Raw genomic sequence first — 124,034 nt, 5'->3', positions numbered from 1 at the left:
TTGGGTGGGAATTCTCAATTAAAAAAAAAAACAAAAACCAACCCAAATGCCTACAAACTCCGTGATCCTCCGGCGCCTTCGTCGTCGTCATCTGCAGACTATTCCCACCCCGGTCCCCAAACCTACATTTGCCGCTGGCGCGGGGGTGGGGGGGTGGGGGTGAGGGTAAAACGGGCTGCAGATGATTGACAGCTTAGCAGACACCTGTCAGTTTGTAAATGTGCTGTGCTTAATGGGACTGAAACAATGAATCCCCCGCAATATCTTAATTTGAAGTCTTCACTGCGTGATTAATATAGACGGCACGGTCAAGTAGATACAACTTTTTTAGGGGACATCTCAAGGGCCCCTCCATCAATAAACAATCATCAAACATTTTGGGGGAGCCCCTGAAGACTAGAAAGTGAGGTGGACACAACTTTTTCCAGAGATTCTCTAGCTCAAAAAAAAAAGTAATCATATTTAAAGTAAAAGGGACACACTTTTTAAAAAATCTCTGTGAAAATCATGTTTTTTGAAAGAGATAGAGACAAATATAGCCTTCCTCCCCCCCACCAGTAAATTACATACCTTGAAAAGTTACAATATTTACATAAAAGTCAGTTCAGAAAGGGATTTGTAAATAATCTGATAGTATAATTGGAGAGGACTTCAGAGAGGAAGATTGAAATGCTTCTAGCAGTTATGAAACAAACTCTTCTACATGATAGTAAATTATGACAAAAAAGTGGGAATTTAGTAAAATACTCATATAATGTTTTGAGTATTCAAAACACCTAATACATGTTGTTTGAGTTATAGTAAGCACAACGAGTCTTGGTATGAAAACTATAAATTTAATGGTTATTTTGCTCAGAACATTTAGTTTAACAAATTATCTCATTTTTTTCTACATACATTTCATTCAGACCTTTAGTAAAATGCCTGCTATTAGGCAAGTCACTGTGCTAGGCATTGAGGTAAAAATGAAGAAAATGAGACAGTCCTTGCCCAATTGGAGCTTACAATCTAGTAAGGAATTTGAGACAAATACAAATAAATACATAGTATACACAACAAGATCTAGATACATCAGAAAGAGCAAGGTCTTGAACATCTTGATTCCAGAATTCTACCTCTGCTACTTAAATGTCTTTATGACTTTGGACAAATAACTTTATCTCTTGGGAGTCTCCATTTCCAGTTTTATAATCTTACCATATTCTTAATTAAAGTGCTAGGGGAAATTCCAAGGACTAAGAGAGCACTCTTCTTTGGGGATATGTGTAGAGGGGTTAGAGATGAGGATTGTGATTTTAGCCCTTTGTGATTCAATGCAAAAGATTGCCGATGAAGTCAACTGCCTGACTGAATGCTGCTGCTTTGACAACATCTATTTAATAAACTGTTAGGATTCTGAAGTGGAATACAAGCAGTAAGGGATTTTTGAAAGATTATATAATACATGTATGTATATATACATAGGTATACATATATTTGTATTATATAAAATATGTACATGTATGTGTGTATACATGTGCTTATGGGTAATATTTCTTGTAGAATAGAAAAATGTGATTAGAAAGGGAGCAGAAAGACCATCTCATCCAATCAATACCTGAAAAAGTTTATGTATCACACATATATATGATACATAATATAATATGTATCATATTGTATATGTACATATAATATGTATCATATTATATATCATCCAGCCCTTTCTTAAAAGCTTGCATTATAGGGGTGGGGCAGAGACCAGCTACCTCCCTAGGTATCCCATTCCACTTTTGGACAGCTTTTATTGTTAAGAAGTTTTGTTTTTGTTTTTGTTTTCTTAGGTTCAACATAAATTTGCTTCTTTGCAGTATCCACACATTGCTCCTAGTTTTGCCCTTTAAGGTCATATAGAACATGACATGAGAGTTCTTTGAGAGAGATAAAACTTTCATATGACAGTTGTTCAAGTCCTTGAAGACAGATGTCATGTAACAACCTCCATTTTTTTTCATTCCTTTTAAGGCCTGACTTGAAACCTTTCTGGTTGCTCTCCTTTGGATGTTCTCCAGTTTATCAGTGTTCTTCCTGAATTGCACCCAGAAGTGAATATAATCCTCTAGAGGTAGTCTCCTTAGGGCAGGTTACAATGGGACTTAGTTGTTGAGTTATTTTTGTCATGTCTGACTCTTTGTGACCTCTTTTGGGGATTTCTTGGCAAAGATACTAGAGTGGTTTTGCCATTTCCTTCTCCAGCTTATTTTCCAGATGAGGAAACTGAGACAAACAGGGTTAAGTGACTTGCCCAAGGTTCCATAGCCAGATTTGAACTCAGAAAGATGAATCTTCCTAATTCTGAGCCCAGTGATTTATCTACTCCATGTAGATCTGCTCCACCTAGTTGTCACAATGGGACTATCGATCCCTTATTCTTAGAAGTTGTGTCTCAGTGTAGCCCAAGACTACATTAGATTGTGTGGCTACTATACCACACTGTGACTCATTTTGATCTTTCAAGTCAATCAACTAATCAAGCATTTATTAAGCATCTGCTAGGTGTTAGGCACTGTGCAGGGCATTAAGGATGCAAATAAAAAGAAAGAAGTAATCCCTAACCAAAAGGAGCTTTCATTCTAATGAAGCAAACAAGTATAACTATAAGTACACCTATCTGACCACTCTTTAATCTCCTTTGCTGGTTCCTCTTCCAGGTTCAAGGTAACTAACCCACTAACAGCTGGATACTGAACTCTCTTCTCTTCTCTGTCCATACTACTCCACTTAGTGATCTCAGCAGCTCCCACAGATTTAATTATCACGTCTGTGCTCAAGATTCTCAAATTTACCTATCCATCCCTAACTTCTTTGCAGACCTCAAATCTCCAACTGCCTTTCAGACATCTTGAATACAATGCAGTAGACATCTTAAGCTCAACATGTCCAATACTGCACTCATTATCTTTTCCTTTAAATCATTCCCCCTTCCAAATTTCCCCTGGACTGGAGCCTGTGGGGATTTTAGGCTTGGAACTGGGACTATGCTCTATAGGGACTGAGCTAAACTATGGATCCAATCTTCTCTCCTCCCCAGAGATTGAGGTGTAAAAGGGGAGGGGATTATGCCTCTTACATGTTGGGGGGATTAAGTTTGTATTTTTGTGTTTATACATTTTGAAGTAAATGTTTCTGTGTAAAAGCTAATATGACAGTGGCTGAATGAAACTGGAGCATAAGGGATCTCCCCTTACACTTGGGGGAACACCATGAGTGGTGACTGGTGTCATTTGCAGAGAACCTAGACACCAAATCCACTTAAGGGCACCAGAGAACTTTAGAGTGAAATGTTACAAATGTGGCCTTTAGCCAGTGGGGGCCAAGGTAGGGTATTACAGAATAAATATAAAGATAATAAATACAAATCATGTAGGGAAGAAGAATATTAGCAGCTGGGAGAGATCAGAAAAGGCTTCATGTTCAGATAGTGCTTGAGGGAAGGTATTTGCATCTCAAAGGAAAAGAGGGTTTCTGTGAGGCAGAAGTGAGGAGGAAATTCATTCTAGGCATGGGGGACATCTACAAGTCTCCAGATCTTTATTTTTTTAAAATAATTTTTATTGATGCCTTTTGTTTTTCATATCTACATAGTTATTCCCAGTATCCTTTCCCCTCCCCCTTTTGGAGAGCCATACCATGTAATAAATAGTATATTTTAATAACAAAAAAGAAAAATAAAATAGAAGAGGAAAAATCAGCACATCTGATCAATATGTTGAAAAAGTCCCAAAACATGTGGAATGTGTAATAACAGGGGACATTCTCCAGATGGTTTGGGAGTGTCTTGGAATAGCTTTTCTTTTATGTCATGTTTGATCTTTATAATTTTATTACATACACTTTTAGTTTTTTGGTGTGTGGGGTTGCTCTTTCTGCTGACATTGTTGTAGTTACTATGTATGTTGTGTTCTGCTTCTGGTATATCATGCTGTGCTTAATTCATTGTGTCAGTTCATGTAGATCTTTCCATGCTTTTCTGTATTTATCACATTCATCATTTCTTTTAGCATAGTAATATTCCATTACATCCATGTACCAAACTTTGTTTAGCCATTCCCCAATTGATGGGCATCTACTTTGTTTCCAACTCTTTTTGCTACCAAAAAAAGTATTGCTATAAATATTTTAATGTTGTCAGGATCTCTATGCCAAGACTATCTCTTTCTTTTTACTATTAGGAGGCTACCTGTTTTCCAGAGTTAAGTGCCCTGAACTTGGCATAACAACAATTCTTTGTGCTTACCCCCTGGATGAACTCAGCCATAGCAAAATCCCAGAATTGTTTTACACCAGCACCAGGTAGTCTCTGAGCTTGGACAAGCACCTGTAGTACCCATGTTCTGGTGATAAAGTCCTACTCTGAATCAGACTTGTCTTGTTGTTGCTGTTATCTCTCCATTGTCAGAGCTACAGCTTACTGTGTAGCCATTGGTTTAAGTATTGAGATTTTTCCACACAAAAACGGTCTCCTGCTGGGAGGGAGGGGGCGGCACATGCATCTAGTTTTGCTCCTCCAATGGAATAAAGAAAGCTTTTTGCTAATAACCACTGTTAGCTCTTTGGTTTTATTTTGTTTTTGTTTTATTTTTAGAGTTAACTGTGGTTTTAATAACCTGTGTGAGGTCTCTTGGCTTATTTTTTTTAGAGTTAACAGCAGTTGCAGAGCTGCTGTGACGTTGGTCATTTGGACAGGGTTGACAGTGTATATGGGGACTTTCTTATGCATAATTCTAATTTGTTTTCCAAAATGGTTGTAACAATTCACAGTTCTACCAACAATGCATTAGTGGTAATCTCACAAGCCTTCCAACATTGACTATTGCCAATTTTTGTCATCTTTGCCAGTTTGCAGATTGTGAAGTCTCTAGGTCTTTTTTAGACAAGCAACTATAGAATCAGACTTTCCCCATCTTGTATATGGGTTGAAAAATTCAACTTCAAAAGTGTAAGACTTTACATTTTTCCACATTAAAGCTCATCTTATTAGATTCCCTCTAAAGTGTTGGCCTGTCAAAATCTTTTTACCTGCTGGGTCTGTCATTCATTGGGTTAATTTATTTCCATCTTTGTGTCATCTATAAATTTGATAGATGTCACCTCTGCCCTAACCAAAACATGTTAAACAATAGTCAATAGATATTTATTAGCGGACTGCTATGTGCCAGGCACTGTGCTAAGTGCTGGAGACACAAAGAAAGGCAAAAGACAGTCCTTGCTCTCAAGGAACTCACAGTCTAATGGGGGAGACTCTATGAAGCAAACCAGATATATGCAGGATACATTCAAGTTCATCTTAGAGGGAAGGCACTAGCATTAGATCAGGAAAAACTTCTTGTAGTCGGTGGAATTGTAGAAGGGACTTGAAGGTTGGGTGCATAGAAGACTGAAAGGGTAGTGGAAGTGGGTGGGGAAGCAGGTTATGATAGTCCTCAAATGCCAAAAGGGCCAAGTACAGACCCCTGGGGGATTCCATTGGAGAACTCCTTTCAAGGTGACAGCAGAGCATTGATAATAAACTCTGAGTCTGATTGTTCTACCAGTTCCTAATTAATCTAATTGTACTATGATCTTTCCCTCAGCTCTTTTTTCCCCCATCAGCTCTTGATCTTTTCCATAGTGCATGAGAGACTCTCTCAAACACTTTGCTAAAATTTGTTGCCAGAATTACCCTGATCTACCTATTTTTGTTCTTTCTTTTCCAGATATTCACCAGCCATCTCTTCAATTAATAAGCATTTATTCAGTACCTATGTGCCATGCACTTACAAAAAATAAGAGAGTTATTGCCCTCAGGAAGCTTACATTCTGCTAGGGGAATGCAACATGTTCTTTAATAAATAAATGTAGGATATACAAAATAGTTATGTGGGGAGAGCTTTAATAGGGGAATCAGGAAAGGGGGAATTGAATGAAGTGGCATTTGACCTGGGGCCCAAGAAGTGACAGAAGGGAGAGAATTCTAGGCATGGGAGATTTCATGTGCAAAGGAAGAGGTGAAAGACGGAAACAGCAAAAAGGCCAGTGTGGCTGGGAAATTAAGTACATGAAGAGAAGTAATGTGTGCCTTCTAAAGAGATAGGCTGGAGCCAGATTGTGAAGGATTTTAGATGCCAAAAAGAAAAATTTGTATTTTATGCTGGAAGAAATGCAGAGACATTGAAGCTTTTTGTTTAGGGGAGTGCCGTGGTTAGATCTGTGCTTTAGGATTATCAATTTGGCAGCCATGTGGAGGATGTGTGTGCTATGAAAAGTAGAGTGGAGGGTCCGGTACACAGCATGGAGGCATGTAAAAGTTCTGCAGCCAGGTGGTGCCCTGAGCCCCAAACTTAAATGGAGGCCCTGGGAGGGGCTGATTTCCACCTTCCACACTCCTACAATTAGAGGGAAGGAGGACCCCGGGTACAGAGGGTACCAAGATGTGAGTTTCAGAGTTGATTCCATCTTTCAGGAAGAAATTTCTAGAAATGATAAAATCCAAAAGAGTTGTCAGGTGGGAAATGAATGGGAATGCTTTGAGAATGCTTTCTAGGTTTCTTCTGGCATTTCACTTATGTCCATTTATGAATCAGAGGAAGTGGATTGTAGTTACCTGCTTTAACATTTTATATATATATATATATATGCACACACACACACACATATATTTATGTGTGTATATATATTTGAATGTCTTGGATTTGTGTCCCTGGATAGCAGTGGACCTCTAACATTATCAGGTTGACAAAAAATCTCGCCCCCTTTACCTGGGAGTCACCAGCCACTATTAGTCTTTCTCCGGATGTTGTTTCCTGATACTACCTGTGCATCTTCTTTATTATTCCTTAGATGATAAAGAGCTTCATCTTCTTCATAGCATCTGGCTTCCTTTTCTTTTTCAGGAAGACTCTTAAATTTGCTTTTTAAAAACTCCAAGTGAACAGTAATTCTTCCCCTTCAATGCAACATTCTTCCACAGGTCATGTTATCCTTTTGCCTCTTCAGATTGTTTCTACTTCCTTCCTCCCAACTCTTTCTCCTTCCCTCCCCCCAAATTAAGCCCCTTTTCCTTTTTTTTTCTTTCAGGAAAATTTCATTGTTTTTGATAACCAGAAATGTGGAGAGATATTCCTTAAGACTTTTACCTTCTCTTCTAGTGTATACTAACCTGAACCACAGGCAATCTTTTAGCTGTGGTAGATATACAAAATTTACACACTCAGTGAAAGTCACCTCTTATTTGTCCTGCTCTCCATTCTTAAGAGTGGTCAGATTTTCCATGCCTGTCATCCAAACTGCTTGTCCATATTTACAACTCACCTCTTTAGCTCCTTAACACTTTACACCCTAAATAGCCTAACACCCACACCTTAGTACCCTTTCCTTCTTTCTTTGACCTTATATTTTGTCTCAATTTGTTTGCTTACTTTTTCATACATACCTTGCCTTCAACTACCTTCTTCAGTTCTCATATATCTTTCCCTGTCAGATTGTGTCATTCTTCAACTTTTTCTCAAGTTCTCCCAAATGTCTCCTCTTCAAATCAATGCCTGTCCTTCACAAGTCCAAACTTCTCCAAATCACCTTCAGTTTTTTTATTTAACTCAAGTCCTTCTTTTGATCCTTTGGCCATACATCCTTCTCATTTAGAAGCCAGGAGTAGAACTCATTAGAGATGCCACAGAATACATGAAGAGACTTATGGCTCTGAGAAGCACATTGTATTAAACTGGAAGGTTCAAAAGCAGTTGAAAATAGCTTTTGCTAATTTAACATAGTCACCTATTTAATTTTTTTTTTTCCAGTGGGCAGATGACAATATAAATATCCTAGCTTAAGGATTGCTCACAAGGTGGTTCTTGCTGATCAGTGTACGGAAGAAATCTCCTTTTCTCCTAAGCCTTTGTAAGAATGCATTTGAAGGAAATATCAGCTCCTTCTTGGGAGTTAGTTTTCAAAAGAGGGCTTATTATGGATGAGAAGTCTATATAATCTTATGGCTCCTGAGGGATCTGTCAATTACCAATACTTAATTCAAAAGAGCATATCTGCTGTAATATGAGACTACCTGAGGAAAGTGTCCCTCAGTGGGTGAGAATATGTAGGTATGATTGAAGATATACAAGACTACAATCATTGTAGTGGAAAACAGGATAGAACTTTATGAAACATGGGCAAAAGTGTGTGCTAATACATTTTGGAGAAAAGCTATGATTTGTAATCTAGTGCAACATGCTAAATAAATGTCCAAATATAGTGGAAAGTGTTCTTGCCTGGGAAATGAGGGGGGAAAAAACCCAACCAAGTGACCACAAATCACTAACTTGGTAGGACCCAGTGTCTCCCAGTTACCCATTCTCCCCTCCATGAATGGGTAACTCAAAATCTTTGACTTAAAGGTTTTTTGCTATTTAATTTGCATACAATGCATTTTAAAAATGAAGTGGGGTATATTTGTGTACAAATATATGTATTAATATGCATGCATGATATATAATATATAACACATATACATTGCATTCCTCTAAACAACACTGGCATAGGTTGGGACCAAAACCCCTACATATAAATAATAAAAAACCAACATATATATACATATATATACCTATATATGTATAAATTTTTGGTTTCAACCTGTGGTGGAAAGGAGTGAATATTGGATTTAGAGTCAGAGGACCTGGGCTGACATCCCAGCTCTGCTACTTACTACTTCTGTGATCATGGGCAAGTCACTTTAACTTCTTTTGCCCTCAGTTTACTAATTTGTAAAATAAGAGGTTTAAACTATATAATCTCTAAAGTCTTTTACCACTAAAGGGGGTAGGGAATAAGCATTTATATAGCACCTATTATGTGCTAGGCACTGTGCTGTTTTTTTTTTTGTCTCATTTGATCCTTATAATAATCTTTCCAAATGGGAGCTATCATTCCCATCTTAACAGCTGAGGAAACTGAAGCAAACTGAGATTCAATGAATTGCCCAGGGGTAACATAGCTAGTATCTTAATCTGGATTTGAACTCTGGCCTTTCTAACTAAAGACCCAGTGCTTGTTCCATCTTGCCACCAGCTGTCATATAGCTATGCTCCTGATTTCAGTGGTGTGGGGAATTCCCAGTCTTAACATTCCTTCTCACTTGTCCAAGGTCTCAAAGTCAAGAATGTCAGAGGAAGGACTTTTACTTGGGTCTTCCTAATGCTAATCCTTTATTTCAGGAATGATGCTTCTCACAGTGATCTATTCGGACCACTTAAATACAGCTCATGTAATCTCTATCTTTGCTGTCTTTATGAGAACTAGTATATAGGCTATTTTATTTTTAACTCATAATACTTGTTAGTCATGTCCTTGTAGTCTTACTAAAGAATTATGCTTTCAAAAAAGTTCTCAAGCTTAGATCAGTAACAGAAAAATCCTATTGAATAGATTTCACAAGGAACTAGCACCTTTACTTACGGCATTTTCTTGAATTTTTAATTCAAAAACACATAATGAGAGCATCATCTATGGACAAAGCACTGGGAACTATGTAAGTACAAGTTGAAGCACACCAACCACCAGGAAATATACTCTTCCTATATCTGCCAGTAGCTAGTTGTGTATTAGGGTAAACTACTTAACCTCTGCCTGTTTGCTCATCTGTAAAAATAAGAGAATTGGACTAATCTAAGGTCCCTTACAGTATTAAAAATCTCATTCTACGGAGAAAAGCAGATAAATTCGATAATCCCTTTTTTGGGCTAAAAGAGGGAATGAAAAGGACACATAAGAAAATCCAGGTCCCTCTAGCACTAACCCTGAGCTAAGCACTTGACTGGGGTATCTTTGCATCAAATGAATTTAATTGGGAGTGCTTAAATAATATATTCAAGATGATCATAATTTCCTTCTCATCAGTCTTTTAAAAGCCACCAGCATTTTAGCTACTTCTTTAGGTCAGCCCTTAATACTCCTCACCTAGATTAATGTGACAACTTCCTAAATGGTTTCTCTGCCAGTCTTTTCCCTCCAATGCATTCTCTACATAGCTATCAAAGTGATATTCCAAAAGCTCAGATCTGAACATTTTACTCCCTTACTCAGGAAGCTGCAGTGGCTCCCTGTTGCCTCTAGAATAACATACAAACTCCTGTTTGGCTTTCAGAACCCTTTACAACAGAGTTCCAATCTACCTTTTCAGGCTTATTAAAACCCCTCTTCTGCATCCCATCCTCCAGCCAACCTAGTCCTTATTCATGACTTACCATCTTCCATCCACATCTCAGAATCCCTATCTGCTTTCATATCTCAGTTGAAGTGCCATCTCCTACAATAGGCCTTTGCTGATCATCATTCCAAATTTCCTTTGTATATACTCATATATGTAGATGTTTGACAGAACATAAACTCCTTGAGGGTAGAACCTTTTGTCTCTGTATTCCTAGCACCTAGTAAATATTCAACATGCTTGTTGATTAATTTCATGTCCATACAGAAAAAATGAAAATCCATTTTGTTTCCCCAATGGGTGGACAAGTACAGATCCTTCTGATTCAGTGACATGACATGCTGGAGAGCAGTGTTTTTTTTCTGATTCTAAGTGCTCTACAACCTTACATTCAGAGATACTTTAGATTCCTTAGCATATTTTTGATGTTATTCTCTAACGTGTGTCCTCATGTATCATATACACTTTGTATATAGTTGGCACTTAACATTTTTTCAAAATACACATACATGTTTTTTAACTCCATAAGTTAACTAAAGGGATTTTATTGGGGGGAAACATGCAATGGAAACACACATTTGAAGTTCTTCTGGCTTTGAATGTTTCAAATTTTTTCATCACCATACTCTTGCAATTATTTTGTCATAATGTCTTCTTTCTCATTTATTGTCTAGTATCCATCCATAATTTTCAGATAACAATGAATCTTCTTTATTCAACCTCAACATATTTAACACTCAGTTATGCTCATGAAAAGTGACTAATAGGTATCCCACTTTAAGAAGGGAATAAGAACATCACACTTTTTCTATTAAAATACACATTATGGGAAAGAAAATTACCTCTTTTTCATTTAAAGTACAATCATGGGGTTCTCCTTCAGATATATGCTTTTTCCACATGTGGGATAATAGTTATTTCCTACTCAATACACAGGTACACTTAAGGCAAAGTAAATTTGAACGACTACTTTTCCATTTGAGATCTCTAATTCAAATGTAAAAAAAGTTTTATGTTTATTCAAAATCAAAATAAGGATACCTACTTTGTTGTAAAGACTTTCTCTACAAAACATTAACCAATACTTCTCATCAGTAAAATCTCAGAAGCTATTTTGCACAGCTAAGAATTTAATGTTAATTTCCAAAACAATGCTTTTCTCACTTTGATTTTATATACTTCTACCACATCCACCTCAGAGGACTTCTAGTTAATTTAGCAAAGCTATTGTGAAATATGCCTTTGATCTTGCCTTAGAAGCAGCCATAATTACAAATTATCCTATTTTTCCAAGGTGGTTATTTCAGGTAACAAAATTGTAGACTAGTCTCCTCTTTAATAGTAGTAATTGTTTGCTAAAGATTAGAAATTTTAGTGAGACTGAAAACTTTATTACCTCAGGGCCATTACCAATTGGGTTTGTGATTAGCATAAACTTCATGTATAAAACAAGTCATTCTTGATAATAAATTTCTCTGGTTGATGGTTATCAAATACTTGTATATAGTTTGGACAAAAATCCTGGAGGCTTTCCACTGACTTAAAAAAAAAACCAAACAACCTAGATGTTCTAAGTGAACTATCCCTAAACAGCATGACATAAAATCTGCCCAACAAAATTTAAAATGTCTCACTGAATGATTATCTTATGAGATTTACTCAATAAGCTTTGGCATATTCTTGGCGGGTTATATATTCAAACCTTAGGAACCCAATTTCACAGATAGGAGGTAAGAGATAGAACCTTAATTTGAGATGACATGCTGTTATCCAACTGGCATACGGTAATTAAAAAGTATGTGAAAAAGGTGGCATGTATATATGTGTATATATGTATTTGAAAGTTTATTCATTGTATAAATTTTCATTTCTTTTAAAGATTACAAAACCTGACGACTTGTGCCAGGAATACAAGCAATATCTTTCCAGAATTGTTCATGTATACAATTGAAATAGCTTAGATTACACATTAACAATATGATTGGAAAATTTCCTAGACCAGACTTGGGAATAATTTAATCATTTAAATTGTTCAGTAATATTTGATCTTTTATGAGCATTTCATTATTATGGCAGTAGTGCCAAGCATCTGATGCTACTTCAACTGCCTAATAAAAGGATACATTATTAATTTATGATATAGTACCCTGGGCTTCCTGGCATGCCATACTAGAGAAACTAGTATAAAGTATAATCATATAATAGTAGAAAAATATTTATCTGATTTTTTTTTTAAAAACTGTTAAAGTACATACCCACCCTAACCCCTTCAACCCCAGCAAAAACTGCAAAATAATTACATCCCTCATGTATACATCTCCCTTTTTGATTAGGATAAGAGCTAAGATAAAGCTAATAAATTTACATCATTTTTGAGTTAAAACTCATCACCCAATAATTTTTAAACTTACCAAGGAATGGCATACCATGAAGCTTATTGTTTTCTTCCAAATAAAGAAGCAAAGCTTTAGAGGTACTGTAAACTACATTTACTAAGATAAAACAAAACAAGCTATCTATTCTTATGTCCTTGCTTTGTATTTAAAATTCTGTTTTAAATACATCAGCTGAAAATGCTCAGTATGTGTTTTGTTCAATACTATAACGATTACAATAGAAGTAAAAATTTTCACCCCACTGGATTGCAGAACTAATCTACTTAGTATTATAGCCAGCCTCTCTATCCTCTCTCATACACTTACATACAGTAACTGGCAACTTAGCTCTGAAGTTTTGTTTGAGGTTCCTCTGTGAATTATATCCATTTTTTTCTTGTCCAGTAATTTGGTAGTAATCACCAGGACAAAAACCTAAACTGTTGATGATAAACTTCAAGGTTATGTGGCAGTCATGAGAAAAGTGCCTTAAGAGGTAGAAGATAGGCTCTCATCCCAACCTTTAGTATTTCTTTCAAACAAACAGTTAAAAGACTAGTCAAAACAAAGTGATGAACATGAGATCAAGATCCCAGGTTTAAGAAAACAAAGTTGCTTGGTTATTGATTTCTTTGAGATGCACTGTGTCACACAGGAACCAAATGAAAAACTGCTTTTTCAAAGCACATTACATACATAAAATTCCATAGATAGAAATAGCACTAATTTGTTTCTGACTGCTTTGCTCGTCGAGTATAGTTATACAGATCCATCAACTGGAAAAAGAGTGGTTATGTTGGATCTGCAGAGTACCACAGGTATTAATAACCTCATTTTATTCCTTCATTTAGAGATCTCCAAATTCTCATTTAAAATTAGCAAAATATAAGCACCCTGGAGATAGAGGGCTACCCTTATTAACTGCAGTCACAGTACTGATTTAAGTCATCTGTTAACACATCTAATATAGTCCCTGAATTTAAAATTACAAGGATCAAAGTCTAAACTTAACCTGTTAGTCATAAAGAAGCTCCATCTATCACAGTAACAGACCGGGCAGGACTGAGACTTTCTGGGACAAGCACAAAACCAATCCTAGAAATAGTCATAATGCAATTATACACATATAAATAGTAAATACCTGGATGTGATGCTTAGTATCTCTAATAAACCAGAAAAAGTTAAAAGTGATTTGTAAAAAAATCTTAATTTTAATACAATCTCTTAAAAAAGAAAACAACAAAATGAATGGTGAATGTGCTCCAAATAATCTTTAGAATGATGGGGGTAATGTTAAATTACTAGCACTTTAGAAAACTAATCAATGCTTTCTAATAACTAATACTTTAATTTTTAAAAGCCTCCCATCCATTACTGGCAATGCAAGAGGACAAAAGAGGAAGCTTTTTCAAAACAGAATATTACCTTGTAGATTCTAAATAATAGCCTAATTGGTGAGGGAGATAAGATTAAATGTCCGTGTTAATACAATAACTAGAGAAATGTGGAAAAACTGGATTCATAGAAAAATGGGCCCTGAATTATTTTCATAACCTGCTTTTTAACCAACTGTGATAGCTTTGTGATTATATGAATTGCTATTTACAGAGTTAAGACAATTTATCTAAATCTAGCAGATAAGATCACACTTCTTTGATAATACTAAAATCAGAGTATCCAATAATAGAGTATATACTTTGTATTATAGTGATTTGTGTACAGTCTCCCTTATTAGCTCTAAGCTCCCTGAGGGCAGGCACTTTTTTATTAATCTGTGCCTCAGAAGATAATAGGTATTCAATAAATATTTGTTGAATGAATGCTAATCCTAAGAAAAATGTAACTCTTAATTTATTTGTCAAGTGGATTGGGAAGTCGTAAGATTCTAGGGTTGGATGAACTTTCTAGCAGGTCATCTAGCCCATCTCCCTCATTTTACAGATAAGGTAAATGAGGCCCAGAGAGGTGACATATTCTCACAAGTAATAAAAGGCAGAGCTTCTGACTTCAAATTCAAGATTCTTTTCATTATACCACAGTTTGCCATCTAGTAAACAGCTATGTGACCTTGAACAGGTTATTTCAAATCATAGAACCTTAAAGCTTAGAGAGCCTAACCCTCTTTTTAATGTGAGGGAAACTGAGGCTTTAACTTTTCTGGACTTGTTTCCTCATTTGTAAAATGAAAGGGTGGGACTGGATGATTTCTAATGTCCTTTTTCCTGCTCTAAATGGATAATTTTATGACTGACAATTGCCTTTTAAATTTTAGTCAGTAAAATAACTTTAGTACAAACAAAACAATCTGCCTGAATTATATCTTTTCCTGCCCCAAATCATGACCATAATTTAAAACAAACAATGTTAATGGATGTCAATGTGAGTCATGCTTAGTTCAATCAAGGTCAATGAAAAATATTTCTTCTTTCCAGGCAATGAAGAAAATATGAATACTTTCCTAGATATCAGCATTACCTATGCTAAAGTAACTTCAAAGTTTCTTTCTGGTGCCCCACCTATGTTATATTATTAGATCTTATTTCATTTGATTTCTGATAACCATCCTGGATAACTTGGGGTGCAAATATTTAATTCAGCAATCATCTTTCTTATTTAGTTTTAATCTCTCTTGTCATTTAACTTACTTCCAATCTACGAGATGTTACGGAAATAGTGTTATTTCTCTTTTATTCAAAATCATTAAAAACTACACAATTTATACAGAACTCAGCCTTGTTTCTGTTCTTGGTATTCGTAACCTCAAATCTATAGGACATAAATTAATAAGCTAGCTCATAAATTTAAGGCATGACAAACAGCTGCCATAAGATGTTTAGATAAACCAAACCAAAGCCTTCTGGTTTCATACTCTTATATAGAAATAATTAAAGCTTTTGGCAGGAAAAAGTTTCTGATTTATATGGCTTAGTGTATAAGATTTAACTAAGCACATTCAGAATGAGGTACATTAGCTTATTCCTTGCACAAGTATCTTTCATGATACTTAGGATTGATTAGTAAATAGCAGAAAGGGAACTAAGTTAATTAACCCCGACCATGGTCTGTAACAGTGACATTTGCAAAACAAGCATATATAATGACATCTGGGATTCTGGCAGAGATATGCTTCAGAAACTTCATGCGGGCAATCATGTTTGCATAAATTTCAATGGTGAAACAAAATAGTGATACCTGCCACGTTATATCTCTTTGATGAATGCTGACAGTCAGGTGAGTGTGGTGACTAACTAGTCAGAAGGAAGTATCCTGGTTCTAGATATTCAGGAGTATATAAAATCATTCATAAAGATGAACTAATTCCTATTTTATCTTTTCCAACTCAACACTGGATGGTCAAGAATACTTTTTGCTACAGGATAAGGTTTAACTTCAATTTCAAATTCAGAGCAGTGATTTATGCATCAATTTCAAAACAGCTCCTAATACCACAGCTACAATGGACACTTGAGTTTTTGATGATCTTTTCTTATCTAACTGTCTTACTCACAGTTATAACTCCCAAATAAAATTTAAAACAAAAATTAAACTACAACCAATATTAATCAATACCACTTAAGATTAAAAAGTTCAAGGAGGAAAATTTCTTAGCCAAGAAGAAAAAAACAAACAAAATCAACAGAGTTACAAAGTGGATAGGCTTACTTTCTGGCATATTCTTGATACCATGCCACACATGCATAACAATGCACCATTTCGACTTGCCCTATCACAACAGCTCCCTAGATTTGCATGACAGTGCACCTCACTTTAAGAACAAAATCAGTGACATAGACATGAGGAAGGGTTTATACAAGATCATAGTATTACATTCAATAGCTGTTGAGCAATCAGGCAATCTTCAAGCTGTCCAACAATACTGATTAATCCAGGTGAACTGCTTAACCAGATTTAATTGTCAAATTGATTCATAATAAGGTCCAAGTTAAACAAGGCATGTATACATTAAAGAAAGCAGTACAGAAATGTACTGTATATGAATTGTTTACAAAAACATACAAAATGCTGGATGGCACAAAGGATACAGTGCTAATATAAACGGATTGTTTAAGTTAAGTGCTTAACAGAAACTGTCCATCCTTATAAGTAACAAAGAATATTTTGGGGGACAAGGAATATTCCCTATAAAAATAATGCTATATGGTAAAGAGTACTTTATTATTCAGTGTGTGTATGTATATATATGTATATATATATATTTATATATACATACACACATATAAACCTATATGTGTATATATATTTGTTTAATGACAGAGGTGATGTTCATGACTCTTCTGGTTGATTCAGTGAACATATCTTCATTGTTTCCATTTTTCATTCCATCCAAAGCTCCAGAAAAGTCTAACTTGTCAACAATCATTTAAAGCGAGAACAGATGAAAGCAGGAGCAGCAGGAGCAGCAGCATTATGGGTACCAGCTGGGACAGTGTGTGCTTGCAGGTATCTCTCAGGTATGTGCTACCTGTTGCCATGATTTGTGCTATCATCTTATACCATGGTACCAAATAAATGGTTGAGGTCACTTCAGAGGGCTGTTGAGGTAATTTTTTTAATACCTCTCCGCTGAGCAAGTGTAGAGCGGCCTACTGGTTCCAAAACTGGTGACTGGTTGCGGTTTAGAGCAGAATATGTAGCTGCCATAGCACCCTAAAGGTATAAAAAAAATATATATATATATATATTTATATGTATATTAAGTTGAATTATATTAGCTGTATGACTAAAATAAACCACCAGGCTAAAATATCTCCTTTGGCTAAAACACACAAAGACAATGGAGGATCAAGTTTAGGGTGGGAAATGGAGCACATATTTTGTTTGGTGGGATGACACTGGTAGTTATTTTGTTGCAGTCACATTGAACAATCCTGACTTATTAAGAATTAAGGGCATGAACTCTACAATGTCATAATCTTAGAAGCAGCAGTATATTTTGTGGCTATCTTTTTTAGAGGAGAACCTGTATCATACCACTAGTACGTGAAAGGAACTGGGATGTCTTCAGAGACAGACTTGCCCTGAACAGTACACACTGATCATACGAACAGGCAGATGGAGGAACTAGGGTCCCAGTAGTTGCCAACAGTAAAGTTAATGAATGATTCTGCTCAGAAAAGGTTTTGTTTCTATAGAGCTAGGAACAATCTTTATTATTCTAAACAATTTCACAGTTTTTAGTAAATGAACCTTAAGTGGCTTTTAAAAAAAACAACTAATTTTATCTAAGGAAAGCTTAAATATGACTATATTAAATTCAAATTTCATTAATTTAAAAAACTAATTTTGGCTAGACATAGGACTATTTCATTTCACACAATTCAGATTTGGGCATAAGAAGCATTAGGAAATCCAAAAATATCCACTACTTTTTTCAAAATTAAAGTATACCTACATAAGATTTGTAGTGAATTCAGAAGTAATTTTCCCTTTTTTGGTGAATTTTAAAAAATTCTGAACTTAACAAACACCTATATAAAAAATAAACACTTCCAAATTCATAAGACAGAAAGAGGCTTGTATATGAAACATTGAATCTATTATATTCAGCATACTTTTCCTTTAAAATAAATAATAATTGTGACTTTCAAAGCTGTCCCGCTTGCCTTTGATCCTTTCTGACCTTTTTTCTGTTTCTGAGTTTAATTTTTAGACTAAATGTTCCTATTGATTTCTTTTCTTCCTTATCTACTCGTAATTTGTTGAGATAGCTCCCACCAGAAGCCTTCAACAGAGGGCAAATGCTCAACAACAATGGAAGAGTGGAGGGAGGGAACAGCAAGAATCTCTAGAAATCTTTATTTAGTCATCAGTCTCCTGGATCGTCTTAAAAATAGTAAGTTACATTAGCAAATTTACCTTTACTAGGTGTGGAGCATCTTGTCTGTTTAGCTTGTATTGGGGCAACTGGTCCCAGTGAACTATCCAGGGATGTCTAAGTACAAGGGCAGCAGTTAATCTTTGATGTGGATCTACATGAAGCATTTTTGAAACAAGATCCTGTAATCATAATAAAAGAAATTTAATGTTGTCTTTTGACAGTATGAAATGAGGAGGGTCCAGGACACAGCCTTGGGCAACACGTACAAAATTAGGGGATGTAATAGGAACAATTACCTAGGAAAGGAGACTGACAAGGAACAGTCTGACAAGTAAAAGGAAAATCAAGAGTAAAAAGTCTTATAAAGTCGGAGGAGAGAGTACCAAAGGGGTCTGTATTGTCTAATTTAGTACAGAGATAAAAACAGATTGGGATCAATAAAAAAAAATGATTAAATGTTATCATTTAAAAGATCATCAGTAACTCTGGAAAGAAAAGTTTCAGTAGAATGATGAGGTCAGAAGTTAGACTGAAGAGGGCTGAGAACTGAGTGAGAGGGGAGGAACAGGTAATCTTTGTAGACAGCTTTTTCTAAAAGTTTGAGAAAAGGAAGAGAGAGAAGCAGGTTAGGGTTCACTGAGCATTTTGCAAGGATAGGGAGATTTAGACCACAAGGATGAAAAAGAGCCAGTAGACAGGAAGAGATTATTGGATATATTTGGGTTTCAGTGAAGATTCCTTTCATGAATGAGTCAGATTAGATTGTTGTGGAGGTACCTCCAACTCTCAAATCCTGTCATACATTGATTGAACAGTAGCAACAGAAAGGGAATGATCTTTTGGGAGAAGATGGGACCAAAGGAATATGTGTAGGTGCTGGCCTTGGTTGATGGGAGACTGGAGCAAAGGAAGAAATACTAGATATCAAATGGTTCTAATACACAAATAGGAGGAGAAAATGGAATTCATGGTGAATGGCCTCTATTTTCCCAGTTAAGTATGGGGGCAGTTCTCTACTGATGATTGGGGAAGAGGTGAGGTAGGAAGGTTGAAGATTGGGGAAGAGGTGAAGTAGGAAGGTTGAAGAGAAAAGACAAAGTGTAAAATAGTCACTGTCAGGAGCAGGACAGAGTACCAATAAGAGAGGAATAAAATGAACAGTGATCCCTAGTTAATATTAGATAGATAAATTCCTAATGAAACTAGTCCGAAAGGCATGCCACTATATAACTAGCTTCATTTACTAAAATGAATAACAGGATAAGTAGGCAGATGGTGGCACTAATACAAGGATCACAACATAGTTGCAAGCAAGAAATATTTATGAAATTAAGCAAAGACATAGATACATTTTATAGCTGCCATTCTTTAGTGTGCAATTATAACACATCCAAGACTCAATCAACAAGTTCTGATTAAAAACCCATGCTATGCCAGATTCTGGAGCTCCAAGTACAAAGAATGCAATAATCTGTATGTGCAAGGAGGAAAACAAACAAACAAGTTATAAAAAGTTATAAAAAAAACAAGTTATAAAATAGCTGGTGCAAAGGCACAGAAATGGGAGACTGACAGACTGTGAGTGAGAGATAAGATGCCAGGGCAGGATGGATTGCAAAGTGAAGAAGGGGCAGTAATGTCCAATGAAATTAGAAGGAGAGGTCCAAAGCTAAAGGGAGGAGTTTATATTTTATTCTAGAGGCAACAGGAAGTCACTGGAGTTGAGCAGGGGTGTCCCTTGGTTGTTATCTGTGCTAAAGGAAAATTACTTTGGCAGCAGTGTGTAGGACAGACTGGGGTGGTAAGAATCTTGAGGCAGGAATATCAGTTAGGAAGATGTTACAATAATACAGGTGAGAGATGATGAAGCCTGAATTAAGGGGACTGTGGTGTGAGAGAAGGGGTTGGAAGCCTGAGGGGAAGGATTGCTTTGACCACTCTTCAGTTTTGGTAGGCTTGGGGTAAATCTAAGAAGCCAACAGAACTCAGGCCTTGGCTAAGTTGCTTGAAAAGAACAACATAAAATTATGACAACTCAGTAGGAATACGTTATTTTTATATTCCTTCTCTGTTAAATTGGCTGCAATGGTAATAACCTCTCATAGATGATAATATAGGGTGTTTAGGAGATTTAGTGAGGACAAATTAATCCATGTTACAGTTTTTAATGGAAGAACGGAACTCAACTGTCCTAAGTACAAGGGCTATGGGCCAGAAGACCATATCTATCAAAAAGATGAATTCTTCCTGAAAAGGGGAATTCTAAGTTGGGCATCAATGGTTAAAATGACTGTTTTCAGTAGTACTGAAGTCAGGGAATTATCAAAGATCCTATTATTTTTAAGGAAGAACAATCAAGAAGTTAGGTTGATATATCATGAACCATGATCAAATCATGTGAATAGGATAGAGGATCAAATAGGTTGGTATAAACTCCTAAGTCTGGCATCTAAGGCCCTCCACAATATGAATATGGAACTCAGGAGAGATATCATGGGAATAAAATGCTTTTTAGTCACCTGTGTAGAGGCATATAAAACTGCCAAGGGAGAACATATAAAGAAATGAGAGAAGTGAGTCAAGGGCAGAACCTTGAACAATCTTCTTAATGGGTGAAGAAGAAGACATGGAAACATTAAAGGAGAAGAAACAGGAATGTATAGCTCCTTCAGAAGCCAAGTAAAGAAAGAAAATTCAGAATTAGAGGGTTGTTAACAGCATTAAATACTTTAATGAGATTAAGATTGAAAACATCACTGCATTTGGAAACACTAGCAACCTCTGATGTAGAAATTTTAATAGAGTTGTATGATAGGGGAAGCTGGACTCTAAGAGATTCAGGAGAGAGAAGGTAGCAAGGAGTGGGTGTATGGAACTTTCTCAAGGACCTTAACATTGTAATCAAAAGCCAGGAGTATTTTCTGTATTGGCTGAGCTTACAGTTGGAATTACATCCTTGCTTGGGATATCAAAGATGAGAATCTTTCTCCAAGAGCCTGAATAATTTAACCCAACATGTTCCTATTAGTCTAGTATTATTTAGGGTTTCTAATGAAAAGTCACTTTGGAAGGATAATGAAAAAAGGTCAAATACCTCTAGGGGAAAAAAAGTAACAACGGGACAATTTTTTACCTAAGTATCAAGAATACTATGTATTAACCCAAATTCTTGGCATTCTTTTTATATGTTTACATGAACCTGTAACATAAATATAAAATTATATAATATAAATATAAAATTACCTTTGCCGTGTCTGAAACGGAATTCCAATAGCCACCACTGAGAGAGAACTTTCCACTGCCTATTCGTGCCAGTATCTCTTCTGGGGTATCATCAGGACCATTTGCAAACGGAGTGTAGCTAATTTGCAATAAAATTGAAATGTAACTACATTTTAAAACTGTGGCTTGCTTGTAAATGTTACTTTATCAAGGTTGGATATTGCTCAAATGAGAATTACTGGAGGCACTGTGTGCTTTGTCTTTGTATCTGAAGTACTAGAGAGAAAAGACCTCAGCCTGATTTCTCTCCCTTCCTCCCACCCTCCCTTTCGCTTCATGTATGCATGCATGTATGTATGTATCTATCTATCCATCAGCACCAAAGTGGAGCAGTAGATAGAATGCCAGGTCTAAAGTCAGGAAGACTCATCTTCTTGAGTTCAAATCTGGCCTCAGATACTTAATTATGTGACCTTGAGCAAGTCACTTATTGCTGTTTGCCTGAGTTTCCTCATCTGAAAAATGAGCTGCAGACAGAAATGGTAAACCATTCTAGGATCTTTGCCAAAAAAACGCCAAATGGGGCAAATCATCCAATCTTTGTGACTCAATTTTCTCACATGTAAAATGAGAGATTTAGACTCATGTTCTCTAAAGTTCCTGCAGCTCTAAACACTGACCTAAAACTTAAGCTTCATAATAAGAAGTGAAGGTGTAAGTTGGAAAGAGTTAATTATCTTTTAAGCAAAACCAACTTTCCTTTTTTTTATATCAAAAAAACTTTATGGGGTCATTTCTATGAAGTTGTTATTCTTGCATGTTTTAAGATCTCCACAAATCTAATTGCTCAATAAACAAAACATGTTTAAAAATTTATGCCCAATTGGCTAGATGATTGTGCTGCTGGGATACGAAGTCTGTTACCATTAATTGGTATATAAAAGTGAGGGTAGGATATTGGTGACTAAAAAGCTATGGTTGTTTGGTGATTATTCACTGGATTTAGATTTCTTCACAGTGTTTTAAAACCAGTTTGCTGTGTAACTAGCATTTAGCAAACAAGAGAAAATCCTATGTAATGACAGAATCAACACAGTATTAGACCTTTAGAGACAATTTCTTTAAAATTCTTCAACTTCTCATTTTACAGATGAGAACCTGGTGGTTCTCAAGCAAAGTGACTAGCCCAATATCATATAGTTAACAAAGTGGCACACCTGGAACCTTGACTCCATGTCACCTGGCTCCAAATTAAATATTATTTATACTATAAAACACTACCTAATAAAATGAGGAACAGAAATTACCATTTTAAAAAATCTATTCCAATTTTTTTCTCAGTTCTGTCACAAATAAATGACATTATCAATTCAAGGACTTTTTCACATGTGTAATAAACTAAAAATCCTTTTTTGGACATAAAAACATTGTAGACTAAAGTATCCTGAAATAGAATATTTTTTTTATACAAAACTCGAAAAGTTTATCCAAGGAAGATTTAACATGCAGTATGTATTTTTAATTAAAGTATGGGAAATTAGCATAAGCCAGGTAGACATTCCACAGAAAATCATAGATGATAATCTAATTGCAGATGTGACATCAATAAAGATTTAGATCTGACAGATTTCATAAAAAAATTAACTAAAAATATTCCACAGGAAGATTAAGTCCAAGGTTAAAAAAAAAAAAGGCCGACATTAAACTTAAAATGCATAGCAGGGATAAAGGGCAAAGAAATATTTATGACAGACACAGGAACTCACCCAGTAAGCATTGTATAAAGAAGAACACCAAGGCTCCATATGTCACATGCAGCATCATACCCTTGTCTTTTTAAAACCTGTAAAAACAAAGCTAACATTAATAATTCACAGAACCCTGATTTAGATAAATAAATTTTTGTTTGTTAAAATTAGATTTGTCATGGACTATTTACCTTCCTTGAAACAAAGCTACATAGAAAAAACACCTGATATGACTAATTAATCTGTTTGCCATGTATTTGTGCTGTCCTTCATCACCAATGTTACAGAGTTTGATTCAAATTAATTTTGATTGTAATAGTCAACACATAAGTTCTACTGTGTACAGTAGAGATCAATATAGCAAGTACTATGGAAGCTGAGGAGTGTGTATATGCATACAGATAGATATATATGAATGACAATGTTCTTTCTCCAAGGGGCTTCCTTCCTTCCCAGAGGTACAGATTATTAGACTGCAGCTGGTTATAAATGGAATACATTCTGGAAGCTGTGAATTTAGGTTTGGGTTTTGAAGAAAAGGAGAGTAATGTATTAGTATAGAGAAAGGCATACACTTAGAAAACACACAAAGCACAGAGGTGGAAGAAAGCAAGTAATATGAACGGTATGACAAGCACACCTGCTTAGCTGAAGCAGAAAATATATGCTGAGGAGTAATTAGAAATTCAATCCCCAAGTAAGGGTCCTGAAGGCCAGGCAGAGAATTTTGGATCTGATATACTAAGGAAACATTTTAAGTTTAAGTAGTAAGTTTAAGCAGCTGGGTGAGGCAGTGGGTAGAGCACTGGACTTGGAGTCAGGGAAGACCTGAGTTTAAATCCAGCCTCAGACACTTACTGGCTGTGCAACCCTGAGAAAGTCATTTAACCTCTGCATGCCTGTTTCCTCATCTGTAAAATGGGGATAATAACAGCACCTTACCTCCCAGCGTTCTTCTGAAGAAAGAAAATAAAATAATATTGTATTTGTAACGCACTTTGCAAACCTTAAAGTGCTCTAGAAGTCCTAGCTATCATCTTCCTCTTTCTTCTGCTCCTTCTTCTATTAACCACCATGGTGGCTCAGTGGATAAGAATTCTGGACTTGGACAACTGGAATTTGAGTGCTGCCTCAGATATTTACTTACTAGTTTTATGACCTTGGGCAAGGCATTTAGCTATCAGCCTCAGTTTCCTCATCTATAAAATGGGGCATGTACCTCAGTGTTACTGTGAGGACCAAATGAAATAACATATGTAAAGCTATAAAAATGCCAGGTATTATTATTATTATTAGCTATTTTTCTTTGTATTCCCAGAGTCTGAGCTCAATGCCTGGAAGCTGGTAGTGCCTGTTCATTGATTTCATCATTTACCATACTCTAGCAGCCCTGTGCAGGGCAGATTTAAACGGGGAGACACTAGAGACAGAGAGAACAGTGGAGAACGTGTGGCTGAGAATAGAAGTAAATAGCCTCTGTTGAGGAGATGATGATTTTGATTAGGATGCTGGTGAGAATGCTAAAGGTAAAGAATTCAGAGATACTGACAAGGAAGAACTGTAATAATTTGACAGTGAAATGGATGTGGGAACTGGAAAGAAATAATGCCAAAATTCTGGGTTGAAGGAAAATAAGATAATGACACTGACAGTGATAGAGAAATAGGCAAAGACAGTTTTTCTAGAGCATGCCATTTAAGTAGAGATATTATATAGAAAGTCAGAAATGTATTGTTAGAGAGAGATCAAAAACTTGTAGCTAGCGATGAAGTACACTTGATAATGGAACCATGATTCATTGTATTTCCAAAAACAAACAAAAAAAAGGGGGTGTCATTCTGCTTAAATTATTCATTAAAATATTCTAGTTATATTACTAAAAAAGGACTCTTTGCAACACAATGAAAATGTTTTGTTAAACTTAATCACACAAGGCATTAATAAATATTATAATCACCTCTGGAGCAACAAAATTTGCAGTATAACATGGAGTCATCAGAAGACCATTTTCTGCCCTTAGCTGTTTTGCAAAGCCAAAATCACAAATTCGAATAGATTCCGGGTTACCAGATTCGTCTACGTACAGAATGTTGCTAGGTTTCAGGTCTCTGTGAACCACCTAATTGAAATACAAATCAAAATGAAAATTTAAAGTTTTCATTATTATTCCACAAACAACCAAAAAAGTAGGCTTAAGGGAGTGATTTAAAAAAAAAAAAGATAATAAATTGAACAGAGTAGCTAAGCAAGACTATAAGCCACTGAACTATAAGCCTAGTGTCTGATAAACCCAAGGATATCTACTACTGGGGTAAGAACTCTCTATTTAATAAAACTTGCTGGGAAAAGTGGAAAGCAGGTTGGCTGAAATTAGGTTTAGACCAGAAACTTGAATTATATGCCACAATAAGCTTCCAAATAGATTTATGACCTAAATATAAAAAAGTCACATAATTTTAAAAAATGTAGAAATGAAGGAGGTAACTATGAGATGGGTAAGGTTTCTTAACTAAAGAGACCGAGATGCTCATTTTAAAAGATAAAATGGACAATTTTGATTACATAAAATTGGAAAGCTTTTGAATAAACAAAATAATTGTACCTAAAATTAGAAGAGAAATAGTTAACTAGGGAGAGAAAGTTCTTTGTATCAAATATCTTTGATAAATGTCTTATAACCAAAAAATATAGAAAATTGATACAAATATAAGAACACAAAGTGGTCAATGGATATGAATAGTTTTCAAATGAAGAAATGCAAGCTATCAAAACCATATGAAAACATACTCCAAATCACTAATAAGAGAAATGGCAAATTGAAACAACTCTTGAGATTTTAACTCACATTCAACAGATTAGAAAAGATGACAAATGACAAAAATTATTAGTAAATTTTGGAGGGGATGTGGAAAGAACTTGTTGGTATACCTGTGTACTGGTCAATTTATTCTAGAAAATATAGAATTATGCTAGAAAAGTCAGTCATCTATAACGTACCTTTTGACCCAAAGAAATCACTAGTATCTGCCCAAAGAAGGTCAAAGACAAAAGGAAAAATTCTACATACACACAAATACTTAAAGCAGCAAAGAACAGGAAGAAAACTAATTGCCTGTTAACTGGGAATGGTAGAACAAATTATGGTGTAACAAGGTAAGATAATGTTATATCCCAAAAGAAAAGATGAACATGAAGAATTCTGAGAAACTTGAGGAAACTTTTACAAACTGATGCTGAAAGGGGTAAGCAACACCAAGAGAAAAATTTACATGACCACAATAATGAAAAGGAAAACAATGAAACAATTCTTTCCTTCTGTGATTCATTTCTCCAACTTATCTTCTCTCTCTCTATATATATCTTGTACATATTTATTTTCATTATGTCTCCTTCATTAGACTGAACCCCTTGAAAGCAGGGACTGTTTTTTTCCCCCATTCTCATTGCATCCTCAACACTTAGGACAGTGCTTGGCACATAATAATAAACACAATAAAGGCTTGTTGATTGACTTCAGAACTCTTATCGATGATTAATATTTTCTGCTCTTTCGTATAGATTGGTAAAGAATAGTGTGGAATGAGGCACACATTTTCAGACAAGAGAGTCAAAGTGTTATTTGTTTTGCTTGGATGTACTTATTTTCAAAGTTTTAAAGGAGGGTTTTACTGGGGAGATTTATTTGGAAGTGATGTTAAAAAACCCAGAACCATAAGTAGTGAATAATAAGATGTTCTGAACTTTCATTTGTTTAATACTGATCAAATATTTCTTTCCTGATATATGCTAAATATTTTCTGTTTTTCTCCTAGTATAAAATGATCTAGAAAAATTGAAAACTTAAAAAGACCAGCATTTCTTCTCTAATTTTGTTCAAATGGATATATATTTATTTCTTGTATGAAAATAACTTTTAAATGCTGTATAAGCAAAGGAATTTCACACTAAATTTTAAGAGATGAACTTGCTCCAAAATAAAATGGTTGCTATTTTTAAAAATTTACTAAGGATGGAGTTGATTTTTTTTTCCCTTCTGCATTAGATTGAGAACATGGAAAACATTTAGGATAATCTTGAAAGAATTTTCTACTGCTGGGAAGCAGATTGTTATTTTTGCTCTTACTCTAGTATTGAAACAGCAGAAATGTTTTTGCCATCTACTACATTTGCTATCTATTACAGAATACCTGGTGCTTTCATTCAGAGAGTATTCTATTCCTAAAGATGAATTCTTAGTGTCCCTTGAAATCTAAATGATATTAGAATAAGGAAAAACTCAAATGAGAACAACACTTTTCTGTGATAATGCAACTATAAATTGAATTTAAAATAGGATTCTGTTCCTTATTATCATTAAGTAATTGAGGTTTTTGAGCAGCATAAACATCTCTCCCCCTCCCCCCATATATTGCTGCTCCCTTTTTATGAACAATCTCTTTGTTCTAATCAGCATTATTCTCAAGTGCTTTCAATCAAAGCGGAAGCCTGACATCTAGCCAATTCAACCAAGTGCTCCCCTCCAGCCTCACTACTCTGAAGATTCACTTCTATCAAACTATTTCACTCAAAGTTGATGCAGCATCTTCCTGTGAAGCTCTAAATCTATGTTCTTAATGTGTTCCAAAATTACTACTATCTCCAGAAGATTTAGATGCCTGGTACATCTTACAAATGTGGCAGGAGGCACAAACCCACTTAACAGTGGCTGGGGACAAAGGAACACAAATGCTAGACGCAAGAGGAATGTTGCTTTCAAATAGTATTTAGCAGTGAGCATTATAAGTCTATTTTTTTTCAATATACATTTGTGTGTACTGAAGGTCATACATAGGTCAAGATTGGGCTCCTTTGGTCCAATCCCAAATAGCTGTGAATTTCAATGGGTGCCTATAGGTTACTTTAAGGGATAGCTTCACCCTTACAATGGACTCAGTTAAGGGGTATCCCAGGGTCTGGGGGCACAAGAACTATGGCATCAGGTTTAATTTAACAAAAACATCATGGTTATACATAAGGAGGTTTTGTCTCCTCTCTTCTGGGGCACTGCAATGTAGGCGAGGGTTTCAAAACAGCAATGATGATGCCATAGGAGTTTGCTCTTTGCTCTCAGATCAATGATAAACACACGAAGAAGAGCAGAACAGCGAGGTGAACAGGAGTTAGAGCTCTTCACAATCACACAACAGTTGTCATCTTAATGCCAAACATGAATATTAAAACAGAAAAGTCAATAAAGAATATAGGTATTAGAGACATACATAAAATATTTAAAACACTTACCCCTTGTGCATGAAGATATTCCACAGTTTTGGTTATTGTGAACAGGACAGCACTAGCTTCTCTTTCAGAGAAAAATTTTTGTCTAAGAATTTTATCCAACAGTTCACCTCCTTTCATAAGTTCTGTTACTACATAGACATATTTTCCATCATCATAGACCTACAAAATACAAGTATCACAATGTGAATGATCCTTTGAAGCTTTGTGTCCAAAAATAAACCTTTAAAGCATCATACTCAAAATAAATTAGAGCTTCTTTTAGAATCAATGGAAAATTTCATCATCACAGCCCACAGAGAAAAAGAAATCTACAAATACAGGGCATGGATCACTCTACTTGTGCTACTATCTGATCTCTTCTAACTCATCCCAGACCTTGGTCTAGCAGTCAATCCCCTCCCCTCTCTCATGAGCCTTCTATGTCTCCCTCTCCAACAGCTCATACCCATTTTCATACAGAAGTAGGAGTTAAAAATAGCATCTGAAAAAAAATGAAAGAAAATCTACTTTTAATGATCAAAGCATATCTGCAAAAATATTCTCCATTTTCTTAGGTTATTTCTATATACACACACGTATTTTAGATGGATATAAGGGAAATGATTATTAAATAACAAATTATTGTGGAGATTTCTGACTTTTCCCAAAAATTTATCCCACTTTTTATCTAGGTTGAGTTGTTGCCCCACTCAACTAGAAAATCTTACACAGAATTTAATCTAAGGTGAATTCTGGCCCATTGTGTTCTACTCAGGTAGGGTGGGGGGGGGGAAGGGAGGGAGGGAAAGGTAGATCTTTTGTCTAGATGGCCCAAGGCTGAGGGTGATTTGGAAGTAAATGACATAATCAAAGTCACACCCCTAGCCCCTCAATGGAATAGGTCCACCTGTCATTATGATATTCATTCTTCTCATTTATTGTTAACCAATCAGAGTCAATTGCCACCCTCTGGATCACCCATTTTTCCAAGGGCATATAAGCATTGAGTGGATTCCATGAGAGGTCTCTGACATTCATGAGCACCTCTGATCCCTTTTATTAATTACTGCTAGCATGATTGATAAAATGATAAATTAAACAAAAACTATGTCTAACTTTTTATATGTTACAGATAAAACAGGGATGCCTTTTATTATTTAATTCTGGTGTATAGTATATAACACACTCTGAATGTTCAATAAATGATAAAGGCCTAAATCTTTGTGAAATCTGCCAAATTTTCCCTGCCCTCTGACCTCCTCCCCTTTCCTGATGAGGTACATTACTATTTCTATTGCCTCAATCATAAGCAGAAGCATATTTGGAAAACTAGACAAAGGTACAGAAGTTAAGGCTCAAACTTCTTAGAATTTAGGGCTGAGGCAGTTAATTGTTTACTCTTCACTCTCTCTCCCTCCCAAGATTAAGTCCCATTAATGCTACCTTCACAATAACTCCTGAATCCATCCTCTTTTAACTCATCCTGACACCAAATCTCATTCAGCTCCTCAGCATTTCTTGCCTGGACTATTTTAACAGCTTTCTACCCGGCAAGCCAGAGCCCAGGATTTCCCTTCTTCAGTTCATCCCTCACCCACCTGCCAAAATTAACTTCCAAATTGCATAGTTCTATGTCATAGGCCTGTTGAAAAAACATTCAATTGCTCCCTTATTGCCTCTATGATAAAATACTGACTTTTTATCCTGGATCATTTAAAACCCTCTGTGATCTGACTCCATCTTACATTTCTAGCCTTTCTTTTCTTTTTCTTTCTTGTTCTTCTGAACTTAATATACACTAAAAAACCTAAACATATCCATATAGAAAGAACTGTAAAACAGGACTGATTACATATGAAGCTGCAAAAAGTGTATATGTATATACATACACATATCTATGTAAGTATATATAACACCAATATAACATGATAGGTTAAAGCTCCTGCTTATCTGTGTCTCCCTTTGAACTTCTTCCAGTTCTATTCATATTTAAAAGTCCCATGCATGATGGTTTATTTGGCACCGTCACCCCCCCTCTCTCTCTCATCAATTTTCCTTCCCCCTCCAACTAAAACCAAAAAACCAAACCAAACAATTAAAAAATCTTCCATTGTAAACAAATCAGAATATTCAAGAAGAAAAAAAAACCTGTCTTACTCTACATCTCTATTATATTAGCTGGGTAAAGAGGTAAGATATGTAGTCTTATTTCATGTTATTCACCATCATATAGTCTACATTTTAAGTAGACTGGACTATTAATTATTCCCTGATTTTGTCCTGCCACCATCTGCCTGAATGCATTTACTCAGGCTGTCTAGAATGCTGTCCCTCCTCTCTACTTGGTGACATTCTTCTCTTAAGAAACACATTCTGAATTGGGGGAACCAGGAAACAAAGCAGCCCAAGTGCTGTTAGCTCCTCTTGTGAAGCCTCCCCCGAGTACTTAGTTTAAAGTGTCCTCTCCTTTGCTGTTAGCACACTACCCCTGGTATGATGACATTTAATCAGTCTATGATCAATGTTTACACAAGGCTTTGAACATACATGCCTAATAAATGGGTGCTGAATTGGTCTCTCCCTTTTTTGAAAGGAAAGGTTTGAACAACTTTCATTATATGTCACTTGAGACTCCTCCTGTCTGAGGGACAGAAGCAGGTCCATCCCAGACCAGTTCTGATCTACCAGACCCCTCCTATGTTGGGCTCATTCTCCTTGGTGCTCTTTTCTGTCCACTGTTGATGGCAAGCAGCAGAAACCAACTCTACTTGACTTTTTGGAAACTCCTGTAATTGCAGATATGGAACCACATACAGAATACAAAATTCCTCATCCTGATCAGAGCTACTCCAGTCTGAATGGATGGAGTCAGGGGAAAAAGTGGCAATAATAAACTTCTGACACAAAAAAGTGAGTAAAAACATCTAAATTCTTGACTTATAATCTGTTTTGTGGACAAGTAGTCTCTGAAATTACTTAAAACTCTTAGAACATAAGAATTGGAAGGGGCCCTCAGCAGCCATCTAGTGCAGCTCAAATGTGAACAACAATCCTCTGTACAACAACCTTAACAAGTGGCCATTTGGCCTTTGATTTGAGATTCCTCTTCACATATTCTGGCCATTCTGCCCTACCTGCTCTTCCCTGTCAGTAGCATTCCGCCTCCTGCTTCTGGGTTGAAGGTGTCCCACGTGCTTGAAGTTCTCCTGCATCACTGTTGCTTTGTTTAGAACCCCATAAATTTCTTCAAAGCACAACTCAGACACCGCTTTCTACAGGATACCTTGCCTAACTTCTCGGGTGTTGGTTTTCTCCTCTCTCAACTAAAATCAGTTTGAATACATTTATCTGTGCATATGCTGTTTTCCTTCAACAGAAGGTAAACATCTTGAAAGCACACTTCCATTTTTCTATTTGTATCACCAGTTTCTGGCAAATAAGAAGTGATCAGTATGTGTTTGCTGAACTGAATCTTGAGCCTTTAACAAACTTGGCTGCCTTCCTCTGGACACTGTCCAGCTTGTCAATGTCCATGTCCCTCCTAAAATGTGGCATCCACAACTGAAAATGTACTGGATGTGGTCTGACCAGGAGAGAGGACAGCAGGATTATTACCTTCTTCACTCTGCACATGATGCCCTTTTTAACAAAGTCTTAAGATGGTATCATCTTTTCTGGCTGTTAAAGCATGATGCTAAATAATGCTGAGCCACTAATGCTGAATTTACTAAAAAACCCAGATCTTTTTAATAGGAATTATTATCTAGCCATTTCCCCTCATCTTGAATTTGTAAAGATGATTTTTAACCTAAATACAAGACTTTATGTTTAACCCTATTAAATTTTGGTTTATTAGATTTAGAACAAGTTGTCAAGATCTTCTGACTTAGTCGCCCAAAACATTAACAATACTGCCAAATTTGCTGTCATGTGAAAATTTGATAAGCATGTCATTTATGACTTTAAGTCACTGATAAAAACAAAGACAATCACAGATCTCAAAGGCATGGCACTACAGACATTTGTCTTAAGTTGAAATCAAATCACTGACTACTCTTAGTTTGGCTATTCAATTAGTACTTAAATCCACCTAAGAATAGTATCATTAAGCCTATAATATATATTTTGGTCCAGACTCATGATTTCATCGATGTGGGGAGCTCCCAGTGTGGAAACTCCTCTCACTAATGCAGATTAGCAACTGATTTATTGCTAGTCTTAGTCAGTTCCCAGATGACGTGAGAGGGTAATTGCCCACTGTCACATAGCTAACTAACTAGCATGTTCCTAAAAGCAAGACTTGCACCCAGGTCTTCCTGACTCCAAAGTTGTCCCTCTAGCAAGTAGGCGTTGTTACTAATAAAATACTAGAATTTTGTAAGAAATTTAAGTCGTTTACTGGCTTATACCATAGTTTACAGACAATCTACTCTCATTTTTAAAATCTGAGACGTATTTCACAGAACCTTTTGAGAACCAGGCACTCTCTGGTTTTCCTTGTTTTTTCCAAGATAATGGAAACAAATCCACTGGTTCTTTTAGTACACTGGACCTTGTGACTTGGACTCATCAAGTTTTACCAATTTATCGTAATTTTCAATTCCCAATTAGCCAAACAATCCCAAATTATTTTTATTCTGTCTTTTTCAGTTCAAAAAGCATTATTCTTGGCAGAGAAAACATAAGAGTTGAATAGATTTGCATTCTTTCCATCATTAGTTATTATGATCTCATCTGTCCTGTAGAGTGAAACTCTCTCTTCTTTGACCCACCCTTTTATTTCTATTTATTTATTTGGCAGTTGGGGTTATGTGACTTTCCCAGGGTCACACAGCTAGTTAAGTGTCAAGTGTTTGGTCTGAGGTCAGCTTTGAACTCAAGTCCTCCTGACTTCAGGGCCGATGCTCTATCCACTGCGCTGCTTAGCTGCCCCTAGTCCCACCTTTTAAAAATGATATAGCTAATAAATCCCTTTGGGTTGTCCTAAGTTAATTTAACTCAACAACCATTTAATTCAGCACCTACTATGCACCAGACTAGGTGCTTGGGATACAAAAGAAAGTGGTCCTGCCCTCAAAGAGTTTATGTCCTATTGTAATAAAACATGTTTACAAGTAAGTATGAAAAATAAATGCAAAATAATTTCAGGGGTCAGGAGCAAAGGCTTCTAAGAGGTAGAGGTGAGCATTCTAGGCATAAGATTGTTGTTTGTCCTTTGTTCTCAAAGAGAACCATGACTTCAGGAATGTGATGCCATGACATGCAGGTGAACTGGATTTAGATGCAGGAGGGCTGTGTAAAGTCACCAGCCTCACTCTCCTCCAGAGCCATCTGGATCCAGTGGCAAGATATAGATCAAGACAACTGGAGATGGCCCTGGATGCAGCGGGAGACCTGGGCCTTTTTCAGCTATGGTCTTTCCCAGGTTTCAGTTTGACTGAGGTGATGCCCATTCAGTGATTAAGGCCAGATAAGAAATGAGGCAAAAAATGGGAGAGGAGATAGAGGAAGGAGGGAGGGAAAGGAGGAAGGAAGGACAAGAGGAAAGGAGCTGTGTTGCCCAACTGGAACTGGACAGTTGGGTCCTCAGTGGGGCAGATACTACTACTCACAGATTGTTGTTTGTCTTTGGTTCTCTAAGAAGACCATGACATCAGGAAGGTGATGTCATGATTTGCAACTGAATTGTATGAGAACAGCTTATGCAAAGGTATAGAGACAGGAGATACAATGTAACATATGGAGAACAGAAAGCAGGACAGCTTGAAAGGGAGTAACTTAAGCTGCTGCTATACCACTATACCAAAAAATCTGGGAAAAAATTTGCAAATGTTATTAAGAGAAATCAAACAATTTATCTTAAAAGGATCAACTCACATCTTTAAGAGTAATAATATTTGGATGTTGTCCATAACGGAGGAGGATTTCAATTTCTTCTGTTGGGTCTCTCTTACTTTTATCAATAATCTAAAAAGGAAACAGTATTTATATGAATAGCCAAGAGATTCCAAAATGATTAACACTTTAGGATTTATCCTGTATGAATACTGTAAACGTGAGCCTTTGACAACACATTTTACTAGTGCAAGACTAAAATTATTAAGGATTTTTCTCTATTTTCTAGCATTTGCTAGCTCTGTGACCATACTGATTGGAATATTTTGCTTTTTTCTTTGTATCTAGACTTTGTCAAAGATAGATTTTTTAAAGTCTCCAAATAGAAAAAAAACGTCAGAAGTAGCTTAACTGCTATCTAGTCTAACTTTATTATCATTACTGGGTTTGGAATTGGAACATGCAATAATTTTAGAATGACAGAAGAGTTTCATAAGCCATTTTCTTAAAATTTGAGCTATCATAGCTAATTTCCAAGTACTTATTTTCTGTGATACAGCTGGTAGATTATCCAAGTTGCTTCCCTTTTTGCTTTCTGTCCACTATTTTGAAATTTATATGATAGTGTTCATGGAAAGAAAAAAATTAAATCAATTCTTCAGTTTTTCTTTTTCCCAGTAGTTCTTTTAATATATTTGGCCAGGTGAGTGATGAAAACTACTGGTTATGGTAGAACTATTAGGTGATCTATGAATTTCACTTATACATGGTATTCCTATCCCCTATTAATAAGTAATCTGTACAGTTGGCTATATCGAGCCAGCTCCACATGAGCAATGGCAACTCTGTTCACTGGAATCTTTACTACCTTAAAGTGATGATTTTTACTTAGCTAAAACTAAGGTTAACCAAAGCTAGCCCTATTAAAATTCAAAGGGAATAGTTCAACTCTTAAAAATCTGTGTTTCAGATGCTTGACTATTTTCCTTAATGCTTTACTACGTTTCATAAATATATTTATAAACAGTATTTGGAAAAAAAGAATTTTCTGATAATTTAATATGATTTTCAAATTAAACTTTTCTATTTGCTTTGTTCAAATGCTTTCCTTTTTTACCTTTTGTGGTCCTTATATTTTAAGTGTAAAATAGTTCATTAATTAAGAATTCAGAATAAAGGCAGAACATGTGTAAACTTTAGTCACATAAAACAAACAAAACTACCATGTAATTTCCCACATAAACACGTTGTTACTTAATATATGTTTAGCTGCAGTGGAATTCTGTATTTTAAAACTATGGAAGTTAAATATATGACCAGGTGATCACTTGATAGTTATGCTGATTAGACAGATGGCCGAGGGCTCTGTGAAAACCAGAAATTATCTAAGGTACACCTCTGCCAGAACTTCTACAGATATGAGTACAGATAGAGCCTGAGGTGGGACTACTACCATCCCCAACTTACTATCTATTTAAAGTCACATGCCACCTCCAGACAGCCCAAGGAGGAATTAAAATTTTCTTGACGTCTATCTACAAAAAAAAGGTTTTGACCATTTCAGTTATTTCTGAGTCAGCCACTTTGGCTGGGTACATCCTAGTTCTCCCAGCTTCAGCCTTATTCCTCTTATTTACATAAAACACAAATTTCAGTCAGAGTAATAAGGTAGATGGGAAATTAAAATGCATTATTACCAAAGCTTACCAATCCAACATAAATATGCTATAAAGTTAAATAAATGTAAAAGATTACTAGTATCTCCTCCAGAAATAAATAACTGGATCACAGATATGGAGCTGGAAGAGACTTTGGAGGCCATCTAGCTTATAGACAGGGGATGAGGACAATAATTGATATAGGTAATGTCTAACTGAGAAAGTTCTCCCTGCCAAGGCAGGTTGGTATGTACTTTGAACCTTAAGCGTCTCAGAGAACTGCCTAGGGCACTAAGAGGTTAAGCAACTTAGTGGAGTTATACAGCATATATGGGTCAGAGGCAGGACCTGAATCCCTATGTCTTCCTGGCTTTAAAGTCAGCTCTCCCACATTATGCATGCTGCCTCAAATGTGGTGAAAATGAAGACTATCTCTAGTCATTCAAGAGTTAGGCTTCCATCACCAAAATCTCTAAAATACAAGTTCAGTCAAAGGCCTTAAATCTTTAATAACCATTTCCAATTAAATTGCTCCAGCTGGAGAGTCAAAGCCTGCTGACCTTGAGGGAAAAAGGCAGTAAGTTTGACAATGGCTTCATATTTACTGACTTCAAGCTAAAGGTTCAAATTTCAGAGGTATATAAAGCTCCCTTTCTATGTTTTAGAAATACTAAGTAAGTTTCAGTGGTCATGGGGTTAAAATTCTCAATGACAATAGGTTAACACATTTTAAGTCACTAGATATGCAATTTGATCTTAACCTGCTACAACAAATGTGAGACAGCCTCTTCCAAGGAGGGTTATGGTTTTTAATCACTACTGAACTACATGGGTGAATTGTAAAAATGACATTTTAAATAAACTACAAATACATACCTTAACTGCATATTCCATATTTGTGACTTTATGTATACATCTCTTGCAAATAGAGTAAGAACCAACTCCAATATCTTCTTTTACTTCATATCCATCAGTAAACTGAATACTGTTCCTGTGCAACTGCTACCAAAATAACATTATCAATTGATGAATGCTTCAACATATATTATGATTCATTTTACAAGTAGGAAACGTATTACACCTAGATGCCCCAATGCCTCAAGTCAATGTATTTTCAACAAACAATCCCTCTGTAAATGTACACTATAAATGCATCCAGTAAAATATATAGCTCCAGTACTAATGAAGCTACTAGGCCAAAGCTCAGCTGAGGATGGGTCTGGTGACAAGAGGGATACATTTTAAAAAGGGGAATTAAAAGTGAAAAAAATGATATAATTTAATGAACAAGAAACAAAAAGCCCATCTTCCCCAAATGAGGGTTAATTTACAGATTGCTACCATCAATAAGCAAAATGTTTTACCTTTTTTTTTTTTTTAAAAGCAATTCCAAATTAGGCTAACATATAAGAGCAAGCTAGAAGTTAAGAGTCTGGGATTTGTATGATCTCTCCCAATTATGAACTGCATGAATAAAAGGTTATAGGAAGTTCTTGCTCCATAGCTACGTGGGATGTGCATTATCTTCTAAGCATTAAAATCCTTCATAACCTGGGCCCAATTTATCTTTAGACTCATATCTCTTCTCATGCACTTTACACTATAGTCAAACTAGCCTTCCCTTGGTTCCTCACACACATAACTTTATCTTCCACCTCTTTGTCTCCACGCTTTTGTAATTGCTCTTCACACGTCATGAAGGTACTTCTTCTCCAGACTTCTGTCTCACAGAGTTCCTCACTTCAAGACCCAGCTCAAGTACTACTGTATACATGAAGTCTTTTCTGATTTGCCCCAACTGTTAGTGCTCTCTCTCTTTTTTGCCTAACTACATTGCAACGATTTTGTATTCATTACAAATATCTATCTACACTTATATATGTATGCGTTGTATATCCTCTGATAGAATGTAGGCTCCTTATGAACAGAAACTGTCTCTCTCTCACTTTTTGTGTCGCCAGGGCCAAGGACACTGCATGTCACATAATAGGTGCTTTAAAAAATGCCAACTCACAAACAAGTTTGAAAATTGTACCCTTTGTGTAATATCATTTACTGGGGGCTTTGAGACTTCAACATAAAGCTGCTATAGTATAAGCAAACTGACTTATTACAGAATATCTTTAAATATTGGAAATCAAAATTTTCTATGATGAAAATTATGCAAATTTATAAAAAACAATATTAAAAATGAATCTGGCTGCATACTCATAGGTATTGCACTAAATAACTATCTATCCTTTTTATCCACAGCCTAATCTCTGGGGGGAAGGATCTACCTACAGATCAAATATAGGTAAAAAAAAAATTTCAAAAATAAAAAAAAACACAGATAAAGGTATGATTGCTGGGATGGTTTATGGACTTTATTAACAGTTTTTGAACACTATAAAACTTTAATTGGTTCCAAAAATCAAGTTAAAAAAACTGTAAAAAGTAAGCAGTAGGTGCTCTTTAAATAAGCACTGAGTTGGATTTAAGTTGTAAAAGCAAGTATCAATTTACACAAAGCACATTTGTATTTAAAAATTTTTTAATGACAACTTCATTTAGCATGACAACCTAAATGAATTACTAAAATTCTCATTTTTAAAAGCCTTTCAGCTATATCTGAGGCTTTTGGCTTTAAACAATTCATAAATACTCATTTGTTTAGAATTTCAACTTCCACAATGAAATTAACCAAAATACTTGAGAATGTCAATTTAAAAGCAACAATTCTACCTATGTGCACAATTAAGGATATTTCTATTGAAAACTGAATAAATCTTTCTGTTTGTGCAAGTAAATAATATAGTAGAAACCATTAAACATTAAGAAAGGGACTTTTTATACATATCCTTCTGTGTTTATTTACTCATCTACATAATATGTAAGTACTATTAAGTTTTATTTATGCTGAATGCTAAGGATACACCAATTAACACTTAGAACCAGAGATTTAGACCTAGAAGAGGCTTTACTGGTTTTCCAGTCTAGCTCCATTATTTTACATATGAGAAAATTAGGGTCAGAGAGGTTAAGTGACTTGTCCCAGGTTACACAGGAGCAGCAGGTGGCAGAATTAAGATTTGAAACCAAGTTCTCTCATTCTGAAACTAGTGCTCTTTCTTCTGACTATGCTATTTCCTAATGAAAGCACTAAACAATTATTAAAAACTAATAATTATTATAATTAGATAATATTTTAAGAAAACTTTAACATACTTTATACTAAGTAATCAACAGTAGACAACTTTTAAATATGATTAGTTGTGAAGCTAAGATAAAATCTGAAAAAAGGAATACAGATGAGTCTTCTAGATTAAGGGAGTTTTGGGCATATATATCAGCCCATATCTCGAGGCACTTACCCAACTCTCACCAGTATAGCTTAAAAAACAAAATAAAACAAAACAAAAACAAAGCCTGTGTTTCACGTAAAATTACAAATTCATGCTGAACTGGCATGCCAATTCCTAGATGCCATGCCCTTTTTTACATGAAAATAAGCTTTTAAATTTAAAAATTTCCCCCATATATAAATCACATGCTGATTGATAATAACCCTTTTGTCTTAAAAAACTTGCCTTGAAAGAAGCACTCTGGATGAGATTAAATATAATATATAGTGCAGAGCTATTAGGTCTAAAAGTCAGTGGGTGAATTTAAGGTAAAACTCTATGACAAAAATAGCACTAATTCTGTGAGTAATTTACATAATATGCAAACAAAAAAGCACAGCTAAAATTCAATAATAACTTCATGGAATATATACACTGTTTTTACTGTGAAAAATGTTTTAAGTTAATACTAAATATAATACTCCTAGGCTATAGAACCTGCAGATTAAACAGAATTATATGACCAATGTTTTGCAGTGAATTACCAAATGGAAAGAGTTGCTTCAAACCCCATAGCGAAAGAGAGATATTAAACACTTACATACAATCTGTTGCTTTGTTTGGGTGGGGTGGCTAAGGTAAGTAGGATTAAGTAAAGTTGATTGGTACTAAATGGTATTAAAATGATAAAAGATGAGCCCCTCAAGTCGGAAGGTATCCAATAAGTTACTGAGGAAAAGTACAGAACAACTACAAGTAGCTCCAGTACTAATGAAGCTACTAGGCCAAAGCCAAAAGGAAGCTCAACTGAGGATGTGTCCCGTGACAAAAGGAAAGTCTGTTGTAAAGACCAGTATTGCTTAGGAACCTGAAATGTTAAGATCTATGAACCAAGGTAAGTTAGATGTAGTCAAACAGGAGGGGGAAAGATTAAATATCGACATCTTGGGTGTCAATGAACTTAAATGGTTGGGGATGGTTGAATTCAATTCAGATGATCACTACATATACTACTGTGGGAAAGAATTCTGTAAAAGAAATTAGAGTAGGGGCAGCTAGGTGGCACAGTAGATAGAGCACCAGCCCTGGAGTCAGGAGGACCTGAGTTCAAATACGACCTCAGACTCATAACACTTACTAGCTGTGTGACTCTGGGCAAGTCACTTAACCCTAATTGCCTCACCAATAAATAAAAAAAGAAAAGAAAAGAAGAAGAAATAGAGTAGCCCTCATAGTCATTAGAGGGGTAAGAAAAGTACTAGTGGGGTATAACCTCAAAAATCACAGAATGATACCTGTTTGAATCCAAGGCCAACTGTTCAACATCACAGTAATACAACGCTATGCTCTAACCACTGATGCTGAAGAGACCAAAGTTAATCAGTTCTATGAAGAGCTTCAACATCTTCTAGAAATCACACTCCCCAAAAGATGTCACATTCACCACAGGGAACTGGAATACTAAAGCAGGAAATCAGAAGATAACTGGAATAACAGACAAGTTTGGCCTTGGAGTACAAAATGAAGCAGGGCAGAGAGTAATAAAGTTTTGCCAAGATAACTTGCTGGTCATAGCAAACATTCTTTTTCAACAACCTAAAAGGTGACTCTTCACATGGACATCACTAGATGGTCAATAAAGAAATCAGATTGATTATATACTCTGCAGCCAAAGGTGCAGAATTTCTGTACAGTCAATTAAAACTACACCTGGAGCTGATTGTGGCTTAGATCGTGAACTTCTTTGCTGCAAAATTCAGACTTAAATTGAAGAAAGTACAGAAAACCATCAGACCATATAGGTATGATCTAAATAGCATCCCTTATGAATATGAAATGGAAGTAACAAATAAAGGATTATAATCTGGTAGATAGATTGCCTGAAAAACTATGGACATAGGTTTGCAATATTGTACAGGAGGCAGCAACAAGAAACATTCAAAGAAAAAGAGCAAGAAAGCAAAATGGCTGTCTGATGAGGCTTTATAAGTAGCTGAGGAAAGAAGGAAAGTGAAAGGTAAAGGAGAAAGGGAAAGCTATAGTCAAATGAATGCAGAATTCCAGAGAACATTAATATTAAGGAGAGATTATGTTTTCTTAAATGACCAGTACAAAAAAATAGAAGAAAACAACAGAATGGGAAAAATATTTCCTCAAGAAAATTAGATATCAAGGGAACATTTCATGCTAAAATGGGCACAAAAATGGTCGAGACCCAACAGAAACGGATGAGATTAAGAAGAGGTGGCAAGAATACACAAAAGAACTATACAAGAAAGATCTTGAGTGACTGGCTTGAGCTCTCTCTCCAACCCCTCCAAATACCTACAAAAAATGGCTCTAAACAAATTCGAAAGCAGCAGAACCCACAAAAAAAAAACAGAGTAAAACAAATTTCCAGCCCAAGACAACCTGGATGCCTGATCGGAAAGGTATATTGGGCCGGGCGGGGAGAGGAGCGCAGTTTGGCCTGGGCGTGCAGGCCGCAGCAAACCGCAGCAAACCTGGAGCAGGTCTCAGAGGACTGAATCACCGGCAGCTGTGGTGATTTCCAGACTTCTCAACCCACAAACGCCAAAGACAACTTGGAAGGCCAGTGAGAAAAGTCTGTGACTGCAGTGAGAGAAGAAGCTAGGTCTCAGCCGCTCCTAGGGCAGTGGCTATTTACTGAGCTTCCGGCCCACAGAATGAGGGGGAATCGAGTGGCTGATCAGAGGGGGATTGCAAGGACTTCTTTGCCAGGGCTGAGGCAGAAATCCTGTGCTTTGCCCATGCTTGGTTCTGAGGGGCGGTCCTGGGGCGAGGAGGTGGTGGAGCTTGTTGTGGTGGTGGAGAGGAAACACTTTGCCCCCTTGGAAGAACCGAAAATTTTCAGGTCCCTAGAAGTATTTCTGAAAACAGTTGTACAAACCCCCGAAGCTTGGGACAGTACATCCTCCACATTGCAAACAGACTCTTACCTTAACATAGAGTTTAAAACTCAAGTAATTGGTTGGGATCATGAGCCAGCAGTGCAAAAAAAAGTCAGACTATATTATCTTACTTTGGTGACAAAGAAATCAAAACATACAACCAGAAGAAGAAAACAAGGTCAAAGCTCCTACAACCAAAGCCTCCAAGAAAAACATAAATCAGTCCCAGGCCTTGGAAGAGCTCAAAAAGGATTTTGAGAAGCAAGTAAGAGAAGTGGAGGAAAAACTGGGATGAGAAATGAGAGTGATGCAAGAAAATCATGAAAAGCAAGTTAACAGCTTGCTAAAGGAGACCCAAAAAAATACTAAAGAAAATAACACTTAAAAAAAAAATAGCCTAACCCAAATGGCAAAAGAGGTCCAAAAAGCCAATGAAGAAAAGAATGCCCTAAAAAGCAAAATTGGACAAATGGAAAAGGAAGTCCAAAAGATCACTGAAGAAAATACTTCCTTAAAAATTAGAATAGAGCAATTGGAAGCTAGTGACTTTATGAGAAATCAAGACACTGTAAAACAAATCCAAAAGAATGAAAAATTAGAAAACAATGAGAAATATCTCATTGGAAAAACAACTGACCTGGAAAATAGATCCAGGAGAGAGAATTTAGAAATTATTGGACTATCTGAAAGCCATGATCAAAAAAAGGGCCTAGACATCATTTTTCAAGAAATAATCAAGGAAAACTGCCCTGATATTTTGGAATCAGAGGGCAAAATAGAAATTGAAAGAATCCACCGATCTCCTCCTGAAAGAGATCCCCAAAGGAAAACTCCTAGGAATATTGTAGCCAAATTCCAGAGTTCCCAGGTCAAGGAGAAAATATTTAAAGCAGCCAAAAAGAAACAATTCAAGTATTGTGGAAACACAATCAAGATAACATAAGATTTAGCAGCTTCTACATTAAGGGACTGCAGGGCATGGAATATAATATTCCGGAGAGCAAAGGAGATAGGATTACAACCAAGAATCATGTACCCAGCAAAACTGAGTATAATCCTGCAGGGGAAAAAATGGTCATTCAGTGAAATAGAGGACTTTCAAGAATTCTTGATGAAAAGACCACAGCTGAATAGAAAATCTGATCTTCCAACACAAGACTCAAGTGGAACATGAAGAGGTAAACGGGAAAGAGAAAATCATAAGAGACTTATTAAAGTTGAACTGCTTACATTCCTGCATGGAATAATGATATTTATAACTCATGAGACCTTTGTCAGTATTAGGGTAGTTGGAGGGGAAAAAATTATATGTACATAAATATAGATATAGATAGATAGAGGGCACAGGGTGAGTTGAAGATGAAGGGGTCATATCTGGAGAATAAAATTAAGGGGTGAGAGAGGATTATACTAGGAGAAGGAGAAAGGGAGAGGTAGAATGGGGTAAATTATCTCACCAAAAAAAAAAAAACCAGAAAAGAAAAGGCTCTTACAGTGGAGGGGAAATGGGGGAAGGTGAGAGGGAATGAGTGAATCTTATTCTCATAGGATTTGACTTAAGGAGGGAATAACATACACACTCAATTGGGTGTGGAAATCTGCCTTGCCCTACAGGAAAATAAGAGGGGAAGGGGACAAGAGAGTAGGGGGGTGACAGAGAGGAGGGCAGATTGGGAAAGGGGGTAATCAGAAGCAAATACTTCTGAGGAGGGACAGGGTCAAAAGAAAGAATAGAATAAATGGGGGGGGTGGGATAGGATTAAGGGAAATAAAGAGTTAGTTTTTCACAGCATGTCTACTATGGAAGTGTTCTGCATAACTGCACATGTATAGCCTATACTGAGTTGCTTGCCTTTTCAATGAGGGTGGGTGGGGAGGGAGGAAGGGAGAAAATTTGGAACCCAAAGTTTTAAAAACACATGTTTAAAAAAAAAAGTTTTCACATGCAACTGGCAAATAAGAAATACAGGAAATGGGTTACAGAAATCTATCCTGCCCTACAGGAAAACAGAAGGGGAAGGGGATAAAAAGGGGGAAGAAATAGAAGGGAAGGCAGACTACGGGAAAGGGTATTCAGAATGCATGCCATCTTGGGGTGGGGGGAGGGGCGAGATGGGGTAAAAATTTGGAGCTCAAAATCTTGGGGAGGTGAATGTTGAAAACTAAAAATAAATAGATTCATTAATTAAAAAAATAAATTTAAAATTAGAAAATAAAGGAAAACTTTTTTTGCATTAAAAAAAAAAAGAAAGAAAGATCTTAAGGTCACCAATATGGGTGTGCTTACTGATCTAGAACCAGACATCTTGAAGAATAAAGTCAGGTGGGCTTTAGGAGCACTGCTAACAATAAGGCTAATGAAGGTGATGGAATTCCCAACTTAGCTATTTAAAATTCTGATAGATGATGTTAAATGCTTCACTCAATATGCCAGCAAATTCAACAGTAGCCACTGGATTGGAAAAGATCAGTTTATAACCCAGTCCTTAAGAAGGGCAATGCCAAAGAAAGTTCAAATTACCAAACTCATTTCACATACCAGCAAGGTGATGTTTAAGATTTTGCAATCTGTGAACTGAGAATGACCAGAAGAGCAGGCTCATTTTCGAAGAGGCAGAGGTACTAGAGACCAAATGCCAACATTCTCTGGATTATCAAGAAAGCAAGGGAGTTCCAGAAAAACATCTACTTCTGCTTCACTGACTACACTAAAAAGCATTTGACTGTGTGGAACACAACAAAATGTGGCAAGTCCTCAAAAAGATGGGAGTACCATATCATCTTACCTTTCTCCTGAGGAACATGCATGTGGGCCAAGAAACAACAATTAGAATCAAACATGGAACAACTGATTGGTTTAAGATTGGAAAAGGAGTATGACAAGGCTGTATATTGTCATTTTATTTATTTAACTTATATGCAGAGTACATCACACAAAATTGCAGGCTGGATGAAACAAAAGCCAGAATTAGGGTTGCCAGGAGAAATATCAACAATCTCAAATATGCAGATGACACCACTAAGACAGCAGAAAGTGAAGAGGAATTAAGAAGCCTCTTGATGAGGGTGAAAGAGGAGAGTGTAAAAGCTGGCTTGAAGCCTGACATCAAAAAAACTAAGATCTTGGCAACTAGTCCCATTACTTCCTGGCAAATAGAGGGAGAAGAAATGGAAGCAGTGTCAGATTTTATATTCTTAGGTTCAAAAATCACTGCAGATGGTAACTGTAGACATGAAATTAAAAGATGCTTACTCCTTAGAAGGAAAGCTACATGGAACAGCTAGGTGGCACAATGGATAGAGCTCTGGCCTTGGAGTTAAGAGGACCTGAATTCAAATCTGACCTCAGACACTTGACACTTACCAGCTGTGTGACCCTGGCAAGTCACTTAACCCCAATTGCCTCACCAAAAAAAAAAGGGAAGTTACAGCAAATCTAGGCAGCATACTAAAAAGCACATTTATCACCTTGCCAACAAAGACCCACATAGTCAAAGTTATGGTTTTTCCAGGAGCAATGTATGGTTGTGAAAACTGGACTACAAGCAAAGCTGAGAGCTGCAGAACTAACACTTTTGAATTGTGGTGCTGGAGTACTTTTGAGAGTTCTGTGGACAGCAAGGAGATACTTAAAGAAATTAATTCAGGCTATTCACTGGAAATCCAAACATTAAAGCTGAAGCTTAAAAATTCTGGCCACATAATGAGAAGATGGGACTCACTGATAAAGACCCTTATACTGGGAAAGATTGAAGGCAAAAGAAGATGGCAGTAGATGAGATGGATAGATAGTGTCAAGGAAACAACGAACACAGACTTCGATAAATTTCAAAAGAGAGTGGAGGATAGAAAGGCATAGTGTCTTACAGTCCATGTTGTGTCAGACATGACACAACAACAACAGCATTTGTGGTCAAACTGAAACTCAGAAATCCTTATCTCATCTCTGATACAAACAGCCCTTAGTGAATAACTATTTTTTTCAGCACCTACTATGTGCCAGGCATAGAACTGGGGGTATAATGAAAGGCAAAACAATTCATATTCTCAAGGAGCTCATAACCAACCTCTTTAATCCAGTGGCTGTTAAAAGGACCTGAGAAAACGTTTTACAGAAATATTTCTTTTGAATAGAATTTGTTATAATCATTTTCTGGGTAATACTTATTATAAAGAGATTTTATAGGAGTACAATGGAGTTTCTTGTTATTGCTACTGTTGGGAAGGGCCAGACTAACATTTTAGGATAGTAATGTTGTACAAAGCTTTTATTTATATAGTTATAATAATGACAATAATACTAGCTAAGTTTTATACAGTGATTTGAGGTGTTTTGCAAACATTTTTTGTTGTTCAGTCACGTTTGATTCTTTGTGACCCCATTTGAGGTTTTCTTGGCAACGATATTGGAGTGGTTTGTCATTTCCTTCTCCAGCTCATTTTGCAGATCAGAAATGAGGTAAACAGGGTTAAGTGACTTCCCCAGGGTCACCCAGCTAGGAAGTATCTGAGGCTGGATTTGAACTTATGAAGATAAGTCTTCCTGACTTCAAGCCTGGCACTATTCACTGCACCACCTAGCTGCCTGTGATGTAAATGCTATTAATATCTCCATTATACAGATAAGAAAACTGGGACAAAGAGAAGTCAAGCGACTTGCCCAGGGCCACACAGCTAATAAATGTATGCGACAGGACTTTGGGTCTTCCTGATTTTAAGTCTAGTGCTAGCAACCAATATGCCATGCCATCTCTAGTTATAGTTTAAGACTACTAAACTGAAGAGCATAAGATTTGAATCTATGTAATAAACTGGGTTATATCAAGATTCTACTGCATTTACTTCTAATAACTCTTAAGTTTGTGGCTAATACAAGCATAATACCTTGCATAGGTACTCAAGTATTTATTAAAAGCAGATTAACAATTTAAAAAATTCTTTAGGGAAAATGCTGTCTATAAATAGCTAGTTTATTATTTTAAATATCTCTGTTCAAACAACTGCCTTAGATAGATTAACACTAACAAATGACAGCATTACTTCAAAGTCCGAAGGCTAAATACTGCATTATATTGCATTTACTTCAAAGAACTGATCTCAAATCTTAAATCATTATAAAATTCATACCAAACTTCAAATGAAAACATTAAAATGAAATATCATTTCTTAATATTAGTAACAGATGAAGTTCAACATGACAACATGAAGAGAAAAAAAGATATAATAAAACTCACTTCTTTGAGCATCATTCCTTCTATGAGGTCAAATTTTTAATTTATTAGGCCAGTTTCCTATGTTTTTTTTTTTTTTCACATAAAGCTACCACTTATATTTTGTATCCTTCAGCATTTCCACTTTTCCAAAGTATAAGAGGACAGAAAAATAATAAGTATAGGTATTGCTTTTAAGTGTATGGCATTGGGGGTGGGGAGTCTTCATGGTTCAGGCTAACCCATTCCCCTTAAGGGAATGGGTTCAAGTGAACCTGACAACAATCTAGTATATTTCATATTACTTACTTTTGGTTTTTGTATCACTTATAAAGAGCAAAAGGACCAGGGAATTCAGCTAACCAGGGTTTCTTGGTGAGCCCAATAGTAGAACAAGTAGAAATTAATCCAGTCCTAAAAAAAGCCTTGGAAGGATGGTAGAGGTAATGCTTGCTACAATTCCCACTCTGCAATCAAGTATGTGTTTCACATTTTGGTTAGTGTAGGTTCCTGAAGGTCTCTGCTATGTTAAATGAAGTATTTCCTGGATGATGCCAAATTTTTGCACTACTGAAATAAATCTAATTTTAAGTAGCTAATCTTTATTATGAAAGAGAAGATAAAGCCTAATTTTTATTATTTATATAATAAATTTCATTTTATCCCAGACTAAATTTGTTACTTAGAAATGCACTTACCTGGACAATTGAATGTACCCCCACTGTCTGCATTGCTTGGCTTTCATCATCTGATGTGATAGCTACAAAACTGAATCCTCGAAAAAGCTGATGTGCATTAGCACTAGGTGGAATGCCAGGTGAATCTGAGAAGGATGAGAAAATGATTACTAGAAACATTCTTTTAAAAATTTAAAATTAAGGAAGAACTATCCTGGGCTTATAATGTTCTATAACTAGAACAGGCTTATATAAAATATTACATGAGAACCACAAAAATCTCAACTGTTGGTTTGGGTCACATTGTTACATACATATGCCCCAACCCTCCCCTTCCTCCCCACCAACCCATACTCACAAATATATAATTTGATAGTTTAAGAGCTCACATGTCCTACTAAGATGAGAAAGCTCTGAATACAGGTCCAGTGGTAGATTCCTGTCTTAGGACTAGAAGAGCTAAATTTGGAGATTACTGAGGTTGGGTAGCAGGATGATTAATGTTTTGGCCATGGCCAATACCAAGACAATAGGCAGAGATGGCTAGGATCTGCACCAGGGAAAGGACCTCCCACACTGATAATATCAGGGATTCATAAAAATATATTCACCAAACATTTCAATCAATCAGTCAACATTTATTAAGTACCTACTATATGCCAGGCACTTTGCTAAATTCTAGGGAAACAAAGAGGCAAAAGACAGTCCTTGACCTTAAGGAACTTACAATCTAATGGATGAGACAACATATAAACAGATACATAATAAGCAACATATAGAATAAATAGGAAATTATTAAAAGAAGGAGGGCACTTGAATTAAAGGGGTTGGAGAAAGCTTCCTGTAGAAGGTAAGATTTTAGTTGTGCCTTAAAACTGGGGAGAACAGTGCCCACTGTGATAGGTGACCTAGATACCTAGACAAAAAGTGAAATAATCCTTATTCTCTAAAAAGCTTACAAATTCTTTCAGGGGAAACAACATGTACAATATATATATAGAATAAATGCAAGGTAGTTAGAGAGTGAGAATACTAGCAGTTGGGGAGACCAGGAAAGGCTTAGTGTACAAGATGGTGTTGGTACATCTTGAAGGATTTTATGACGCACAGGTGAGGAAGAAGTATATTCTAGGCAGAATGGGCATAGGCATGGAAACTGGAGGAGTATATGTGGGAAGAATGGAGATAAGGCATGTGTGAATATCTACCAGTGTTTCCCTCTAACATGAGTCAGGCCCCCTCTTCTCCTCCCTCCTGTGACAGAGAATAGTTTGCCCTAAAAGGATACAAACTGACTAAAGAATCAGATTGGCTCCTATTTCACTAAAACAGTTTTGTGGTTACCTAAGGGTATAAAAAGGCCCAAACAAATAGTCAGGGCCCCTCCCACTTGGTGGATTTCTAGAGATCATATGAGTCAACATGTTCTTCACAATATCCTGCCTTGATGACTAGATGTTTTTCCATATGAAGAAGGGTCCTGGGAAGTTAAATGTCAGTGTATCCTAACTGCATTATCTTGGCTGTGTTAGGTCAAAGTGAACTTCCTTTTATTAACTGTTCAATGACTTGATGGTGCCCCAATTTGTTTAAACACTGAACATGAAATAAGAGAATGCTGGTGTTAGAGCTGTTTCCAACAGCAAGTATGACTGGATTGTAGAGTGTGGAAAGGGCAGTAATGAATAATGAGGTTAGAAAGATAGGCTGGGGCCAGGTTGTGAAAAGCTTTCACCCTTTCTAAAAACGTCATTTTGTTTTTATATCATCTATTTTTCTCAATGTATCCCTACCCTTTCTCAAGACCTATTCCTTATAACAAAGGACAAATTGGGGGGGGGGGGGGGACAGCAGTTCAGCTACAGTAACCAATTCAACAAAAATGTCTGGGCTGTTCCACATACACAGCCCCAGCTTGTGCATAGAAGGGGGTCGGGGAGCTGCCTTCTCATAAAGCTCTTATGAAAGGCTTTAAAAGTCAAACTGAAGTTAACATTTTATCTTACAGGATCTACAGTCTATTGATGGGGAGATATGGTTGGATCTAGGCTCAGGGAAAATCATTTTGGCATCTGTATGGTTGATGTAATAGAGTGGTCATGTCCGATAACCATGGGTGTCCTTCAGGGCTGTGTCCTGGGTCTTCTCTCTCCACTATTTCACTTGATTTCATCAGTGTTCATGGATTCAATTATCATCTCTATGCTGATGATTCCTCAATCTACTTATCTAGACCTAACCTCTCTGCTGATCTCTCTCACATCTCTAATTGCCTATTGGATATCTTGAAGACTTCTAAAACTCAACAGGTACAAAATGGAACCCAGTATGCCCTCCCCATCTCAACCTTTCTGTCTTCTGAAATCTTCCCTATTACTGTTAAGGGTGCCATCATTATTCCAGTCACCCAGACTTGCAACCTAGGTGCTATCCTCAACTTCTCTGTTATCTTCCATATTCATTCTGTTGCCAAGTCCTGCCAATTTTACCTTCTAAGATCTTTCATATATACCTTCTCTCTGACACTGCTACCTGCTCTCATAATTCCACCTCTCAACTATCACAATAATTTGTCTTCTCTATGTCAAGTCTCCACCCTCCACTTAGCTGTCAAAGTTATTTTCCCCAAATGCAGGTCTGGCTATGCTATTCAATAAACTCCACTGGCTCCCTATCACTTACAGGATCAAATATAAAGCCCTTTATTTGGTGTTCAAACCCTTTTATAACTACACTCCTGCCTCATCCAGCTTCTGGTCTTCTTAGACCTTACCCATGTCCTCTTCAATCAAATGACACTAGCCTCTTTGTTCCTCAAAAAAGACACTTCATCTCCAATTCCAGGCATTTTCAATGGTTATACCCCTGCTTCTAATTCTCTCCTTATATCAGATTCCTGGCTTCTTGGAACTTTAAAGAACCAGACAAAATTCCACTTTCCACAAGTAGCCTTTTTCCCATTCCCTCTTAATGCTAATGTTTTCTCTCTGTTGATGTTCTCTGATTTATCCTGTATAGAGCTTGTCAGCACATAATTGTATGTTGTCTCCCCCATTAGACTAGGAGCTCCTTGAGAGCAGGGACTTTGTTTTGCCTTTCTCCCTGGAGGCAACTAGCTGCAACAGCACAGACTGGAGTAGATGAATCTGGTCCCCAGTCAGCCCTATCTAGATATTGGACTAGACTGAGACCTTGTTCCTGATAATTTCTTCAATTATCATCTCTACTGTCCTGGGGAACTACAATTGAATCATGAAGGGCTTGAATCATTTTATGTTGGGAACTCTCATTAAACAGGATTACAGAATTAGACAATTTTTATTGTGTGGAAATATGTGTGTGTATTCATATAAGTTTTTTTTAACTGATACTAATCATTAAGCATTTAGAATCTGCGTAGGGTCTTTTCCTCTTTTCAGTGATTAACAAAGTGAAACTGTATGCACTGAAATAATTAAGAGGGCATGAATATAATGACTGAAATTGTTAATAAAAACAAGTTGATAGATTAACCTCCTGGTAATTATCTTTCCTTGGAGATACAGTTCTTAACAGTTTTTATATTACATAACAGCTTTGGCACCCATGATCAAATAAAGCAGCCCCCTGCCCCTCCCCGCCCAAACAGCAAAAAACCTCCAGAGAAAGAGCCGATGGATTATGAATGCAGATTGAATCACAGTATTTTTTATCTTCTTTATTTTTTTTGTGTGTTTTTTTTTGGGGGGGGGCCTGTATTTTCTTTCACAACATGACTAATATGGAAATGTGTTTCACATGACTGCACATGTATAACCTATATCAAATTGCTTACCATCTCAGGGGGAAGGGGATGAAGAGAGGGAGAGAATTTGGAACTCAAAAAAATTTTTTTTCTAAATTTAATATTTTCCTCCCAATTACATGTAGAAACAATTTTTAATATTTGTTTTTAAAAACTTTTGAGTTCCAAATCCTCTCCTTTCCTCCTCTCATTGAGAAGACAAGCAACTTGATATGCAGTACATGGGCAAAACATATTTCCAAGTTGTGAAACTGTAGTCATGTTGTGAAAGAAACACACAAAAAGAAAAAGTATGCTTTGATCTGCATTCAGACTCCATCAGTTCTCTCTCTCTCTTTTTTTTTTGCTTAGGCAGTTGGGGTTAAGTGACTTGCCCAGGGTCACACAGCTAGTAAATGTGTCAAGTGTTTGGTCTGAGGCCGGATTTGAACTCACGTCCTCCTGACTTCAGGGCCGGTGCTCTATCAACTGCACCACTTAGCTGTCCCCATCAGTTCTTTCTCTAGAGATGGATAACACATTTCATCATAAGTCCTTCAGAACTGTCTTCGATCATTGTATTGTTGAGAATAGCTAAGTCGTTCACAAGTTGATTATCACACAATATTGTTATTACTGTACACAATGTTCTCCTGGTTCTGCTCATTTCACTTTGCACCAGTTCACGTAAGTCTTTCCAGGTTTTTCTGAGAGCATCCTGCTTGTCATTTCCACCACAATCACATACAACTTGTTCAATCATTCCCCAACTGATGGGCAATTTTAATTCCTTGCCACCACCAAAAGAGTTGCTATAAATATTTTCATACATATAGGTCCTTTTCCTTTTTGTTTTTTGTCTCTTTGGGATACAGAGCTGGTAGTGGTACTACTTGGTCAAAGGGTATGTTTTATAGCCCTTTGGGCACAGTTCCAAATTGAGCTACAGAATGGTTGAATCAGTATATCATTTCACCAATGGTGCATTAACGTCTCGAGTTTCCCATATGTCCTCCATTATTTGTCATTTTCCTTTTCTGTTGTATTAGCCAATTTGATAGGTGTGTGGTGGTAGCTCAGAATTGTTTTAGTTTACATTTTTATAATCAATAGTGATTGATCATTTTTTCATATGATTATAGATAGCTTTGATTATTTCATCTGAAAACTGCCTGTCCATATCCTCTGACCATGTCAACTGAGGAATGTCTCATTTCTGTAAATTTGACTCAGTTCTCTATATATTTGAGAAATGAGGTCTTTATCAGAGAATATTACTGTAAATTTTTTTCCCGTTATAATCTATTTTTCTCCACCCTATTTATCCTACTCTCTCACTCTCTCCTTTCTTTCTTTCTTTCTTTCTTTTCTTTTTGGTGAGGCAATCGGGGTTAAGTGACTTGCCCACGGTCACAAAGCCAGTAAGTGTTAAGTGTCTGAGGCTGGATTTGAACTCAGGTCCTCCTGACTCCAAGGCCAGAGCTCTATTCACTGCACCACCTAGCTGCCCCTCACTTTCTCCTTTCACCTTGTCCATTCTCAAAAGGAATTGAAAATTTTTAAAGAATGAATGCTAAAAATTGTTTTTTTACATGTAATTAGGGAAAATATTAAATATTATTTTTAAAAAACGAGTTTATTTACATTCTCCTGGGATGGGGTAGTCTAGGAAAGGTAAAGCACGTGAAAAAGAATAAGGCATACTCTGGACACAGATAATGAAGAGCTTTGAATGCTAAAGAGTGGAACATATATTTTATGCTAGAAGTAACAAGACAGCCACTAGAACTTTCTGAGCACGGCAGTGACACAGTAAGACTTGTGTTTTAGGAATATGACGTCAGCAGTTGTGTGTGGGATAACCTAGAGAGGGGAGAGACTAGAAGAAGAGAGATCAATTAGAAATTAATGTAATAGTCCATATGAGAAGTAATGAAGGCTTGAACTAAGGCAGTAGCCTATGAATTGAGAGGAAGAAATTGATGCAAAAGATATGGAGGTAAAATCTGAAAAATTTAGAAGTTGATTGGGCATGAGGGATGAGGTAGATTGAAGAGTCAAGGATGATCCCTAGTTTTCGAACCTTGAAAGGATGATGACAGAAATAGTGAAGTTAGGAAGAGAGGTAGGTTCAGGGAGAAAGATATATTATTCTGTTTTGGATGTACTGAATTTGAGATACTTAATGGGGCACAAAGAAATATGCAGAAGGTGGTTAATAAGCCCATGAGAGAAAGCAGTGGTGGATAAACAGAACTTGGAGTCATCTACAGAGATTATGTCCATAATTCATAATTGAATATAATTATGATAATAATTAAATATTATATAATTACAATCACAACCCAGAATTCATAGGAACTGATGACATCACTTTTCACAGTGAGAAGGGAGAGGCTCCAGGACAGACCTTTGTTGGGGGGACACCAACAACTAGAGAATAGGTCATGGATGATGATCCAACAGAGAAAACTGAGGAAGAAGTGCTTTATTACGTGCTACTGTGCTATGCATTGGTGAACACACAAAGCTACTATTCTTTTCTCCACAGTTTCCACTTATTTTCACTCCCTCCTTGACAAAAATTATTAAAGCAGTTTAATTTTTTTGGTTGTTGCTTTAAGTGGCTGTTCAAAACATTCTAAGAGGATTTTGTAGCTAAAAACCAATTGGAGAAGCAGTATGGCTAGTAGATAGAGAGCCAGCTGCACAATTATGAAGCCATGGGTTCAAATCCTACATCTGACACGTATTGGCTCTAATCCTGGACAAATCTTTTAAACTTCACAGTGCTCTGGGCAATTCTCTAAGACTATAAGGGGAAGAGAGGCTGATGACCTACCTTGGTAGAGAGATTCCAATACCAATGAAATTAAAGTTCTGTCCTTATCTCCTAAAATTCTATTATTGAAACAAGTTCTGGAGGAATTTCTTTCTACAAAGTTTGTACAAATTAAGGCAATGTCAGATAGGGTCTACCATGCAGATGCAAAACAATTTTTGAAATGCAGTTCATCTTTTAATTTTTACTTCTCAATAAAACACTGTACAGGCATTTGAGAAATACTGAGAATTGTATTATATGATTTATCTTGAAGTTATCTCATCTCAAATAACATTCTAGTGGCATTTGAAGCCTGAACTTGACAACCGCTTCCATTTTTTAAAAAAAAACTTCATCTATGTTTTTATTAATAAAAGGAATTCCTAAAGAAACATAATCATTGCCCTTGGCACTTGCTCTGTAATTTAGAGGTCCAGATAGCTGCTCAGGGCACTGAGAGGGTCACAGAGTCAGTATGGATTAGAGAAGAGACCTGAACCCCAGTCTTCACAACTCTATTTGCCACATCAGACTTCCTCTTCAAATTATACATTGTTGTTATTGTATAAATTTCTCCTGATTTTGCTTGCTTCACTCTCTATCAGTTCAAACAAGTCTTTCCTGGTTTTTCCAAACCATCTCCTCCATAATTTCTTAGAAAATGACAGCGTTCTATTATATTCATATGCCACAGTTAGTTCAGCCATTTCCCTAATTGATAGTAAGCACTTAATTTTCAGCTCGGCCACCACAAAAAGGAACAACTATAAATATTTTTGTCTGTATGGGTCTCATCTCTCTTTGGTATCTTTGGGAGTACAGATCTAGTAGTGGTATCATTAGGTTATAGGGTCTGCACAGTTTAGTAACTTCTGGGGCAAAGTTCGCAATGCTTTCCAGAATGGCCGGGCCAGTTCACACCTCCATCAATAGTACCACTTGTAATTATAAAAGACACTGCTAGGTGCTGCAAATATTTTTTTAATGGCTAGAGGTTCCTTTTACCTTTTGGAGTTTTTGCAGTAAATTCAGGATCAAAATAAAATGTGTCTTCAGGTCTACCAGTTGCAGGCTTAAAGGGTGGAAGAATTTCTCTTCTATACAATTTCTAGAATGGAAGAAATAAGAATTATACTCATATATGTAGTTAACTACAAAAAATATTTAGAATCACAGGATATTATGAGATAGAAAGTATAGTGTTCAGTCTCAATTATACAAAGGGTAAGACCAAGGAAGGCCAAGGGAAGTTAAAAAAAAAAAAACAGTTTAAGGGTCAATTAGCCCAGTAACAACAAATGACAAAGGAGGTTACGTGGTATTGTAAAAAACAAACAAACAAGCAAACACTGGATTTGGAGTCAGGAAAGCTGAATTTCAATCCTAACTCTGGTACTTATTATCTTTTTGACCTTGAGTCATTGTACTTCTATAAAACAAGTGGGTTGAATTAGATGATTTATAAAATCCCTTCTCAGGTTACATGTGATGAAAAATTATTCTATGGTCAGTGAAGTAGGCAAGTCAAAGTTAAAACAGGAAGGGTAGTATGAACCAAAGGTAGAGAACAGATAGATAGGCATGGAGTAGAGAGCTAGAAAGCTGACATAGTCTAAAAATACTCAAGTGATTCAGCCAGTATTTTTGCAAGGCCTTTTCCTTTGAGTACCTCATAATCAATTCAACAACCACTTATTAAGGCCTTATTACGTGGCAGGCCCAAATCTCTAGGCAAGAGACACAAAGAAGAAAATAAAACTGTTCTTGCCCTCAGGAAGTTTAGATTTTACTGGGGGTCAGGGTAGATAAAGGCACAGAATGGAATGTATTAGTAAAGAGGCCAATTTGGGTGGAACACAGAGTGCCTGAAGGGGAATAATGCATAATTAGCCTGGAAAGACAGGTTGGATATTGCAAAGGGTTATAGAAGCCAAACAGAGACTCTTGTGTTTTATACTAGAGGCAACAGGAAGTTATGGAAGCTTCTTAACATGGGTATTGACATGGTCAGATCTATATTTTAGAAATATGACTTTGGTAGCTCTGAGGAGGATGAATGGAGAGGAAAGTGATTGCTGGATGCAAGGAGACCAATTAGGAGGCTACTGAATTAGTTCACACAAGAAAAAATGAGGACTCCAACTAAGGGGTTATGGCATAACAAAAAGAAGGGCATAGAGCTATATAAGAGATGTTGTAATGGCAGAATCAACAAGACAGTATCTGGATAGACATATTATACTTATTATTCTAGTAGAACGCAAGCTCCTTGAGAGAAATAATTTTTGTTTTTGTCTCCCCAGGGTCCAGCACAGTAAGTGCCACACAGCATGTGCTTAGTAAGTGCTTGATGATTGACTGATATATTGAAGGGGTGAGGGAGAATGAAGAGCAGAAGATATGATCTCTGAGTGGTGAACTTGAGTGATTGGAGGGATGATGGTGCCCCTGACATAGACAGGGAAATTAGAAGAAAGGCCGGGTCTAAAAGGAAAGACCAAGTTCTGTCTTGGATATGTTGGTTTTATAAGCCAATGGGACATGTACATGGCAATGTCTAGGAGACACATGGAGATGTGGGATTAGAGCTCAGAAGACAGAATCAGAATGGATGTATAAATTTGGGAGTCATCTACTTAAGTATAATATTTGAAATCATGGATGCTGATAAGATCATCAATAAAGAGAGTATAGGGAGATAAGAAAGCCTAAGATATATCCTTGTGGTACACTGACAAATATGGGGAAGTACATGGATAATTGTACTGGCACTCTAACTGATGTAGGGCAAATGTTCTTCACTGAGCCTTGTACAGAATTTAAAAACAATCTATTTCAAACCCCTTATTTTAGAGATGTGGAAACTAAACCTTGGAGAGTAAAGTGCCCTGCCCAAAGTCAAAGCAAATTATTGTAGACAATCAAGCCTACACCCCCTGACTCTTACATCAACAGTTTTTCCACTTACAATTACAATGCACTACATTTTCATATTAAGCAAGGTTTTATTCAATACTTACATTCCAGTCTATTGTGGAGAAAAATGAATGCCTTTTAATTTCTTCAACTCCATCTGGCCCTGCTCCTATCAAAAGTCACAGAGATTAGATGCTCACTTCTCATCAAGCAAGTAAAATTTACTTATTATAATTTACTTAATCAAATGGTTGGCTTAAAACCTTAACATAAGAGTTTTGAGAAGCAAAAAAAGTTTACCTAATCTGTTTGCAGGATTTCGTTTGAAAAGCATACGTAAAAGACTCTGTGCTTCAGGGCTTAAAAACTGTGGCATTCCAAGTTTGGCTCTAAAGATTAAACAATAATATAAGTTTGTTTTTTTTTGATAATTGTGTAAAACCTTTAATTTCAATACCTAGAAAATGGATACAATTAAATAATTCTTTCATGTATTTAAAATACTCACTGCAAGTTACATGTTTTAAAAATGTGATTTTGCAAAAACAGAGGAAAAAGTTACATAGACATTTCTATTTTCAAGAAGAAAAAAAGGTAGGATGCAAGAGTTCCTATGTGAATTAATGCAGAATTTGTACTGTATGGTTTTGAGTATGTATTTTATGTATCTTGCTTGAGTAAATTAATATAATGCTGATTTATGATTGAGAAATGTTTGAACTTGAGAATAAAATGGTGAAAAGGTTTTTTAAAATGGGGCCACAACCCAAATTTGTTTTTGGATGGGACCTATGAATTCAAGGATGTATAAATACCTTGGTAAAGAAATTCCACAACTACTGCAGAACAACAACTGCTCTGCTCTCAGAGAGTTACCTGGGTCGAATTGTTAACTGATTTGACCAGGGTTAGACAGACGTGGGACTTGAATATAGTTTTTCTTGACCAAGGGTTAGCTTTTTATATGCTATAAACCATGCTGCCTCTTACTACCCCTATAGAATAAGACAGGGCTGTTTTAGTTCAGCACTATAAAGCTATGGACCTTTTTCATACTTAAAAAAAAAAACAACCCAAAAAAACCCCACAGTGAATGTAATATTAATTTCTCTGCTACTTTTTATACACCAATTAGAATTTTCCTCAATATTTCAAAATTTCCAGGCTGAGTCATTTACTAAAGTAAAAATACTTCAATGAAGTCCTATTACGTGACATTCAATTTGACTCTGGATACTGGAAAGTCTTGCCAGTGGAACATAAACATTTGTAGATCCTATAAAGAAGACAAGGAGTTTGCATTGTACAGGCCCCTGGATTGACTATGTTTGTTTTATGATGACCATTGTAGCTCAAATCATAGCTGTAACTAAGAAAGTTGGCTGCAGCGTGATGTATTTTTGGGCCACAGCAACTTCTGAAGATTAACTAACCAAATTGTACAGGAATTACAATTGGCATTAAAGGAGGGAGTGCCAACAACAATGACATCATGGATCTTTGAAGTACAAAATATACATTTTAAGTTTATAGTGTCGTATAAATAAGAATACTTACTTGAGAATCATAGTCATAGTTTCTTTTCGGTCTTTTCCTTGAAATGGTAGAGTACCAGTAAGCATCTCAAACTGCAAATAAAATATTTAGTTGCATCAACTAATTGGATAAATGCCAAACAGGGAACCTAAAAAAATGCCACAATGTAAAGAACCAGGAAATTAATAATTTAATTATATTTATTATTAGCATATACTTGCCAGTTTTCTTAGAGAAATTTATGAACCATAATTTCTTAGTTGAAAGTTTTCAAATTTTCAAAGTTCTTAAGTATTTCTGAAGCATTTGGCAGAAAAATTCATATATCAAAATTCATATATTCAATGAATGAAGAATGGCTTGTGACATGACCAATGTGAATTTGTTTTGGTTTACTATACATATTCATAACAAGGGTTTTGTTTTTCTTTTTTTTTCAAAAGAGAGGTTGGGAGAGAATTCGGGGGAAAGAATATAGAATTTTAAAAAACAAAAAGCTACAGAAATATGAGTTATCGTGTATAAGTTTAAAAAACTACAAATATATGTATAATCATTTCTGTTGCTTAAGTACAAGTTCAAAATAAATTACTTTTTTAAAAAGTGCTTTGTAAACCAATCCTATGGAAAAAGAATGGCTTGTGGTAGAGAATACTACTATAAGGAAATAGAACTAAACTAATAAAAAAATGAAAAAACTTAAAGAACTAAGAAAAACATAACATGAAGGGAAGCACCATGAAAGGAAAATTAGGAAAACATAAACATTGTGAGTATATAGACATTATTATATGGTGAATGAATTAGAGTTGTAAAACAAAGTACTTCCTATGTGAGATATAAGGGGAGAAAGGCATTACTGAATGGGGGTGATTCAGGGAAGCTTCGTGAAGAAAAGGGCACTTGGATACAATGGGTAAGATGGAGAAGGACAATACTCCAGGCATAGGAGGGAGCAACATGAACAAAGGGGTAAGAGGCATGAGAGGGCAGGGATGGGGAGAAGAGAGTAGACTGGTTTGGCTAGAATGTAGTGTATAGGAGGGGAATACTATAAGGCAAGACTGGAAAGGTAATGCCAGATTATAAAGAGCCTTGAATGACAGGCAGAGGAGTACAAACTTTATTCAGAAGGCAACAGAAAATCCCTCTAGACTTTTAAGTGGGAAAATGACATTACCAAATCTACACATAAGAAAGATGATTCTGGCAGCAAAAGGAACATAGGATCATAGATTTAGAGCTGGTAGACACTTTAGAGGAGGACACTGTGTCCAAATCCCTACTTTTGCAGATGAGCAAACTGAGAGTAGATTGAGGACAGTGGATAAGAGAGTTGAAAATCAGCAGGAATATCTGTCTACTGAAATGGTCTAGGTACCGAGTAATCAAGGCATTTACTAAGGTCCTGGCAATGGGTAACACAGAAGGGGCAAGGATGGGATCAGTCTTGTTGAGATGTAATCAACAGGACCTGTTGGTTGGTAATTGATCGTAGAGGGAAAGGAAAGGGCTGAGGCATATATAATCCAAAACAACAAATCTCAGAGTTTAAGTAAGTGGTGGTACTGAAGAAATAGCAAAGTTAAGAGGAAGCTTAGTTTGGGGCAGGTTGGATTTGAGATGTTAGATAATTAGTAGAGATGTTCTATAGGTAGTTGGAAGTGGGAATTTCAAGCTCAGAAGAGAGTTTATTTGTGAGACATTAATGTCCACAGTAATTGTAACCATGGAAATGAACGAAGTAAGGCAAAGAATAGAACAGGGCCAAAAACAAACATCAGAGGAACACTCACACTAAAAGACTGTAAAGAGAATGAGACAGGGAAGGGATTATAAAGATAAGAAAAGAACCAGGAAAGTACAGTTTTCATGGAATTCAGCAGGGAGGGAATATCTAAAATAGCAGTCAGTAGAGTCAAAAGATGCAGAGACATCAAGAAGATACATCCCAGTGGAATTTGAAGATTAATTTCTTTCTTGTTATGTATACATTACTTTTTCAAAGAAATATCTATTATTAATTTAAAATACAAGAAAAGGCTCCCTTTGTCTCTCCTCAAAAGGAAACAATACTTGTAAAAGAAAAGGAAAAAGCTACTAATTCACTGGACAGTTCCCATTTCCTGACAGACTGAGTAGAAAATTTGGGATTATACACATTCCTTCCCTTATTATATGCCCCTGATAGAGTTCTATCTGTGTAACAAGTATTGTTGAAAATATTCACACAGTGTAACACAATGGATTGTTCTTTGCTGTTGGCTATAGCCATTATTTATAGAGCCTGTTATTACTTATGACCGTCTCTTACTTTAGGTTAAAATAAGGAAGGATTTTATGGAGGGACTAACTTGTCTCAATCTAATACAAAAACAAATTTACTATTAAATCTATGAATACAGGAAACCAAAATATAAAATAATTGACTTTTAACATACTCTTATTCTCATCCTTCGAAGCTTATAATGTATTCTTTTGGTATGCTTGTTCTTATTTAATAAACAAAGCCTTACCATCAAAACACCAAAAGACCACCAATCTGCACTCTGCGTATGACCTCGTCGATTAACTACTTCTGGAGCCATATATTCTACTGTTCCACAAAAAGAATATGCCTTCTTCTCATGATCAATAGATTCTTTACTTAGGCCAAAATCTGTTTAAAAAAAATCAACTTCATTATTTTCCTTAAGAACTTGTCATTTAAAACAATCTCAAATTTATATTTTTTCTATTTAGATATAATTATTTTCTACTTCAGTAATTTTCTTTAAAATGACAATGTGAATTATAATGGATAGGAAGTAATATTTTCATAAAACTAGGATTTAGATTTACCTGTTAACTTGATGTGGCCTTCTTCATCAAGAAGAATGCTGGAAGAGAACACACAAATCTAAAAATCTTTTACCATCTTGTTTCTAGAACATACAAATATATTAAACTAACTTCACAGAAGAATTTGTTACACAGTAGCTAAAACTGAAACTTAATATATTTATCTAGAGAAATAAATTATAATACTGGGTGGAAAACATCACTTTAAACTGTACCCGGAAGGTAATAAACATGAAACAACAAGATTGGGGAAGTAGAGTGGTATTGTAAAAAAAATAACTTTGGACTTGGAATTAGAAGACCTCAATTGGAATTTTGGTTCCATCGTTTACTGGACTGTGGAAATTAATCAACTTCTTCACTGATAAAGTGGGAAAACTTGCACTACAGCCATCACAGTATTATGCTGTGGAAAGCAAAGGTGCTACACAAATGTATGCTATTATTATTCTAATATAATTTTTGACAAAACAATACCAAATGCCAAAGGCAAAATTATAGTATTATATGAATGACCCAGAAACACTTAAAATAGCTATCACTAAATACAAATGAAGCTCTGGAAATGCTGTTAGTTATACATTCAACTACCAGTCATTGACGGCTAGATTCCAAAACTTTAAATTCAAAGAGTAAATCTTTTCTAATCATGTGTTATTGCATCTTCTGTGACATTGGTCGCCAAATCAGCATCACTAGGGTTCTGCAGAAGGGTCCTAAAGGAGCCTCAGAAAGAGACACTGTAATCTCCTAGTTAAATCCACAGAGGGGCAGAAAATGGGAAACTTTTAAAGTGAAGGACTTAGTGCCTTTCCCTAGCAAATTCAATCCATGGAAGCAGTGGGGATAGCAACTCCTAAGCCACAACCTCAAGCCCCTTTACAACTAAAAATATTTTCAGCCCCCATACCAGTGGTTGTTAGAGCTAACAATTTATGTCTTTTGAACAAAATTTACAATTATAAGTAATTTGGAAGAGGTATTTCTCCCTCATTTAACAGCTATCTTTTTGATGAGAAAAAGACCCCAACTGTGTGGTAATAGCTTATATACAAGTAACATAAGCATATTCATTGACTAGTTACAATAGACTAGTCCACCTTCTAGGACTAAAAAAAATAAAAATAAAAAAGGTACAGTACTATATAACTTTTGGCAAAAAAACCTCCAAAATTTGGCATTTACTTTCCAGACATATAATAGCACTATACAACGTAAGGAAAACTACATTTAGAGTCTGAAAACTAAGTTGTGAGTCATGGATGTGCCACTCAGAGCAACTCTCTGATCTGAAGTATTAAATTTTTTGAGCCTGTATACTTGGAGTCATAATACTTCTCCCTTAATACATTCTATTGCAGCTTCATCACAGGATTGTTATTTAAGTTATATTACTAACTAAAACTAAGTAAATAAATACAAACTTCAGTAATAACAAAATTCCAGCAATGTAAACAGCAACAAAAGTGATTCTGATGAAGCACGTAACCTAGAAATAGTGTTATTAACCTGCTGTTAAACAGAGCTCTAGCTGGGAATGCTAACTTTGGTACTGCTTTGTAAAAGTTAGTATACCCAGCTTGTGCTCTATTTAACACCTGGCTAATAACACAAGGGACAGAAAGTCAGTGTAAAAGCACAGACACAAGAGATTGAGTGCTATGTATATAGAGCAATAAATAAGGTCATTTTTGTAGGACATTATTTATGAAAGGGGAATTATGTGGAATAAGTCTGGAAAAGACAGGATGGTACAGCCACAAATTACTATATGAATCTAATGGTCTCTAAATGCAGAGTAATAAAGCTAGTACGTTTCGAAGGTAATATTTGAACCCATGTTGTCCTGACTTCAAGACCCTCTACCCTCTATATCAATGAATATTAATTGAATATATGTCTGCACATACACACACATTCTGTATCTATATACGCATTATTTCCACACATACATATAACACACTATATATATATCTTATTATACATATACATACACACATATGTAAACGTACATACATACACATATCTTATTGTAACAGGCTTCTTGGGCAGCTAGGTGGTGAAGTGGATAGAGTACTGGGCCTGGAGTTAGGAAAACTCATCTTCCTGAGTTCATACCTGGCCTCAGCTACTTCCTAGCTAAGTGACCTAGCAAGTCACTTAACTCTGCCTTAGGTCTGCATTTGTAAGATGAATAGGAAATGGCCAACTAATCCAGTATCTTTGCGAAGAAAACCCCAAATGGGGTCACAAAGAGTTAAACAATAGGATTCTTGAACCTTGTCAAATCTTCCCTTGAGCTCCATGACACAAAACCTGTGTTTATATAGTTCTGCAAACACAGTGGTCTGCACATACACTTCAGAGGCATAAACACTATAGATATATTTCTTTTATTCAACAGTCTCATCTTGCTGAATTTTTCTTCTATTGTAATGTAGAAGAATAAAGTACCTCTCCTATGATTTCATATGACTTCGTTTATTCTTACCAGAAGTCAAATTTTGTGCCATCACAATTAGATATTATGGAAATCATAAAAAACAAAACAATAAAACTATAGAGGTGTTTTGGGAAGTAAATAGAAACAAGGAAAACTCACCTAGAAATAAAACACAGAGGATGAAAAATGTAAAATGTATAAAACACAATTAGTTCTAAATGGATCAAACGGTACCTTCTAAAAAGGTATTACAGAAAATAAGCACTGGAAGGGCACTCAGAGATCAAATCTTTCATTTTTAAAGATGAGAAAATTGATTATCTAGACACGTTAAATGCTTGGGCCAAAGTCAAATATCTTATCAGGGAGAGAATTTAGGTTTTCTCATTGCCAACTTAGTAATCTTTCTGCTACCAAATACTGACTTCAAGAAACCTTTGTTCTAAGCTACATCTTATCTTGTTGAAGTTCAAAGAATTTTTTGTTTTTAATTTGTTTCTCAAGATGTAGAGAATAAAAATTTCAACAGGTTGAGTGTCCCCTCCCACATTTCCAGTCATTTTACTTCCCCACTATCCACTGACACTGGTCTCCCTGCTGTTTCTCACATACCACACTCCATCTCCCAACTCCATGAGTTTTCACCAGCTGTCCTTTATCCCTGGAAATCTCTCCAGTTATGACAGAATCTAGTTTGTCATCTCTACCTCCTAGCCTCCCTTGGGTTCCTTCAAGTCCCAGCTAAAGTCCTACTTTCTGCATGAAGATTTTCCTGATCCCCATTAATATTAGTGCCTTCTGTCTGAGATTATCTCCAGTTAATCCTGTACATATCTTGTGTGTACATGGTGGTTTTCGTGTTATGTCTCCCATTAAAACTGAGCATCTTGAGAGTAGGGACTGTTTTTGCCTTTCTTTGTATACCCACAGCTTAGCACAACACCTAGCACATAACAAATGCTTAATAAATGTTTGATACCTTCACCTGACTTTCAAACAAAATAGTTTATACATAGGAGAAGCAGCATGGAACAGTGGACAAGACATTAGATCTGGAGTAAGAGGGCCTTCTTTCAAATCTGGCTTCTTGTTGCTGTATGACCTTGGATAAATCACTTTGGGTCACATCCTTACATCTTTTTATCACCATCCAGCATTTTACTTCTTTGCTCATGAACTAGAAATTCTTTTATTTGATCATAATCATTTATAATTTCATCTTTCTCTTTGCATTATGATGCCTAACCTTACTTTTTATCCTCACCATGACCTCTGTTATTTCCACACCTCAATTCTCTCCCAAACTATTTCCCTTTGTAGTGGCAATACTCTTCCCTTCTCTATTTCACACAGGAGGCCAGCCAGTTCCATTTGACATCATCCTTCAGCCTTCATTCCCTTCCCCCACAATGCCCCAGGTCATGCCTAACCAGAGCCCACCCCAGGTTTATTGCCAGCATCTACTTCTTTCGCTCCTATTCATTACCTAGCCTAAACCACTGAATGGGCATTGCCTCAGTCAAACTGAGACCTGGGAAAGACCTTAGCTTTAAAAGGCCAAGCTCCTCCATTGTATCTGGGGCCATCTCTAGTCTTCTGATCTGTATCTTGCCACTGGGCCCAGATAGCTCAGGAGGACAGAGTGAGGCTGGAGACTTTGCACACCCTTCTCTCACTTAAATCCAATTCACTTGCAAGTCATGGCATCACCTTCCTGATGACATGGTCCTCTTCAAGAACTAAGGACAAACAAAAAACAATGTGCTGCTGAATGAAACTGGAGGAATTCACAGAACTGCTGACTGGGTAAACAGTCGCAAGGTAAACATTCTAGTCTTCTTCAATTGATTTGCTGTCCCATTTCTCCATAGCGGTTTGGATTAGATGATCTATAAGATTGCTTCCGGCTAACTTTCTTTAATGCTTTATGGGAAGGTGCTGTTTGAGCAATTTAGAAGTCATTGCGCTTAAACATTTTCCATTTCTTCTGCTACGTGGAGCATTTCTAGGTGAGTTTCACTTGTTCCTATTTACTTTTCAAAACACCTTTAAAAAAAATTCATTAAAATCTATTTGAAAGCTTGTGCTATCTCACTTGGTAATCTTACCGGCACCCATGAGTTCAATGATTTCCAGATTTCCAGATCCAGATTCTCTCTTCTGAGACACAGTCATGAATGTCCAATTGTATCTTGGAAATCTAGAACTGGAAGTCCTATAGGCATCTCAAACACAGTAGGTCCAAAAATACTCATAATTATTCTCCCTTAAATTCTCCCCACTTCTAAACTTCATATTACTATAGAGGGCACAATCATCTTCCCACGCATTCAAGCTCACAACCTTAGGGTGATCCTTAACTGACCATCCCATATTTCCAACTGATTGCAGAAATCTTATTGTTACCTTTTCAACATTTCTCTTATATTTTTCTCTTCTCTCTGCTCATATAGCTGCCACCATAGTTTAGGTCTTTATCATCTTCTTCCTTGACTAATGTTGCCTTCTAACTGCTCTTCCTTAGTCAAGTGTTTTCCCACTCCAATTCATCTCTAATCAGCCACCAAAGTGATTTTTCTATGGTGCCAATCCGACCATATCACAACCCTGCTCAATGAGCATCACTGGCTCCCTATTACTCAGAGCAGTGATGTCAAATTCAAACAGAAATAGGAGTCACTAATTCATACATAAGGATCTCTGTCGGCTGCATATTGACTTGGTTTTAAAATATATTATCTGTTTTGATGTATTTTTAATTTATTTTGTTAAATATTTCCTAATTATATTTCAATCTGGTCTGCAGTCTGTGGGCTGCTTGTTTGACACCTCTGGCCTAAAGGATCGAAGAGAAAGTCTTCTTTTGCATTTAAAGCTCTTCATAACCTAGCCACTTCCTGCTTTTTAAGTCTTCTTACACTTTATGTCCTTCCTGGTACTCTATGAGAAAGTGACACTCCTATTTGCAGTTCCTTCATCATGACACTTCCTATACTATGTCTGGGCCTTTGCACTGGCTGTGCCTCATGCCTAGAATGCTCTGCCCTCCCACCTCTGACCAGTGGCTTCCTTCAAAGCTCCCCCTCTTGGGAGCCCTTTCCAAGTCCTTGTAGGTGCTGGTGCCTCCCTTTTCAGATCACTTTCTATCTTCTCTGCATACAACTTTTATGTATCTAGTTTCTTTTTGCTTTTCTTTGTAGTTCCAGAGTTAAGCATATATCAAGTCATTTAATGTTTGTTAAGTGACTTAACCACTCCTAGCTTCAGTTTCCTCATCTGTAAAATGAGGATCTAAATCTACAAACCTGTGAAAATACAAATTACACGTATCAAAATTTTATATAAAGCTAAAATTGGTCATGTCAGCTATTGCTGACAATTATGCTTTAAAATTTTAAGCTTAAAACATTAAGTCTATCAACTGACATTTTTGTTCCTGTTTTAACAATATTTTAATTGCCATATACATGACTACAGTTATAAAGGAGAATTTCAGAATTTAACAGAAGCAATCCTTACTTTTCGGGTTTTAGGTCTCTATAGATTATTCCAAGACTATGTAAATGATCTAAAGCAAGTGCAAGTTCAGCCAAGTAGAATTTGACATCTTCTTCTGTGAACATCACCTAAGGAAAGAAATCAAATTTTATTTAGTGCTCATTTTTAGTTTGTTCTTGTGCATTAAAAACAAATACAAGTGTTTTCCATCCTGTGGCTCTCGTATTAAAAAGCAATTTGCAAATATGATTACATTCCACTTTATCCAATCAATTATCAAGACTTTATTACGCACTAGGGATGTAGCCAGGGATTAACCTACCTTCTTGGTTTTTGAAGAGCTTTGAAAATTAATTCAATTGACCAAATATTTATATTTCTTATGCATCTAGTACTATATGAGACATAGCAAAGATTTATCTTATAAAATTTAACTCTGTGATGACTCAACTGTTGTCCTGTCATTCATTCAATACCCATTATTAAGTACGTACTATTTGCAAAGTCCCTTTCTTAAACAGAAAACCATGTTTGGATTACTGAAATTGTACTATCACTCAAGGATATCTTTTCGATGCATCTTCCCACCAGCAATTGTTTTTTACTTGACATAACTGAAAGAAGTACCAGCAGATAAAAGGGCTTTAGTCATTCACCTTTCAAGAGGTAAGGTCCTTATTTTCAGGACAAAACTAAAAGGTAAGAAAATAATTCTGGGTCACTGATTCTTTAATGAGAATCTTGTGTCACAGATAGGTTACAACATAGTGAAGGAATAATATATAGATTTAATTACTTACTTCTTTGGATAAGCGTGTAAACAAATCTCCTCCCCTGAGAAAATCCAAAATAAGATATAGTTTCCCTTCTGTTTGAAAAGCTGAAAATATTAATTTAAATGAGACAATGTCAGTAAGCACCAATCAATATAGTTTATATTTTTAAGTGTTTATTTGGGCAATTTTTAAAAAAACTTTTTTGAATAAAAGGGAATAAATAATAAAGTAAAATAAAAAATAAAAGAAATGCTAATAATCTATAGCTTAAAAAAGCTAAAGTTGGGGTCAGTGCAAGTCACTAATTTTTCCTGATTTTCAATTTGGAAATATAAAAATCAGTATCAAATAGGAAGTGATAAGAGCTTCTGTTAAGTTTTCTTCACTGCAGTTCTTATATTTAATTTTCTGACAGACTGGTTGTGAAATATCAAATTTATAAAATATTATTTTCTTCTGTTATGGAAAAAAGCTATTCTACCCTTGAAATGAAGAAACACATCCATATGTTTAAAATGAAGCATGGATGGACCTAGTCATATACCACAAGAGCCATTATTTTTTATTTATAATAAGGAAACAAGATAGTCTGGGGTTTTGGGGACAAGGTTACTGCTGTCTCAACATTCCTCTCTGGCATTCCTATTTTTAAGACTGCTCCAACTTATAGTGCTTATTCAAGTATTAAGCGTATCTTTAGAATATTTACCTGAAACAGCCAAGATGAACTTAAATTTTAATCCAAAATAAATTTAGCCACCAAGGTCAATGTAAAGTAAAAAACCAAAACAAAATACAAAAACACACAACAAACTTCTCTACATTAAACTATTCCTCTCATTACAAATACTACTTGTAATTAGGAGTTTGCCACAGCAAACAACATATTAAATTTAACATAACTAAATACAGAGGGAGAAAGCAATAAATAAGAGATCAAACTGTGGAAGCTGTACTACAAGAATAATTTAAAACAAGTCTTTTTGTAAGAAAAATGTAGTGTAAGTTTCAAAATTTAAACATATATATATGCTTCGTACTGCCTACCATTTAGATACTGTATTTTAATTTGTCATACTTTGTGTAGTAAACGTATATATTGGCAAATACACTTCCACATATATTTAATGTTTACATATTACTAGCTGCATCAAGCAACTGTAAAGATAATTTTCTATTTACAACTCAAAGACATTTGAGAATTACTTAGAAAATATTTCAGTTTCAGGAAGGAAAAAAATAACTACCAGTCTAAGCTTAAGCAACTATAGTTATAGTTTAGACAAATGAAACTACTTAAAAATCCAGTCTATCTTTAAGTCTGATATATAATAACTTCTCCCATTCTCCCAATAACTTACCATAATGCAACTTAACAATAAATGGATGGTTAACTTCTACCAGGATATCACGTTCCATTTTTGTCCGAACACGATCTCGAACTATAAGACATAGTCCACATAACTGAATCAGAATAGTTTTGAAATCTTTAATTAATTACTTTTCTGAAAAGCCATGTTTGTGTGTATTATAAGTGTGTAAATATAAACATATAATCGGTTGCCTTTTGAATCACTAGAAAGTAACAAAATATATCTAAGTTAAATATAATCAAGAAGAATTCACTGGAGGCTTCAAACATGGCTTGGAAATGCTTTCCCCCTTCTTTTTAAAAAATAAGCATACTAAAAACTGGTTTTAAAATGGATTAAAGCATCTCTGGGAGGGACTGTTAACACAGTGAATGATAGTTAGGAATCAAAAAGCTTTTGTATGATAGGCGATGCCAGCTGGTCAAATCTATTAAGATGAAATTTAAGAGAGCTAAATGAAGGTCTTATATATTTGGGATATGAGGAATGAAAAAGAACAGTCTTGTTCACTGAAATATTCTTTTACTCTGTCTTATATAAGACAAAAGGGCTGAACTACCAAGTTTTGAGTCCTGATGACTAGAAAAAGTTATGCCACTGACAGAAATTTTAAAAATCTGGACAAAGGGACTACTGTTTTGTGGTGGAAAGGGATAGACTTGATATTAGTTTTGTTGTTTTTTATTCATTTTCAGTAGTGTCCGACTCTTTGTGATGCCATTTGAGAGTTTCTTGGAAAAGATAAGAGTGGTGTGTCATTCCTTCTCAATCTCATTTTACAGATAAGGAAACTGAGGCAAACAGGGTTAAATGACTTGCCCAGGCTATCCAGTTAGGAAGTGTCTGAGGCCAGATTTGAACTCAGGAATATGAGTCTTCCTGACTTCAGGCCTGGCACTCTTTTCACTACACTACTGCAGTAGAAAGCTGACCTTTCTACTTTCTCTAATTATCCCCTTGAGTAAAGCTTCTGGTTCCTACTCTATTTTACATGTGTTAAATTATTAGTATTACATGTGTTAGTAACTTGGTTACTGAGGTGATATGGGAATAAAAATACAGATAGAAATAAATTAGACTGAAGAGTTAATGTCCAATCTTCTCATTCTGCAACCACTGACCTCTTATCTAAGACAATGATATAATGCTCCTAATAACAGGCAATCAGGGAAAGAAGACTAATTCTTCTCTCTCTCTAGTCAGCACTGCTCTTCACTTGAAGTCCTGCTGATATCTAAAACATTGTATTTAAACCAAGGTTCTGCATCTTCCCCATTACTATATGCCCTATCTCTCTTTCCTATTACCATCTTTCCATTAACTTTATTGTCTGAGGTTCTCCTCTTTCCTTTACTCCCATAACATATATAACCGTTTGTTATTTTCTCACATCTCAGCTCCACATCTTATCCAATGGAATCTATGGAACCTACATCGAGGCCTTTATTACTTTATATCTAAAACAGTGTAACAGTTTCACAGTAAGACTCATTTAGACCTCATTTGATTTATTCTATACAAAGCAACAAGTAGCTTTTTCTCTAACATTTTAATATCACTTCAGCAGTCAGGAGACAGGTCTTGCCTTTGCTACCAATTAACTGTGTAACACAGAAAATTATTTAATCTCTCTGAGCCTCAATTTCCTCATTTACAGAGAAGGGGGAAAAGGTTTATCTAGATATTTCTATTCTTTCATGACATGACTGTTGTCTTAAATAGCTTTTTTCCACATTTCCTTATATGTAACACTGAGGAGACCTTGTTTATACAGAGTTGAAAATTAGCAGAGTCTCATTCACTGGTCTTCCTTTACTTCTTCTGATGTAAGATTGTATAAAAATTCTTTGACCCAGTTTCTTTTGCTTATGTAAAAGTACTGGGAGCAAATATAAATCACCCAATGCTCAAGAATTTTAATTAGTATACTGGTTCTGAATTGAGTAAGAGCTCTCTTTTGCTCTGGTAAACTACAAACCCTAAAATGGAATTTGTTATACTGATCTATGCTGGCAAAGTCACTACATTCCTTTGAATACATTTTTCCTATGTAGTAGTGAGTTATTAAATCTAAACCCTGCCTGGAATAAGAAAACAATTTTAAGGGCTTTATGGCACCCTCTTAGGGTCTCTATGGTTCAAAAATAGTTTATATCACTAATTTTTAAACTTTTTAGAAATACATGCTACTCAGGAGGACAAAAGATTATCACGGATCTTTTTGTTTCTACCAAAATTAATGAGAAAAGTGGCGCAACTTGTGAAGAAACTTCAAAGAGAAATATAACTATGCCAGAAACAAAAAAAAGAAACCATCAAATTGTAAACAGTAGTACGAGACCAGTCTATAGATCAAAAGAAGCATCAGAACACTTTGAAAATCAATGTTTTAGTCAAAGGCTATAGTTAAAGTATAGTAGACTAAGTGTAGACTTGGGAATTAGGAAGGCTTGAAATGGTAGTCTATACTAGATGTTTCTACTTCCTCTCATTAACCCCTTTCAGTGAAGCTTTTGTCTCCCATTCTATTGTAACCCTAAGCCAAGTCCAATGGTCTTAAGTTCTCATTCTGCATGATCTCTCTGTAACTTTGAACCCATTTCCTTCCTGGATACTTCCTCCTCTGTTGGTTTCTGAGACATCAGTCTCCTAGTTTTCCTCTTACCATTCCTCTATCTCTTTTCCCTGAGCTCTCATCTGTGTTCCAGATACATATTTCTACCTGTCTTCAGGACATCCCCACCCGGATTTCTCACTGGCAACTAAAACTCAAACAAGTCCAAAAATGAGTTTATCTTTCTCCTAAAACTTACTCTTCTTTCTCACATTACCATTTCTTGTTCTGGTATCCACCACTCAACCTTCTTCGTATTTGACTCTTTCCTTTTCCTTTAGCTTTCATACCTAATCAAGTAACAGGTATTCTATCTCCACAATATCTCTGTATTCTATCCCCTCTTCTCTATTACCACTGTGACTCCTCCATGCCTGCACTTACACCATTCCCTATGTAATTCTCCACAGTTCAATAAATTCTTACTCAGCCTTTATAACTCAAATCAAATGTCACCTCCTCTCAGGAAACCTTCCCTGATCCCTATCTCTATCCCCAATTCCTCACCTGATAATGACCTTTTCCCAATATTTTTATGAAACAGATATGAAATATTAATCCCACTTAAGATCTGTCAGGAGTTTAAAAAAAAAAAAAAGCCTTATCTCTAGTCAGCACTGCTCTTCACTTGGAAGTCCTGCTGATACTTAAACCAAGGTTTGGATAAGGCTTCTCTAAATCTCTATCACCTCTCAAGGAATACTCCTAATAATTTTCCCATTAATAAAGAAGATTCTTTTAAAATAAAAGATAAGTTCTCCCTCTATGAATTAAAAACTGTTTTGAGACAAGACAAAAATCCATGGGATTTGAGAGGTAGAAGACAAGGGTCACAGAGGAGCCCAAGGTCCTACAAGTCATCCTCCCATTATTCAGAAGGATATGTTAAAAAAGTAGGTGACTTAGTACAAAATACATACAAATTACTATCATCAGTTCAAGAGAAAAATCTGTAAACTTAATGCCTATATTTGAGAGGTAGGGGTGAATTGACTTTAAAATTAGCTATATTTTGCATCTAAGAAAAAGATGATACAAATTTATCATGTTACTCTCCTGAAATCAACTACCACATACTCACTGTTCCTTTGTTCCTATGTTCATTTAGCTGCCAAATTCTATTTTCCTTCCTTAAAGTATTGTTCAGTTGTGCTTCCTGACCTATATAACTATAACTACAACATCACCCTGGATTTACCTACTACCTGGACTATTTCAACAAGTCCTTGTATCAGCTTTTCCCCTCTCATCCACTGCATGAACTACAGCAAGACACCTTCCTTGTAAAGCTTTAGGCACATTATTCTTAAGAAACACTCCTTAAGGATTATGATCAGAGTGTTTCAAAGAAAAAGTATAATGAAGAGGAAGAATTATGATACTGGGAACAAACTAAAAGTCACACAGTAGTATATTGAGAGATAACTGTCATTAAAACAGCAAAAAGAACAGTTGCTTCAGAGGTTCAAAGGTCAAGTTTAATGATAATAGTTACCACAGAATTCTATTTTTAGAGCCAAAATATAGTTCAGTTACAGATGAGGAAACTGAGACTAAGAGGTGAAAGGACTTGTTCAAGGGCCTAGTGAATTTGTGATGAGGACCAGGTCTCCTGACTTTCACTACAGTTCTTTTTCCATTATATGGCACTGCTTTCCAAATTTCCAACAGAATCATCATTATAGGCTTCAGTCAGAACCATTAGATAAGAGACCAAAACCCAAAACCAGAGAAATATATGGAAGCGGTGTGTGTGTGTGTGTGTGTGTGTGTACACACACACTATTTTTACCTGGATTATTAAAATTATACCTTACTGAGAGTCTCTGGGCACACAAAGAAATCTAAACAATCTAAAGAAAGTAGAATATAATGAATCAAACCCATAGATGTAGTCTTGTAGGCTGCCAGGTCTACATCCGGGGGTAAGAGCACAACTTATGAGTAGCTAGAACTTCTAGAGCCAGGCATCTGCATTCTGACTTTTCATATGCCTCCAGATCATCTTGATAAAGACTTATAGGAAAGCTACATCAAAAGAAAACTGTACTTAAGAAGGAAAATAAAAGCAAATTATGAAAAGCTGGCATAAATTTTTTTTAAAGGTTATTAAGTAGAAATCCATGCTAAATAAAATTTAGACCTTCAAAAAGCACTATTACTTACCTTTCAGGGTGGCCTTTTTCAATACTTTCATTGCATAAAGCTGTCTAGCATCAGATCCTGAGATTTTTTTTACTAGAAATACCTATTTGAAATAAAGAAACAAAAAACAAAAAACAAAAAATGTTTAAAATAAGCATTACAAAACACTGCTCTTCAATACAGTAACTCAAAATATAACCTAATTAGGATATACTGTAGTTTATTACTAGGCAGATTCAGATAAATTATGGATAGAACTACATCTTTTCAAATTTAACAATTACACACAGTAAAACCCTATAGCTTTAGTCTACAAGACAATTCGATAAAAGTTATAATAAGGAGGTTTTCACTTAATACTTTATCTATTAATAAAGAAATCCCTGCACAAATGGATTACTGTATAGTTTTCATTTATAATTTCTTACTGTAGGACAACAGAATGTTTCTGTTATTAAAAATCACCTTTGTATTTAAGCAGTTTTCAAATATTCAATTAAGATTAAACCATCATCTTTCTGTTCTAACAAATAAAATATATAGCCAATTCTGGCTTTACATAAGTGGACCTTTCTGTAGACCTTCCCCTAGCGACACCCCTCTGAGCCGCCCCCTACCCATCTCAGCTGTGGCCCCATAGCTAGAATGCCTGCCTAGGAGTCAAATGTGCATAAAGCAACACGTGTCTATTCAACACAAGAGAGAAACAGAAAGCGCTGGACATGGTGCATATATTTATTAATACTTTGGCTGTTTTCAAAATACTGTGTAGCACTTAGTCAACCAGTTATATATGGATAAAGCCTACTCTACATGATTCATGGCAAAAGATATCCCAGATAATCCAAATCCCTGGTGGGGATTTGTCATCACAGGGAGAACCTTCCTAGTATTAGCAGAAAAGTTGTTACAGGGAGTTCATAGGAACAATGTTACAAATAAGCAACTGGTAGAATTTATAGCAAATTTTAAAAACAATATATTGATGTTATCATGAAATAACAATGCTCAAGGCAACAATCTGTGGGGTATGTCTGATGTTTCACTCTTTTACCAAACTGTACACAGGACCGAAAACTGAATTTTTAGCTTTTCTTCTTGTCAGGCAACCAGAAAGGCAGAAAAGGAGAAGCAAAGGGTCAATATATCACTAGTCCTTGAAAAACAGGAATGAATTTTATTATCTCTCAAAGATATACAGGGAGGGGCTCTTAACACAAAGTGTACAAACAAGCTATTTAAGAACAAGGCTTTAAAAAACTTGCCATAGGTAATGGGGCGATGTCTACAACAGGCTAGCACAACCTACAAAAGACTGCACACATTCCTCAGCTTCCCTAGTTCTTTTTTAGTCAATCTGCAGGAATCAGATAGCTAAGAAACAGGTATTTCATCTCTAGATCATCCAGACAGGCGAATCATCTAGGGAGACTGATCAGGAAAGGATATTTACAAATCCAAGATTTTACAAATCTATGTAAATTAAATAAGAAATAGGGAAAATTAGGGTATTTATCTGATAGCTCTCTTCTCTTGAGGCTTCTTTATTAGTTCTGCTCTAGCCTATAAATAAGAAATTCTTCTTCCCCATTCCAAACCTTTCCCTCCCATCTTTTAGTACACCTGTTTCTAGCCTCACTGGGCTGTTGGCATACTCAGACAGTGTCTGATAAACATAGCCTTGGCTTAACTTTTTTGGTGGAGAGAAGCAATTGAGGTTAAGTGACTTGCTCAGGAACACACAGCTAGTATGTGTCTGAGGCTGGATTTGAACTCAGGTCCTCCTGACTCCAGGGCTGGTGCTCTCTATTCACTGTGACACCTAGCTGCTCTGGCTTAACTTTCTAAAGTAATGCAATGTTCTGTCTTTTCTTGCCAGGCAGCTTGGTGGTGCAGCAGATAGATCACTGAACCTAAAGTAGAGAAAATGAGTTCAAATACAGCTTCAGTCAATTACTAGCTGTGTGATCCTGGGCAATTCACTTAACCACGGTCTGCCTCAGCTTCTGCATCTGCAAAATGAGGATATTAGTAGCACATATCTTCCAGAGTTGTTCTAAGGATAAAAATGATTAACACTATTTGTAAAGTGCTTTGCAAACCTCAAAGCACTAGGTAAATGTTAGCTATTATTATTGTGTGACTCATCTAAGCCTTGCACGGTTGTTTTCATCATAAAATATTTTTTAGCCTAGATTGATTGTGGGATGGATGACAAAGGGTTTCTGCATTTGTAATAAAGTATTCAAATTTTAATCTAGAGTGAAAAAAACCACAACTCCTAGGGTCTTGGATGTCGTCTTTCCTGAAATATGTATTTAGCACATTTTGTAGGCTAAAATAAAACCTTAAGTGACAAAACAAATGAGCACTCAACTCAAGATTTGTTAACCCGTGTCTTTAGACTTTATTCATGAGTAGATGGTTCTACATTGTGCAAGCTGACATAATGCCTCAGATATCCTGGCCTGGAGAAATCAAGTAATGTAACATATATTATATTTACAATTCTGCATGAAATAAAGAAGCTGGACCAGAAGAAATGGAAAGTTCCTTCTAGCTCTTAAATTCAGTTATTTGTACATTACTCTACAGAAATAAAGGTTGCAAAAAATTAATGTCCATCAGCCAAGATGGTGTCCTGGTCATTTATTTTCTTTTTTAACCTTTTAGAGAAGGTCTATAGAGATCATGCTTTCTGAAGGTAAAATGTAAGGCAGGGCATGGACCTGTGTAATTCTGAGGTCCTCAAAGAGGTTCCAATGTACTTGTGGATGACAGTTGCGTTCTTTTATTTGATAACTACATATATACTGTCACAGTAAGTGTCATTGATATAGGTATATGTTGCTTTTCTTTTAAACAAAATGTTTTCTAAATCCCGTGGTATGTGTTACTTAATTTTCATTAGGATATGTGAAGATAACATACCTTTCCAAATGATCCTTGCCCTAGTACTTTTAGAAGTTCAAACTGGGAGGGATCTGCTTTTTCATGTCCTTCTTTTACATGATGTGTGATTGCAATTTCTTTGATACTGCCTTCTTCCTGTTGAAGCAAATAAAAGACCTCTGTTATAGCCATGGGAAAACAACACTTCAAAGTAAGGTTTTATCAAGTTTAAGAAAAAAAAAACTCTCAAATTAAACAAAGTCACCTTTTACATAGAAAGCCTGGTTTCAACAAGGAACAAATCAACTGGCAGACAAGGAAATAAGTAATGATGCCAAAACTGCAATTTTATATTAAAAAACTAGTGGGAAAAGGAGCAAAGTTTACAGCAGCTAGGTGGGGCCATGGATAAAGTACTGAGTCTGAAAAGTTAAGAAGACCTGAGTTCAAATCCAGCCTCTAAAACTTACTAGCTCTGTGATCCTGAGCAAGTCATTTAACCTCTATTTTTACCTCTTTCCTCATCTGTAAAATGGAGTTAATAATAGTAACTTCTTTCTAGGGTTGTTGTGAGGATCAAATGCAACAATATTTACCAAGTGCTTAGCAAAGTACCTGGCAGATAGTAGGTGCTATATAAATGCTAGTTATTATTATTATTATTGTTAAGCTTAAATATCTTCTTTTTTTTACAAGTGCAATGAGTGCCAATTTAGAAAAACAAGAAAGTGTATACTACTCCATAAGCAGAAACATCTGATTAAACAGTAAAATAATCTTATGATTCACGTAGATATTTAAAAATGTTTCTGGACAGTAGAAATCCTATTTCTATAATGAAGCTAAAAAATATTTATGTAAAACTTTTACCTGAGGTCCCAATCCTACAGTCTTACACCTGGAAGGCCTTCAATAAATAACACTTTGATTAAAGAAACTTCCATTTTTACTCAAATTATAAGCAAAATATTAAAAAATAATGAATAAAATTAAACTGAAAAACAAAACCAAAACCAAAACACAAATCTATTTTAAAAATTCATTTTGCTCCTTAATGGCAATATGACACAGAACATGACATTTCTCACAATTTCCAAATTTCGCAAGTTTATATATTTACATTAAAAAAAAACTTAATGAACATAAAAGAATGGCTTTTCACTTTTTAAAAAAATTTAATTGATTACATATACGTCATATGGTATATATTAATTCATTTTGTTACATTTTAAATTCCAAATTGTCTCCATCCCTCCCTCCCCACTCTACACTGGAGAAGGCCAGCATTTGACGCAGATATATATGTACACACACACACACACACACACACACACACACACACAGTTTTATTACTCTTTGGGTATAATTCCAGATTGTTCTCTAAAATGGATGGACCAGTTCACAGTTCCATCAACAGTGTATTAGTGTTTCAATTTTTCCACATCCCTCCAACATTTGTCATTTTTCCCTTCTATCATTTTGGCCAGTCTGATAAGTATGAGATGATATTTCAAAGTTGTTTAATGTGTACTTCCCTAATCAATAATGATTTAGAACAGTTTTTCACATGACTATATATAGCTTTGATTTATTCATCAAAAATTGCCTTTTCATATCCTTTGACCATTTATCAATTGGGGAATGACTCATATTTTTATAAATTTGACAAAGTTCTCTATCTGTTTGAGATATGAGACCTTTATCTGAGAAACTGTCTATAAAAATTTCTCCCTAAATTTTCTGCTTTCCTTTTAATCTTGGTTATGTTGGTTTTATTTGCATAAAACTTTAAAAATTAATGTAACAAAAATTATCCATTTTACATCTCACAATGCTCTCTACTGCTTGTTGATCCATAAATTCTTCTCCTATCTATATGTCTGATAGGTAATATGTTCCATGCTCTTCTAATTTACTTATGATATCTCCCTTCATATCTAGATCATGTATCCATTCTGACCTTATCTTAGGAAACAGTATTAAGTTATTGATCTATACCCAGTTTCTGTCAGACTGCTTTCTAGCTTTCCCAAAATGTTTTTTTTTTTACCAAATAGTGAATTCTTATCCCAAAAGCTTAAAACTTTACATTTGTCAAACACAAAGTTACTATAATAATTTACTACTGTGTATTGTATGCCTACTCTATTCACTCATACACCTTTCTACTAGATAGGTTTTGATAACTGCCACCTTATAATACAGTTTAAGATCTGATACTGTTAAAACTCCATTGTTTACACTTTTTTCCCATTAATTCCTTTGATATTCTTGACCTTTTGTCCCTCCAAATGAATTTTATTATTTTTCCTAGGTCAACAAAATAATTTTTTTGGTAATTTAGTTGGGATGCCATTAAATAAGTAGATCAGTTAAGGCAGAATTGTCATTTTTATTATACTGGCTCTGCCCATCCATGAACAACGAATATTTCTCCAGTTATTTAAATCTGACCTTATTTGTATAAAAAGTATTTTATAATTGTGTTCATGTATTTCCTGGGCTTGTCTTGGTAGGTATATTCCCAGGTATTTTGTGCTGCCTATGGTTATTTTAAATGAGGTATCTCTTACTATCTTTTCTTGCAGGATTTTGTAGGTAATATATAGAAATGCTAATGATTTATGTGGGTTTATTTTATATCCTGCTACTCTGCTAAAATTATTAACTGTTTCAACTAGCTTTTTAGTTGAATCTCTAGAATTTTCCAAGTATATCATCTTATCATCTGCAAAGACATAATTTTATTACTTAACTGCCTATTCTGATTCCTTCAATTTCTTTTTCTTCTCTTAGGCTAGCATTTGAAACACAATATTGAATAATGCTGGTGATAATGAACATCCTTGTTTCACTTCTGATCTTATTGGGAAGGCTTCTAGCCTCTGTTAATCTGGGAAATTTATATTTTTGTTAAGTATCCTTCCATTTCACTTAAATTGTTAAATTTATTGGCATATAGTTGGACAAAATAACTTGTAATAATTGCTTTGATTTCATCTTCATTAGTAGTATATTCATCCTTTTCATTTTTTACATTAATGATTTGATTTTCTTCTTTCTTTTTAAGAAATCATATTAACAAACTGGTTTATCTATTTTGTTGTGTTGTTTTTTCTTTCATAAAACCAACTCCTAGTTTTATTTATTAATTCAATGGTTTTCTTACATTCAATTTTATTAACCTCACCTTTAATTTTTAGGATTCTCAATTTGGTGTTTAATCGAGGATTTTTAATTTGAGCCTTTTCTAGATTTTTAAAAATTGCATACCCAATTCATTGATCTGTTCTTTCTCTATTTTATAGATGTAAACATTTAGATATATAAATTTTCCTCTGATTACTGCTTCTGCTGCTTCTCATATGGTATATTGTCTCATTATCATTCTCTTGAATAAAATTATTTTATCATTTCTATGACTTGTTCTTTATTATATCTTGGTGTCTTATTAAGTATTTTTACTCTATAGGTATCTTTAATTTTTAAACATGTTTCTTAAAAACAACACATTATCAGACTCTGGTTTTTAATACATTTGTTTTTATGAGTGAATTCATCCCATTCATATTCAAAGTTACAATTACTAGTTGCGTGAAATAGCATTCAAGAAAAAGTTGTAGAAGAGGGGATGGACCAGAACAAGTACACAATGAGAAAATCCATGCTAAAGGCAAGCTGATCTTTAAAATATCTGAAAGCCAAATTACAACTTATTTGAGGAAATTGAAGATGCCAAAACAATGGAGAAATTACAAATGACATTAATAACTTCCCCTCCCCAGGCAAATTAGAAGTCATTAATACCAAATTATATGTTGACTTTCTCATCTTTAAAATTTTTCTTCATAAAAATCATTTATATATGCATCAAGGATATTATTGATGAAAATATGAGAAGGGAACAGGCAGGCTCTAATAAAGTTTTCTATCACAGACATATTCAGGGTCAGAAAATTAACTGAAAGGAAAAGAGAATTTCAGATTCTTATGAGTTTAGTTAAAATAAAACAAAAAACTCAAGCCCAGCCGTAACTTGACAGAGCATCAACCTTAAGAACTATCTTCCCACAAATCTTTCATGCTAAGATCACATAAAATTTCTTGACACATAAATGTATCTACATAGATAAATGCTCAGTGACCACCTTTATTTTAACATCAAATGAGCCATCCACTTCCCTTCTCTCCAAAAGGGAAATGTACACTTGGTAAAGGTATCGATAATTGTCACAGAAGGTATCCCCCACAAGGCTCATACCAACAAGATCACATATATAAAAGCATAGATTGTCATTTTAAACCTTTCCCAAGATAACAAATAATACTATTAGTTTCAGACAACTTTATGTTAAAGGAACAGGAAATTATTTCCTAACTTTATATTAAAATAATAGTTCTATTGCTACATGAACATAAAAACAACTGATTTATTCATTTACTGAATAAACCTACCATGTGCAGAACTCTGCCTGGCACCACAAAGAATTAAGAAGATAAGGAGGAACAGTTTGGTACAGTGGAAAACACACTAGATTTTTAAGAATACCTGCACCAGCTATTTTGTGCTCTTCCAATCCCACAGCATGCATCTCAAAGGAGATTTTTTTTCTCACACAACTGTGATTCAAGGGTGAGAACATAAACTCTGGAGGGTATGTGCTGAAGATGTTCCCTCCATTTACTAATAAATGACGTAGTCCCTCTTTCTAAATATTTCAGTTAGAACAACAACAAACTCAGGTTTGAATCCTAGCTTTGTCACTTAATAGCTGTTTGACTTTGGTCAAGTATGAGTTTTTTTGGGGGAGATAATTGGGCGTAAGTGACTTGCCCAGGGTCACACAGCTGGTAAGTGTCTGAGGTTGGATTTGAACTCAGGTCTTCTTGGCTCCAGGGCCAGTGAGTAACAAACAGTTTTGATGATTATAACTGAATATAGTTCAAGATCTGATACTACAAGTTTCCTTTCCTCTCCCCTCCTTTAAAAATTATTTCCTTTGATATTCCTGACCTTTTGTTCCTCAATGCCTTCAATTTCTTTTTCTAATTTTATAAAGTAATCTTTTGTTAGTTTGATTGGTATAGTACTTAAAAATTAATTTACAGAATATTGTCATTTTTATAATATTGGCATAGCCTAACCATGAGCAACTAATGTTTCTTCAATTACTTAAATATTCCTGTTCCTATAAAAAAAAATGTTTTGTAATTGTACTCATATACTTCCCATGTCTGTCTTAGTAGATGGGTTCCCAGATATGTTATACATTCTGTAGTTATTATGAATGAAATTTCTTTTACTGTTGTTTCTTGTTGAGTTTTATTGGTAAAATATGGAAAGGTTGTTGATTTTGGGGGTTTATTGTATATTCTGATTTTTTACTTGTTATTTAAATTACTTTTTAGATGACTTTCTAGGGTTCACTAAGTAAATCATTTATCATTTGCAAAAAGCAATAATTTTATTTCCTCTTTCTTATGCTTATTCCCTCAACCTCTCTCTCTTTCTCTCTCTCTGGTCTTATTGCTAGCATTTCTACAACTATATCTGAGGTATGTTGATCGAAACCAATAGTTGGCAAAGTTGCAGGTTAGGAAGCAGTAAGGTTCTAAGATGGATTCTAGTATTTGGCTGCTCAATCTTTTGTCTAAGAATATAGGAAGCAAGACAAGGAAATATCAAGGACATGTGGCATTCTCCCATTCAGATAAGAGCACATCAATGTATTCCTCTGGTTTTTAATCTGTACTGACAAGTGACAGTTAGTATATATGATTAGGGCATAGTACTTATAAAGACAAGGTCTTTGGTAGTCAAGTGACATCATAGGTTCAGTCCTAGAAGGAGCCAATTAATTTTATATTGAGAAAATTTGCTCTTCTAGGTAAAATCTTCTCCTAATCTAGGCCATTCATTTTAAGCCTGCAGCCAAGGATGGCTGTTGAATATCTCAATGCTTTACTGCTACAGCCGTGGACATTAAATTTTTTTGCACTTGAGACATAATAGATATACTAGCTAAAATTAAATACTATTTCCCTGTCAAGTTAAAATTCTAACAAGTCCTAAACTTTATGTAGTCAAACCCTGATGAATGATATATGTGAGAACACAAAATAGGTTAACAGTCAAAACATCAGGCCAACCTTTTATCTGTATACTCCAAATGTGCATAGTATAGATCAATTTTCCAACTTTAAGGATCGTCAATCTTTTAGATAGGAATATGAAGCAGTCAGAGCCTCTATTACCCTCAGGTAGCTATAGATTCTACATAGAGAAACAAATCATTGTCCTATTTGACTTATCTTTATATATCAGACGAAACTAGGAGAGCATCTGGAATTTCCAAGGACATAAGAGACTTGATAAAGATCAATATTTGCGCCTGATATGTCAATGTCAAAATAAAAATAGAGGTAAAAACCTCTATAAAAGCAATGCATATACAAGAATATTAGACCCTTCTCATTTCTAAAGGAGGTAAAGTCTAAAAAAGAGTCTGAGGCATAAATGTAAATTTTGATTATTATTGTCTTCAACCACTCCTGAGAGGCAGGGTACATATAGTAGACACAAGCGGGGAGGAACTAGATTCAAGTTCTGAGTATGATCCCTACTAGCACTGACTTTCAGTTAGTCACTTAATCACTTGGTACCTTAGGTAACTCTCTAAGACTTTCTAAAAGTAAGTGTTGATCTACATTGGCAGAGGGACCTTCTTCACTATACAAATGAAATCACAGGCACAATCCAATTATTCTTTTAGAAAGTTCACTTTCATTTGGTTTTCTTCACCTTATTTAGGTACCTATCCATTCATTACTAAGCAGGATTTATTGGTGATAGTGTGTACATCACAGCTACTAGGCCTCTTGCTGCCCAGAATACCTGGGCCCTCACCAGAACCTTCAGGCCCAGATACAGTTGCAGACCTCAGATATCATTGCAGAAATGCTAGCAATAAGACGAGAGAGAGAGAGAGAGAGAGAGAGAGAGAGAGAGAGAGAGAGATTGAGGGAATAAGCTTAAGAGGAAATAAAATTATTGCTTTTTGCAAACGATAAATGATTTACTTAGCGAACCCTAGAAAGTCATCTAAAAAGTAAATTAAATTAGGAGCCCAGTGCATTCTCCATATGCAGGCAGCCTTCTTATAGGCACTGCCTCATTTTTCCTTATCTTGGTGTGGGGTTATGGAACTGGTGCTTGAGTGAGAGTTCACATTCTAAGGATTTTGTCAGCAGGTATTTACTGAACTAGAGCAAACTTGCTGCTGCCCCTACCTCCAGCTCTTCCAGGAGAAATAAAGCACCTATCACCAAAGGGTTCTAAAGAATCAGGCCCTTTATCAACTGGTACTTTTTTAAGATGACTGGCGAACTGCCACACCCTGTTCCTTTAAAATCCTGTGATTCAGGGCCATCAGTCTGCTCCTCCCTCTGCTACACCTGGCTTCATGATTCGTTGTCTTCTTCAATTCTTCCATGTTATTGGACTCTGTGGAAACCTGTTCTATCATTAAACTTTTCCACTCACACTCTATTTTCTTATACTTGTGGAATCCTGACTCTTTTCACAAGATGCATTATCTCCCTCTCCTCCCACCCTTCCCACCCAGTCTTGGCTGTATGTCAGCACACTCCTTGCTTTTCCACTGTCATTTCCAGACCCTCTCCTCTGCTGCGATCACTTTATAATTTTTCCTACTTTAACGCTCATTCAAATTCATGTATAGCACCCAGTCTTGTTCCTAGTAGCATTTTGCTTTAGAATCATTATCTTTTCCTAAAAGATTTAGTTTAGATGTCACTTCACTTATTCTCCCCATTGTGCACTCTCCTCCCCTAAATGGCATTCCTGGAGGCCTGGGACTATTTCCCTCCTGTCTTTAAATTGCACTCAACATTTATCATTACAGGACACAGGTAGATACTTAATGTACATGTGTGCCACTGAGGCAGCAGAGCATAATTCATTAAGCATTGGACTTGCAATTACAAATCTTGTTATGCTATATAAACTTTTTTTAAAATTATAGTTAGTTTTATGTATTATTCTATAAAGCACATATTCATCTGAAAAGAGTTGATCCCATCCCAGGCAAAACTGAAGTTGGTACAGTTATTAATATCCTACTGTATTCCTATTTAGTTCTGATGCTTCCAACTTCCCAAACTTTAATTCATGGGACTTTCAAAGTGCTTATGCTTCTGTGACACCTATCTAAAAACCAAGTGGCACTCCATGTTTCAGTTCTTTTCCAAACATATGGTCAATATTTATATGTCCTGTATCACATTCTATTTTATTGGATAAAATAGCCCATGCTGTTAGTCTTCTGAGGTAAGAGCCCTAATTTATTTAAAAAGCACCCACATTTAGAAGACCCCAAAGAAATGACTAAAAATCTTAAGCACAATGATAAGATGATGAGGGAAAGGATTGTTTGGAGATGTCTGTGCTCCAAAGCAGGGATAAGGGCAGCCACATGCCCAGCCAAGCCATAGAACTGGTTTTGTAAACATTTGTACGTTTAATGAAAAATATATAGCCACACTTGTATAACCAAAATGTTCACGTTCCAGAGCTATAAGACAAGGAAATGTATTTTCTGATTTTAAAAGCTGTTAAAGAAGAAAAACTTAAAAATATTTTTAAAAATGAGCAGCTAAATCCTGATTACTTGGATTACATAAGACTAATTCTGGTATGCGGATATTAAGGGCAACAAACTTACCAGGGGTGATATTAACTGATTTTAAAAGGATGACTCAACATTTGGAATTGTTCCCTGCCTTGTATACATAATTTCCTTTTTCCTCCCCTGCCCAGAGTCAGGAAATGTTCTAGATGCATTTATATTCCATAATAACTTGCTTTATTTTTTTTAAAAACATCATTAAAGTTCTAAGCAAAACATTCAAGTACTACCTAATAAATGGCTATAAATACATGCAAAAAGCCCCACCCGTTTACTCATTTTCTAGAATAGCATAATAATATGTAAAAAATCCTCCACACAAAAGGATTTCACTAAAATATACAACTTTTACTTACATCCTAACTGTAATGAAAATACCTATTCTCCCCAAAGGCAAAATATCTAATTCCAGATTGTGACATATCTAGGTTTATAACACTCCAGAGGGAAAATGAATGCTAAACTTTATAAAAACAAAAATACATTTCCCCTCCCCAAACCACTCAAAAAATATATATATATGGAATTTAATCTGGCTTGTTACTTACAAAATAGTGAGAAGGGAAATCAAGTTACCTTAACTAATACCTGATTTAGTGAAATTTATGTTTGGCTTTTTCTTTCAAATGGACATTCTGAGATACTATAAACTAATACCTGGTGTCTAAAGTTGAAAAAATAAACCCACAAAAAAGGCTGTGGAATAGTAATTCTAATAACTGCTATATTATACATAAATGTTTATTTCTAATAGTAATATATTTCAGCACTGTTCTTGTCTTCAAAAAAATTATTAAAATACAATTCTGAAAGCAGATGTCAAGGAGACTTGGATAAATGCAATTTTTTATAAGTACAGTTTAATGTTAAACATATCTTTAAAGTTACTTTTTCTATACTCAAAATATATTTTGAAAGTATAAAAAATCCAGTTGTTTTCAAACTATTTTTTTTCTAATTATCAATTCTAGAAAAAAGTAGGATTTGAATTTATCCATGAAGTTTATAGCTATGTTAAGAATAGATCATTCCCTTCAAGAAATATTGGAACTGTATTTTAATGTTTCATGCTGAGAATTTTTAATTTTTGTCCATGTTTACTGTTTAATGCTAATAAATGGAACTGTATTATGTGATTTATTATAGAATATCACAAATTACATGCCACTGTAAATAAGTTTAATAAAACATCTATTCACCTGCATTATAAGAACTGATGTCTAAAACATATTACTGGGTTACTTTCAGTAAAAGAAAATTCAATGCACTTTTAAAAAGTCTACTGTTTAAAATACTTTAAAAAACTCTTTAAAGCTTCTTATGAAAACCAATGGGTTTTATGCTCTCATTATTTGGATTATGGCTAGTCTCAAGCAAAACATTTTCCTTTAAAATGCCAAACAAACTTACCTGAATAGAACGAATTCTAAAGGCCCAAAATTTAAACATGGCTATGAAACCATGATGTTAATTTCTGACTGTAAGGTTCCCAAGTTAAAAAGGGAAACCAAACCCCTAGAAGTTCTTTCTCCTACCAACTATTCCGGCAATTGGAAAATTTCCTGTCAGGCGGGTCTGAAAATGCTTGAAAAGGACCTGATAGTTTTCCTGTGGTAAAGCAAAGGGAAACCTAAAACAGGGTACATAGATAGCTAATAACTCTACTGCAGGAAACCAAAACAGATTTGCTGATAGTAAAACCCTGTGGCAAACATTCTTTAGTTCACGTTACCAGAAAAGTCAGAAAACCTGTAAGATAACAGTATATTACTAATAACAACAGATACAATATTTTACTTAAAAATCTTCACAAGTGGCAATCCTTTAATAGTATGTGGCACATTTGTACAATGCTACTTTATAACTTTACAAAATCAATTTTATTTCCTAATAAGCATAAATTTGATTTTTCTGAAAAAGTACATAAAAAATAAGCCATTAAGACTTATAACATGCAAAAAACTAAACTGCTTCTTATTTCTGCTCCTATCTGACCTACACTAAAAAAATGTTACATGGATATATTTAAAACTAGCTTAAGATTTTAGGCTTATTTCAGGAATGTTCCTAGTCTATTTAGAAAAGTTTCAAAATCGCCTTTTAGAAGTTTTACTTAGAAACTGAAACACAGAATGTCATGTTAGCTGAACCGAACCTGAGAGATCAACTATATCAATATGTGATAAAACTGTAAGGACCACATAAATTGTATGAACCACCAAGTTCCTATGGAAACTTGGTAGTCTATACAATATATGAAGAGAGGTTCTATGAAAATATTGCTAGCAATATTTTTTTCTCTTAATATACCTCATATGAAATTATTTATGCATCCACTTTAAAAAATATAAAAAAGGCCTTTTTCTAAGTTCTCCTATTTTGATTGCTATGTTCTTATCTTAGAAGTACTTCCTAGATTGAACTATTTCATAATACCCCAAATGACCCAAATATCAAGAGTCTTCTCAACTCCCAAGATAAGCATTTAAGGGATTTGCCAATATATTTCAAACTCAAAAGTTTCAGTGACTTTAGAGAAAAAAAGCTACTTTAAGAAATACTGATTGAGGGGCAGCTAGGTGTCACAGTGGATAGAACACCAACCCTGGAGTCAGGAGGACTTAAGTTCAAATCTAACCTGAGACACATAACACTTAGTAGTGGTGTAACTTTGGACCACTCACTTAACCCCAATTGCCTTGCCAAAAAAACAAACAAATAAAAAAAGAAATACTGATCGAATCCAACTCCTCAAATTATAGAGAAAGAAATAGGTTCAGTTGCCCAGTCCAAAGTGGGAAAACTTAAGTTTCTAATTATTTCACCTACAACTAAAGGTCACAGCCAAGAGGTCACACGAGTTACTATCTTACACAAAAATGAAGCATATTTAAACCCATAATAGTAGCTCATTTACAAAGTACTTTCCTCAAAATAATCCTTTGACATGAGCAAGAAATGCTATCTCCATTTTAAAGATACGAAAACTGAATCTAGTGAAAAGAACACTGAATTTGGAGTACTAAGACACTAGAAGCACAATTTTCATTTCTCCAAGTTTCAATTTCCCCATATATAAAATGAGGGGGTTGAGTTTTAAAGTCTTTTCCAGATCTAAATTCTAATTCAAAGAAGAAGCTTTGGTTATGGTAACACAGATTTTAAGTTTTATAATCAAGGCTTGACTCACTTATTTTATTTGACTTCAATACTAGTGCTTTTCCTAGTCATCATACATACCAAATCACTGAAGGACAGGTATTATTATTTCCATTTCACAAAGAGGAAACAGAGGCTGAAGGTGTAGTGGCAGTGACCAGAATGTTGTAAGACTGGGACAGCCCAGGTCTAGGACCTCTAACACTGCCTTCTGAGAGAATCAGTGCTCCATCCTTCAAAGATCTGAGAGGGGTGGGGTAGTAGATGGGGGGGAGGGGTGTTCCTAGTCCTCAAAGGTAGAGGTGAGCACAAGAACTCAGGGGATCCAGGTCAAGATCAAACAAGGCTGAACACTCCAGCCAAAAGTACAGCCAAGGGCGAAACTTAACTCTGCCACAAAGACCCAATTCAGGAACTAAAGCTGGAGAGTTCAGTAAATCAAAGAAAACATTCACAAGTATAAAAAAATTATTGCAAATCTAATTCCATAACAATCGCAAGTGGAGATTCAAAAGAAAAAAATGGATTTCCAAAAGGACTACATGAATACCTAAAATAAATGAAGTGAGATAAAAAAAAAAAACTAAACGAAAGCTCTTGAAGAAAGAATTGGAAAGAGAGTAAGAGGCTGGAAAAAAAAAAGTGAACTTTATCCAAATGGACTCTCTGGAAATTGAAAAAGACCAAACAGAAATCAGTAACTCCATGAAACAACAAGAAATATTAGAACAAAATCAAAAGATCAGAAATAATAATGTAAGATACTTGATATTAAATACAATAGACAGCTCTCCTGGAGAAAGGAGAGCTCTTTTAAAATTAATTGAATTCTCTGACATTATTAAGTGAAAACTGCACAGTTCTATTAGAATCAGAGGGCAAAGTATCTACTGATTACCTCCTCAAAGGAATCCCTTTCAGGAATATCATAGCCAAAATTTGATCTTCCTATGTCAAAGAAAAAAATACTGCAAACATTCAGAAAGGAATTAAGAACCAAAGAACTTCAATTAAGATCACAGGAGACCTAGCAAATTCTACTAAAAAGCTAAGGAGATCTTGGAATACTCCAACAGGCAAAAGATATAGAGAACCAAGAACACAACCAAGAATAACTTATATTGCAAATCTAATTGTAAATGGGGAAGGAGTGGGGAGGAGGGAAAAGGATCTTTACATAGAAGACCTCCAAGCACTTCTGATGAAAAGTCCACAGTTGAATAGAAACTTTGAAATATATAATAAATTTATCTGAGCAAGTGGAAGGAGCTATGATAATGTAATATGATAATGTAATATTTTAATGGTGGGGGGTAATGGCAAAAAAAGAAGTGTTTTTTCAGGACCTTAATGTCTTCAGGGTACACTGAAGTAATTAATAAGGAAAACAGGTCCTGAGGGTGGACTAATTTGGGGGCTTGAAGAGGGGAAGGAGAAGTGAGGGTAAAAGGAGGAATATACTAGTATAGAAGATGTCAGAACTTAATTTTGCTTATAAATAGTGTGAGAACATATAAACATGAAGAGGGTAGAGGGGAATAGACATCAGATGAACCAGTCTCTTGGTATAGAAATATATAAAACTCAACAGGGAAACAAATGGGGATGAGGTGGGGATTTAGAAGGAGGATAATACTGGCGACAGAATAATAACAAGCAAAACAAACTTTATGAGACTGAAGGGGGTTTTAAAAGAAGATTCGGGTGAGAGGAGGGGGAGAGAAAAAAACTAGAAATTAAGAAGATGCCTTAGCATGCTTCTTAGAAATTTGGGAATGGTTGAACAAAGTGTGGTACATGAATGTACTGGAATATTACTACACCATAAAAAATAATTTTAAGCAATCCTGGGTAGGAACCGAAGCAGAGGGAAGTGAGCAAAATCAGGAGAACAATTTCTAGAAGGACAACTGTCCTGTAACGAAAAACAACTTTAAAAGACATAAGAACTCTGATCAATGCAGTTACCAACTTTGTCCAGTTACAGTTACCAACCTTATGTCCAAAGAACTCATCATGAAGCATGTTACCTACCTCTTGACAGAGAGATGATGGACACAAGGTAGAGAGACATACTACTGTATGGATTTATTTTGCTTGACTATGTTTATTAGTTACAAGGGTCTTTTTTCTTTTCTTTTGTTCAGTTATTTGGATAGGAGACAGAAGGAAGGAAGGGGTGTGTGTGTAGCAATACTGATGCCAAGAAAAGGCCATTGTAACATTTTAGAAAATTAACAGAAGAGAAGGAAATTCAGAAAGAAATTCAGACAACCAGGATTGTTTTTGAAAGTGATATGTATAGTATATCATTCATGCATAATTGTTTTAAAAAAGCTAGTGGTATGAAATGGAGGATTCATGGTTTCACATACAATCCTCTTTTTGGGTTCTGCTTGTGTATGAAATACTATTTTTTAGTACTGAAGTTCAGAATAAAAAATATTTAATTAAATGTCTATGAAGTCATAAAAAATAATGCATTTAAGAACTCTATTGCCAGGGGAAAAGGGTACTGTCAACTTAATTATCCTCAACAAAACTGGGATTTTTTAATTTCTTTTTCTTCTCTAAACATAGTATTATGCCCATTTCAGTTGTTTTAATCTACTTTAAGGCAGCCCTATTCCCACCAGTTCTCTCCTCCTCACTCTGAAGCCTCTCCTCCCATTTGTTACCCATTTCCCTCATTTTGGAGTTTTGCTTGTTAGTTCTTTTTCTTTCTTGCTTTGATCTTGTTATTTAATTCTTCCTCCCTTCCCCCCCTTTGAGTTAAGTACTCTAGTAGAATTCTCCTTTTCTTCCCTTCAGTTTGTTTTGCTCATTATCAGTTTCATAAAATTTAATTTTTTGTACCTTTTTTTTAAAAAAGGACTTCTCTCCCTCATTCTCATTATTTATCTTCCCTTTCTGTCTTTTCTCGACTTTGATTCTTTGGTTCATGGCCCTTTAGCCAAAAGGGACAATCAGAGGTGAAGAGGGTATTGATGAGACAGATGCCAGTACTAGGCAAATTCAATCTTGCAGCACAAGGAGATTTCCCAACAAAGAGTTTCCTGGGGAAGTATACTGGAGAGTTCCAAAGAAGTCCAAAACCAATGTAGCTGGTGGGAAATGGCTTTGTGCAACTCTGCTGCCTGGAGTTGGTGGAGGAAGAGACCTCTCCTCAGTCTCCTTTGCTGGATCCTCCTCCAGCTCATGCTCTCTAATCATAAGTGTTCCTAAGGGGAGTAATCCTGGATTCTCCAATTTCTCCCCTCACACTCTGCAGCCCACCTCCATCCAATCTGTTGCCAAGGTCTATTGATTTTACAATTGAAACATCTTTCAAATGTGCCCCCTTCTCTCCTGTGACACTGTTGCCACTCTAGTGCAGGTCCTCATTACCTCATGCCTGGTGGTGGGTCTGCCTGCCTCAAGTCTTTCCCTATTCTAATACATCTTCCATTCCGCCACCAAAATGATTTTCCTAAAGCACAGGTCTGACCATGTCACTCTCCTACTCAATCAACTTCAGTACATACCCTTTGATTCAGTGATACCTCTATTAGGTCTTTATCCCAAAGAGATTACTTACAGCAGTTTTCTTGAATATGGACAACACAGGAATTTGTTTTGCTTGACTATGCATGTGTTACATGGGTTCTTCTTTATTTTGCTTAAAGGGGAGATGAGGGAGAAGGTAGGAAAGAGAAAAATCAATGTTTGTTAATTGAAAAAAGTCTCCCCTAAGACTCCTTATTTGTTACTGATGGAAGCAAAACTATTCAATTTTCCTTAGTGACAAAACTTGAAGTAAAAAAATAAATCAAAAACACCAAAACTCAAGGTATTAACTGTCAGAAATTACAGTAAAATTGTTCACATGGATGTGAGTGCATTTATCAATACAACACTGCACCTTGCTTTCTATAATTTACCAGTTCCTGAAGAGGGGATAAAAAGTGGAAGAGCTCAGCTATAACTCTACCTTCCCTTCTGCTTAATAACAGAAATTGCTGACAAAAGTGACTATTTGATGGATAAGGACCAAAAAAGGTACTTATTTATAGGATTATTTTTTGTAAGCAATTTACTGTAGTACATCTTAAAGCACAGCAGGAACAACAGTAGAGGTGGAAATTGCTTTAGAATACACATATGATATCAATTGCTGAAATGCGTTATCTCTATATCAGAAAGGCTCCAACTTATATAATTTCATCAAATAGAACACATTTCCCTATAGAAACTATTACAAAAAGTTTCTAGGTTCCCAAATTCTCACTCAAAAAAGCTATTCAACCTATAAATTTGCTATGAAAAGAAGAAATGTAATACTAATGGTCAACTAAAATAGACACAATATTGAATAAAAACTACATAAATTTAAAATGCTGGTACTTCATGAGAAATGTCAACCAGATGGACCATTCAGTAAGCAGTTTCATTTACCTTACTGTAAGGAAACTTGAAGAGTTAGCATAGAATGGCCACAGCTGTGTGGAATTCGCTAGGGCCCAGAGCTTAATAATTGAGGGTCAGAGTAAGGCTAATGACAAGATAGGAAAACAGGCGAATAGATAAAATACAAGAGACTAAAGAAACAGATTAGTAATGCACTCAATAACTGGATATGACAGGTAAGAGAAATAGGAAGAATCAAAACACTGAAGGCAAAGTCTGTTTATTTGTATATATGTATATTCCTTTATACTTAAAAGTTTTCTTAAAAGTAGATAAGTTACTATCCACTACAACTTTTCAGTTCTCTTAATTATAGCTATTTGTCAATAATTTATGACCTGGATAGAAAAATAAGAAAGAGAATTTCAAATAGTTTGTAGCACCTAGCAAAATGAACTACAGATGCAGCTTCCTCCCACTAGAGGTCCAATATGAAGTGAAAATAATCCACTGGAATTTTCCTTGTCAGTCTCATTCCATATATTTTCACTTTCCTCTTATTCTCTTTATGGTTCTTACTTTCTCTTGACCTTTAAACACAGATGGTATGACAGAATGAACACTGGACTTTTAGGTCAGGCTTGAATACTAATTCCCACACTTACTGCTGTGTGCCCCTCCATTAAATCACTTAAACTCTGAGGCTTAGTTTCTTGAACTGTAAAATGGAGATAATAACATTCATGCCTACTTTACAGGGATGTTATGAGGAATAAATGAGACTATGTATGTGAAGTGTCTGACAAACCTTAAAGCTGGATTGTTAGCTATTATAAGTTAGTTGACCTTAATGATCTGCAATCTCAGTTTCCTCCTGACACATAACTAATTCACTTACTTTCTCATTTGTTTAAAAAGGGGGAGAGGGGAAAGCAAGCCCTTTCAATATAATAATGTATTATTAATTATGAGTTCTCTAATTCAGGCCTTTTGGACTGGCCTAAGGTTTTCCCTTGACTTACTCAGGACTGGAGTAAGAAGGAATTTAAGCCATACAAAGTCATTAAAGGTCACTTTGTATCAGAAGCAAATGGGGGAATTTATCAGAATAAGATGATGATGATAATACTACTATTACTACTAATGATGATTACTGAGTGGCCAGAATTATACATCTGGAGCTTGCTGTCCAACATAAACTGGCAACAAATCCCTGTATCCAAATGCAGACCCTTCAAAATATCTTTTTGAATTCAACAGACACCCTGTTGGAATTGAAGCATTACTACAGACAAAAGTGTTGTCAACAACTGCCTGAACATAACATTGATCCATAAAAATGTAAGAACAACATTTTTAATAGATATCTTCATTCCAAATACCTGGCCTCTACACTATGTGAAATGAAAAGCTTTTAAAAATTAGAGATCTAGAACAAAAAAAATAAAAACCATGAGGCAACAGGATGCAGTACGTATGTCCTCATTATCCTGGCTGCTACTGGAATTATTCTAAAGGCTTTCAATGAGCCTATAGAATATGAACTTAAATCTAAACACTCTTATTCAATTACAAAAAAGCAATCAAACTTATCCACTTGTGCAATAATCTGCTAAACTTTAAAAAGTAACAGCAGAATAGTGATTTGTCCCAGTTCTGTTTCAATCTAAACTGCAGATTGTTTACCATCAGCTATAAGGTGAGATTCATAATGATTTTAATAAATGGTATTTATATAATGCTTTAAAATTTGCAAAGTATCTTACCTACATTATATTATTTGCTCTTCATAACAGTCCTGTGAGGTAAGTTCCATAGTTACTATTATCCACATTGTATAAAATAAGAAATAGAAGCCAGAGGGGATTGAGTGATTTGTCTAGGTCAAACAGTCAAGTGTCTGAGATGGGACGTCACTCTAAGTCCAGTACTTTATCCTCTGTATCACAGATGAGACTATCCATTTGCCATAGTCTTCCTAAGGAACGACAAAAACAACTACAGAGTAAAAGCTAGCAGCAGAGACAACTTAGTCTTTATTTGATGCTCAAAAACCACCTGTCTTGAAAGGCAAGTTCTTGCAATATGTTTATGGTGTAAGTACTGTATAAACATGAGATTAGATATAGGCTATGAAACCAGAGGATTTTCTTAAATCACAATAGTCAAGGAATTACACTCCTGTTTATTCAATTGTGTGCATTTGCATTTCTCCCTGGGCTCCTGCACTTCTAGGTCTGGCCTTGTTGGAAATTTGTCTGATTCATGTATTACTGGGAAGACAAAGCCAATTGAATAGAGGACCTACTGGTTTGCCTTTGAGGGCTGAGAAAAGGAATTAAATTAATGAGACTGATCTAGCCAAATCACAAAGTATTAGTCCACTTGTTGATGTTAATATCACAGCAGATTTAGCATTTGGAGAAAAGAACAGTTTCTTCACAGCTTAGTATTTCAAAAGAAAACTGTTTACTAAACAAATTATCAGTATAAACCTTTTTTTAGAGGTAAGTTTGCCCACTAAAAGACCAAATCTATTGATTTAAGGACTTTGAAACTATATGAACAGGGGCAGGTAGGTGGCAGAGTGGATATAGCACTGGCCCTGGAGTCAAAAGGACCCGAGTTCAAATCCAGCCTCAGACACCTGACTCTAGCTGTGTGACCCTGGGCAAGTCACTTAACCCCAACTGCCTTGCCAAAAGAAAAAGAAACATAACTTACGTGTAAGTCAATGCTTTTTCTGATTGGAATGGGGAGGATGAGAGGACAAGCTTGGGGAGAGGACAACAGACTTTAGAGACTACAGTGTATTAAGTAGGTAGTTGGTAAGAAAATGTAGAATGATGGAGAATTCAAATGGAGATGCCTAGGGAGATAACAATGCTAGCACATATGCCTTAATTTAAGATTATCAGTACTAGTTTGGAAGACTGTAATATCCAAGATTTCTCTAATATCCATTCTGTCTTCCTCTCATTGAGAAGGTAACACCCCCCCCCCCCAAATAAACAAAGAAAAAGAAAAGAGAAAGACACAAAAATATATCTCTCTTCTGCATCTTCCTTAATCAGTGCAAATTCTGGAGTGTTGGGAGGTTATTTTTGTGGGGAAGAGATTTCCTACTTCCCTTGATCTTCATAATATAGCTACCATAAGGAAATGGGAGTTTTTACTGGAAAGAAGAGAAAGGGGCAAGAGTAGAAAGAATGGTCAAAGCTGATTGGTGTGTGCTAGGGTGGGGGAGGGGGGCTCCCTGGTCTTTCAGCATACTAAGATGAAGATACTAGATCACGTTCTGGAAGAGAGAATAGAGATAAAAAGGGAGATGACAAAAGTGTTTGCTCAGGGCTGGTTCTCTTTCTTCCAGGAGCCAAGTCAGTAGTTATATAACTACTAAGACCATTATGTTCTGTGTTTTCTGCCTGAAATTTTACTAAACAAAGATTCATTTGCAGCTAGGTGGTAAAGTAGATAGGATGCTGGGTCTGAAGTCAGTGAGACCCGAGATCAAATCTAGTCTCAGTTGTGTGACCGTTACTTAACCCCTGTCATTCAAACTGCATACTTTTTTTGGAGCTAAAGATAAAGATGACAATGTTTGGTGAACATATTGATTTATGTTAGCGTCATCAAAGTATTTAAATGCGAATTTAAATTACTGTTGATATTTTGTTATATGATGATCAGCTTAATTAACCAAGTACATTTATTTTATCTTGGAGGAGACTTCTTTAGGAAATAGTTCACTTATTCTCTGTTCCACACTTTTTGGAGCCCTACACCCCCCACCCCCTCCACCAAGTTAACACTGTATGACCTCATTTGCCTCCACTACTTGAACTGCAATGTAGGTCCTGGACCATGATAAGATATTTGCTGCACATCAGGTTAAGAAAATACACCACCAACTCATTTATGTAAAGTTTTAACCTGGTCAATTGGGTAGCACAAGTATCATTATTCCTATCTTGCTGCTGATGAATTTGAGGTGTAAAGAGCTTAGGATGGGTTTGGCTATGATCACACACCTAGTAAACGTCTGAGATGGGATCTGAATCTGGATCTTAAGTCTAGTGTACTATAATGCCTTGTAAGGAATGATCTAAATCTCTACAAAACATTCACCAACCATATCAAAGCAAAACTCTGAAAAACATAATACCCTATAACAAATGCAAGATGACATTTGAATAATTGAGTTCAGTTTGCTCTAAAAAGGTTAAATGAATTTAGTTGCCCTTCCAATCTACTTTCTAGCACCAGTGAAATTAAACCATATTCCAGATTTCATAATCTGTGTAGTCATATTCAAGAATGGAAAAAGAATCCAAAAGCTGGTGTTAGAATGTACGTGAAGTCTTTTTATAGATTCAACATATCTCAACAAAAATAATTTGAACTCTGAGACAAATACTATTCTGTAAAGTTCTTTGAATAAAGAGAAGAGTAGGCCATGAGTTCAGTTACTGACAAATTAGAAATCTTAATCAAAAGCAAGCTTACTTTTTGAAAGGCTAGAAACAGAATGTGATTGCCAACACCTATCTGAAGACATAGAGAAGGCTGGGATTATAAAAATTTCTCATTTCTCCTAGAGTCATGGAACAGTAAGTCACAGAACTCTAGAACTGGAGGGAACTTTAGAGTCATCTATAAAACCCTCAGGGCAGCTAGGTGGCACAGGGGACAGAGTGCTGGGCTTGATGTTAGGAAGACTCATCTTTCTGAGTTCAGCTCTGGCCTCCAAGACTTACTAGCTGTGTGACCCTGGGCAAATCTCTTAATTCTGCTTGCCTCAGTTTTCTCATCTGTAAAATGAGCTGGAGAAGGAAATGGCAAACTACTCTAGTATCTTTGCTAAGAAAACTCCAAATGGAGTCATAGTCAGAAATAACTGAAAATAACTGAGTAAACAACAACAAAATAAAACCCTCAAGTTTTACATGAGGCAATTGAGGCCTAAGAGGCAAAAATGATTTACCCAATGTCATACAGCAAGTTTATAAGCTGGGATGGAAAACAAGGTCTCCTGATTCCTATCCTAGAACTTTTCCCATTAAACTACAAGATGGCATAATCAACCTAATCAGTTTTACTAGGAACACCTGTAAGCTAATGGTATATGAGATCTTCCATGACATCTTGAAAAATTGCCTATAACCAATGAAAAAGACTCCATAAAATAACTACACTGAGCTGGATATAAATAGGACCTGAGAGGGTTAGACTAGATGACCTCTAGGGTTTCATCTAACTTTAAATCTTATGACAACAGGCTGTTGTTATTCAGGCAAACAGGATTAAGTGACTTGCCCAGGGTCACAGAGCTGGTAAGTGTCTGAGGCTGGATTTGAACTCTTCCTGACTCCAGGCCTGGTACTCCATCCACTGTGCCACCTAGCTGCCAACAGGACAGAAAAGCAATTATTAAGCTAAAACAAGAAATGGTGAATATAAATTCTAACAGCATGATATAGAGCTAGAGAGAAACAGGACACAGGAGACTCAGAGATTCATGTAATGATCATATTGTAAATGAAGCTTTTTTCTTTTTGCAAAGGCATCAAGAAAAATATGAGCCTAAGAGGCAGCCACTATTGTCAATTAAAGAATATTCTTTACAATACAGAAAGAGATGGTCACAAATTCATCTTTTAGCTACATCTGGATAGCATTCATCGCTAGTAAGTCACTTGCCAAACAATTGGCAAAATACACTTGTTTTAAAAAAAAAAAGTTCATTTTTATTTGCTGTAAGTTCACCCTCCCCCCACCCCCCCCCCCCCCCCCCCCCGCCACCATGGCACAGAGAGGTAAAATAATTTTTTAGTAGTCACCTACTTTGTCAGTGATCAGGCCTTTTGACTCTGAGTCTTGTACTCACTTGACTATACCATGATATTTATTTCTTGGGGGAAAACACAAACAAAAAATTTTCCCCAGTATGTCAGACATTTATTCTTACTAAATTTATGATCAATCTGAACTTTTTTAAATACCCAAGTTTTAACTAAGTAACAAATAACATGAAACAAGTCATTTCCCCCTTATATCAAAATCAGCTAGACAGTTTCACAAGCTTATTAGAAATGGATTTTAAAAAGAAGTAGATCAAGCATGAAACCTGGACACAAAGGCTTCCTAAACTTGAGTTTCCATTCTGCAACTAATCAGCTACATGAACTTGTCCCACAGAAAAAATATATTTGACAACTATAATTTTTGAAAGCATAAATCACTTTTTACTACTACTGCTACCAATAATGTAATATTAATATTACAATATTACACCACTAATATCACTTGAAATTTTGAATCCTGGAATTTCCTTCTTGTAAATTAAAGCTAACTAAAGCTAGTGATCTATTAATTACCTATGCTATATTTTAATAAGGTTGGTTTTACTTACAGTCTGTGGATTAATTTCCTCTTCTCCCATAGGCTCATCCATAATTTGCTGCCCATTCTGTGAAAAGGGGACCAAGTATAATGTTACTAAAACAGTTCTCAATTCAGTTAAAAATATATGTGGGCATATATGGAAGTTCTTTTTCTTCCCTACAAGTTGTCTACAGCTTGAATGACACAGGACTGTATAAGTGGTTCCAATGAATTCACTGGCTGTGTTATAAAAGTTTGTTTTGAAGTTAGTTGTAGGGAACTTGGAATGCATTTTCCTACAGAAACAATATTATAAATGGTGGCAATCAGCCAAGCAATGAGCATTTATTAAATACCAACTATGCTAGGTGCTTGGGATTCAAAGACAAAAATAAAAGTTTCTGCCTTCAAAGGGCTTATATTCTATCAAGGGAAATAATATGTACATAAAAGCACATATAACATATATGAAACAAAATAAATGTAAGTTAATGGGGGTGGGACACTAATTGCCAGGGTGAGGTGGAAATCAGGCACAGCTTCATGTAGAAAGTAGCTCCTGAGTTTGAAAAAGTTTAAGTCTGAAGTTTGAAATTTAAGTTTGAGTTTAAGTTTGAAGGAAGGTTTCTAAGGGACAGAGGTGAAGAGGGAATACTTTTCAGGAATGAGGAACAGCCTAGATATAAAGTGCTTTGCAAGTCATAAAGCACTACATAAATGCTAGCTATTATTATTGTGTGTCAGGAAGAGCAAAAATAGCCAGTCTGGCTAGACCTGTGAGAGCACAAGACAGGGAGTCTAGAACAACAAAGTCTAGAAAGATGGGTTGGAACAAAGTTGTGAAGAGTTTTAAATGACAAGCAGGAAGTTGTATTTTATCCTTGAGCAGGCCTAGGATATGCAGAAAGCCACATGGTAAAGGCGTGTGCTTCAGCAAAATCAATTTGGCAGATGAGTAGAGTATGAATTGAAGAGGAGAAAGGTTTAAGACAGGGAGATCAATTAAAAGGCTATTACAATAGTCCAGGAGAGATGTGATTAGAGTCTTCACTAGGGTGGTGGCTGTGAATGGAGAGAAGGGACAAATGTGGCAGAACCAGCAAGATGTAGTGACTGATTGGATATGTGGGATGAGGGAGAGTGAAGTGTCAGGGATAACTCTGAGACTGTAAACCTAGATGACTAAAAGAATGATGGTACCTTAAACAGATATAGAGAAGTTCAAAAGTAAGGGTAGGTTGAATGGGCTAAGGAGTGGGGAGTACAGATGAGTTCTCCTTTGGACATATTGAGATGTCTATGGGATAACCAGTTTGAGATGTCCAATAGGCAATTGGTGACATGAGGTTAGAGATGAAGAGAAAGATTAGATCTGGAAGTTAGGTGCCTAGAGATGTTAATTAAAGTCATGACAGCTGATGAGGTTACCAGGCAGATGTAACTCACAACACTTCAACTGAATTACAATATTTCAGCAACTAATCAATTACAAAAAATGCTCTTACAGAAAAATGTATTTCAACTTGGATTTCCAAGAATACATAACAATTGAACAAGCACTAAGTGAGTGCTTACTATGTACAAGGTACAGTAGGTACTGGGATACAAAAACAAAATGAAACAGTTCAGTCCCTAGGAAGCTTACATTGGGAAAGACGCAGAAGGGAATAATAAAAGGTACAGAGATAAATAAATAGCAACTTGGGGCAAGGGGACAAAATCAGGGAAAGGATAATGTGGCACCTGACCTGAGTCTTGAAATAAGGATTCTTCTGAAGAGGAGATGGGAAGAGAGTCTATTACAGGCCTTGGGTGACAGCTTGTACAAATGTATGAAGGTAGGAGATGGAATCTCAAGCTTGATGTAAAGTTGAGTTGTCCAAAAAGTGAAAGGGTTGAAACAGGAGGCAATGAGTTTCTCCCTCTCTGAAAACTTTCCAAAAAATGCTGGACTGTGTGTGGGCAGTGCTACAAAGGTGATTCTTAGTCAGGTATAGGTGGAATGGATGTCCTCTGGGATCCGCTTCCAACTGCACTATTCTGTGTGGCCAAAATCATACAACTTTTAAGTGCCAGAGTCAGACTGTAAACCTAGTATGATCATGGAATTCTGTGACCTCGAACCAAGTACTTTCCCCACTAAGTAACACTGCTGCTCTAAAAAAACAATGAAAATAACTATCTATAGTAAAAAAAAATTCTCTAAAAAGCAAACTTACTTTCAAAGTTTTATGCTCACAAAGTGGTCAATAGATCGGTTATAAAAAATTCACATTTTTACAAACTATCATTTGTAGAACTTCCACTGAAGTCCTACTAAGATGTTTCATCACTATGTGGAGTTAAACTCCAGTCCTAAGAACAGCATGATGCAGTGGAAAGAACACTGGATGTGTAGTCAGAAAAACTGGGTTCAAATCCTATCTCTGCCACTTAATGACCTGTGTGTCCTGTGAAAGTCACAACCTCTCTGGACCTTGGTTTCCTCACCTGTAAAATGAGTGGGGAGAGGTTAGATGATAACGAAGGTCTCTTCCAGTTCTAAATCTATGCTCCCATAATACTGAATACTGAGCAAAGTCAATAACTTGGGGGCACAGGTGGTGTTTTTATTACTGTGACTGACTAAAGGCATGAGTTTCAGAAGAAAAAGAGATATAGGAAATGTACACTGACTAAAATATCTGAAAAATGGGATTTGATTTTCGGGTTATGGTTTGAAATACAGGAATGGTAAATATTTGGTCAAGGATGGAGCATACTAAGTAGGATTTATGAAAAAATGTATTCGCCTAGAGATGCATACCTGATCAATAGGCTTTTAAAATAAAAATGAAGGGGAGAAGAAAACTATCCACATATGTCAATCAAGGATCATTCATTAAGAACCTACGTGCCAGGCAATATACTAGGAGCACAAAGACAAAACAGAAACATCTTTTAAGCCATTTATCATAAAGAATGGCAAGTATAACACAGGAAGAATAGACAAGTCAACAAACACTTACTAAGTGCCTAAGAGCTAGGGATACAAAGAAAGACAAATCCAGTCAATCCCTGCTCTCAAGGGGCGAACAGTTTAACACAAACAACTAGAGAGAACTAGATGTATAGAATGCTGGAACTGGAGTCAGAGAGACCTGAATTCAAATCCTCCTTCAGACATTTACTAGCTTTGTGGCATTGGACAAGTCACTTAACCTGTCTGCCTAGTTTCCTAATCTGATGATAATAACAGCACCTGTTGTAAAGCTACAATGAGACAACACTGTATTTACTTTGCTTTGCAAACATTAAAACATTATATAAATGCTAGCTATTAATAATATGTACAAACAAGATGCATTTAGAATAAATTGGAGATAATCTCAAAAGTGCAGACACTAGCATTAAGGGAGGCTGGAAAAGGCTTTTTGAAGAAGGTGGGTTCTTATTTATTTATTTATTTATTTAAATTTTTTGCAGCCCCTCAGAGGAAAGGAGAAGATTTTAATGGGGTGTGGTCACCAGATTAAGGAAAAGTCACATGGGGTGCAAGAGCAGAAGAATCGAGGACAGGCAAAGGGATGGGCGCACTGATTGGTACGGGCAACTACTAGGGAAGGATTCACCACCTCTAGCATGGACAGCAATGGACCCCCAAGAGGCAGGCCTGAACAGAGGCTCTCCTCCCCTCCAGAACCTGCCTCTGTCCCAAGCTCCAGCTCCTGAGGGCTCCTAGTCACAATGAGGGACTGTCTTACCTAGCTTTACCCCTACCTCAAGCTATCTTATGACAGCAGCCCCTCAGGCAGATCCCAGAAAGCCAAGAAGCAGCCCCTGTGGCCTTTGATGGGACCAAGGAGGCCCTGGAGAAGGTGGGTTTTTAGCTGAGACTTGAATGAAGTTAGGAAAGCTGGTAGGTGGAGATAAGGGAGAAAGTTACAAGCACAGGGGGCAGCCAAGTGAAAACGTGGATTCAGGAGATGGGAGTGTCTCGTGTGAGGAACAGCAAGGTCAATGTCATTGATCTCAGTTTAAGATCTGCAGTGGTAGACCTATGTTTCCTCAACTCACCTGGGAGCCCCCTACACTAATGAAATCCTAGGCCCATACTAACAAAACAAAGCAAAAAACTACTGAGACACCCTAGGCTGGAGAAGGAAATAAATGATGAGTTCAGGAAAAAGAAGATAAACTGAATGGAGGTGGCATATAACAGTGATGTGAGAGGAACTACTCTGACATCTGTTGGAACATTCCACTAAAAGCAAAGCAGCTGATAAATTCTTGACTTTCCTTAACAATAAAAATATGTTTTTTCAAACAGTAGAAGTGGAACTTCTAGATCTGATTCTGATTAATAAAGAAGAACAGACTGCTATAAAAGAAATTTTACAAAACCCTGAAAGGAAGTGACCATGAAACCTCACAGATCATTAGTTAGACTGCCTCCAAGAGTCCTTAAAGAACCTATGGATATGATTGCTGGGCTGTCTACTGTCAGTAATCTTTGAAGAATCACGGATAAAAAAGAGAGGTGCTGCTTATCGGAAAATACAAAAAGTTGCACGTTTTTTTTTTAAACTGGAAAAGAGGATAGAACATTTTTAATTATAGACCAGTGAGCTTGACTTTGTTTCTTGGCAAATGTTTAGAGCATATTTAAAAGGATGGTTGGCTAACACTCGGAAAGGTCAGTTGTATTCATTTAGAGCTGGATTTAGATTTAGAGCCAGAATGACTCCATGAACTCAATTCATGGAGTTGAATGAGATGGCTTCTACAGTCCCTTGCAACTCTAAATCTGTGTTCCATAGAATCCTATAAAACTCATGCTGTATTTGTGGACAAGATGGACAGATGAAGGCTACTTAATAGATAGGAAACTAAGAATGGCAATTAATGAAGCACAAAATCTGAGCTGGAAGGGATCTCAGTGGCCATATGGTTAAACACACACCTGAAAGAATCCCCCACTCTTAACATACCCAACAGCATCCATTTAAAGACCTCCAAGGATGAGAAATCTATTACCTCTAAGTATAATTCATTCCACGTATGGATAGTTTTGTTAGGTAGCTTTTCCTGCCATCAAGTCTAAATTTGCCTCTTTGCAACTTCTCTTCATAGCTCCCAGTTCAGCCTTCTGGGACAAACAAAACAGGGCTAATCCTTCCTAAAAATGAAAGCCCTTCAAATACTTCCAAACAACTAACATCTTTGCTTCTCCAAACTTCCCCAATTCCTTCAACCAATCCTGGTATGTCATGGATTCAAATGTTCAGCTATTCCCCAATTGATGTGCACCATCTTAGTTCTATGCTACTACAAAAAGAGCCTCTACAAATTTTTGTACATTAGGTTCTTTTCTTATGTCTTTGATCTCTTTCAGAAATGTAGTATTGCTGGGTCAAAGGGCATGTTAAAATTAGAGTATGAAAGTTTGGGGTATGAAAGTTTAGTAACTTTCTGGGAATAATTCCAAACTGTTTTCTAAAATAGCAGTAATAATTCACAGCTCCATGAACAGTTTATTAATGTGTCTGTTTTCCCAATGTCCTTGTAACATTTGTTGTTCCCCCCTCCCTAACTTTACCAATCTGATAGATGGGAAGTACAACCTCAGTTGCTGTAATTTATTTCCCTACTTATTAGTGATTTGGAGCATTTTTTTCCATATAGCTATCGATAGCTTAGATTTTTTCTGAAAATTGGCTGTTCATATTCTTTAATCAATTATTAACTGGAGTGGCATGACGATCTTAATTGCCATGGTGTTTTCTTATAATCACCATTTCCCTTTTGAGATGCTCACTAATCAGCTTTTTAATGATTTGTTCTAAAAATTTCTCAGGAATGGAAATCACACTCACTGGCCTATAGTTTACAGATTTTATTCATTTTCCTTTTTTTTTTTTTTTTGAAAATTAGGTTATTTGCCCTTTTCCAACCTTGTGTTACCCCTCTCATTTTCCATGATCTTTAAATATTACTGACAGTGACTCAGAGATCACATCCACCAATTTCTTCAGTACCCAAGAATGTAGTTTATCTGCGCCTGACCTGAATACATGAAGGGCAGCTAGGTTCTAATTTCCTTATTTATCTTGGGTATCAATTTCACGTTACTCATTTTTGTTCTGTCATTTCCAGTGCAAAGGTCATTCTTCTAGGCAGAGAAAACAAGCAAAACAAGAACTGAACATCTCTGCCTTCTCTCTGTTGTCAGTTATCATTGTCTCATCCAGCCCAAGCAAAAGTTGGAATCCTTTCTCTGATCTTCTTTCATCTCTGAAATGGCTAACTCCTTCCTTTCCCCTTTTTGTTGTTAGGCTCCTGTCAGCAGCCTTGTCTCATTCTGAGCTTTAGTATTCCTTATACTACTTTTACCGCACCAGACTCTTACATTCACTGTTACCTGACCTTGCTTCTATCTTTTATATATTTCTTCTTAAATAACTAAAGAAGCTGGCGAATTGGCTGTACATTCACAGAGTTCTCAAGACAAATCTCATTTTTCCTTCTTCTTGAAACTGTTTTCCTTTGCCTTGATAATTTTTTTTTAGCATCTTCCAAACCCCCCACCCCCCGTTCATTTCTTATGTGTCACTTTAGTTCATGTGATACTACCTTTCTTCTGAATCTTTTGAAATCTGCTTTCCCAAAATCTTGGGTGCATTTCAAATTATCTACCACAAACTCTGGGGGTGGAGGATATAATTCACTTTTTCTTAGGGATTCCATAATTTTCATTTCATCAACCAGTTCAAAACATCTATTGAAGATCTGATACAGAATAGACTCTCCCCTAGTTGGTTCCTTTATCTTCTGAAGGATTAAATGATCACCAAGGCACCATACTAAGCTATGAGGCTATAAAGATAGTCCCTGTCCTCAAGGAGATCAGTATCATGAGGAAGACAACATGCAAAAAACCATGTATAAGTAATACACATACAAGATAAACTGAGGGGTAGTTTCAGAGGGAAGGAACTAAGATTAAGGAGGACTGGGAAAAGTTTCTTGCAGTAGGTGGAGCAGAGACTTGAAGAAGCCAAAGAAGTCAGGAAGTAGACATGGGGGACAGCCAGTGAAAATGTAGAATGAGGAGAAGGAGAGAGGGAGAGAGGCAGGGAGGGAGGGAAGGAGGGAGGGAGAGAGGGAGAGAGAGAAAGAGAAAGAGAGAAAGAGAGAGAGAGAGAGAGAGAGAGAGAGAGAGAGAGAGAGAGAGAGAGAGAGAGGGAGGAGGCCATTGTCATTGGATTGCAGAGTATGTGGTGGGGGAAGGTGTAAGGTAAAAGAATACTGGAAAGGCAGAAAGGGGCCAGGTTATAAGGACTTTAAAAGCCAAACAGAGGATTTTCTATTTGATCCTGGAGGTAACAGGGAGCCATTGAATAGGAAGAGGATTAGATCTGCACTTTAGGAAGGTCACTTTGATGCTTGAGTGGAGAATGGACTAGAGTGGGAAGAGATGAGGCAGAAGATCAATCAGAGGGCTATTGCAATAGTCCAGGCATGAAGTGATGAGGTTATACACCAGCATGGTGGTTGTGTCAGAGGAGAGAAAAAGAATATATGTGAGAGATGTCATAAAGGTCAAATGGACACAACTTGGCAATAGATTAATTAGGGGGAGAGAGGGTGAGAGAGTAAGGAACTGCAGATAACACCTAAGCTTTAAGCCTGGGTGACTGGAAAATGGTGATACCTTTGACAGTAACAAGGAAGAGTTTCTAGGGGGAAAGATGAGTTTAGTTTTGGACATAATGAGTTTAAGATGTCTACAGGATATCCAGTTTGGGATGTCCAATAGTCAGTTGGATGTGCAAGACTAGAGAGTTAAGGGGAAAGGTTAGAACTGGACAAATATATCTGATAGTCATTTATATAGAGATGATAACTTGAATTAATTCATGGAAGCTGTTGAGATCACCAAATGAAACAGTATATTGAGAGAACAGAACCCAGGAAAAAGCCTTGGAGAATAGTTAGTGGGGGCAACCTAGATGAAGATCCAGAAAGGGTGACTGAGAAGGAACAATCAGACAGGTAGGAGAACCAGGAAAGAGCAATGTCACAAAAAGCTACAGAGAAAAGAGCATCAAGAAGATGGTGACTGACAGTGTAGCAGACTACAGAGATGTCAAGAAGGATGAGGACTGAGGCCATTATATCTGGCAATTAGGAGACCACTGTTAACTTTGGAGACAATAGTTTCAGTTGAATGATAAGGTTGGAATGGATTCCAACCGTAGAGTTAAGTTAAGTTAAGTTAATTAACCGTAGAGTTAAGAAGAGAGTGAGAGGAAAGAAAGAGGAGGCATGCATGGTAGGTAGTTTTCTCAAAGAATTTAACCATGAAATGAGGGGAAGATATAATAGCTACCAAGGATGGAGACATCACATGAGGGTTTACTTCGGAGAATGAGGGAGACATGGATATTTTTGTATACAGAATGGAAGCAGTCAGTGGAAAAGTGGAAAAGAGAGTGGGGATGAAAGAGAAGGCAACCTGCTGGAAAAGGCAGGATTAAATGGAATCTCTTGTGTATGTAGAAAGATGTGCTATGGCAAGAAGAACCACTTCGTCTTTTGAGATAGGGGTGGAGAAGATATCTGAATGATATGAGATGAGGAGGGAAAAAGAAGGAGCTTAATGAATGGCCTCAAATTTTTCAGTGAAATGAGTCAAGGTTCTCAAATGAGAAGAGAAGGGGAAGGAGAGCCATCAGAGGATTGAGGAGATATAGAAAAGGTTCTGTGGTAAGTTGGAGAGTGAATTAATTAGGGAGGTATAAAAGGATTGCCATGTTGCAATGAGGACCCAGCTAAGATTATATAACATAAATCTGCAGTGGATTCATTCAACATAGTTCCATGATTTTCTCTTACTTGAGTGGAGAAGTGCTTCATTCAGTAGCACATGAGTAGGAGTGAAGGTAGATGATGACAGTAAACCAAGGCTGAGTCTTGGCATGGTAATATTGGGAAGAGAATTACGGGGGCAAGGGATTTGAGAGAAGAGTCAAGAAGAGGAATGGAGAAGAGGGTAAACAGTATAAGAGTGATGGCCTGGGAAAGAATTGAGGGTTAGAGGGATTGGAGCTCAAGGTAAAGACAAACAACAGGGTTAGGTATTGTAAGGCACAAGAAAAGATGAAAGAGGCACGAATTATTTGCATTGAATTTTAGACAAGCAGGGAGATTATTAATTACAATTTTAATCTTAAACTGACTTTAAAAAATTATCTCAGTTATAAAAACAAACCTATCAACAGATAACCTCCAACACATTTTCAATAGAAAATGAAAACTTCATATTTGTAATCTGTTGTGCAGCTTTGGGCAAATCTCTTCAACTCTCCAGAGCTTAGCTTTCTCCTATGTAAAATAAAGGGATTAACCTACATTAGGGGTTCTCACCTGGAGGACACAAAACTTGTCAAAGGTATACAGGTAATATTTGGTATTTTTTCCTAATAAAATATTCCAAAAGTAGTAGTGCTTTTTGAAAACATTTGTGTTTAGAAAGAATAGTGAGGGAAGGAAAAAGGTTGATAAAGGAAGGGGCATTAAATCATGTATCTGAAAAATTTGAGATAGCTGCTGGAATAATTCCTACTGACCAAAACCAAATAAATGAGGTTTGGAAAATAAATCAGTGACAACCACCAATGAAAGATGAGCCATTAATCTCCACAATAACCAGAAACTCAAAACTAATTTCCAATCAACTAAGTCACAATTTTTTTTTTGCTGTACTGCTGGAGAAGCACCTACTATTCTTCCTTATAGACTAATTCTTTAAAAAAAAATTTTTTTTTCATCACAACTCATTTTCATGAATCAGTATTCTGCATCCTGTTCTCAATCAAATCCAAATCAAGAATCAAATTGGAAACTGAACTTGATATGTGGGTTATCTCTTTCAAAAACTAAAGGGAATAGAGACAGAGAAAATGGACCTGTGATTTCATTACAGGAAGTTCTCAGTTAGGAATTTCCTCTACCAATTAAGTTGAACCTTCTCTTCAACTCAAGAGTCTCAGAGAATTGCGTAGGGTCACAAAGAGTTTGTTAAAGGACTTGTCCAGGGTCACACTACCAGTATATCTCATAAGCAAGATTTAAACTCGTGTCTTCCTGACTTCAAGGCCATTTCTCTATACTTTACACCATGCTACCTCTTCAAAAACTATACCCAGAAGTGGTTGACAAAAAACAGAATCAAAGACCTCATTAATTAGACTACTCTAACACATAACAACTTTATGATACTAAAAAAAATTGTTCTGTACTTAATATAATCCTTTATATGAAAATTTTTTTTACATTATAGCTTATGTGAATATGTATGGTAAACTCTAGAACTTATATCTTTTCATATTAAACAGGGGGCATGGGTAAGTTTTCCTAAAAGCAAAGAAATACGGAGACCAAAATTTTGGGAAAGATGGTGAGGTTCTCAAGATCTTTCCATCTGCAAATGACATTGTGCTGATTGCATTAAGTCCTATGTCATCACGGGGCCTCCCTCAATGAGAGCCAAAATAATTCAAAACTGGCATGACCAACAATTCATACAGAAAAAACTAACTAGACAAAAACTGCTTACAAGTTCACTTGGAAGATCAGTTCTTTGAGTTAGCATATCAGCACACACATCTGAGACAAGAACTGCAGATGGCCAATGTGCTCGGCTCAGAATTGAATAGGATAACATTGGATTACATTTAAGAAATTTACAGTTCTTCCAATAATTCCAAGTTGATCTCCAGCTCAAGTATTTTTCATGTTTTTAACATTCTCCATATAATGTATCCCCTCAACCTCCAAAAAATCATTACCTTCCCAAACCCTTTATTCTTCCTAAACTTCCCTGTTTCTGTTTAGGGCACCACCATCCTTCAAATTACTTAGGTTTACAAGAAGTTATCCTCAACTTTTTTCTCTCCTTCAGCCCTCACATCCAATCAGTTGCCAAGGTTTGTTAAATTCCCCTCCAGGTCCTGTTCTTGAATTCCAGATTTTAAAACCCTGCCTCTGCTGCTGCCTCATCCAGGTACTTCCCTGGGCTACTATCACCTCTTTTCCTTGGAGCATTTAACAATCACTGGGTCTTTCTTGAAGGTCTGCTCCATTCTCCCACTGGTGAATTTCTTTTGGGGCTTCCATTTTGTGCAGTGGCCCAGGTAAACCTTCATTCCCCTCCTGGACCAACTGCAAACTTCTGGACTTCAAACCCCAGCCTTCACCCTTTAGTTCCCTTTTGTGGATTGTATTCCCCAGTTAGAACATAAACTCCCTAGGGGGAAAAGATCATCTTTCTTTTTGCTTATATTTGTATTCTCAGCACTTAGCCATACACACAGTAAACACTTATTTCACATTATCTCCTCCACACTCACAAAGCCACCAGTCTAGTTCAGGCCCTCATCTCCTCTCTCCTGGACTACAGCAAGAGCCCCTTCTAACTGGTCTTGCCAATGGCACCCTCAGCTGCCAAACTGATATTCTTAAAGCATATTTGCTTAAAGAACCTCCAGTAGATCCCTTTTTCCTCTAGGATAAAATATAAACTCTTTTATTATTTGAAGACCTTCATTATATGGTTCAAGTCTATTTTTCCAAGTTAAGTTCAGGTGCCACCTTTTTGAATATGTTTTATATTTCATTTTCTGAGTTTACATTGTTTTACCCAATGGGACATAAGTTCCTTGAGAACAGTGTTCATTCACTTCATTTTTGCCTTTGTATACCCATTGCCTAGTAGGTGCTAAATAAATGTTTGTTGTTTGTTTGCTTCCTTATGGCAAAGGATATATTACTGAAGAGGTATACAATGGCTGCAAAGAGGCTGCAACATATTTCCAATGATGATCTAAGTGCAAGAAGTGAGCTAACAGATATTAGGGAGGAAATGCATCTATCAAGAAAACATAGGTAGGGCAGTCATGTATTGAAAATGAAGCATAACAAATGGATAGCCTGAGTGCTGTACTGGTATCTATGAAATGTAAAAAGACAGAGAGGAAGGGTTCCAGTACACTGGAGAGATCTACTGTCTACAGATTTCCTTATGGAAGAATATGGCTATTCTTGAATCCTCAAAGAGATGTATCCCCCAAACACACTAAATTCATTTCATATAATAATCCAATGAATCTGCCATGTCTAACCACTCTAAAACATTTCAGAAATTATTTTTTTCAGCATGTTCTTATTCTTATTTTCTACTCATTTATGTTAAATAGCACTCCTTTTATGTTCCCAAGTTTGACTCGTGAAAACTTTAAGAAGACAAAGCTTTGTCTCCAGCCAAAATACCACTGGGTGTCCCAGGTAGGAATTAACATATGCTGGACTACATAATGAAAACTTTCTTTGGGTTTAAAAAAAGACTACATTTTGTTGTCGGATCTTTGATGTATAAAATGGTTTTATCCATTCCAAACAACATTTGTTAAACATGGAGTACAGTACTAGAGGGGTGTGTGTGTGTGTGTGTGTGAGTGTGTGTTATGAAAATCCTTGCACCTGTACTCAGGAGTCCAAAACTGTATCAGAATAAATACACCTGAAAATCATGGGACATCCAGATGAAAACAAAAAAACCCAAAGGCAAATTAAGCATTTGGTTTTACCATGAAGAAAGCCATTACATTTTAATAATAACAGCTGATATTTATATGGTGGTTTATGGTAACCAACTCTGTGAGTTAGGTAAAATAGCTTATTATATACATTTTTTAAATGAAGAAACTCAAGTTTAAAGAGGTCAAGTGGTCGAAAGTTGTAGGGGTGGGATTCAAACCCTGATGGTCTTTCCTAAAGGTTTATCACTCTCTCCTCTATACATCATGCTCTAATCTAAATAGTGGATGGCTGACCTAGTTTTTAACTTCTGACAATTTATGAGATTAAACATTTAAAGCCCAACCTCTCATATTTAAAGCTTATGTAAGAATTTCAAGGAAAAAATATTTAAAGTGATAAGGCACGATCCTATGTGCCTGGTTTTAGAAAACATGGCAATGACTAAAGTAAATCAACTGATTTAACATTTCAACTAATTTTCATATAAACCCTTCATGAAAACAGGCAAGATTTCTGAATTTCTAAAGAATTCCAAATCTCTACCAAAAATAGGATAAAATTGACATTAAACACATATTTGGAATTTTTAAATGAAGATTTTGAGTTGAAATTGTCATATCTAGATCATACATGGCCTGAATTAAATATCTATTTTTCATAACACTTGTTAAGGGACAAACCATTTTAAATTTGATATCCTTAAGTGATCGTGTATTAAAACACTGGCAAAATCACTAATACTTCATAAATTCTATTTAAGATTAGTACCGTAGCCAATACTCAAGATTTCTCTTTTCTAAGTTGAGGGCATTATTTTTTAAAGTATGATTCAAGTCATAAAGTATATCCAAAATCAGTATTATTAAAACTTGTAAGATTTGCTTTTGAACAAAGAAGTGTGCAAACATCATTTTATGGCAGTGGGGGAAAAAATCCCCTCCCTCCTTTCACAAAGTGGAGAATACAAATGTCCCATTCGGTATTAAATTCAACCACGGTCACCCTGACGTAAACTGTAACCCAATACATCCCTCTTACTGCGGAGACCGGCATTGACCAAAGCTGCTGTTACACCAAGCACATCACTACACCATACCCTACCCCACTCCACCCCCGAATTTCAATCATGCTTTCTAGAAATGGGGTCAGTTAGTAACTACTACACATGCACAATACTATAATCTCCAAAAGTCAGCAGCGTGTGGAAAAGACCAGAGAAGCAGCAGAAGCAAAGTGGGAATGAATAATGATGCACCACTATCAGGAACTCAGAATCATTTCACTAAGAAGAAGAGATAATAGCTCAGAACTCGTCCCGTTTGGATAATATTCTTGCTACTGCAGAGTTGATCCCGGGACAGCGACAGCAACCGGGTGAAAAACGTAAGTACTACGCTCTGGACAAGGACACGGACCAAAAAGTGCATGCACAGGGAAACTGAATGAGGGTCACTGGATCCCAGTTATTTCAACGAAGATGCAGTTTCTCTACAAATATTCTTATCTCCACCACTGCCCAGCCCTCTCCCCACCCCAAAGCGACAGGAAACTCGTCAAGCTGAAAGGGCCAGGGAACTCCAGGTCAAAGATCGGAGAAACTGATGCAAGGGAGTGGGGGTGGGGGAAGTGGAGGCGGGGTAGCCAGAAAGAGTAGGAGACCTTAAGAGTCAACTTTCTCCTTTGCAGCAGAAGTCACCATTGCGGCAGGAGGCGAAAATCCTTTCAGCAGCTTCCCCCGGCGTCTGGCCAGAGGAAGCCCCGTGGGGCACAAAGCCATGGGGGCATCGGAGCAACTGCTTCCCTCGGCAAGCAGCCCTCTTTCCTATGAGTCACACGCGGCCACCAACTCCCCCCCCCCCAAAAAAACCCAACTCCGGCGATGAGCCCAGAGGGTCCCGAGGAGCTCCGCGCATCCAGCCAGGGTCAAACTTCCCAACTCCAGCCTCAGCCTCCTTCTTCCCCCATCCAAACACTAAATGGATTAAAATGCAGCCCCCATCCCATTATCTTTAAACCCTAGGATGGAAATAGACACCCCCCCCAAAAAAACCCCACACAGACACCTCAAACAAATACCCATCCCATCCTAAAATGAGGTGAGAAGTGTGTGTGTGTGGGGGAGAAATTAACACATACACACACTCACACACACACACACACACACACACACCCACACCCACAAAACAAGTAACCAACCCGGAATCTCGGACGAGAGAGGAAGGAAGAGCGACTTTGTGGGCACTCGGGGGAGGGAGGGGAGGGAAGGGGCCGGAGGCGCCGGCAGAAGGAGAGGGAAAAGGGAAGGGGCCGGGAGGCGGACGGGCTCGCCCGCCCCCCGCCCCCGAGGCAGCCCCTCACTCACTTCGGTGCTGTCGCTCGCGTTCTCCACAGCCATCTTCTGCCACGGGTCCGCCAGCTGCGCCAGCGGCATCTTCCCTCCGGACCCGCAGCCGGCGGCACCGTCTCCTCCGCCTCCTTCTTCTCGGGGAATCCTGCTCCTCCGCCTGAGCCCCAGAGCCCCGGCGCGCGGCGGCCGCGGGACCCCGGGGGGGAGGCACGGGGGCCGACACCCCCCCCCAAACGCCGCACTCTCCCGGCGAGGCGCCCGCACCGGCGGGCGGCGAGACGGTGGCCGCGGCCGCCGTCGGTGGGGATCTCGCCTTCTTCTTCTTCTTTTCCTCCTCCTCCTTCTAACGCTGCCGCCGCCGCCTGTGCTCCTCCTCCCGGCCCCGCTCCCTCTCTCTGCGCCGCCGCCGCCGCCGCCGCCGCCGCCACTCGCTCCCCCACTTCCGCTCACAACATGGCGCCTAAACGATACCTGTCCCTCAGAGCGAGGCTCGGGCCGCCGTGCGCAGCCCCCTGAAAGGGCGGGGCCTCCGAGGCCACGCCCTTCGGTGCCACCTCCTTCCCCGGGTCCCCCTCCTCCTCCCCCTCTTTCTCCTCTTGGCCTCTCCCAACCCTAGGGCGGGGTGAGACTAAGGAAACCAAGTGGGTGTTGCGCGAGTGGGATGGATAGGGAAAGGAGGAAGGGGCAAATGCTTCCAAACCGGAAGGTGTGGGAGACCGGGAAACCCTCTTACTGTAAGAGCTGGGTGTAGCGTACGAGAGGATGACATTATCCCGGGGATTTTGCTCACCCCTCTGGGGTGGGAGAAAATCCCCTGGTAGTTTGTCACTTTGGCACTTTTGTCCGTCTGTCTACCCGGAGGCCGGCGTCTGGCAGAAGAGGCGCTGTACAGGCTGACCATCCCTGTGCAAGTGACCTTGACCCACAGTATAAGAAAAACCTCTGGCTAGGTTTATCATGATAACAAAGCAAACTGTTACTGTGTGTGTGTGTACACAGCATGGGAGAATAATAAGAGCAGCCCATCCTCTGCCCTGTTCAAATGCCGAGCATCTGCCCCATTCCCTTGTTTCTAGAGAGGCCTCGGATAAGGATGTTTTGGGGGGTCCTTGGAGGTACTAGCTTTTCCAGGCTCTGCTTCGAGCCTTGTTTCTCTTAGAAAAATTTACTCTCCCCAAAGTAAAATTTCCGAAATCTGGATTCCAGATAACCAGCAGGAACCCCTGTGGTCCACAAGAAGGACTCCGGTTTTAGTCCCCGTCTCTATCTCCCGCAGCTCATCCTCCCCAACCCGACATTGCTCCAACATTGTGCAGCCCAGGGCTTACTACTGCGGCCGGCGTTACAGAAGAGTGATATTCTTCCACGAAGGCGGAAAGCACGAGATGAACTGATCCTGCCACTCTCCGGAGTTATTAAAAATACGTTGTAGGCAGGAAGAGTAGGGTTCCTATCATTCCGCTGATTTAAAATAAAAGATGAGATTAGAAAGTAGGTCTGGTTGGGGGCGGAGTAAGTGGGAGCGAGTGAGATACCGGAGAGGACAAGAGAGGGTCTGACTCCCCCTTCTGCCATAAAGAGGAAGAACCACACTATACAAATCGAATGCTACTAGAAATTTTATCTCTCAAAAGCATTAAAAATTAAAGAAAAAATCAGAAATGCCAGGGTTGGGAAGGACTGGGAAGTCATAGCATATATAAATGAGTGTATGATTGCCTAATTCAGCCTGAGTTATAGGAACTTTCAAAGCACTCTCACAGAAGTGTATAAAGGCAACACTGTACAAAGAAAGGCAACTGAAGTTACTAAGTGCCTTTAAAGAGGAAAAAAAAATCAGCGGACAAGTCACTGTTGCACACTCCATTTACTTATTTCTCTGGTGCCATTGTTTTCAATAGCATCACCTGCGTTCCTTCCCAGCCAAAACTCCCTCCAGGTCCCCACCCACGCACTGTGCCAGAAGCCATTTCACGTAATAGATTAGCTCTTTGTAGACATTGGAGGGAAAAAAAGTTCCATTTCGTGTAACACAAAAGAATCGATCTGTGTTCTGGCTTCGAATACCTGACAAGCTTATAGCTTCCTTTCTAAAACAGGTGAGAATTATTACAGTTTGTAACAGGTGTCTAGCATTACTAGCGTGGTTTCAGAATCAAGCCCTTATTAGAGGAGAGGCACCAATTTCAGTGTTACTAGGAAAAACTCCTAACTGATTAATCCTGAGGATGTAAAGAAAACTAGTACACTGGGTTCTGCATGAACTGCCAGTTTTTTTTTCTCCCTCACTCTTAACCAGTACTGGATGTTTATTATCCTTTTTCTATTCTCTCTACCACCCTTCTCCTTCGTTAGCCCTCAGTTCGTACTATAACTACGTGGTCACAACTGCAAAATCGAGATAAGCAAGTCCTTTGACCACCAGCCTGTAGCTGACCAAACCACTCAACTTTTGGAAGCTTTGAAAGTGTTCTATTTGCCCTTCCACTTACAACGATGCAAGATTGTCTGAGAGTATCAGGGTAGTCACTTGCCTATAACTGCTCCTATTGGGTATATTAAGTGCTTTTAGACAGTTCTGAGGTATAGTAAGTCATTTTGTGTATATCAGTACCACCTCCCTCCCTTGTCCCTCTGTTACATCCCTGCTGGTCTGGATAGTTGGGACAGTGTAGAGGTGGATAGTAAATAGAGGTGCTGGACTTGGAGTCAGGAAGACCTAGGGTTAAAGCCTCCCTCAGACACTTATTAACTTTGTGATGCTGGACAAGTCACTTAATTTTTTTGGGTCTCAGGTTCCTTATCTGCAAAATGAAAGGGAGGAGTGGACTCTATACCCTCTGAGGTCCCTTCTGACCCTATGATCTTTGAATTTCTTATGCTAAGCCCAGTTTTCCTTATTTACTCTGAACCAGAGTCTTTCCAGAGACCAATCAGTTCTCCTTGCACCCACCAAAAAAATGAAGCTAAGGGTGGGATGGAAAAATACTGGACATAATATCTAGCATGAAAAACGGCATAGTATAGTGGATAGAAAACCCACCTCAGGCAAAGTGAGGAAGATTTGGGTTTAAGTACTACCTCTGACAAATACTGGCTGGGTCATCCTGTGCAATTCACTTATCCTCTCAGTTCCTGTAGGCATTTTGCTAAGACTATAAATTGCAGAACAGTGGTTCTACTGTATTAGTAGGGAGAGATTCCTCACTGGAAGCTCCTCTCTACACCCAATGAATCACAGGTGTGCCTCCTCCCACAATCTGTTCATATTTTGTGTCCTTGAGTAAGTTATTCCACTTTTCTAGGTCTTGTTTCCTCAGGTGTAAAAAGAAAGCTATTGGACTAGATGCTCTGTAAGGCTACTCTGAGTCCTATGTTTTTATGATGCTATGATTACGCTGGATTGTACAATAAATGAATAAAAAAAATTTGAATTTATCTGTTATAGTAAACCATCCTTGTGTGTGATAATTAACTCATGCAGAAGTTTGAGGACAGATTGAAGTTGCACATTGCTATTATTTTGCATTTAAGGATAAAATTTTTTGTGTGTGTCCTCCAAACATACTGTAAAACATTACTATCCTACATAACAAATGAAAACACAGTGAGCATGCTATGTTGTGCTTCATGACAACTGGCAAATTAATAGCAAACCTGTGACTAATACTCCAAGTCACTATCCTTGGTTGACTAAGTATTACATGGCTAATAAAACTGATGTGTGTGTGTGTGTGTAACATTATGGTCATCAGCTTCTTAAAGTTTATCTTAAAAAATAAATATAATTTCTAGCTTTTATTCATTTATTTTGCCATGAAAAATGTTAGAATATTTTTGATAAAAAATTAATTGATGAGCTTGCATGAGACCAGTGGATGAGTCAGTTCTACTACCTAGCGTTAAACATTAAATAAGTTGCTAATAATAGCTTGGTACCTATGCTGTCAATAAATATTTGTTAGCCTGATTTTCTTCATATCAAAAAAAAAGATGACTAGATTAGAGGGTTGAATCATCTCTAAAGTCTGATCCTACCTTCAAATTCTGTGATTTACAAAAATACAATTCTCTTTCTTTCTGTCTGAAAGGAATGACTTACCTTTCTTATTGACAGGAGTAAAATATTTTGTTCATTTGAATTTTAGAGTGACACAGATTATGATCAAATGAGATCACTTTACATGTGATTTACATGAGATCACATGTAAAGTGCTTTGTAAACTTTAAAACACTAAACGTTAACTGTTATTACTGCCCCTTCTTTAGTTGGGTAAATTTAAACAAGTAAAATGTAAGGACTGGGAGAAATTTCTGTGGAGGGTCATCAAAAAGAGCTATTACTTTAAATGACAGCTGACAATTTTGCCTAAGGCAGGGTTGAATTTTACTGGTTGGTAGAAGATGTATCTCAATGTAGTGTTGGCGAAGAAAAATTGGCAAAGAATGTACTCCAAGCTTCTGCTCCTTTCATTGAGTGAAACACACTACATGCTTTTGCAGTATAATGACCTCACATTCCACTAGTCTTCTGGTTTTCCTTTTTCAGTTTCTTGGTTTTCAAAATGAAAATAAGGACTTAATCAACTGCTTCATGTCCCCACCCCCACCCCTTTAACACTACCCTGTACTAGTTCCCTCCCTTCAATTCGTCCCACCTACTCATGCATAGTATTGGAAAGTTATTGCTTGAAATTGCAGCTTAGAATAAGTGCAAACATCACTAGAAATTATGGAATAGGTTTCCAAGAAATCATTCCCAATGCATGACAGCACAACCAGTCTTAACCTCCCTTACCCCCACTAGTTTCCTGCTATAATTATAACCTTTGTACATAGTTTAAATGTACATTTATTTAACATTGTTCAAAAGTAGAATTATGTCAGTCTGGACAAGTTCAAGATGACTAGTTATGGCTTATAGCTCAATTTTTACTTCATATAAATCCAAATTCACAGCTGAACAATGTACAGATTTGTCACAATTTAGAAAGTTAAGAAAGAATCATCACATCTCTCAAAAGTTTTCTATTCCTTTACATTATCTGAAGCATCTTTTATTTTTCACAAAAGAAAACAGTAACCACTGGTAACTGTTCCTAGGAAAAAGGGAAAAAAGATTTCATAGTTATCAGATTTAGAACTGGAAGAGACCTTAGAGGTCACCAAGTCCAACCCTCTCATTTTACAGGTGAAGAAACTGAGGCAGACAGAGGTTAAGTAACTTGCTCAGGGTTGAATGAAATAATTCACATCCAAGTCTTCCAGATTCCAGGTCCAACACTCTTAGCTGCTATATTAGAGACAGTTAAGTGGTGCAATGGATAGAGCAGTGAACCTGGAGTGAGAAAGACCTGGTTTCAAATCCAGCTAACAGTGACTAACTCTGTAATCTTGTGCAACTCACTTAGCTCCTGTCTGCCTTAGTTTCCTCATATGTAAATGGGGACAATAACACCTACCTCTCAGAGTTGTTGCAAAGATGAAATGAGATAATTGTAAAGCATTTTGCTAACCCTAAAATCCTAAATAAATGGTAGTTATTATTATTATCATTATTATTACATCACCCTACTTGAATTTCACCCCAAATTTGTAAATATATACTAATTAGTTTAACAAAATGCATGGAAATATAGTCTTACCTAAAATTTAATTTTTCCTTTGAACCTCTCCAACATTGCTTAAGAAAGAAAATAATAAAATATACATTTGACTAGTATTTGAAAGTTTAAAAATATTTTTTATTTGAAAGAATAAAGTTCACATTTATTATCCATCTGTATTTTTAGGTGGTCTATAAAAATTCACACTTTTTTAGAAAGAAATGAAAATTAAAGGGAAAGCAACCTTCTTTCAAGTCCTTTTGAACTCTAAAAGTCTCTGATTCTATGTGGTGGAACTTGGAAGAATGTAAATAACATTTATTTAAGAAAAACTAAATGTAATGGTGAATTTAAGAGGCTCTGTTTACATTTGGAATATTTCCTTTTGTTTTCTTGAGAAATCTAAAAACTCTATGTTTGAAATGGAATCAAGTACTTATTCCTAACAACTTATTATTTTCCATTCAATGTAGTTCTTCCTTCTTAAAACTATGGGTAAACACAAAAACAAAACCTGTCATATATATGTCGCACATTGTCCATTATTTTCATTCATTCATCTAATAAACACAAATTAATTGAGTATATAAGTGAACTTATTAGGTGTGCACACATCCAGATGTTTAAAAAAATGGATATTTGATGTCTCATTTTTTAGTTTGTTTTTAAAGTATAATTGTTAAAAAAATAAGTTTAGTTAAGTCTTGGCTTCTTTAGTTTGATGAATAAAAATGTCCTTTATTATTGAGTACTCAATAAATATATGCCTAAAAAAATTCCTTGAATTATATGCTCTAATGAAATGTGTGGCCTTACCTATGAGTGCTTACTGTAAACCAAGTGTGTGTAACACTGAATAATTTTGTAAGTGATCACTAAAGATGAGTTCACTTAATGGAGTACAAAAGCTCAAATTAAAATGGCATGCCACATGACCTACTATTCTGCTTTTATTGCAACATCTGTTGAAATGTAAATGAATATGGACTATGACCAAAACTTTGTTTACATAGTGATCCAAATAAACTCATCCAAGTATGATTCAAAGTGAGCAGCTTAACTGAGTCTTGCTTGGTTAGGAAGAGAAGAAAGGATAGGAAATTTGAAGGAGGGAGTATTTTCTTCTTTAGATTGGTTTCTGAAAGGTTCAATCCTGAGAGGTATTATTTTATTTCAGAGTGGCATGGTAGAAAAGAATTAGGGAACTTTGAGATTTGACAAGGTGGTGAAGTCATTCTGGAAGTTTTAATAATCCAATATTTTCCCTCCAGCATTCATTTTAGTAGAGTAGAAAGTTCTCACTAAATGTTCTTGTTAGTAAATGTTAATTCATAAGAGGGAAATAATACATAGGAAAAATATTTCCCATTTCAAACTGAAATTAAACACAGCTGTAATAACATTAAGTGAGAACACAATACAATGTGTTCCTTGTGTGGGTAATTCATCTGATCAACAATCCATTTCTCCACCTATCAATTTAGCTCTGCTTGTAAGAGCAGAGGTTCTTTTTTTTTTTTCTTCAGTCCTCAAACCATTTTGGTGGTGGGACAAAAGGCCCAATGGACTATTCCCTTCCTTTTGTTACTGTGAGGAAAAAAAATAAAAACCCAGTCTTGCAGAAATTGTACCTGGGAAATATTTTTAATGTTTGTTTTTGTGTTTTTAAAATGTTGATTTGAATTTGCAATGGGAAAATATGATTTTAAAACTCCAAATATGTTTCTTCCCCTGTAACTTGCTTTTAAGACCAGCCTGCAACCATATCTGAACCTGAAAGGCCCTTGAGAACCACTATAGGATCACATTAAGTTCTATTGCATGGCAGCAGACTGAATCCCAAACCTCAATTGTCTCCAAAAAAACATGAGCCTTCTGTCCCAAGGAAGATAGCGAAAGAGTGTGTGTATGGAGCAATATAAAACCATCACCACTATGAGGAACAAATGGCAACAGTACCATAATGGTAAATGTAGCATTTTTAAAAAAAGAATCACATCAATCACATTTTTTAAATGTCTCATTTCCAAGTGATTTTTGTATTTTTTAAAATGGTATTTTGTTAAACTGTTGGGAGATTTCTTTAGTGTGATAAAGACTTTAAAGGATTATTTACTCACAATTATTCTTTTTCTCATAACATTTAAAGCAAATAATTGTATGGGCAGCTAACTGTAAATGCAACCATCTCCACATACTTTTTTAATTGAAGGATGAGGGATTGATTTTGCAGGACTTAAGATAAAGAGACCCTTAGGGAATTTTAAGAAATACACTTCATAAGATATATTGAAACTAGAAGCAGAAAATGGCATGAACCAGTTGAAACAAGTGTAAGAAATTTATTTATGTTTATCATTTATTTATGTCATCGTTGCTGTCAAGTAGAGGTTAGTATTTCATTTCCCTCTCCCCTCCCTTGTGATTTCATCTGTATAGAGAACTCCCTCTTGGTAAAATTCTTCTTAGAAAGTTGCTTGGGGCATTGAGAAGTTGAGTGACTTTCTCAGGGCCATCCAGTCAGTGTCTTCACATGCCATGCAGATGACAACAATTTGTTCAAAGGGCAATGAAGGCAGCTGAAGCAGGCACAGTGGAGTGCTGAGAGCTTGGTCAGACATCGAAGACACCAAGGTCTTCTACTGGCCATCACCAGTCATCTTGACTTTTGTTTTGCCGCTGGACTTCTAGTCTGGCAGATAGATTGAGGCTGATGAATTCATGCAATTCTGCCTCACTTAAATCCAATTCATGAGCAAGTCAAGACATCCTCCCATGATGTCTTTGGACCTCTTCAAAAACAAAAGAAGAACAACAGCTAATGTGGGTTAGAGCCAGGATTTGAATCCAGTCTTCCTGATTCTGAGCTGGCTTTCTAACCATTAAGTCATGCTGCCCCCAGTATACCTCTGAAATGAAGAAAAAAAATTTTTCATTATGAACAATGCTTTTACAATTCTCAGAAAAAAA

General features: G+C 36.4%; 1 protein-coding gene across 4 annotated transcripts; it reads right to left on the bottom strand.

Annotated features, from left to right (window-relative positions):
- Positions 1-10,742: 10,742 nt before the first annotated feature.
- RPS6KA3 (ribosomal protein S6 kinase A3) lies at positions 10,743-115,617 on the bottom strand. 4 transcript variants are annotated; one of them, XM_027866673.1, is made up of 22 exons: positions 115,474-115,617; positions 100,558-100,614; positions 77,932-78,048; positions 75,022-75,103; positions 70,230-70,310; positions 68,893-68,972; positions 68,114-68,220; positions 62,152-62,189; positions 61,827-61,969; positions 59,332-59,402; positions 58,075-58,163; positions 57,879-57,943; positions 55,864-55,966; positions 48,293-48,417; positions 37,026-37,151; positions 34,534-34,623; positions 28,678-28,836; positions 25,355-25,516; positions 23,416-23,492; positions 21,671-21,788; positions 18,466-18,606; positions 10,743-17,256 (listed from the first exon to the last, which is right to left on the bottom strand). In XM_027866673.1, exons 1-22 carry the CDS (start codon positions 115,540-115,542, stop codon positions 17,134-17,136), a joined length of 2,223 nt encoding a protein of 740 aa, XP_027722474.1. In that variant the 5' UTR covers positions 115,543-115,617; the 3' UTR covers positions 10,743-17,133. The 4 variants fall into 4 exon arrangements, with proteins under 4 accessions (XP_027722474.1, XP_027722475.1, XP_027722484.1 ...); XM_027866674.1 differs by having other exon boundaries at positions 37,026-37,148; XM_027866683.1 differs by lacking the exon at positions 100,558-100,614.
- Positions 115,618-124,034: the final 8,417 nt, after the last annotated feature.

Source organism: Vombatus ursinus, unplaced genomic scaffold, assembly GCF_900497805.2.
Source record: "Vombatus ursinus unplaced genomic scaffold, bare-nosed wombat genome assembly UNPS02001419.1, whole genome shotgun sequence".
Lineage (NCBI taxonomy): Eukaryota > Metazoa > Chordata > Mammalia > Diprotodontia > Vombatidae > Vombatus > Vombatus ursinus.
This window is presented reverse-complemented; position numbering and strand designations above follow the sequence as displayed.

What these genes read in the sequence shown, in the direction of transcription:
- RPS6KA3 (XM_027866673.1), bottom strand. Translation starts at nt 115,542, where the DNA reads ATGCCGCTGGCGCAGCTGGCGGACCCGTGGCAGAAGATGGCTGTGGAG. An exon ending in CCGTTTCAGACACGGCAAAG is followed by an intron (nt 18,607 to 21,670) that starts GTAATTTTATAT and finishes TTATGATTACAG; the next exon opens with GATCTTGTTTCAAAAATGCT. An exon ending in ATGCTCCACACCTAGTAAAG is followed by an intron (nt 17,257 to 18,465) that starts GTAAATTTGCTA and finishes TTATACCTTTAG; the next exon opens with GGTGCTATGGCAGCTACATA.